The sequence below is a fragment of the Bos javanicus genome, chromosome X (assembly GCF_032452875.1).
Source record: "Bos javanicus breed banteng chromosome X, ARS-OSU_banteng_1.0, whole genome shotgun sequence".
NCBI lineage: Eukaryota > Metazoa > Chordata > Mammalia > Artiodactyla > Bovidae > Bos > Bos javanicus.
In genome coordinates, this window is record NC_083897.1 from 29,488,311 (window position 1) to 29,632,489 (window position 144,179).

Genomic DNA, 144,179 nt, shown 5'->3' on the forward strand with positions numbered 1-144,179 from the left:
TGCTTGCACATTGTCAAAGTGAACAGTACCTGCCTGGAAAGCAGGACACTGCACACAGGAAGTCTTTAATGTGTTAGCACAGCACAGTCCATTCTATATGCTTTCAAGTAGGTTTCATGTCTCTTGTTTCCACATCCTGAAGGCTCCATGCAAAAATATCCAGAATCTGAGCTAATATTCACCCACTTTTTGTAACTTGCATTCTCCCCCACTCAGTGGATATCCCATACACACCCCTCTATGCTAACATGAGATATATGAGGGGGCAGAGAGAAAAGTATCTCATATTTCTCTCTTCTCCTCATAGGTATCATCTTACCCTCTGTAAACTGTGTGTTCACATTGTGAAGAGAGGACCGCTGACATCTTCCCAAGGATGCTAGAGGCACAGATGACACTGTGACATCATTATGACATCAAGGTAGGCAGTTCAGGGCCACCCACAACTCCATCCACGTCACTGGTGCAGAGGCCACCACAAACAATGTTATTGTGAGCCTTACTCTACATAGGCAGGCCATTAACAAGGAGTCCAAGTGAACAGCTCCTGACTGGGCAGGGCACTGCACACACAAAGTTTCCAAGGGGAAGCACACACCCTGTGTCCCTCTCAGTATCTCATGAAGCTTTGAGTACCCTACCCTCCACATCCCTATGGCTGTACACAATATTTTCTATACTCCTAAAAAAATGTTATCTCACTGCCCTTCAATTTTCATCCTGTTCTCTTTGGGAACTTCCTCACAAGTTCTGTGTACACTTGGCGAACGTTGAGATCCCAGAAATAATAAGCATGTTCTGGTTCTATGCTAAACTATTGAGAACTATCCTTTCCTTTCCAGGTTATCAGATTTCAATATTTCACAGTGGACCACGGAAATCACAATCACATGGCAGATACCTATGTGGCTACTACAGACGTGCTGAATTTATGGAAGACAGCTCAGAGTCACTAGCATCCCCATACCCAGGACTGATTCAGAGGCCACCACAAGTCATAATCCTGTTGCACATTACACAACCCAGAAAGGTGCTATGTACATCTAGTTTACATGAACAATGTCAATCTGGGCAAGGCACTTTACACACCATGGCCTCATGGTAGAAAACCTCCTTAGGCACCACATTCTACATTGCAGTGAAATTTCTTTCCCTACTAGCACCATACCTTGATTACTGCACCCAACATTTAGCTATGGACCTAGATATAGTTGATGCAGTATGCTCAAACATGGATCACACACCACTCTCAGGATCTCTTCACCTGTTCTCCTTGTATTTGCACCAGGATGAGGTACCATGGTAAAAGCTTACTCCCTTTACTTCGTTTCTTAATAGGAACTGCACTTCCATTGTCTAAGCTGTAGGTGCTGATGCTTTCAGGAATATTCAAGGACTGGAAGCATCCACAAAATGCCTAGAATGCAGGAGGTTCGCTGGGCCTTCAAGACACCATGGAAAGAATCCCAAAGACACATGCAGCTCCAGCACTAGAGCTACTCCAAGGTCAACCACAAATCTCGTTCATTGTGAGCTTTATTCTATCCAGGCAGATACTGATTACATGAGGTCTACATGATCAGGACCACTCTATGCAGGATAATGTACACAGCAGGGCTATCATCAACTGATCAAGCCAAGACTCTGGGCTGTCATAGAAGAAACTATGATCTCTCACTCCATTGCATTTTACAAGCTGCACTCAAGATATAACCAGATCCCTAGAGGATATCAAGCCACTGATTTGTAATCTGAATCTTTCCTTCATGAGATATCCACAGTCCACTTCTCTATGCCTTCTTGAGATGTACAAAAACCAAGACAGTGAGTGAGAGAGAGAGAGAGAATCTCTAGTATTTCTATCTTCTCTTAGGAATCATCTTGCTTTCTGAAAAATCTTTTTTTGTGTGTGTGTGTGTGTGTTCACATTGTGAGGACAGAAAAATGAAATCATCCTGTGGATGCCTGAGCCACAAATTACTCCGTGGGTCGTTATGATATAAAGGCAGGAAGCTCAGTGAAACCTGCGATCCATCCACATCACTAGCCCAGAAAACACCACAAACGATGTTCTTGTGAGCCTTACTCTACCCAGCTGCAGCACAGTACACCGATTCTACATGAACTGCACCTATCTGGGCAGGGCACTGCACACAGCTGGACTTCCAGGTGGAGGACTGCCCTCTCACCCTCACACCCACACATACCTTTGCTCATCATATCCTGATGCTACAACAAAGATTTACCAATTTCCTTTTAAAACATGGACACACTGTCATCCCACTTGCATCTCTTCTCCTTGAAAATCTCTTCAGCTGGTTTACAGGTATCTGGAGAAATATGTGAACATGGGGCAAATGATCAACAAGTAAGGTGAATGTGATTCCAGTAGCATTTACGTTTCCATTCTCTACATTATATGTGGTCACATTTTCAGATCTGGACTACTGAGATCATAATTGAGGTTTGTTTGACAACTCTGTGGCTTCCAGGGGCTCCCTGATATCTTGGAATAATATCACCTGGAGCCCCACACCCATCCATCATCCAAGGCAATCAGTCATGATGATACAGTTGCATATTATTCTACCCAGGAATGCTCTATTTACACTTCTTTAAGTTATGACTACACCCAAAATTTAGCTACGGACCTAGAAAAGTTGACCCATAGCCCAACAACATGTTTTTCTCTCTCTCAGGGTCTCATCACTTGTTCTATGTGTTATCTGCACAAGGATGAGGAACCATAGGTAAAAGCTTCCTCCCTTTAGTTCTTTTACTCATAGGATGTGTGTTTCCAGTTTCTAACTTGTAGGTGCTCATGCTATTGGGAATATTTCAGTATTCAAAGACTCCTCAAAATGCAGGGATCTATGTGTCTCCCCGAAACTTCATGACATCATGGTAAGCACACGAGGGAAACATCAGCTCCACCACTAGAACTCTCTTAAGGTGAACCACCGTTGATGTTTCTTGTGAACCTTACTCTACCCGGACAGTATTCACACCAACTTTAGGTGATCAGTACTTGTCCGGGAAGGGCACTGCACACAGGGTGGATTCAGGTAGGAGGACCAACCCTGTACTTCACACACTTCCAAATGTCATGTTCACCTCTTTTCCTACCACATCCTATTGAATGATGTCAAGAATTTCCCTAAACTGAGACACATGCATTCACTGCCCACACAACACATCCATTACTCAATGGAGTCCTGCTCTTCTGCCCTATGTCTTACTGGAATTATGAGGAGCAACACTGGAGGACAAGATAAGTGGAGTTCTCTTACTCTACTGGAAAGACTGTTTATTTTCTCTAATGTAGGTGTTCACACTGTGAGCACTGCTAAGTTGCTTCAGTCGTGTCTGACTCTGTGCAACCCCATAGACAGCAGCCCACCAGGCTCTGCTGTCCTTGGGATTCTCCAGGCAAGAGTACTGGAGTGGGCTTCCATTGCCTTCTCTGGAAACATGCACTAGTGACATGAAACAGAAATGACCAGCTACTGCCTATAGGGCACTCTACCCAGAAGGGCTCCCAGTGGAGGATCTACTCAAGCCCCGACTCTGAGAAGCAGCTATGACCTCTCTCCCCATCATGCCCATGACTGTGCTCAGCATATATCCGGCCCCTGGAGATAACACCCAAGTGACCAAATAGCATCCCTTCCTGAGGGATGTCCACTCTATGCAACTCTATGCTTGTTTGAGATATATGAGGATGCAGAGTGTGAAAAGAATCTTGAATTTGTCTCTTCTCCTCATAGATATAGATATCATATAACTGTTTCTCTTCACATTGTCAGGAGAGGACCACTGAAATGTTCCCAAGGATGCTAGAGTCACAGACTACAGGATCATTATGACATCAAGGTATCCAGCTCAAGGACATCTGCAAGCCCATCCATAACACTCTGTGTTCCAGAGGCCATCACAAATGAATATACTGTGAGCCTTACTCTGCCCAGGCAGGTGCTTTTACAGGGAGTCCTCTTCAAGAGCACCTGACTGCACAGGGAATGGCACACAGTGTGGCCTCGAGTTGGAGGACATGCTGAGTGTACTACCCACGCTCTTTTTCAATTTTCTTCTGTCTCCCCACCATATCTAGATCACAGCAGTGAAGATTTAGCTCCAGATGTTGAAAAAGTTGTCCCTCTTCCCTCAAATTTGTATCCCACTTCTTTGAGGAACTTGTCACCTTTTATGTGTATCTGAATAGATATGAGGGATATTGGAAGAAGTTCACTCTCTTTCAGTTCTTTCATTTTTCTAACCTGTAGGTGAAATGATATTAGAAATATTCAAGCACTGGAAGCATCCTCAAAATGCCTAGAATCCACATGGCTCCCTGGACCCTCATGACATTATGGCAAGTAGCCAAGGACATATGCAGCTCCAGCACTAGAACTGCTCCAAAGTCAGCCACAAATCATGTACTTTGTGGGCCTTATTTTACCGAGACAGATATGATTACATGAGGTATACTTGGACAGTACCTGTCTAGGCGGGGCATTTCATACAGCAAGGCTCTCACCAATTATCAACCCAAGAGCCTGGGCTGTCTTAGAAGCACCTATGATTTCTCTTCATCACATCCTGATGGGTGCATGGAAGATACATCCCAAGCCCCAGATAATATCCACCCACTGGTTGTAACCTGAATCTCTCCTTCACTAGATATCCACCATCCACTTCACTATGCCTTCTTGAGATGTATGAAACCAGAGATAGAAAGAGAGAGAGAAAATCTCTAGTATTTCTCACTTCTCCTCTTAGGAGTCATCTTGCCTTCTGAAAAACCGTTGTGTTTACATTGTGTGGATAGGACCAGTGAAATCATCCTGAGGATGCTTGAGTCATAGATGACTTTCCAAGTCATTATGATATACGGGCAGACAGCTCAATGGAACCTGCAGATCCATTCACATGATTGGTCCAGAAGATACCACAAAATATGTTCTTGTGAGCCTTATTCTACCCAGCTAGGACAGTTTACATCGATTCTACATGAACTGCACCTATCTGGGCAGGGCACTGCACTACAGCAGTGTTTTCAGGTGGAAATTGCCCTACCACCCTCACACCAACACACACCTTTGTTTATCATATCCTGATGCTAGAACAAAGATTTACCGATTTCCCTTTCAACATGGACAGACTGTTGTCCAATTTGCATCTCTTGTCTGTGAGAATCTCTTCAGTTAGTCTTCAGGTATTTGAAGAAATGTGTGAGCATAAGGGAAATGATCAGCAAGCAAGATGAATGTGTTTCTATTAGCATTTATCGTTCTATTCTCCACTTTACGCTTGGGCGCATTTTCATAACTAGACTGCTGAGACCATAATCAACATATGTTCAACATCTCTGTGGCTTCCAAGGCATTCCTGACATCTTGGAGGAATATGACCTGGAGTCCCACATCCATCCCTGGTCCAAAGGCCAACAATGATGAACCAGTTGCACAGAACTCTATCTAGAAAAGCTCTGTTTACCTCTCTAGGTGGGTCACAGCACACAGTATGGCCTCAATGTGGAGGCCCTGCTTGTCCCCTAACACTTTAAAATGACACATTCTGCACTATTCCTACCACATCCTAGGATCTCACCCAAGATTTATGCATAGAACTTGAAAATGGTGACCCACTGCCCTCCAATTTGCATCCCTCCCTCACTAGACTGTCCTCACTATTTCTACGTACTGTAGATACTCAGAAGGATGAGGAAACAGAGAAAAATAGGTGTTCCATATCTCTCCTCATTTCAAAGGAATTAAACTTCTGTTTTCTAATAGTTCCTCTTCAACTTTTAGAAATGGAACACCTATAAGTTATACTGAACATTTCAGAGACTCGGCTTTTAAGGATATTTTTAAGGATGGTCAAAACTTTCTGGATTGAGCTAAGGACACTTGGAGCACCACACTCAAATTGCACCCAACACAAATAACACCACACTAATGTACCTGGAAAGTCGTACTCACCCAGATATACACTATTCACATATTGCCAAAATGAATCATACCTCTCTGGATAGTGCAATACATGCAAGAAATCTTTAATGTGTAGGTACAACCCAGTCCCCATTATCCTCTTCCTAGTCCTCATCTTACCCAGTCCCCATCTCTCTTGCCTGCACATCCTGATGGCTCCATTCAAGATATATCCAGACACTCATGGAATATCCACCCATGTTATGAATCCCTTCTCCATCTCAGGGGCTGTCCCCTTCACTCCCTTTTATAGTTACTTCAGATGTACGAGGACCAGTGAAAGAAAAGCATCTTGTTATTTCTTCTTCTTCTCATTCATATCATCTTATCCTCTGTAAACTCTTGGCGCTCACATTATGAGGAGAGGACCACTGAAATCTGCCCGAGGATGCTAGAGGCACAGATGACTCTATGGTCATTATGACATCAAGGCAGATGCTCAAGGACACCTGCAACTCCACACACATCACTGGTCCAGAGGCCACCACAAATGATGTTCTTATGAGCCTTACTCTGACCAGGCAAGTGCGTTCACAGGGAGTCTACGTCAGCAGCACCTGGCTGGGCAGGGCACATCGAACAGTGTGGCCTCAAGGTGGATGTCATGATTAGAGTACTTTCCACAATCCTCTTCAATTTTCTTCTCTCTTCCCACCATACCTTGATCACTGCATACAAGATGCTACAGATGTTGGAAAAAAAATTTCCCACTACCCTAAAACCTGCATCCCACCTCTTTGAGGATCTTGTCACCTTCTATTTGTATCTGCACAGAGGTGAGGGACATTGAAAGAAGATAACTGTCTTGCAGTTTTTTCTCTCTACTAACCTATAGGTGCAGGTGCAGATGATATTAGAAATATCAAAGCCCTGGAAGAATCCTAAAAATGCCTAGAATCCACATGGCTTCCTGGATCCTCATGATATCACGGCAAGTAGCCAAGGACATAGGCAGCTCCAACACTAGAACTGCTCCGAGGTCAACCACAAATCATTTTCCTTGTGAGCTTTACTCTACTCAGACATATACTAATTATATGAGGTATACTTGGTCAGTACCTGTCTGGGTAGGGCATTTTCACACAACAGTGCTCTCACTGATTGATCAACCCAAGACCCTGGGCTGTCCTAAAAGCACCTATGATCTCTGCATTGCATCCTGATGGCTGCACAGAAGATATATGCAGATGCCTAGAGAATATCCACCTGAATCAGACTTTAATCTGAATCTCTCCTTCACTAGATATACACCATCTACTTCACTATGTCTTTTTGAGATGTATGAAAACCAAGAAAGAGAGAGAGAAAACCTCTAGTATTTCTCTCTTCTCAAGAATCATCTTGCCTTCTGAAAAATCTTTGTGTTCACATTAAGCATATGCTATGCTATGCTAAGTCACTTCAGTCGTGTCCGACTCTGTGACCCCATAGATGGCAGCCCAACAGGCTCCCCGTCCCTGGGATTCTCCAGGCAAGAACACTGGAGTGGGTTGCCATTTCCTTCTCCAATGCATGAAAGTGAAAAGTGAAAGTGAAGTCGCTCAGTCGTGTCCGACCCTCAGCCACCCCATGGACTGCAGTCCCCCAGGCTCCTCCAACCATGGGATTTTCCAGGCAAGAGTACTGGAGTGGGGTGCCATTGCCTTCTCCACATTAAGCATATAGGACCAAAGAAACCATCCTGAGGATGCCTGAGCCACAGATGACTCCCTGGGTCATTCTGATATAAAGGTAGGCAGCTCATGGAAACCTGCAAAGCCATTCACATCACTGGTCCAGAAGACACCACAAATGATGTTCTTGTGAGCCTTGCTCTACCCAACTGTGGCACAGTACACTGGTTCTACATGAACTGCACCTGTCTGGGCAGGGCACTGAACATAGCAGGGTTTGCAGGTGGAGGATTGCCCATTGACCCTCACACCCACACATACCTTTACTCATCATATCCTGATATTTCAATTTCCAAGATAGTTCAAAATATATTTCTAAATATTTCAAAGATATTTCAATTTCCCTTTAAAACTTGGATACACTGTCATCCAATTTACATCTCTTCTCGTTTATAGTCTCTTCTGCTGGAGAATCTCTTCAGCTTGTCTATAGGTATCTGAAAAAATGTGTGAGCATAAGGGAAATGATCAGCAAGCAAGATGAATGTGATTCAATTAGCATTTATCTTTCTGTTGTCTACACATGGGAACATTTTCAAATATAGCCTACTGAGATCATAATCAATATATGTTAGACATCTCTATGGCTTCCAAGGCCTTCCTGACATCTTGGAGGAATATCATCTGGAGCCTCACACCCACCCCTGTACAAAGGCCACCAATAATGATGAACCAGTTGCACTACTCTACCCAGGAAGGCTCTGTTTACTGGTAGATGAAGTCAACAGCACTTCTCTAGGCGGAGCACTGCATAATGTGTTTCCTTTTTCTCGAGGCCCTGTTTGTCCCCTTCACACCTTCAAATGAAACATTCCTGATTAGTCCTACCACTTCCTTGGACGTCAATCAAGATTTATGCATAGAACATGAAAATGGTGACCCACTGCCCTCCAAATTGCATCCCTTGCTCACTATACAGTCCTCACTATTTCTGCTTACTGTACACACTCAGATGGATGAGGACCCAGAGAGAAATAGGTGTTCCAGATCTCTCTTCATTTCAAAGGAATTAACCTTATCTTTTCTAACAGTTCCTGTTCAAGTTTTAGAAATAGAATCCCTAAGTCATACTGAAGATTTCAGAAACTCAGCTGTTTTTAAGCATACTCATAACTTTCTGGAGTGAACTAAGGACAATTAAAGCTCTACAATAAAACTGGACCTGACACAAATAACACCACTAAAACATTCTTGGAGAGTCTTGCTCATGCAGACAAGCACTGTTCATACATTGTCAAAGTGTATGTGTAGGGCAGCACATACAAGAAATCTTTAATGTGTAGGCACAACCTAGTCCCCATTACCCTCTTCCATGTAGCTTCCATCTCTCTTGCCTCCACATCCTGATGGCTCCTTGCAAGGTATATCCAGATACCCCAGAAATATCCACACACTTTGTAAACCCTTTCTCCATCCCCATCCTCCATCCTGTAAACCCTTTCAATCCTCTTTATACTTACTTCAGATGTAGGAGGATCAGAGAAAGAAAAGCATGCTGTATTTCTACATTTTCCTCATACATATGCTCTTACCCTCTGAAAATTCTTGGGGTTCACATTGAGAGGAGAGGACCACTGACATCTTCCCGAGGATACTAGAGGCACAGATGACTCCAGGGGCATTATGACATCAAGGCAGGCAGCTCAAAGACACCTGCAACTCGACTCATACCACTGGTCCAGGGCCACCACAAACAATGTTCTTTTGATCCTTATTCTGCCCTGTCAGGTGTGTTTATAGGGAATCTATGTAACAGCAACTGACTGGGCAGGGCATGCCACAGAGTGTGGCCTCGAGGTGGAGGACATGCCTAGTGCACATCTGACACTCTTCTTCAATTTTCTTCTCTCTTCCCACCATACCTTGATCACAGCACTCAAGATTTTGCTCCAGATGTTTAAAAAATTGTCCCACTGCCCTCTTTGTGCATCCCACCTCTTTGAGGTTCTTGTCACCACTTATGTGTATCTCCACACAGATGAGGGACTCTGGAAGAAGTTTATTCTCTTGAAGTTCCTCCCATTTCGAACCAATAGGTGCAGATGATATAAGAAATATTCAAGCATTGGAAGCATCCTCTAAATGCCTAGAATCCACGTGAATCCCTGGACCCTCATGACATCATGGCAAGTAGCCAAGGACATATGCAGCTCCTACACTACATCTTCTCCAAAGATAACCACAAATCATGTTGCTTGGGAGCCTCATTCTACCCCAACAGATACTGAGTACATGAGGTATACTTGGTCAGTACCTCTCTAGGTATGGCATTGCACACAGCAGGGTTCTCATCAGTGATCAACCCAAAATCCTGGTCTGTCTTAGAAGCACCTATGATCTCTGCATTACATCCTAATGGCTGCATGGAATATATATCCAGATCCCTAGAGAATATCCACCCACTGACTGTAACCTGAATCTCTCCTTCATTAGGTATCAACCATCCACTTCACTATGCCTACTTGAGATGTATGAAAACCGAGAGAGACAGCAAGAGAGAAAACTTCTAGTATTTCTCTCTTCTCCTCTTAGGAAACATTTTGCCTTCTGAAAAATCTTGAGTTTACATTTTGTGGATGGGACTAATGAAATCATCCCAGGATGCGTGAGCCACAGACAACTCCCCAGATCATTATGATATAAATATAGGCACGTCAGTGAAACCTGGAAACCTTCCAGATCACTGGTCAAAAAGACACCATAAGCGATGTTCTTGTGAGCCTTACTCTACCCAGCTGCAGCACAGTACACTGATTCTACGTGAACTGCACCTGTCTGGGCAGGGCACTGCACACAGCAGGACTTCCAGGTGGAGACTTCCCTTTCACCCTCACACCCACACATAACTTTGCTCAACATATCCTGATACTACAACAAAGATTTACTGAATTCCCTTTAAATTATGGATACACTCTTGTGCCATGTGCATCTCTTCTCCTTGAGAATCTCTTCAGCTGGTCTACAGGTATCTGAAGAAATCCAGACATCTTGATTGGCAAGCAAGATAAATGCAATTCTATTGGCATTTATCTTTCTATTCTCTACTTTACACATGGGCACATTTTCAGATCTGGACTACTGAGATCATAATCAACATATGTTTGACATCTAGGTGGCTTCGAAGGCCTTCCTGACATCTTGGAGGTATATCACATGTAGCCTCAAACCCACCCCTGGTCTAAAGGCCACCAGTAATGATGAACCAGGTGCACAGAGAGTACTGTACCTAGGAAGGCTCTGTCTACAGGTAATTGAAGTCACCAGCACCTCTCTAGGCATGGCAATGCACACAGCATGGCCTGCTTGTCCTCTTAACACTCTAGAATGAAACATTCCTCATTACTTCTACCACAACCTTGGACATCACTGAAGAATTATGTATAGAACTGGAAAATGGTGACCCATTGCCCACCAAATTACATCCCTCACTCACAAGACTGTCTTCACTACTTCTACCTATTGTACACACTCAGAAGGATGAGGACCCAGAGAGAAATGGATGTTTCAGATCTCTCTTCGGTTCAAAGGAATTTACCTTCTCGTTTCTAACCTGTTCCTGTTCAAATTTTAGAAATGGAACGCCTAAGTCATACTGAATATTTCATTTTTTTTTTGCAATGTTTAAAACATTGTATTAAAATACAAAATAGTTGGAATTAAGCTAAATAGAAAAACATAGTAAATATTTACAAAAACATTAACATCACTCAAGTCACACACATGTAATGAATGCAGGAAGGTCTTGAAAAGTTTATAAATTGAAAATTATGGAGATTTCCCAAAATGGATATAAAAGCTCACTGCTGAGTATAGCATCAATATTCTTTGAGAATATTGTTCCTGACTCCTTTGCAATCTGAGGGGACAAGTCAAGTGTTGAGATAATCACAACTTAGGATCTAATTTTCTTCATTTTATTGACTGTTATACTGAATATTTCAGAGACTCAGATGTTTTAAGGGTGTTTGTAACTTCTCAGAATAGCTAAGGACACTTGGAGCTACACACTCCAAAGTGCATGTGACACAAATAACACAACACCAATGTTCCTAGAGAGTCTTACTCATGCAGACAGGCACTGTTCACACATTGTCAATGTGAAGAGTACCTGTCTGGGTAGGACACTCTGCACAAGAAATCTTTAATGTATAGGCACAATGCAGTCCCCATTATACTCTTCCAAGTAGCTTCTATATCTCTTCCCTCCAAATCTGATGGCTCCATGCAAGATATATCCAGACACCAAGGGAATATCCAACCAGTTTGTGAATCTTTTATCCATCCTCAATGGCTGTCCCCTTCACTTCACTTTATATGTACTTCAGATGTACAAGGACCAGAGAAAGAAAAGCATCTTGTATCATCTCTTTTCCTCATAGGTATCATATTACCCTTGTAAACTTTCTGTGTTCACATTTTGAGGAGAGGATCGCTGACATCTTCCCAAGGATTATAGACGCACAAACGATGCCAGGGTCATTATGACATCAAGGCAGGCAGTTCAGGGCCACCCGCAACTCGATACATATCACTTGTCCAGAGGTCACCACAAACGATGTTCTTGTGAGCCTTACTTTGCCCAGGCAGGTGTGCTCACAAGGAGTCTACATGAACAGCACCTGGCTGGGCAGGGCATGGCGCACAGCTTGGCCTCAAGGTAGAGGATCTGATTAGTGAACTTCCCACTCTTTTCTTCAGTTTTATTCTCTCTTCTCACAATACCTTGCTCACTGCACTCAATATTTAGCTCCAGACATTGAAAAAATTGCCCCATTGCCATCAGTCTTACATCCCAACTCTTTGAGGATCTTGTGACCTTCTATGTGTATCTCTGCACAGAAATGAGGGACACTGGAAGAAGTTCACTCTCTTCCAGTTCCTTCCCTTTTCTAACCTGTACATGTGGATGATACTGGAAATTTTAAAACACTGGTAGTATCCTCAAAATGCCTGAAATGCAGGTGGCTCCCTAGACCCTCATAACATCATGGCATGTAGCCAAGGACATACACTGCTCCAACACTAGAACTGCTCCAAAGTCAACCACAAATCATGTTCCTGGTGAGCCTAACTCTACCAAGACAGGTACTGACTACACAAGATCTACAAGATAAGTACCTCTATAGGCAGAGCATTGCACACAGTAGGGCTGTCTCTGATCATCCATCCCAAGACCCTGTGCTGTGTTAGAAGCACCTATGATTTCTGTCCCCATCACATCTTTGTGGCCTCATGCAAGATATAGCCAGACCCCTAGAGAATATCCACTCACTCCTTTGTAACCTGAATCTCTCCATCACTAGACATCCAAGGTCCACTTCTCTTGCCTACTTGAGATCTACAAAAACTGAGAGAGACTAGAATACCGTATTTCTCTCTTTCATAGGAATCAATTTTCCTTCTGTAAGCTTTCTATTTTCACATTGTGAAGATAGGCCCACTGGAATCAAACTGAGGATGCCAGGGCCACAGATGCCTCTCAGGATCATTACAACATTAAGGCAGGCAGCTCAAGGAAACCTGCAACTCCACCCACACCATTGGTCCAAAGCCATCACAAATGATGTTATTGTGAGTCTTACTCTACCCAGGAAGGTCCTTGCACAGAGAATTTAAGTGAAAAGCAGCTGTCTGGGCAGGGCATGGCACACTGCTTGGCCTGGAGGTGGAGGACCTGCTTAGTTCACTTCCCATGCTCTTCTTCAATTTTCTTCTCCTCAACACACATAGCTAACTGCACTGAAGATTTAGCTACATATGTTGAAAATGTTGACCTACGGCCCTGAAGCTTGATTCTGACCTCATCAGGGTCTGATTACCATTCTGTGTATCTGCATGAGATGAGTTACCATGGCTAAAAGCTTTCTCCCTTTAATTCCTTTTCTGATATGAACCCTGTTTCTCTTTTCTATCCTGTAGATGCTGATGCTATTAAAAATATTCAAGCATGGGAAATATCCTCAAGATGCCTATGACCAAGTGACTGCCAGGACTCTCATGACATCATGGCAAGCAGTCCAAGGACACATGCAGCTGCAACACTAGAACTGTTCCAAGGCCAAGCACAAATGATGTTCCTGTGAGCCTTACTCTACCCATACAGATACTGACTGCACATGGTCTACATGGTCAGTACCAGCCTAGGCAGGGCAGTGCCCACAGTCGGGCTGTCTCTGACCATTCAACCCAATACCCTGGGCTGTCTTAGAAGCACCTATGATCTCTGTCCGTCACATCCTGATGGCTTCACTCAAGATATATCCATACCCCTAGAGAATATCCACCCACGGATAGTAACCTGCATCTCTCCTTCACTGGATATCCTCCATCCATGTCTCTGTGCCTACTGGAAATGAACAAAAACTGAGAAAGTGAGAGAGAGAGAATGAATAATTTTTTGTATTCCTCTTTTTTCCTCTTAGAAATCATCTTTACATCTGTACACTCTGTGTTCGCAGTGAGAGGAGAAGATCAGTGAAATCATCCTGAGGAAGTTGGAGCCACACATAGCCCAGGGTGACTATGGAGTCAAAACTGGCAGGTAATAGATACCTTTAACTTCACCCACATCACTGGTCCAGAGGCCACCAGAAAAGATGCTCTTGTGAGCCTTACTTTGCCCAGGCAGGTGCATTTACAGGGAGTCTACGCCAACAGCACCTGGGTGGGAAAGGCACGACACACAGTGTGGCCTTGAGTTGGAGGACCTGCTTAGTGCACTTTCTATGCTCTTCAATTTTCTGCTCTCTTTCCACCATAAGTGATCACCGCATTGACGATTTAAGCTCCAGATATTGTAAAACTTGTCCCACTGCCCTCAAATTAACACCCCACTTCTTGGAGGATCTTGTATCCATTTATGTGTATCTGAACAGATATAAGGGACTTGGAATAATTTGACTCTCTTGCAATTCTTTCCCTTTTCTAACCTGTAGGTGCAGATGATATTAGAAATACTCAAACACTGGTAGCATCCTCAAAATGCCTAGAATCCACTTGGTCCCTGGACCCTCATGATATCATGGCAAGTAGCCAAAGACATATGCAGATCCAACACAATAACTGCTCCAAGTCAACCACAAATTATGTTCCTTAGGAGCCCTACTTGACCCAGATAGATATTGATTACACAAGGTCTACAACATGAGCACCTTTCTAGGCAGGGCATTTGACACAGCAGGGCTGTCACTGATCCATCAACCCAAGACCCTGAGCTGTTTCAGAAGCAGCTATGATCTCTTTGCATCAGATCTTGATGATTTCCCCTAAGATAAATCCAGATTCCTGAAGAACGTCCACCCACTGATTGTAACCTGCATCTCTCCTTCCCTATATCCACCATCCATTTCTCTATGCCTACTTGAGATGTATGAAAACTGAGAGACAGAGAGAAAAATCCTCTAGAATTTCTTTCTTCTCCTCTTAGGAATCATCTTGTCTTCTGAAAAAACTTTCTGTTCACATGGTATGGATAGAACCAATGAAATCTTCCTAGGATGCCTGAGCCACAGAACACTCCCTGGGTCATTATGATAAAGGCAGGCAGCTCAGTGAAACTTGTAATTCCTTCCATGTCACTGGTCCAGAAGCCACCACAAATGATGTCCTTGTGAGCTTTACTTTACCCTGCTGTGGCACAGTATACCAATTCTACATGAACTGCACCTGTCTGGGTAGGGCACTGCACACAGCAGGACTTTCAGATGGATTTCCCATTGACCCTCACACCCACACATACCTTTGCTCATAATATCCTGATGCTATAACAAATATTCACTGATTTCCCTCTAAAACACAGACAAAATCTTGTCCAATTTGCGTCTCATCGCCTTCAGAATCTCTTCAGATGGTCTACAGGTATCTGGAGAAATATGTGGACATAGGGTAAATGATTAGCAAGCAAGGTGAATGTGATTCCACTAGCATTTATTTCTCCATTATCTATATTATCTATGGTCACAGTTTCAGATCTGAACTACTGAGATCATTGTGGCTTCCAGGGCCTCCCTAATACCTTGGAATAATATCACCAGGAGCCGCACACCTATCCATCATCAAAGGCCACCAGTACTGATGACGCAGTTGCACATTACTCTACCCAGCAAGGCTCTATTGACACTTCCTTAAGTGACGGCTATACCCAACATTTAGCTAGAACAACATTAGAACAAACAATGCTCTTGTGAGCTTTACTCTGCCCAGAAAGGTGCATTTACAAGGAGGTGCATTTATGTCAACAGCACCTGGCTGAGCAGGGCATGGCATACAGCTTAGTATCAAGCTGGAAGACCTGCTTAGTGCATCTACCATGCTCTTCTTCAATTTTCTTGTGTTTTTCCACCATACCTTGAATACAGCATTCAAGATTTAGTTCCAGTTTTTGAAAAATTTGTCGCAATGCCTTCACATTTGCATCACAAATTTTTGAGGATGCTGTCACCTTCTCTGTGTATCTGAACAGATATGAGAACCATTGGAAGAAGCTCACTGTCTTTTAGATTCTTCTCTTATCTAACCTGTACACTCAGATGATATTACAAATATTCAAGCACTGAAAGCATCCTCAAAGGCCTAGAATCCACGTGGCTCCCTGTACCCTCATGATATCATGGCAAGTAGCCAAGGACATGTGTATCTCCAACACTAGAACTGCTCCATTGTCAACCACAAATCATGTTCTTGTGAGCCTTATTCTACCCAGACAGATACTGATTACATGAGATCTACAAGGACAGCCCCTGTCTAGGCAGGGCATTGCACACAGCAAGGCTGTCACTGATCCATCAGCCAAGAACTGGGCTGTATTAGAAGCAGCGATGATTTCTCTGCACTGCATACTAATGACTGCAGGCAAGATATACCCAGACCCCAAGAAAATATTGACCCACTGATTGTAAGTTGCATCTGTCCTTCACTAGATATCCACCGTCTATTTAACTATGCCTACTTGAGATATACAAAAACCGAGAGACAGAGAGAAAAAACCTCCAGTATTTCTCTCTTCTCCTCATAGGAATAATCTAGCCTTCTGAAAAATCTTTGTGTTCACATGGTGTAGATAGGACCAATGAAATCCTCCTAGGATGCCTGAGCCACAGATGACACCCCAGATCATTAGAAAGGCAGCAGCTCTTGAAGGGCTTGCCTACTTCACACTCTCAGTTGAAACATTCCTCATTACTCCTACCAGATCCTTGGACCTAATCCAGTTTATGTATAGAACTTGAAAATGCTGCCCACTGCCCTCCAACTTGCCTCACTCCATCACGAGAATACCCTCACTATTTCTAAGTACTGTACACACTCAGAAGGATGAGGACCCAGAGAGAAAAAGGTGTTTGAGATCTCTCTTCATTTCTTACCTGTACCTGTTAAACTTTTAGAAATGGAATTCATAAGTCTTACTAAATATTTCACAGTCTCATGTTTTAAGGCTGCTCCCAACTTTATGGAGGGATCTAAGGACATTGGAGCTCCACAATCAAAACTGCACTGAACACAAATCAAACCACACCAACATAACTGGAGAGTCTTACTCACCTAGACAGGCAGTGTTCACACATTGTGAAAGTGAACAGTACTTCTATGTGCAGGGCACTAGCACAAAAAAATTAATCTGTAGGCACTCCATGTCCCCATCATCCTCTTCCATTTAGCTTCCGTTATCTCTTGCCTCCACATCCAGACGGCTTTATGCATGATATATCCAGACACTGAGGGAATATCCACCAACTTTTGAATCCTTTTTCCCTCCTTCGGGACTGTCCCTTTCGATCCCCTTTATACTTACTTCACATGTAGGAAGATCAGAGATAGAAAAGAATCTCAGATTTCTATATTCTCTTCAAAAGTATCATCTTACCTTCTTTAAATACTTGTGGTTTACTTTGTGATGAGAGGACCAATGACATCTTCCCAAGGATGCTAGAGGCACAGATGACACCAGGGTCATTATGACATCAAGGCAGACAGTTCAGGGCCACCCACAATTCCATCCATGTCACTGGTCCAGAGGCCACAAAAATGATGCTATTGTGAGCTTTACTCTACACAGGCAGGTCATTCACAGCACCTGACTGGGCAGGGCATTGCACACAGCAAGGCACCAAGGGTAAGAGCATGCCCTCTGGGCTGCTCAGTATATCATGTAGATTTGAGAACCCTCTCCACTAGATCCTGATGAATGCATACATGATTTTCTATACTCCTAAAACATGTTATCTCACTGCCCTTTAATTTTCATCCTACTCCTCCCTCGGAACTTCCTCACAAGCTCTCTTTACTACAGGAGAACTTTGAGGTTCCAGAGATATTCAGCATGTCCCAGTTCTATGCTAAACTATTGAAAAGTATCCTTCCTTTTCCTAGGTTATCAGATTTCAATATTTCAGAATGGACCACGGAAATCACAGTCACATAAGAGATATCTACATGGCTCCTATAGCATTCCTTAAATGGAAGAGAGCTCAGAGTCACGAGCAGCCCCACACCCAAGACTGCTCCAGAGGTCACCACAGGCCATTTTCCTGTTGCACATTAGACAACCCAGAAAGGCACTGTGTACATCTAGTTTACATGAATAGTGCCAATCTTGGCAGGGCACTGCATATGCCTTCACCTCATGGTGGAAAACCTCTTCCGGTACCACGTTCTACACTGCAGTGAAGTTTCCTGCTCTATGAGCACCATACCTTGATGGCTTCACCCAAGATTTAGCTATGGACCTAGAAAAAGTTGACCCACTATGCTCAAACATGGATCACACACCTCTTTCAGGATGTCATCACCTGTTCTCCAAGTATCTGCACCAGGAAGAGGTACCATGGTTAAAATCTTACTCTCTTTACTTCGTTTCCTAATAGGAACTGCATTTCCATTGTTAAGCTATAGGTGGTGATGTTCATAGGAATATTCAAGCAATTAAAGCAGCCTCAAAATGTCTAGAATGCAGCAGGTTCTCTGGACCAACAAGATAGTATGGCAAGTGTCACAAGCACACATGCAGCTCCACGGTCAAGCATAAATTTCATTCCTTGTAGCTTTATTCTATCCTGATTACACGAGCACTACAAGAGCAGTACCTGTTTAGGCAGGTATTGCACACAGCAGGGCTGTCTCTGATCAACAAACCCAAGAACCTGGGCTATCTTAGAAGCACTTATGATCAGTCACCCCATCAATTCCAATAGGCTGCATTTAAGATATACCCAGACCCCTAGAGAATATCCAGACACTGACTGAAACCCAAATATCTCCTTCTCTAGATATTGACCATCCACTTCTCTATGCCTTCTTGAGATGTAGGAAACCTAAGATGAACAGACACACACACGCATACACACACACACACACACACACAGAAAGAGAGAGAGAGAGAACTTCTAGTATTTCTCATTTTCCTCTAAGGAATCACCTTGCCTTCTGAAAAATCTTTGTGTTCTCATTGTGAGGACAGACCAATGAAATCATCCTGAAAATACCTGAGCCACAGATGACTCCCCAAATCATTATGATACCCAGGCAGGTAGCTCAGTGAAACCTGCAAATCCATCCACATCACTGGTCCAGAAGATTCCACAAACGATGTTCTTGTGAGCCTTACACTACCCATACAGGGCACAGTACACCGATTCTACATGAACTGCACCTGGCTGGGTAGGGCACTGCACACAGCATGGCTTCCAGGCAGAGGATTTCCTTTTACCCTCACACCCACACATAACTTTCATCATCATATCCTGATGCTACAACAAAGATTTACCAGTTATTCTTTAAATCATGGACATACTGTCATCCAGTTTTCATTTCCTCCTCTTGAGAACTTCTTCAGCTGGTCCACACGTATCTGAAGCAATATATGAGCATAAGAGAAATGATCAGCAAGCAAGATGAATGTGACTCTATTAGCATTTGTGTTTCTATCATATACTTTATACATGGGCACATTTTCAGGTCTGGACTACTGAGATCATAATCAACATATATTGACATCTGTGTGGCCTTAAGTGCCTCCCTGACATATTGGAGGAATATCACCTGGAGTCCACACCCAACCCTGGTCCAAAGGCCACCAGCAATGATGAATTAGTTACACAGTACTCCAAGAGGAAAGCTCTGTTTACCGGTAGTGCAAGTCAATAGCACTTCTAATATCGGGGCACTGCACAATGCATGACTTCAAGGTGGAGCCCATGCTTGTCCCCTTCACACTCTTAAATGCATCATTCCTCATTACTCCTACAACGTCCTTGAAATTCACCCAAGATTTATGCATAGAACTTGAAAATGGTGTCCTAGGACCCTGCAACTTGCATCCCTCCCTCACGATACTGTCCTCACTGCACTTCGCAGTGTACACATTTAGAAGGATGAGGACCAGGAGAGAAATAAGTGTTTCAGATCCCTCTTCATTTCAGTGGAAATAACCTTCCCTTTTCTAACAGTTTCTGTTAAACTTAGAAATGGAAACCTTATGTCATACAGAGGATTTCAGAGGCTCCATTAAAGTTTTAAAGGTGTTCCTAAACATTCTGGAGGGAGCTAAGGATATTGGAGCTCCACACTCAAAACTGCACTAAAAACATATAACACCACACCAACGTGCCTGGAGAGTCTAACTCACCTAAACAGGCAGTGTTTACACACTGTCAAAGGGAACAGTAGCTGTATGGATGGGGCACTAAACACAAGAAATCTGTAATGTATAGGCACATCACAACCCCATCATCCTCTTCCATTTAGCTTCTGTATCTCTTGCCTCTGCATCCTGATGGCTCTTTGCATGATATATCCAGTCACCGAGGGAATATCCACCCACATTTGAATCCTTTTTCCCTCCTCAGAGACTGTCATTTTCAATCCCCTTTATACTTATTTCCAATGTAGGAGGATCAGTGATAGAAAAGAATCTCGGATTTCTATATTCTTCTCATACATATCATCTAACCCTCTGTAAATTCTTGGGGTTCACATTGTGAGGATAGGACCACTGACATCTTCCCGAGGATGCTAGAGGGATGGATGACTCCAGGGTCATTATAACATCAAGGCAGGCATCACAAGGACCCCTCCAACTCCTTGCACATCACTGGTACAGATGTCACCACAAACGATATTCTTGTGAGCCTTACTCTGCCCAGGCAGGTGCATTTACAGAGGGTCTATGTCAACAGCACCTGGCTGGGCAGGGCATGGCATACAGCTTGGCCTTAAGCTGGAGGACCTGCTTAGTCCACTAACCAGGATTTTTTTTTTCAATTTTATTTTTTTAACTTATTTTAATTGGAGGCTAATTACTTTACAATATTGTATTGGTTTTGCCATACATCAACATGAATCTGCCACGGGTGTACACGTTTCTTGTGTCTTCCCACCATACCATGATCACCACACCCCCTATTAAGTTCCAGTTGTCGAAAGACTTATCCCACTGCCCTCAAATTTGCATCCCAGTTCATTGACAGTGTTGTCACCTTCTCTGTGTATCTGAACAGATGTAAGAATCATTGGAAGAAGCTCACTGTGGTGTATATTCTTCCCCTTATCTACCCTCTAGGTTCAGATGATATTCAAGCACTGGAAACATCCTCAAAGGCCTAGAATCCACGTGGCTCCCTATACCCTCATGATATCACAGCAAGTAGCAAAGGACATGTGCAGCTCCAACTCTAGAACTGTTCCATCATCAACCACAAATCATGTTCTTTGTGAGCCTTATTATACCCATACAGATACTTATTACATGATATCTACATGGACAGCCCTGTCTAGGCAGGCATTACACACACAGCAAGGCTGTCACTGATCCATCAATCCACGAACTGGGCTGCATTAGAAGCAGCTATGATCTCTCGGCATCGCATACTAATGACTACATGGAAGATATATCCAGATCCCAAGAGAATATGACTGTAAGCTGCATATGCCTACTTGAGATGTACAAAAACCGAGAGACAGAAAAGAAAAACCCCCAGTATTTCTCTATTCTCCTCTTAGGAATCATCTAGCCTTCTTAAAAATTACTGTGTTCATATGGTGTGAATAGGACCAATGAAATCCTCCTAGGATGCCTGAGCCACAGATGACACCCCAGGTCATTAGAAGGGCAGGTACCCCAGTGAAACCTGTAACTCCTTCAACATCACTGGTGCAGAAGCTACCATAAAAGATGTTCTTGTAAGCCTTAGTCTACCCAGATGTGGCACAAAACACCCATTCTACGTGAACTGCGTACACAGCAGGACTTCCAGGTGGAAGATTTCCCATTGACCCTCACAGCATCATATACCTTTGCACATCACATCCTGATGCTACAACAAATATTTACCGATTTCCCTTTAAATCATGGACACAATCTCGTCCATGCCACATCGCTTCTCCTTCTGAATCTCTTCAGCTGGTCTACAGGTATCTGGAGAAATTTGTGAACACAGAGTAAATGATCAGCAAGCAAGGTGAATGTGATTCTACTAGCATTTATCTTTCCATTCTCTACATTATATATGGTCATATTTTCATATATGAAGTACTGACATAATCAGTTATGTTTGGCAGCTCCAGGGTCTCCCTGATATTTTGGAATACTATTACCTGGAGGCCCAAACCTTCCCATTGTTCAAGGCCACCAGTCATAATGATGCAGTTGCATATTATTCTACCCAGAAAGGTGCTGTTCACACTTCCTTAAGTAATAACTAAACACAACATTTAGGTATGGACCTTGAAAAGACTGACCCACGGCCCACCAAGACGTTCTTTATTCTGTCAGGTTTTTGCTATGTTTTCTGTTTTCCAACCATGTTTTAAATGCTACCCATAATAACTAACCAGTTACTGAGCACATACCCCAACAGCAGCTCACAGCACACAGTACGGCCTCAAGGTGGAGGCCCTGCTTGCCCACTTCACACTCTCTTATGAAACATTCCTCATGACTCCTACCACATCCTTGGACCTCACCAAATTTATGTATAGAACTTGAAAGTTGTGACCCATTGTCCCCCAACTTGCCCCCCCCAAAACTAGATTATCCCCACTATTTCTATATATTCTACACACTCAGAAGGATGAGGATCCAGAGAGAAAATAGTGTTTCAGATTTTCAGATCTCTCTTACTTTCAAAGGACATACCCTTCCCTTTTCTAACCTGTGACTATTCAACTTTTCAAACTGGAACTCATAAATCATACTGAATATTTCTGAGTCTCATGTTTTAAGGCTGCTCCTAACGTTCTGGAGGGACCTAAGGACATTTGGAGCTCCCCATTCAAAACTGCACCCACCACAAATACCACCACCAATGTTCCTGGAGAGTCTTGCTCACCCAGACAGACAGTGTTCGTATATTGTTAATACAAAAAGCACCTGTCTGGATAGGGCACCAGACACAGAAACATTTCATGTCTAGGCATATCTCAAGTCTCCATTATCCTCTTCCAAATTGCTTCCATATTTGTGCTGGCAAATCCTGATGGCTCCATGCAAGATATATCCAGACACCGGGCAAATATCCACCCATCCTGTGAATCCTTTATCCATCCTCAGGAGTTGTCCACTTCACTCCCCTTTATACTTACTTCAGATGAATGGAGGACCAGAGGATGAAAGACATCTCATATTTCTCTCTTCTCCTCGTAGGTATCACCTTGCCCTCTGTAAAATCTCTGTGTTCACATTGTGAGGAGAAGACCTATGACATCTTCCTGAGGATGCTAGAGGCACAGATGAAACCAGGGTCATTATGACATCAAGGCAGACAGTTCAGGGCCACCTTCAATTCCATCCAAGTCACTGGTCCAGAGGCCACCACAAATGATGTTATTGTGAGCTTTACTCTACACAGGCAGGTCGTTCACAGGGAGTCTACTTAAACAACACCTGAATGCGCAAGGTGCTGCACACAGCAAGGCACCAAGGGTAAGGCTGTGCCCTCTGGCATGCTCAGTTTATTATCTAGCTTTGAGAACCCTATCCATTAGATCCTGATGAATGCACAGATGATTTTCTATATTCCTAAAACACGTTATCTCACTGCCTTTCAATTTTCGTCCTATTCCCTTTCAGAACTTCCTCACAAGCTCTCTGTACTACAGGAGAAGGATGAGATCCCTGGGATAGTCAGGATGTTCTGGTTCTATGCTAAACTATTGAGAAGTATCCTTCCTTTACCCAGATTATCAGATTTCAATATTTCAGAATGGACCATGGAAATCAGTCACATAACAGATATCTTCATGACTCCTACAGCACCCTGAATTTATGGAAGAGCGCTCAGAGTCACGAGCAAACCTATACACAAGACTGCCCCAGAGGCCACCACAGAACATACTCCTGTTGCACATTACACAACCCAGAAAGGCACTATGTACATCTAGTTTACGTGAATAGTGCCTATCTGGGCAGGGCACTGCACACGCCATGGCCTCATGGTGGAAAACCTCTTCAGGCACCACATTCCACACTGCAGTCAAGTTTCCTTCCCTCTGAGTGCCATATCTTGATGACTGCACCCAAGATTTATCTCTGGACCTAGAAAAAGTTGACCCACTACGCTCAAACATGGATCACACACCTCTCTAAAGATGTCATCATTTGTTCTCCATGTATCTGCACCAGAATGAGGTTCCATGAGTAAAGGCTTACTCCCTTTCCTTCGTTTCTTTATAGGAACTGCATTTCCATTGTTAAGCCCTAGGTGCTAATGTTCATAGGAATATTCAAACACTGGAAGCATCCTCAAAATGCCTAATGCAGCAGGTTCCCTGGACCTTCAAGATACCATGGCAAGTGTCAGATGGCCAGCACTAGAACTGCTCTAATGTCAACCACAAATCTCATTCCTTGTAGCCTTATTTTATGCTGATTACACGAGGTCTACAGGATCAGTACCTGTCTAGGCAGGATATTGCTCACAGCAGGGCTGTCTCTCATCAATCTAGCCAAGACCCTGGACTATCTTAGAAGCACCTATGATCTCTCACCCAACATATACAATAGGCTGCACTTGAGATATGCCCTGACCCATAGAGAATATCCACCCATTGATTGCAACCTGAATATCTCCTTCTCTCGATGGTGAACATCTACCTCTCTATGCCTTCTTGATATGTATGAAATCTGACATGAACAGACACACACAGACAGAAAGAGAGAGTGACTGAGAGTGTGTGTGAGAGAGGGAGAAATCCTCTAGTAGTATTCTTCACATCTCCTCTAAGGAATTATCTTACCTTCTGAAAAATCTTTGTGTTCCTATTGTCAGGACAGACCAAGGAAATCATCCTGATGATGCCTGAGCCACAGATGACTCCCCAGATCATTATGATACCGATGCAGGTAGCTCAGTGAAACCTGCAAATCCATCCACATCACTGGTCCAGAAGACACCACAAATGATGTTCTTGTGAGCCTTACGCTACCCATCCAGGGCACAGTACACCGATTCTACATGAACTGCACTTGGCTGGGTAGGGCACTGCACACAGCATGGCTTCCAATCAGAGGATTGCTCTTTACCCTCACATCCACACATGATTTTCATCATCATATCCTGATGCTACAACAAATATTTACCAGTTATCCTTTAAATCATGGACATACTGTCATCCAGTTTGCATCCCCTCTTCTTGAGAAAATCTTCAGTTGGTCCACAGGTATGTGAGGCAATATATGAGCATAAGAGAAATGATCACCAAGCAAGATGAGTGTGACTCTATAAACATTTATGTTTCTATAATCTACTTTATACATGGACAGGTTTTCAGATCTGGACTACTGAAATCATAATCAACATATTTTGACATCTCTGTGGCTTCCAGCACCTTCCTGATATCTTGGAGAAGTATCACTTGGAGTCCCATAGCCTCCCTTGGTCCAAAGGCCACCAGCTCTGATGTGGATAGCTATCAGGATAGCTCTGTTTACTGGCTTAAGTCAATAGTACCTCTCATGGCGGGACACTGCACAATGCATTGCCTCAAGGTGGAGGCCCTGCTGGTCCCCTTCACACTCTTAAATGAATCATTCCTCATTACTCCTACCACATCCTTGAATCTCACCCAAGATTTATGCATAGAAAATGATGACCTGGAACCCTGCAACTTGCATCCCTCCCTCTTGAGACTTTCCTTACTACTAAACATACTGTACACAGTCAGAAGGATGAGGACCCAGAGAGAAACAGGTATTTCAAATTTCTGTTCATTTCAGTGGAATTAACCTTCTCTTTTCTATAAGTTCCTGTTAAACTTTTAGAATTGGAGCCCCAAAGTCATTCTGAAGATTTTGGAAGCTCAGTTAAAGTTTTAAAGGTGCTTATAACTTTCTGAAGAGCGTTAAGGTCATTGGAGCTCCACACTCAAAACTGCACCGAACACAAACACCACCACACTAATGTGCCTGGAGACTCTAACTCACCTAGACAGGCAGTGTTCACACATTGTCAAAGTGAACAGTACCTGTACACTGCTTCTGCTAAGTCACTTCAGTCATGTCTGACTCTGTGTGACCCCAGAGATGGCAGCCCACCAGGCTCCCCCTTCCCTGGGATTCTCCAGGCAAGAACACTGGAGTGGGTTGCCATTTCCTTCTCCAGTGTATGAAAGTGAAGTGAAAGGGAAGTCGCTCTGTCATGTCCAACTCTTAGCGACCCCATGGACTGCAGCCCACCAGGCTCCTCCGTCCATGGGATTTTCCAGGCAAGAGTACTGGAGTGGGGTGCCATTGCCTTCTCTGGTATCTGTATGGGTAGGGCACTAAACACAAAAAATATGTAATGCGTAGGCACACCCCAATCCCCTTCATCATCTTCTATTTAGCTTCTGTATCTCTTGCTTCCACATCCTGATGGCTCTCTGCATGATGTATCCACACACCAAAGGACTATCCACCCAGGTTTTCATTCTTTCCCATTCTCAGGCACTGTCCCTTTCGACCCCCTTTATACTTACTTCAGATGTAGGAGGATCAGAGATAGAAAAGAATCTCAGATTTCTGTATTCTCCTCATATGTATCATCTTATCCTCTGTAAACTCTTGGGGTTCTCATTGTGAGGAGAGGACCACTGACATCTTCCTGAGGATGCTAGAGGCACAGATGACTCCAGGGTCATTATGACATCAAGACAGGAAGCTCAAGGACCCCATGCAAGTCCATGCACATCACTGGTCCAGACGCCACCATAAAAGATCTTCTTGTGAGCCTTAGTCTGCCTAGGCAGATGCACTTACGAGGAATCTATGTCAACAGCACCTGGATGAGCAGGGCATGGTATACAGCTTGGCCTCAAGCTGGAGGACCTGCTTAGTGCACTTCCCAGGCTCTTCTTCAATTTTCTTGAGTCTTCCCACCATACCTTGATTCCTGCACTGAAGATTTAATTTCAAGTGTTGAAAAAGTTGTCCCACTGCCTTCAAATTTGCATCCCAGCTCTTTGAAGATGTTGTCACCTTCTATGTGTATCTGAACAGATATGAGAATCATAGGAAGAAGCTCACTCTCTTGTAATTTCTTCCCTTATCTACCCTGTAGGTAGATGATATTAGAAAAACATTCAAGCACTGGAAGCATCCTCAAAGACCTAGATTCCACATGGCTCCCTGTACCCTCACGATACCTTGCAAAGTACCGAAGGGGACATATGCAGTTCCAACACTAAAACTGCTCCATCGTCAACCACAAATCATGTTCCTTGTGAGCCTTATTCAACCCACACAGATACTGATTACATGAGATGTACAAGACAGCCCCTGTCAAGGCAGGGTATTTCACACAGCTGGGCTGTTACTGATTCCTCAACCCAAGAACTGAGCTGTATTAGAAGCAGCTATGATCCCTCTGCATCACATAGTAATGTCTTCATGCAAGATATATCCAGACCCCAAGAGAATATCTACCCACTGATTGTATGATGCATCTCCCCTTCACTAGATATCCACCATCTACTTCACTATGCCTACTTGAGATACACAAAAACTGAGAGACAGAAATAAACTCCCCCAGTATTTCTCTCTTCTCCTCTTAGAAATCATCTAGCCTCCTGAAAAATCTTTATGGTCACATGGTGTGGATCAGACCAATGAAATCATCCTAGGATGTGTGAGCCCCATGTCATTAGAAGGACAGGCAGCTCAGTGAAACCTGTAACTCCATCCACATCACCGGTCCAGAATCCACCACAAATGGTGTTCTTGTGAGATTTACACTATCTAGCTGCAGCACAGTACAGCAATTCTACATGAACTGCACCTGTCTGGACAGGGCACTGCACACAGCAGGGCTTCCAGGTGGAGGACTGCTCATTGACATTCAAACACACACACATCATTGCTCCTCATACCTTGATGGTACAACAAATATCTACCGATTTCCCTTTCAAACATGAGCACAATCTCATTCAAATTGCATTGCTTCTCCTTCAGAATCTCTTCAGTTGGTCTACAGGTACCTGGAGAAACATGTGAAAATAGGGTAAATTATTAGCAAGCAATGTGGAAGTGATTCTACTAGCATTTATCTTTCCATTCTCTACTTTATACATGGTCACATTTTCAGATCTGAACTACCAAGATCATAGTCAATGTATGTTTGACACCTCTGTGTCTTTCAGAGCCTCCCTGGTATCTTGGAATACAATCACCTGGAGCCCCACACCCATCCATTGTTCAAGGCCACCAGTCTTGATGATGCAGTGGCACATTACTCTACCCAAGAAGGCTCTGTTTACACTTCTTTAAATGATGACTACACCCATCATTTTGCTATGGACATGGAAAAGCTTGACCCATGGCCCACCAACATGGTTTTCATCTGTCTCATGTTTTCCTCATGTTTTCTATGTTTTCCAACCCTGGTCCAAAGGCTACCTGTAATAAACATCCAGTTGCACAGTACTTACCTCTCTAGGTGGGTCACGGCACACAGTATGTCCTCAAGGTGGAGGCCCTGCTTGCCCACTTCACACTCTCAAATGAAACATTCCTCAGTACTTTTGCCACATCCTTGGACCTCACCAAATTTATGAATAGAACTTGAAAATGTTGACCCACAGCCCTCCAACTTGCTTCCTTCCCTCACTAGACCATTCTCACTGTTTCTACATACTGTACACATTCAGAAGGATGAGGATCCAGAATGATAAAAGTTTTTCAGATTTCTCTTTGTTTGGAAGCAAGTACCCTTCTCTTTTCTAACCTGTACCTATTCAACTGTTATATATGGAACTCATATGTCATACTGAATACTTCAGAATCCTGTGTTTTAAGGTTGCTCCTAACTTTCTGCAGGGAGCTAAGGACACTAAGAGCTCCATACTCAAAACTTCACCCGATCAAATAACACTACACCAACGTGCCTGGAGAGTCTTATTCACCAGAGGGGAACTGTTCACAAATCGTCAAAGTGTACAATATCTGTCTGTGTAGGGCACTACATGCAGGAATTCTTTAATGTGTAGGCAAAATCCAGTCCCGTTTATCCTCTCCCAAGTATCTTCCATATCTCTTGCCTCCACATCCTGACAGCTCTATACATAATATATCCAGAAACTGAGGGAAATCCATCCACCTTGTGAATCCTTTATCCATCCTCAGGAACTGCCCCTTCATTCCCCTTTATACATCCTTTAGATGTATGAGGACCAGAGGAAGATAAACATCTAGTATTTCTCTCTTTTCCTCATTTCTATCATCTAACCCTCTATAAATTCTCAGAGGTCACATTTTGAGGAGAGGACCACTGACAACTTCCCGAGGTTGCTAGAGGCACAGATCACTCCAGGGTCATTATGACATCAAGGCAGGCAGCTCAAGGACCCCTGCAACTCCATGCACATCACTGGTCCAGATGCCACCACAAATGATGTTCATGTGAGCCTTACTCTGCCCACGCAGGTGCGTTTACAGGGAGTCCATGTCAACAGCACCTGGGTGGCCAGGGCATGGCATACAGCATGGCCTAGAGCTGGAGGAATGCCTTAGTGCACTTCCCATGCTCTTCTTCCATTTTCTTGTGTCTTGCCACCTTACCTTGAACATCACAAACAAGTTTAGCTCCAGTTGTTGAAAAAGTTGTCCAACTACCTTCAAACGTGCATTTCACCTCTTTGAGGAACTTGTCACCTTCTCTGCATATCTGCACAGAGATTGGGGACTATGGAAAAAGTTCACTCTCTTACAGTTTCTTACCATTTCTAACCTGTAGGTGCAGATGATATTAGAAATATTCAAGCACTGGAAACACCCTAAAATGCATAGAATCAACATGCCTCTCTGGATCCTCATGACACTTTGGCAAGTTCAGTTCAGTTTAGTCACTCAGTTGTGTCCGACTCTTTGCAACTCCATGGACTGCAGCATGCCAGGCCTCCCTTGGTAATGCCATCCAGTCATCTCATCCTCTGTCATCCCCTTCTCTTCCTCCTTTCAATCTTTCCCAGCATCAGTGTCTTTTCCAATGAGTCAGTTCTTTGAATTAGGTGGCCAAAATATTAGAGTTTCAGCTTCAGCATCAGTCCTTCCAATGAATTCCTTGGGATGGACTGATTTCCTTTAGGATGGACTGGTTGGGTCTCCTTGCAATCCAAGGGACTCTCAAGAATCTTCTCCAACATCACAGTTCAAAAGCATCACTTCTTCAGTGGTCAGATTTCTTTATAGTCCAACTGTTACATCCATACATGTCCACTGGGAAAACCATAGTGTTGACTAGATGGAACTCTGTCAGCAAAGTAATGTCTCTGCTTTTTAATATCTTGTCTACATTGGTCATAACTTTTCTTCCAAGGAGCAAGTGTCTTTTAATTTCATGGCTGCAGTTATCATCTGCAGTGATTCTGTAGCATCCAAAAAATAAAGGCTCTCACTGTTTCCATTGTTTCCCCAACTATTTGCCATGAAGCGATGGGACCAGGTGCCATGACCTTAGTTTTCTGAATGTTGAGTTTTCAGCTGACATTTTCATTCTCCTCTTTCATTTTCATCAAGAGGCTCTTTAGTTCTTCTTCACTTTCTGCCATAAGGGTGCTGACATTTGCATATCTGAGTTATTGATATTTCTCCTGGCAATCTTGATTCCAGCTTGTGTTTCATCCAGCCCAGAATTTATCATGATGTGCTCTGCATATAAGTTAAATAAGCAGGGTGACAATACACAGCCTTAACGTACTTCTTTCCCGATTTGGAACCAGTCTGTTCCATGTCCAGGTCTAACTGTTGCTTCCTGATCTGCATACAGAATTCTCAAGAGGCAGGTCAGCTGGTCTGGTATTTGCATCTTTTTCAGATTTTCCACAGTTTGTTCTGATCCACACACTCAAAGGCTTTGGCATAGTCAATAAAGCAGAAATAGATGTTTTTCTGGAACTCTCCTGCTTTATCTATGATCTGACACATGTTGGCAATTTGATCTCTGGTTCTGCTGCCTCTTCTAAAACCAGCTTGAACATCTGGAACTTCACAGTTCACATATAGTTGAAGCCTGGCTTGGAGAATTTTGAGCATTACTTTGCTAGCATGTGAGATGAGTGCAATTGTGCAGTAGTTTGAGCATTCTTTGGTATTGCCTTTCTTTGGGATTGGAATGAAAACTGACCTTTTCCAGTCCTGTGGCCACTGCTGAGTTTTCCAAATTTGCTGGAATGTTGAGTGAAACACTTTCACACCATTATCTTTTAGGATTTGAAATGACTCAACTGGAATTCCATCACCTCCACTAGCTTTGTTCATAGTGATGCTTCCTAAGGCCCACTTGACTTCACATTCCAGGATGTCTGGCTCTAGGTGAATGATCACACCATCATGATTATCTGGTTGTGAAAATCTTTTTTGTACAGTTCTTCTGTGTATTTTTGCCACCTCTTCTTAATATTTTCTCCTTCTGTTAGGTCCATACCATTTCTATCCTTTATTCTGCCAAACTTGGCATGAAATGTTCCCTTGGTATCTCTAATTTTCTGCAAGAGATCTTTAGTCTTTCCCATTCTGTTGTTTTCCTCTATTTCTTTGCACTGATTACTGAAGAATGTTTTCTTATCTCTCCTTTCTATTCTTTGAAACTTTGCATTTTAATGGGTATATTTTTCCTTTTCTCCTCTGCCTTTCAATTCTCTTCTTTTCACAGCTATTTGTATGGCCTCTTTGGGAAACCATTTTGCCTTTTTGTATTTCTTTTTCTTGGGGATGGTCTTGATCCCAGCCTCCTATATAATGTCATGAAAGAAAGTGAAGTCACTCAGTCATGTCCAACTCTTTGCAACCCCATGGACTGTAGCCCACCAGGCTCCTCCGTTCATGGAATTGTCCAGGCAAGAGTACTGGAGTGGATTGCCATTTCCTTCTCCAGGGGATCTTCCTGACCCAGGGATCGAACCCAGGTCTCCTGCATTGCAGGCAGACACTTTACTGTCTGAGCCACCGGGGAATCCCACAATGTCACGAACCACTGTCTATAATTCTTCAGGCACTTTGTCTATCAGATCTAATCCCTTGACTCTATTTCTCACTTCAACTGTATAATCCTATGGATTAAAGATGTACTGAGCATGGCCCCACCCATGTGAACAAGACCCAGTTTCCCCCTCACATTGGCAAGTAGCCAAGGATATATGCAGCTCCAACAACAGAACTCTTCCTAGGTCAACCACAAACCATGTTGCATGGGAGCCTTACTCTATCCAGACAGATACTGATTACATGAGAACTACAAGATCAGTACCTGTCTAGGCAGGGGATTGCACACAACAGGGCTGTCACTGATTAATCAACCCAAGACTCTGGGCTGTCTTTGAAGCACTTAGGATCTCTCTGCATCACATCCTGATGGCTCCATGCAAGATATATCCATGAGAATATCCACCCACAGATTATAACCTGCATCTCTACTTCACCTGATATCCAGCATCCACTTCACTATGCCTACTTAAAATGTATGAAAACCGAGACAAAGAGGGGAAAAAAAAAAAAAAAAAAAAAAACCTCTAGTATTTCTCTCTTCTCCTCTTAGGAATCATCTTGCCTTCTGAAAATTCTTTGTGTTAACATTGTGCAGATAGGACCAATGAAGTCATCTTAGGATACCTAAGACACAGATGACTCCCTGGGTCATCATGGTATAAAGACAGGCAGCTCATCCCCATCATTGGTCCAGAAGCCTTCAAAAATGATGCTCTTGTGAGCCTTACTCTATCGATCCACGGCACAATACACTGATTCCACATGAACTGCGCCTGTCTGGGCAGGGCAATGCACACAACAGGGCTTTCATGTGGAAGATTGCCCTGTAACCCTCATGCCCACACGTAACTTTGCTCATCATATCCTGATTCTACAGCAAAGATATTCCTATTTCCCTTAAAACTTGGACACCCTGTCATCCAATTTGCATTTCTTCTCCTTGATAATCTCTTCTTCTGGAGAATCTCTTCAGCTGGCCTACAGGTATCTGAAAAAAACATGTGAGAATAAGGGAAAAGATCAGCAAGCAAGATGAATGTGATTCTATTTTCACTTATTTTTCTATTCTCTAATGTATACATGTGCACATTTTCCAATCTGGACTATGGAGATCATAATCAACATATGTTTGATATCTCTATGGTTTCCAGGTCCTTCCTGACATCTTGGAGTCATATCACCTGGAGCCCCACACGCACCCCTAGTCCAAAGGCCACCAGTAATGATGAACCAGGTGCACAGTACTCTACCCAGGAAGGCTGTGCTTACAGGTAGTTGAAGTCAACACACTTCTGTAGGCAGGGCATGGCACACAGCATGGCTTCAATGTGGTCACCCTGCTTTTCCCCTTTACATTCTTGAATGAGACATTCCTCATTATGCCAACCAAGTCTTTGGATATCTCCCAAGATTTATGCATAGAACTTGAAAATGGTGACCTACAGCCCTCCAGCTTGCATCCCTCTTTCACTACACTGTCCTCACTACTTCAACGTACTGTACACACTCAGAAGAATGAGGACCATGAGAGTAATAGGTGTTTCAGATCTCTCTTCATTTCAAAGGAATTACCATATTCCTTTATAACCTGTACCTGTTCAACTTTAGAAATGGAATCATAAGTGATATATAAGATCTTAGAGATGCAGGTGTTATAAGGGTGCTCATAACTTTCTGGAGGGAGCTAAGGACACTTGGAACTCCAAGCTCGAACTTCCCACAACACAAATAACACCACATTAACATTCCTGGAGAGACTTACTCACTCAGGGAGGCACTGTTTACACACTATAAAAATGAATAGTACCTGGCTGGGTAGGGCACGACACACAAAAGTCTTTACTGTGTAGGAAAAACCCATTCCATTATACTCTTCCAAGTAGCATCAATATCACTTGCTTTTGAATCCCGATGGCTCCATGCAGGATACCTCCACACACTGAGGGTATACCCACACATTTTATGAATCCCTTATCCAAACTAAGGGGTTATCCCCTTCAATACACTTTATACTTACTTTAGATGTGCGAGGGCCTAGAGAAAGAAAACCATCTCGTACGTCTCTCTTCTCCTCATACTTATGATTTTAACATCTCTAAGTTCTGCATGTCAAATTCTGAGGAGAGGATGAATGAAATCTTATTGAAGATGGTAGAGGCACAGATGATTCAAGGATCATTATGACCTCAAGGCAGGCAGCTCAAGGAATCCTGAGACTCGACACACGCCACTGGTCCAGAGTCCACCACAAAAGATGTTCTTGTGAGCCATACTCTACCTAGAAGGTCCGGTTCACACAGCATCTATGTGAACTCAAACAGTGTGTGAAGGGCAAAGCACACAGAAGGACTTGCAGGAGGAGAACTTGCCCATTCACCCTAACAACCACACATACTGCTGCTCATCGTGCATATTCTGATGCTACAACAAACATATATCCAACTACCATCAAAATATTGATCCTCTGTCATCCAACCTGCATCTCCTCTCCTTGAGGATATGTTCAGCTGGTCTATATATATCTAGAGATATATGTGAACACAGGTAAATGCACAACAATCAAGGAGAATGTGATTCTAGTAGCATTAATTTTTCCATTCTCTACATTATACATAGTCACATTTTAGATGGGGACTACTGAGATCATAATGGAGGTATGTTTGACACCTAGGTGGCTTCCTGGCCCTCCCTGATATCTTGGACTAATATCATCTAGAGCCTGACACCCACCCATTGTCCATAGCACACCAGTCATGGTGATGTTGTTGCATGTTACTCTACTCAGGAAGCATCTGATTACAGGTTCTTTAAGTGGTTACTACACAAAACATTTAGCTATGCACCTAGAAAAAGTTGACCCATGACTAACAAACGTGGTCACCCTTCTTGCAGGACCTCATCACCTGACCTATGTGTATCTGTACCAGGATGAGGTATCTTGGGTAAAAGCTCACTCCTTTTAGTGCCTTTTCTACTAGGATCTGCGATTCCATTATCTAACCTGTAGGTGCTGATGTTATTAGGAATACTCAAGCACTGGAAGCACCCTCAAAATGCCTACAAACCGGGTGGCTCCCTGGAACCTCAAGATATCATGGAAACCAGCAGAGACACATGCAGCTCCAACAATAGAACTGCTCCAAGGTCAAGCAAAAATCATGTTCCCAGTGAGCCTCACTCTACAAAGACAGGGAAGGAGTAGACGAGGTATACATGATCAGTTCTCTAGGCAGGGCACTGCAAACAGCACAGATCTCAAATATGGATTAACCCAAGACTCCAGGCAGTCATACAGGTAATTATGAACTCTCCACCTGCTGCATTCTATAGGATTCACACAACATAGATCCAGACCCCTAGAGTCTATTCACCTACCTATTGTAACCTGAATCCCTCCTTCAATAGGTATCCATCATCCACGTCTCTATGCCTTCTGGATATGTATGAAACCCGAGACAGAGAGAGAAGACCTCTAGTATTTCTGCCTTCTCTTCTTAGGAATCATCTTGTCTTCTAAAAATCTTTGTGTTCACATCATGCAGAAAGGACCAATGACATAATCCTGAGGATGCCTCAGCCACAGATGACTCCCCAGCTCATCACGATATAAAGGAAGGCAGCTCAGTGAAACCTACCAATCCATCCACATCACTGATCCAGATCCATCAAAAACGAAGTTCTTGTGAGCCTTACACTACCCATTCAAGGAACAGTAAACCAATTGTACGCGAACGGCACCTGGATGGGCAGGCCACTGCACACAGCAGAGCTTCTGGGTAGAAGATTGCCCTTTCACATTCACAACCCCACATAACTTTGCTCATCATATACTGATGCTGCAACAAAGATTTACCGATTTCTCTTGAAATCATGGACAGACTGTCATCCAACATGCATCTCTTCTCCTTGAGAATTATTTCAGCTGGTCTACAGGTATCTGGAGAAACATGTGAACATAGGTTAAATGATCAGCAAACAAGGTGAATGTGATTCTAGTAGCATTTACCTTTCCATCCTCTACATTATACAGGATCACATTTTCAGATCTGAAAAACTGGGCTCAAAAATCTAGGGATGTGTGACAGGTCTGTGGCTTCCAGGGACTACACAATACCTTGGAATAATATCACCTGGAGCCACACACCCATTCAACTTCCAAGGCCACCAGGAATGGTGATGCACTTAAGTATTATTCTACCCAGGAAGGCTGTGTTCACACTTCTTTAAGTGAGGACAACACCCAATGTTGAGTCGAGGAAATAAAAAGTTGACCCATGGACCAGCAACATGGTTTGCACCTATCTCAGGGTCTCTTTCCGAGTTCTATGCTTATCTGTTAAGGATGAGGTACCATGGGTAAAAACTGATTCCCTTTAGTTTTTCTCTCTCTCTCTTTTTTTCTAAATCATAGCTACTCATGCTATTGGGAATATTTCAGTATTCAACAGCTTCTCAAAATGTAAGGATCCATGTGGCTCCCCAGACCTCATGACATCATGGCATGCACACAAGGGACACAGCACCTCCACCACTAGAAATCAGAGACTAATGAAATCACACTGAAGATTCCTGAGACCGGGGGAACACCAGTGTCTTCATGGCTTTTCCATAGCAGAAACAAACACACCTGGATCTCCACCATTATGCTGCATACAGTTGTCAGCACGGTGGGTCCTCTTGAGCATTTTCGACAGAAACATGCACTGGTGCCATGAAACAGAATGGAGCAGCTCCTGTTTTACAAGGAACTCTACCCAGAAGGGCTTTCTGTGGAGGATCTACCCAAGCCCCTACTCTCTCTGAGGAGCAGCTACAACCTCTGTCCCCATCACGCCCATGACTGCAATCAGGATATTTCCAGCTTCTGGACATAACAACGAGCTGATTTTCATTCTCATCCCTCCCTGAGTGACTGTCCACTCTTCACAACCCTATGCTCGTTTGAGATATATGGAAGTGATGAGTGAGAAAAGACGTATCTTTAATTTCTCTCTTCTCCAAATATGTACTTCTTTCCCTCTGTATGCTGTCTGTGGTCACATTGTGAGGAGATGACCAATGAAATCCTCCCGAGGATGGTAGAGGCACAGATGCCTCAAGGGTAATTATGACATCAAGGAGGCAGCTCAATGACTCCTGTGATTCTGGGCATGCCAATGGTCCAGAAGCCACCAAAGAGATGTTTTGTGAGCGTTACTCTACCTAGACAGGCCAGTTCACACAGGACCTAGGTGAACTCAACCTATCTGGGCAGGGCACTGCAACCAGGAGGTCTTGCAGGAGGAGAACTTGCCCTTTTACCCTAACATCCACACATACTGCTGCTCATTATGCATATTCTTATGCTACAACAAACATATATTCAACCACCATCAAAACATTGATGCTCTGTCATCCAACCTGCATCTCCTCTCCTTGAGGATATGTTCAGCTCGTCTACACATATCTAAAGATATATGTGAACACAGGTATATGCACAACAATCAAGGTGAATGTGATTCTAGTAGCATTAATTTTTCCATTCTCTACATTACATATAGTCACATTTTCTGATGTGGACTACTGAGATCATAATCGAGGTACGTTTGTCACCCAGGTGTCTTCCTGCCGCCCCCCCCCCCGATATTTTGGACTAATATCACCTGGAGCCCCACACCCATCCACTGTCCATAGCCTACCAGTCCTGTTGATATTGTTGCACATTACTCTACTCAGGAAGCCTCTGTTTATAGGTACTTTAATTGGTGACTACACCAAGCATTTATCTATGCATCTAGAAAAATTTGACCATGACTATCAAACGTGGATCACCCTCTCACAGTGTCTCATCACCTGACCTATGTGTATCTGTATCAGGATGAGAGAGCTTGAACAAAGGCTCACTCTGTTTAGTTCCTTTTCTACTAGAAAGTGTGATTCCATTATCTAACCTGTAGGTGCTGATGCTATTAGGAATACTCAAGCACTGGAAAGTGAAGTGAAAGTGAAGTTGCTCAGTCGTGTCCGACTCTTTGCTACCCTATGGACTATAGCCCATCAGGCTCCTCTGTCCATGGGATTTTCCAGGAAAGAATACTGGAGTGGGTTGCCATTTCCTTCTCCAGGGTATCTTCCCAACCCAGGGATCGAAACCAGGTCTCCTGCATTGCAGGTGGATGCTTTAACCTTTGAGCTACCAGGGAAGCACCCTCAAAATGCCTACAAAATGGCTGGCTCCCTGGATCCACAAGGTATCATGGAAAGCAGCCCACAGACCCATGCGGATCCAAAACTAGAACTGCTCCAAGGTCAAGCAAAAATCATGTTCTCTGTGGGGCTCATTCTATAAAGCCAGGGAATGTGTAGCCAAGTATACATGATCTGTTATTCTCTAGGCAGGACATTGCAAACAGAACAGATTTCAAATATGTATTAATGATGACTCCAGGCAGTCATACAGGCAATTATGATCGACCTGCCCGCTGCATTCTATAGGCTGCTCACAATATAGATCCAGACACCTAGAGAATATTCACCTACCTATTGTAACCTGAATCCCTCCTTCAATAGGTATCCATCATCCATGTTTCTATCTATGCCTTCTTGATATGTATGAAACCCGAGAGAGAGAGAGAGAGAAGACTTCTAGTATTCCTCACTTCTCCTCTTAGGAATCATCTTGACTTTTGAAAAATCTTTGAGCTCACATGGTGCAGATAAGACAACTGAAATAATCCTGAGGATGCCTCAGGCACAGATGACTCTCCAGGTTATTATGGTACAAAGGCACACAGCAGAGTGAAACCTACAATCCATCTACATGACTGGCCCAGATCCACCACAAATGAGGTTCTTGTGAGCCTTACACTACCCATTCAAGGCACAGTACGCCAACTGTACGTGAACTGCACCTGGATGGGCAGGGCACTGCACAAAGCAGAGCATTCGGGTGGAAGATTGCCTTTCACATTCACACCCACACATACCTTTGCTAATCATATCCTGATGCAGCAACAAAGATTTACCAATTTTTCTTGAAATCATGGACAGACTGTCAGGCAACCTGAACCTCTCCTCCTTGAGAATAGCTTCAGCTAGCCTACAGGTATCTGGAGAAATATGTGAATGTAGTTCAAATGATCAGCAAGCAAGGTGAATGTGATTCTAGTAGAATTTAACCTTTCCATCCTCTACATTATCGTGTTCACATTTTCAGATCTGAACAACTGGGATCAAAATCTAGGGATGTTTGACAGGTCCGTGGCTTCCAGGGACTACATGATATCTTGGAATAATATCACCTGGAGGCGCACACGCATTCAACTTCCAAGGCCAACAGGAATGGTGATGCACTTAAGTATTCTTCTAAGTAAGGACGACACCCAACATTGAGTCGTGGAACTAGAAATTTGACCCATGGCCCAGCAACATGGTTTGTACCTCTCTCAGGGTCTCTTTCCATGTTCTATGCGTATCTGCACAAGGATCAGTACCATGGGTAAAAACTGACTCCCTTTAGTTTTTCTCTTATTTTTTTCCCTAATATGTTGTGTGTCTACATTTTCTAAATTATAGCTACTCATGCTATTGGGAATATTTCAGTATTCAAAGGCTTCTCAAAATGTAGGGATCCATGTGACTCTCCAGAACCTCATGACATCATGGGAAGCACACAAGGGACACATCAGCTCGACCACTAGAAATCTCCTAAGCTCAACCAACATTGATGTTTCTTGCGAGCCTTACTCTATGCAGACACTATTCACACCAACTTTATGTGTTCAGAACCTGTCCAAACAAGACACTGCACACAGGTGGATTCCGGTAGGAGCACCAACTCTCAACTTCAGGCACTTCCAAATGTCATGTTCACCTCTCTTCCTACCACATCCTATTGAATGATGTCAAGAATTTCCCTAAACTGAGACATATTCATTCACTGCACACACAACACCTCCATCAGTCAATGGAGTTCTGCTCTTCTGTTCTATGTCTTACTGGAGTGATGAAGAGCAGCACCGGAGGAGAAGACAGGTAGACTTCTCATTTACATTACTGCAAAAATTCTTTATTTTCTCTAAAGTAGGCATTTACACTGTGAGCAAGAGACTAATGAAATCACACTGAAGATTCCTGAGACCAGGGGAATGCCAGTGTCTTCATGGTTTTTCAATAGCAGAAACAAACACACCTGGATCTCCACCATTATGCTGCATACAAAGGTCAGCACGGTGGGTCCTCTTGAGCATTTTTGACCGAAACATGCACTGGTAACATGAAACAGAATGGAGCAGCTCCTGTTTTATAGGTAACTCTACCCAGAAGGCCTCTCTGAGGAGGATCTACCCAAGCCCCTGCTCTCTCTGAGAAGCAGCTATGATCTCTCTCCCAATCACGCCCATGACTGCACTCAGAATAATTTCCAACCCCTGGACATAACACCAAGCTGATTTTCATCCTCATCCCTCTCTGAGTGGCTGTCCACTCTTCACAACCCTATGCTTGTTTGAGATATATGGAAGTGATGAGTGAGAAAAGACGCATGTTTACTTTCTCTCTTCTCCAAATATGTACTTCTTTCCCTCTGTATGGTGTCTGTGGACACATTGTGAGGGGGGGACGAATGAAATCGTCCCAAGGATGGTAGAGGCACAGATGCCTCAAGGGTAATTATGACATCAAGGAGGCAGCTCAAGGAGTCCTGCGACTCTGGGCATGCCAATGGTCCAGAAGCCACCACAAAGATGTTTTGTGAGCGTTACTCTACCTAGACAGGCCAGTTCACACAGGACCTAGGTGAACTCAACCTATCTGGGCAGGGCACTGCAACCAGGAGGACTTGCAGAGGGGGAACTTGCCCTTTCACCCTAACACCCACACATACTGCTGCTCATCATGCATATTCTGATGCTACAACCAACATATATTCAGCCATGATCAAAACATTGATCCTCTGTCATCCAACCTGCATCTCCTCTCCTTGAGGATATGTTCAGCTCGTCTACACATATCTAGAGATATATGTGAACACAGATAAATACACAACAATCAAGATGAATGTGATTCTAGTAGCATTAATTTTTCCATTCTCTACATTACACATAGTCACATTTTCTGATGTGGACTACTGAGATCATAATTGAGGTACGTTTGTCACCCAGGTGTCTTCCTGGCCCCCACTGATATTTTGGACTAATATCACCTGGAGCCCCACACCCATCCATTGTCCATAGCCTACCAGTCCTGTTGATATTGTTACACATTACTCTACTCAGGAAGCCTCTGTTTACAGGTTCTTTAAGTGGTGACTACACCCAGCATTTATCTATGCATCTAGAAAAAGTTGACCATGACTATCAAATGTGGATCACCCTCTCACAGGATCTCATCACCTGACCTATGTGTATCTGTATCAGGATGAGAGAGCTTGAACAAAAGCTCACTCTGTTTAGTTCTTTTTCTACTAGGAAGTGCGATTCCATTATCTAACCTGTAGGTGCTGAAACTATTAGGAATACTCAAGCACTGGAAGCACCCTCAAAATGCCTACAAAACGGCTGGCTCCCTGGATCCACAAGATATCATGGAAAGCAAGCTCACGTACCCATGCAGATTCAAAACTAGAACTGCTCCAAGGTCAAGCAAAATCATGTTCTCTGTGAGGCTCATTATACAAAGACAGGGAATGTGTATTCAAGTATACATTAACCGTTATTCTCTAGGCAGGGCATTGCAAACAGAACAGATTTCAAATACGTATTAACGAAGACTCCAGGAAGTCGTAGAGGCAATTATGATCAACCCGCCAGCTGCATTCTATAGGCTGCTCACAATATAGATCCAGACACTTAGAGAATATTCACCTACCTATTGTACCCTGAATCCCTCATTCAATAGGTATCCATCATGCATGTCTCTATGCCTTCTTCATATGTATGGAACCTGAGAGAGAGAGAGAGAAGACTTGTAGTATGTCTCACTTCTCCTCTTAGGAATCATCTTGACTTTTGAAAAATCTTGAGTTCACATAGTACAGATAAGACAATTAAAATAATCCTGAGGATGCATCAGCCACAGATGATTCCCCTGGTTATTATGGTATAAAAGGCACACAGCAGAGTGAAACCTATCAATCCATCTACCTCACTGGTCCAGATCCACCACAAATGAGGTTCTTGTGAGCCTTACACTACCCATTCAAAGCACAGTACACCAATTGTACAGGAACTGCACCTGGATGAGCAGGGCACTGCACACAGCAGAGCTTTCAGGTGGAAGATTGCCCTTTCAAATTCACACCCACACATACCTTTGCTAATCATATCCTGATGCTGCAACAAAGATTTACAGATTTTTCTTGAAATCATGTACAGACTTTCATCCAACATACAAGTTTTCTCCTTGAGAGTCGCTTCAGCTGGTCTACAGGTATCTGCAGAAATATGTCAACATAGGTTAAATGATCACCCAGTAAGGTGAATGTGATTCTAGTAGAATTTAACCTTTTCATCCTCTACATTATACATGTTCACATTTTCAGATCTGAACAACTGGGATCAAAATCTAGGGATGTGTGACAGGTCTATGGCTTCCAGGGACTATCCGATACTTTGGAATAGTATCACCTGGAACCACGCACCCATACAACTTCTAAGGCCTCGAGGAATGGTGATGCACTTAAATATACTTCTGCCCAGGAAGGCTGTGTTCACACTTCTTTAAGTGAGGACAATGCCCAACTTTGAGTCGTCTAACTAGAAAGTTGACCCATGGCCCAGCAACATGGTTTGCACCTCTCTCAGGGTCTCTTTCCGTGTTCTATGCGTATCTGCATAAGGATCATGTACCATGGGTAAAAATTGACTCCTTTTAGTTTTCTTTTCTCTCTTTATCTCTTTTTTTTTTTTTTTCCTAATATGTTGTGTGTTTCTATTTTCTGAATCATAGCTACTCATGCTATTGGGAATATTTCAGTCTTCAAAGGCTTCTCAAAATTTAGGGATCCATGTGACTCCCCAGAACCTCATGACATCATGGCAAGCACACAAGGGACATATCAGCTCCACCACTAGAAATCAGAGACTAATGAAATCACACTGAAGATTCCTGAGATGGGGGAATGCCAGTGTCTTCATGGCTTTTCCATAGCAGGAACAAACACACTGGGAACTCCACCATTATGCTGCATACAAAGGCCAGCAAAGAGTGTCCTGTGGAGCATTTTTGACCGAAACATGCACTGGTGCCATGAAGAAGAATGGAACAGCTCCTGTTTTACTGGGAACTCTACCCAGAAGGGATCTCCATGGAGGATCTACCCAAGTGCCTGCTCTCTCTGAGAAGCAGCTACAACCTGTCTCGCCATCACGCACATGACTGCATTCAGGATATTTCCATACCCTGGAGATAACAACGAGCTGATTTTCATCATCATCACTCCCTGAGTGCCTGTCCACTCTTCACAACCTGATGCTGTTTGAGATATATGGGAGTGAAGACTGTGAAAAGCAGCATCTTTATTTTCTCTCTTCTGCAAATGTGTACTTCTTTCCCGCTGTACGGTGTCTGTGGTCACATTGTGAGGAGAGGACGAATGAAATCGTCCTGAGGATGGTAGAGGCACAGAAGACTCAAGGGTCATTATGACATCAAGGCAGGCAGCTCATGGAATCCTGTGACTCTGCTCATGCCACTCATCCAGAGGCCACCACAAAAAATGTTTTGTGAGCATTACTCTACCGAGACAGTCCCGTTCACACAGAACCTAAGTGCACTCAACCTATCTGGGCAGGGCAGTGCACCCAGGAGGACCTGAAGGAGGAGAACTTGCCCTTTGACTCTAACATCCACACATACTGCTGCACATCATGCATATTCTGATGCTAAAACAAACATATATCCAACCACCATCAAAACATTGATCCTCTGTCACCCAACCTGGATCTCCTCTCCTTGAGGATATGTTCAGCTGGTCTACACATATCTAGAGATATGTGTACACAGGTAAATGGACAACAATCAAGGCAAATGTGATTCTAGTAGCATTAATTTTTTCATTCTCTACATTACACATAGTCACATTTTCAGATGTGGACTACTGAGATCATAATCGAGGTATGTTTGTCACCTAGGTGGCTTCCTGGCCCTCCTGATGTCCTGGACTAATATCATCTGGAGCCCCACATCCATTCATTGTTCGTGGCCTACCAGTCATGGTGATATCATTGCACATTATTCTACACAGAAGCCTCTGATTACAGGTTCTTTAAGTGTTTATACACTCAACATTTATCTATGCACCTAGAAAAAGCTGACCACGACTATCAAACGTGGATCACCCCTCTCACAGGATCTCATCACCTGACCTATGTGTATCTGTACCAGGATGAGATAGTTTGGAAAAAGCTCCCTCTGTTTAGTTCCTTTTCTACTAGGAAGTGCGATTCCATTATCTAACCTGTAGGTGCTGAGGCTATTAGGAATACTCAAGCACTGGAAGCACTGTCAAAAGGCCAACAAACCGGCTGGCACCCTGGACCCACAAGATATCATGGGAAGCAACCCACAGAGCCATGCAGCTCCAAAACTAGAACTGCTCCAAGGTCAGGCCAAAATCATGTTCCCAGTGAGGCTCATTCTACAAAGGCAGGGAATGTGTAGTTGAGGTATACATGATCTGTTATTCTCTAGGCAGGGCATTGCAAACAGCACAGATCTCAAATATGGATTAACCCAAGACTCCAGGCATTCATACATGCAATTATGATCAATCCGCCCACTGCATTCTATAGGCTACTCACAATATAGATCCAGAAACCTAGAGAGGATTCACCTACATGTTGTAACCTGAATCCCTCCTTCAATAGGTATCCATCATCCACGACTCTATGCTTTTTTGATATGTATGAATCCGGAGACACAGAGAGAAGACCTCTAGTATAACTCACTTCTCTTCTTGGGTAACATCTTGACTTTTAAAAAATATTTGGTAAAAATTATGCAGATAGGACAACTGAAATAATCTTGAGGATGCATCAGCCAAAGATGACTCCCCAGGTTATTATGGTATAAAGGCAGACAGCAGAGTGAAACCTACCAATCCATCCACATCTCTGGTCCAGATCCACCACAAATGATGTTCTTGTGAGCCTTACAATACCCATTCAAGGCACAGTACACCAATTGTACGTGAACTGCACCTGGATGGGCAGGGCACTGCACACAGCAGAGATTTCGGGTGGAAGACTGCCTTTCATATTCACAATCACACATACCTTTGTGCTCATCAGATCCCGATGCTGCAACAAAGATTTACCGATTTTTCTTGAAATCATGGACAGACTTTCATCCAACATGCACCTTATCTCCTTGAGAATCACTTCAGCTGGTCTACAGGTACCTGCAGAATATGTCAATATAGGTTAAATGATCAGGAAGCAAGGTGAATGTGATTCTAGGAGGATTAAACTTTTCATCCTCTACATTATACATGTTCACATTTTCAGATCTGAACAATTGGGATCAAAATCTAGGGATGTGTGACAGGTCTGTGGCTTCCAGGGACTATCGATACCTTGGAATAATACCAGCTGGAACCGCGCACCCTTTCAACTTCCAAGGCCTCCAAGAATGGTGATGCACTTAAGTATTCTTCTACCCAGGAAGGCTGTGTTCACACTTCTTTAAGTAAGGAAACATCCAACATTGAGTTGTGGAACTAGAAAGATGACCCATGGCCCAGAAACATGGTTTCCACCTCTCTCTGGGTCTCTTTCTGTGCTCTATGGGTATCTGCACAAGGATCAGGTACAGGTACCATGGGTAAAAATTTACTCCTTTTGATTTTGCTCTCTCGATTTTTTTTTCCTAGTATGTTGTGTGTTTCCATTTTCTAAATCATAGCTACTCATGCTATTGGGAATATTTCAGTATTCAAAGGCTTCTCAAAATGTAGGGATCCATGTGGCTCCCCAGAACCTCATGACATCATGGCAAGCACACAAGGGACACATCAGCTCCACCACTAGAAATCAGAGACTAATGAAATCACACAGAAGATTCCTGAGATGGGGGAATGCCAGTGTCTTCATGGCTTTTCCATAGCAGGAACAAACACACTGGGAACTCCACCATTATGCTGCATACAAAGGCCAGCAAAGAGTGTCCTGTGGAGCATTTTTGACCGAAACATGCACTGGTGCCATGAAGAAGAATGGAACAGCTCCTGTTTTACTGGGAACTCTACCCAGAAGGGATCTCCATGGAGGATCTACCCAAGTGCCTGCTCTCTCTGAGAAGCAGCTACAACCTGTCTCGCCATCACGCACATGACTGCATTCAGGATATTTCCATACCCTGGAGATAACAACGAGCTGATTTTCATCATCATCACTCCCTGAGTGCCTGTCCACTCTTCACAACCTGATGCTGTTTGAGATATATGGGAGTGAAGACTGTGAAAAGCAGCATCTTTATTTTCTCTCTTCTGCAAATGTGTACTTCTTTCCCGCTGTACGGTGTCTGTGGTCACATTGTGAGGAGAGGACGAATGAAATCGTCCTGAGGATGGTAGAGGCACAGAAGACTCAAGGGTCATTATGACATCAAGGCAGGCAGCTCATGGAATCCTGTGACTCTGCTCATGCCACTCATCCAGAGGCCACCACAAAAAATGTTTTGTGAGCATTACTCTACCGAGACAGTCCCGTTCACACAGAACCTAAGTGCACTCAACCTATCTGGGCAGGGCAGTGCACCCAGGAGGACCTGAAGGAGGAGAACTTGCCCTTTGACTCTAACATCCACACATACTGCTGCACATCATGCATATTCTGATGCTAAAACAAACATATATCCAACCACCATCAAAACATTGATCCTCTGTCACCCAACCTGGATCTCCTCTCCTTGAGGATATGTTCAGCTGGTCTACACATATCTAGAGATATGTGTACACAGGTAAATGGACAACAATCAAGGCAAATGTGATTCTAGTAGCATTAATTTTTTCATTCTCTACATTACACATAGTCACATTTTCAGATGTGGACTACTGAGATCATAATCGAGGTATGTTTGTCACCTAGGTGGCTTCCTGGCCCTCCTGATGTCCTGGACTAATATCATCTGGAGCCCCACATCCATTCATTGTTCGTGGCCTACCAGTCATGGTGATATCATTGCACATTATTCTACACAGAAGCCTCTGATTACAGGTTCTTTAAGTGTTTATACACTCAACATTTATCTATGCACCTAGAAAAAGCTGACCACGACTATCAAACGTGGATCACCCCTCTCACAGGATCTCATCACCTGACCTATGTGTATCTGTACCAGGATGAGATAGTTTGGAAAAAGCTCCCTCTGTTTAGTTCCTTTTCTACTAGGAAGTGCGATTCCATTATCTAACCTGTAGGTGCTGAGGCTATTAGGAATACTCAAGCACTGGAAGCACTGTCAAAAGGCCAACAAACCGGCTGGCACCCTGGACCCACAAGATATCATGGGAAGCAACCCACAGAGCCATGCAGCTCCAAAACTAGAACTGCTCCAAGGTCAGGCCAAAATCATGTTCCCAGTGAGGCTCATTCTACAAAGGCAGGGAATGTGTAGTTGAGGTATACATGATCTGTTATTCTCTAGGCAGGGCATTGCAAACAGCACAGATCTCAAATATGGATTAACCCAAGACTCCAGGCATTCATACATGCAATTATGATCAATCCGCCCACTGCATTCTATAGGCTACTCACAATATAGATCCAGAAACCTAGAGAGGATTCACCTACATGTTGTAACCTGAATCCCTCCTTCAATAGGTATCCATCATCCACGACTCTATGCTTTTTTGATATGTATGAATCCGGAGACACAGAGAGAAGACCTCTAGTATAACTCACTTCTCTTCTTGGGTAACATCTTGACTTTTAAAAAATATTTGGTAAAAATTATGCAGATAGGACAACTGAAATAATCTTGAGGATGCATCAGCCAAAGATGACTCCCCAGGTTATTATGGTATAAAGGCAGACAGCAGAGTGAAACCTACCAATCCATCCACATCTCTGGTCCAGATCCACCACAAATGATGTTCTTGTGAGCCTTACAATACCCATTCAAGGCACAGTACACCAATTGTACGTGAACTGCACCTGGATGGGCAGGGCACTGCACACAGCAGAGATTCCGGGTGGAAGACTGCCTTTCATATTCACAATCACACATACCTTTGTGCTCATCAGATCCCGATGCTGCAACAAAGATTTACCGATTTTTCTTGAAATCATGGACAGACTTTCATCCAACATGCACCTTATCTCCTTGAGAATCACTTCAGCTGGTCTACAGGTACCTGCAGAATATGTCAATATAGGTTAAATGATCAGGAAGCAAGGTGAATGTGATTCTAGGAGGATTAAACTTTTCATCCTCTACATTATACATGTTCACATTTTCAGATCTGAACAATTGGGATCAAAATCTAGGGATGTGTGACAGGTCTGTGGCTTCCAGGGACTATCGATACCTTGGAATAATACCAGCTGGAACCGCGCACCCTTTCAACTTCCAAGGCCTCCAAGAATGGTGATGCACTTAAGTATTCTTCTACCCAGGAAGGCTGTGTTCACACTTCTTTAAGTAAGGAAACATCCAACATTGAGTTGTGGAACTAGAAAGATGACCCATGGCCCAGAAACATGGTTTCCACCTCTCTCTGGGTCTCTTTCTGTGCTCTATGGGTATCTGCACAAGGATCAGGTACAGGTACCATGGGTAAAAATTTACTCCTTTTGATTTTGCTCTCTCGATTTTTTTTTCCTAGTATGTTGTGTGTTTCCATTTTCTAAATCATAGCTACTCATGCTATTGGGAATATTTCAGTATTCAAAGGCTTCTCAAAATGTAGGGATCCATGTGGCTCCCCAGAACCTCATGACATCATGGCAAGCACACAAGGGACACATCAGCTCCACCACTAGAAATCAGAGACTAATGAAATCACACTGAATATTCCTGAGACCATGGGAACGCCAATGTCTTCATGGATTTTTCACTGCAGAAACAAACACACTTGGATCGCCACGATTATGCTCCATACAAAGGTCAGCACTGAGTGTCCTACTGAGCATTTTATACTGAAACATGCACTGGTGCCATGAAACAGAATGGAGCAGCTCCTGTTTTATTGGGAACTCTATCCAGAAGAGCTCTCCGTGGAGGACTACCCAAGCCCCTGCTCTCTCTGAGAAGCAGCTACGACCTGTCTCACCATCATGCCCATGAATGCATTCAGGATATTTCCAGCCCTTGGAGATAACAACGAGCTGATTTTCATCCTCATCCCTCTCTGAGTGGCTGTCCACTCTTCACAACCCTATGCCAATTTGAGATATACGGGAGTGAAGAGTGTGAAAAGCAGCATCTTTACTTTCTCTCTTCTCCAAATATGTACCTCTTTCCCTCTGTACGGTGCCTGTGGTCACATTTTGAGGAGAGGACTAATGAAATCGTCATGAGGATGGTAGAGGCACAGATGAATCAAAGGTCATTATGACATCAAAGCAGACATCTCAAGGACTCCTGCGACTCCACCCACTACACTCATCTAGAGGCCACCACAAAAGATGTTTTGTGACCCTTACTCTACCTAGATAGTCCCATTCACACAGCATCTAAGTGCACAAAATCTATTTGGGCAGTGCAGTGCACCCAGGAGGTCTTGCAGGAGGAACACTTGCCCTTTCACCCTAACATCCACACATACTGCTGCACATCATGCATATTCTGATGCTACAACAAACATATATCCAACCATCATCAAAACACTGATCTTCTGTCATCCAACCTGCATCTCCTTTCCTTGATGATATGTTCAGCTGGTCTACACATACCTAGAGATATGTGTGAACACAGGTAAATGCACAACAATCAAGGTGAATGTGATTCTAGTAGCATTAATTTTCCATTCTCTACATTACACATAGTCACATTTTCAGATGTGGACTACTGAGATCATAATCGATGTATGTATTTCACCTAGGTGGCTTCCTGGCCCTCTTGATGTCTTGGACTAGTATCACCTGGAGCCCCACACCCATCCATTGTCCATGGCCTACCAGTCATGGTGATATCGTCGCACATTACTCTACTCAGGAAGCCTCTGATTACAGATTCTTTAAGTGTTGAATACACCCAATATTTATCTATGTACCTAGAAAAACTTGACCACGAGTATCAGGAGTGGATCACCCCTCTCACAGGAACTCATTACCTGACCTAAGTGTATGTGTACCAGGATGAGATAGCTTGGATAAAACCTCGCTCCGTTTAGTTCCTTTTCTACTAGGAACTGCGATTTCATTATCTAACCTGTAGTTGCTGACACTATTAGGAATACTCAAGCACTGGAAGCACCGTCAAAGGGCAACAAACCGGCTGGCTCCCTGGACCCACAAGATATCATGGGAAGCAGCCCACAGAGCCATGCACCTCCAAAACTATAACTGCTCCAAGGTCAGGCAAAATCATTTTCACAGTGAGGCTCATTCTACAAAGACAGGGAATGTCTATTCAACGTATAAATGATCTGTTCTTCTCTAGGCAGGGCATTGCAAACAGCAGTGATCTCAAAAATGGATTAACCCATGACTCCACGAAATCATACAGGTAGTTATGATCAATCCGCCCACTGCATTCTATAGGCTACTCACAACATAGATCCAGAAACCTAGAGAGGATTCACCTACATATTGTAACCTGAATCCCTCCTTCAATAGGTATCCATCATCCAGGACTCTATGCCTTCTTGATATGTATGAATCCGGAGACACAGAGAGAAGACCTCTAGTATAACTCACTTCTCTTCTTGGGTAACATCTTGACTTTTAAAAAATATTTGTGTTCACATAGTGGGGATAGGACAGTTGAAATAATCCTGAGGATGCATCAGCCAAAGATGACTCCCCAGGTTATTATGGTATAAAGGCAGACAGCAGAGTGAAACCTACCAATCCATCCACATCTCTGGTCCAGATCCACCACAAATGATGTTCTTGTGAGCCTTACAATACCCATTCAAGGCACAGTACACCAACTGTACGTGAACTGCACCTGGATGGGCAGGGCACTGCACACAGCAGAGATTCCAGGTGGAAGACTGCCCTTTCATATTCACAATCACACATACCTTTGCTTATCAGATCCCGATGCTGCAGCAAAGATTTACCAATTTCTCTTGAAATCATGGACAGACTGACATCCAACATGCACCTCTTCTCCTTGAGAATCGCTTCAGCTGGTCTACAGATATCGGGAGAAATATGGGACATAGGTTAAATGATCAGCAAGCAAGGTGAATTTGATTCTAGTAGCATTTACTTCCCATCGTCTACATTATATGAGTTCACATTTTCATATCTGAACAACTGGGATCAAAATCTAGAGATTTTTAACAAACGTGGCTTTCAGGACTAACCAATACTTTGGAATAATATCACCTGGAACTGCGCACACATTCAACATCCAAAGTCTCGAGGAATGGTGATGCAGTTAAGTATTCTTCTACCCAGGAAGGTTGTGTTCAAACTTCTTTAACTCAGGATGACACCCAACATTGAGTCGTGGAACTAGAAAGTTGATCCATTACCCAGCAATATGGTTTGCACCTCTCTCAGGGTCTTTTTCTGTGTTCTGTGCATATCTGCACAACGATAAGCTACCATGGGTAAAAATTGACTCCTTTTGGTTTTGCTCTCTTTCTCTCTCTTTTTTTTTTTTCCTAATATGTTGTGTATTTCCATTTTCTGAATCATAGCTACTCATGCTATCAGGAATATTTCAGTATTCAAAGGTTTCTCATAATGTATGGATCCATGTGGCTCTCCAGAAACTCATGACATCATGGCAAGCACAAAAGGGACACATGAGCTCCACCACTAGAAATCAGAGACTAAGGAAATCACGCTGCAGATTCAGCAGAAACAAACACACTTCGATCTCCACCATTATGCTGCATACAAAGGCCAGCACGGTGTATGCTCTTGAGAATTTTCGACCGTAACATGCACTGGTGCCAAAAAACAGAATGGAGCAGATCCTGTTGTATAGGGAACTCTACCCAGGAGGGCTCTCCGTGGAGGATCTACCCAAGCCCCTGTTCTCTCTAAGAAGCAGCTACAACCTCTCTCCCCATCACGCCCATGACTGCAATCAGGATATTTCCAGCCCGTGGACATAACAAAGAGCGGATTTTCATCCTCATCCCTCCCTGAGTGGCTGTCCATTCTTCACAACTCTAAGCTTGTTTGAGATATATGGGAGTGAAGAGTGAGAAAGGTGCATCTTTAATTTCTCTCTTCCCAAATATGTACTTCTTTCCCTCTGTATTGTGTCTGTGGTCACATTTTGAGGAGAGAACAAATGAAATCCTCCCGAGGATGGTAGAGGCACAGATGCCTCAAGGGTAATTATGACATCAAGGGAAGCAGCTCAAGGACTCCTGCAACTGTGGGCACACCAATGGTCCAGAAGCCACCACAGAGATGTTTTGTGAGCGTTACTCTACCTAGACAGTCTGGTTCACACAGCACCTATGTGAACCCAACATATCTGTGCAGGGCACTGCACCCAGGAGGACTTGCGGGAGGAGCACTTGCCCTTTCACCTCAACATCCACACATACTGCTGCACATCATGCATATTCTGATGCTACAACAAACATATATCCAACCACCATCAAAACACTGATCTTCTGTCATGCATCCTGCATCTCCTCTCCTTGAGGATATGTTCAGCTGGTCTACACATATCTAGAGATATGTGTGAACACAGGTAAATGCACAACAATCAATGTGAATGTGATTCTGAGTAGCATTAAATTTTCCATTCTCTACATTACACATAGTCACATTTTCAGATGTGGACTACTGAGATCATAATCAAGGTATGTTTGTCACCTAGGTGGCTTCTTGGCCCTTCTGATGTCTCAGACTAATATCACCTGGAGCCCCATACCCATCAATTGTCCATGGCCTACCAGTCATGGTGATATCAGTGCACATTACTCAGGAAGCCTCTGATTACAGGTTCTTTAATTGTTGAATACACCCAACATTTATCTATGTACCTAGAAAAATTTGACCACGACTATCAAACGTGGATCACCCCTCTCACAGGACCTTATCACCTGACCTAAATGTATCTATACCAGGATGAGATAGCTTGGATAAAAGCTCACTCTGTTTAGTTCCTTTACTACTAGGAATGCAATTCCATTATCTAACCTGTAGGTGCTGACGCTATTAGGAATACTCTAGCACTGGAAGCACTGTCGTAAGGCCAACAAACCGGCTGACTCCCTGGACCCACAAGATATCATGGGAAGCAGCCCACAGAGCCATGCAGCTCCAACTAAACTAGAACTGCTCCAAGGTCAGGCCAAAATCATGTTCCCAGTGAGGCTCATTCTACAAAAACAGGGAATGTGTATTCGAGGTATAAATGATCTGTTCTCTTCTAGCCAGGGCATTGCAAACAGCAGAGATCTCAAATACGGACTAACCCAAGACTCCAGGCCAATCATACAGGCAATTATGATAAATCCGCTCACTGCATTCTATAGGCTGCTCACAATATAGATCCAGAACCCTAGAGAATATGCACCTACCTATTGTAACCTGAATCCCTCCTTCAATACGTATGCAACATCCATGTCTCTATGCCTTCTTGATGCGTATGAAACCCGAGAGAGGGAGAGAAAAGACTTCTCGTATTTTGACTTCTCCTCTTAGGAATCATCTTGACTTTTGAAAAATCTTTTAGTTCACATAGTGCAGATAGGACAATTGAAATAATCCTGAGGATGTGTCAGACACAGATGATTCCCCAGGTTATTACGGTATAAAGGCACACAGCAGAGTGAAACTTAGCAATCCATCTACATCACTGGTCCAGATCCACCACAAATGAGGTTCTTGTGAGCCTTACACTACCCATTCAAGGAACAGTACACCAATTTTAAGTGAACTGCACCTGGATGGGCAGGCCACTGCACACAGCAGAGCTTCTGGGTGGAAGATTGCCCTTTCACATTCACACCCACACATACCTTTACTCATATCTTGATGCTGCAACAAATTTTTACCAATTTTTCTTGAAATCATGGACAGGCTGTCATCTAACCTGCACCTCCCTTCCTTGAGAATCCCTTCAGCTGGTCTACAGGTATCTGGAGAAATAAGGGAGCATAGGTTAAATGATCAGCAAGCAAGGTGAATGTGATTCTAGTAGCATTTACCTTTCCATCCTCTACATTAACGTGTTCACATTTTCAGATCTGAACAACTGGGATCAAAAACTAGGGATGTTTGACAGGTCTGTGGCTTCCAGGGAATACCCGATACCTTGGAATAATATCACCCGGAGCCACATACCCATTCAACTTCCAAGGCCACCAGGAATGGTGATGCACTTCAGTATTATGCTACCCACGAAAGCTGTGTTCACACTTCTTTAAGTGAGGACAACACCCAACGTTGAGTAGTCAAACTAGAAAGTTGACCCATGGCCCAGCAACATGATTTGCACCTCTCTCAGGGTCTCTTTCCCTGTTCTATGCATATCTGCACTAGGATGAGGTACAATGGGTAAAAACTGACTCCCTTTAGTTTTTTTCTGTCTCTCTTATTTTTTCCTAATATGTTGTGTGTTTCCATTTTCTAAATTATAGGTACTCATGCTATTGGGAATATTTCAGTATTCAAAGGCTTCTGAAAATGTAGGGATCCATGTGGCTCCACAGAACCTCATGACATCATGGCAAGCGCACAAGGGACACATCAGCTCCACCGCTAGAAATCAGAGACTAATGAATTCACACTGAAGATTCCTGAGACCGGGGGAACGCCAGTGTCTTCATGGCTTTTCCATAGCAGAAACAAACACACTTGGATCTCCACCATTATTCTGCATACAAAAGTCAGCACAGTTTGTTCTATGGAGCATTTTCAACCGAAACATGCACTGGTGCCATGAAGCAGAATGGAGCAGCTCCTGTTTTACAGGGAAATCTACCCAGAAGTGCTCTCCATGGAGGAGCTAGCAAAGCCCCCGCTCTTTGTGAGAAGCAGCTATGACCTCTCTCCCAATCACGCCTATGACTACACTCAGGATATTTTCAGCCACTGGAGATAACAAGGAGCTGATTTTCATCAACATCCCTCCCTGAGTGCCTGTTCACTCTTCACAAACCTATGCTTGTTTGAGTTATATGGGAGTGAAGAGTGTGAAAAGCAGCATCTTTACTTTCTCTCTTCTCCAAATATGTACTTCTTTCCCTCTGTATGGTGTCTGTGGTCACATTGTGAGGAGAGGACAAATGAAATTGTCTTCAGGATGGTATAGGCACAGATGATTCAAGGGTCATTATGACATCAAGGCAGGCAGCTCAAGGACTCCTGGGATTCCATGCATGCTACTTGTTAAAAGGCCACCACAAAAGATGTTTTGTGAGCGTTACTCAACCTAGACTGTCCGGTTCACACAGTACCTAAGTGCACTCAACCTATCTGGGCAGGGCAGTTCACCCAGGAGGACTTGCAGAAGGAGCACTTGCCCTTTCACCCTAACATCCACACATACTGCTGCACATCATGCATATTCTGATGCTACAACAAACATATATACAACCACCATCAAATCACTGATCCACTGTCATCCAACCTGTATCTCCTCTCCTTGAGAATATGTTAAGCTGGTCTACACATATCTAGAGATATATGTGAACACAGGTAAATGCACAACAATCAAGTTGAATGTGATTCTAGTACCATTAATTTTTCCATTCTCTATATTACACATAGTCATATTTTAAGAAGTGGACTACTGAGATCATAAGCGAGGTATGTTTGTCACCTAGGTGGCATCCTGGCCCTCCTGATGTCTTGGACTAATATAACTTGGAGCCCCACACTGAAGATTCCTGAGACGGGGGGAACGCCAGTGTCTTCATGGCTTTTCCATAGCAAAAACAAACACACTTGGATCTCCACCATTATGCTGCATACAAAGGTCAGCATGGTGTGTCCTATTGAGCATTTTCGACCGAAACATGCACTGGTGCCATGAAACAGAATGGAGCAGCTGCTGTTTTATAGGGAACTCTACTCAGAAGTTCCTCTAAGCCCTCCTGCGCCCGCACAGCCTCAGCTCCTTGGACGTGTGTTTGCTCCTCCTGGCTGCCGCTCCTGGCATCAGGCATGCGGTAGCTCCTCCCGGCCGCCACCCCTGACCTCGGATGCGGGGTAACTCCTCTCATCGCTGCCCCTGAACTCGGATGCGGGGTAACTCCTCTCGTTACCACCCCTGACTTCGGAGGCAGAGTAGCTCCTCTCAGCCGTCCCTCTGACCTCGGACGCGGGGTAACTCCTCTCGGCCGCACCCCCTGACCTCAGATGCTGGGTAGCTCTCTCGTCACAGCCCATGACCTCTGACGTGGGGTAGCTCCTCTCGGCGGCCCTCCCTGACCTCGGACGCTGGGTAGCTCTCTCATCGCAGCCTATGACCTCGGATGTGGGGTAGTTCCTTTCATCGCCGGCCCTGACCTTGGATGCAGGGTACCTCCTCTCGGCCCTTCCTGTGCAGTTGCAGCCTGCCACTCTCGGCCGCTGTCCTGACCTCGGACGTGGGGTAACTCCTCGTCACTGTCGCCCTTCAGGCAGGGGGTCCTCTCAGCTTCTGCCCTTTGACCTCGGACATGGGGTATCTCCTCATGGCCTCGCTTAGTGCGCCGGGGGCAGCTGCCTGGGCTTAGTGCGCCACTTGCTCAACAGTCGTCACAGGACTGGAAAAGGTCAGTTTTCATTCCAATCTCAAAGATAGACAATGCCAAAGGATGCTCAAACTACCACACAATTGAACTCATCTCACAGGCTAGTAAAGTAATGCTCAAAATTCTCCAAGCAAAATTTCAGCAATATGAGAAAAGAGAACTTCCTGATGTTCAAGCTTCTTTTAGAAAAGGCAGAGGAACGAGAGATCAAATTGCCAACATCTGCTAGATCACGAAAAAGCAAGAGAGTTCCAGAAGAACATCTATTTCTGCTTTATTGACTATGCCAAAGCCTTTGAAAGTGTGGGTCACAATAAACTGTGGAAAATTCTGAAAGAGATGGGAATACCAGACCACTTGACCTGCCTCTTGAGAAATTTGTATGCAGGTCAGGAAGCAACTTTTAGAACTAGACTTGGTAAAACAGACTGGTTCCAAATAGGAAAAGGAGTACGTCAAGGCTGTATATTGTCACCCTGCTTATTTAAATTCTATGCAGAATACATCATGAGAAAGGCTGGACTGGAAGAAGCACAAGCTGGAATCAAGATTACCAGGAGAAATATCAATAACCTCACATATGCAGGTGACACCACCCTTATGGCAGAAAGTGAAGAGGAACTCAAAAGCCTCTTGATGAAAGTGAAAGTGGAAAGTGAAAAAGTTGGCTTAAAGCTCAACATTCAGAAAACGAAGATCATGGCATCCGGTCCCATCACTTCCTGGGAAATAGATGGGGAAACAGTGGGAACAGTGTCAGACTTTATTTTGGGGGGCTCCAAAATCACTTCAGATGGTGATTGCAGCCATGAAATTAAAAGACGCTTACACCTTAGAAGGAAAGTTATGACCAACTTAGAAAGCATATTCAAAAGCAGAGACATTACTTTGCCAAAAAAGGTTCGTCTAGTCAAGGCTATGGTTTTTCCAGTGGTCATGTATGGATGTGACAGTTGGACTGTGAAGAACGCTGAGCACCGAAGAATTGATGCTTTTGAACTGTGGTGTTGGAGAAGCCTCTTGAGAGTCCCTTGGACTGCAAGGAGATCCAACCAGTCCATTCTGAAGGAGATCAGCCCAAGGATTTCTTTGGAAGGAATGATGCTAAAGCTGAAACTCCAGCACTTTGGCCACCTCATGCAAAGAGTTGACTCATTGGAAAAGACTCTGATACTGAGAGGGATTAGGGCCAGGAGGAGAAGGGCATGACAGAGGATGAGATGGCTGGATGGTATCACTTACTCGATGGACACGCTGCTGCTAAGTCACTTCATTCGTATCCAACTCTGTGTGACCCCATAGATGGCAGCCCACCAGGTTTCCCTGTACCTGGGATTGTTCAAGCAAGAACAATGGAGTGGGCTGCCATTTCCTTCTACAGTGCATGAAAGTGAAAATTGAAAGTGAAGTCATTCAGTTGTGTCCGACTCTTAGGGACCCCATGGACTGCAGCCAACAAGGCTCCTCTGTCCATGGGATTTTCCAGGCAAGAGTACTGGAGTGTGGTGCCAATGCCTTCTCCCCGATAGACCTGAGTCTGGGTGAACTCCAAGAGTTGGTGATGGACAGGGAGGCCTGGCGTGCTGTGATTCATGGGGTCACAAAGAGTCGGACATGACTGAGCAACTGAAATGAACTGAACTACCCAGAAGGGCTCTCCGTGGAGGATCTATCCAAGCCCCTGCTCTCTCTGAGAAGCAGCTATGACCTCTCTCCCGATGACACCCATGACTCTACTCAGGATATTGCCAGCCCCAGGACATAACAACGAGTTGAATTTCATCATTATCCTTTCTTGAGTGCCTGTCCACACTTCACAACCCTATGCTTGTTTAAGATATAGGGGAGTGAAGAGTGAGAAAAGCAGCATCTTTACTTTCTCTCTTCTCCAAATATGTACTTCTTTCCCTCTGTACGGTGTCTGTAGTCACACTGTGATGAGAGAATGAATGAAATCGTCACAAGGATGGTAGAGGCACAGATGACTCAAGGGTCATTATGACAACAAGGCAGGCAGCTCAAGGACTCCTGCGACTGCATGCAAGCCACTCATCCAGAGGTCACCACAAAGGATGTTTTGTGAGCATTACTCTACCTGGACAGTCCATTACTCTACCTGGACAGCACCTAGGTGAACTCAACCTATCTGAGCAGGGCAGTACATGCAGGAGGACTTGCAGGAGGACAACTTGCCCTTTCACCCTAACATTCACACATATTGCTTCACATCATGCATATTCTGATGCTACAACAAACATATATCCAACCACCATCAAAACATTGATCCTCTGTCATCCAACCTGCAACTCCTCTCCTTGAGGATATCTTCAGCTGGTCTACCCATTATCTAGAGATATCGGCGAACACAGGTAAATGCACAACAATCACGATGAATGTGATTCTAGTAGCATTAATTTCCCCATTCTCTAAATTACACATAGTCACGTTTTCAGATGTGGAGTACTGAGATTATAATTGAGGTATGTTTGTCACCTACGTGGCTTCCTGGCCCTCCTGATGTCTTGGATTAATATCAAGTGGAGCCCCACACATGCATCCATTGTCCGTGGCCTACCAGTCATGGTCATATCATTGCACATTACTCTACTCAGGAAGCCTCTGATTACAGGTTCTTTAAGTCGTGAATACACCCAAGATTCAACCATGAATCTAGAAAAAGTTGACCACGACTATCAAACCTGGATCACCCCTCTCACAGGATCTCATGACCTGACCTAAGTGTATCTGTACCAGGGTGAGATAGCTTGGATAAAAGCTCACACTGTTTAGTTCCTTTTCTACTAGGAAGTGCGATTCCATTATCTAACCTGTAGGTGCTGAAACTATTAGGAATACTCAAGCACTAGAAGCACCTTCAAAAGACCTACAAAATGGCTGGCTCCCTGGACCCACAAGATATCTTGGGAAGCAGCCCACAGAGCCATGCAGCTCCAAAACTAGAACTGCGCCAAGGTCACGCCAAAATCATGTTTCCAGTGAGGCTCATTCTACAAAGGCAGGGTATGTGTAGTTGAGGTATACATGATCTGTTCTTCTCTAGGCAGGGCACTGCAAACAGCACAGATCTCAAGTATGGATTAACCCAAGTCTCCAGGCAGTCTTACAGGCAATTATCATCAATCCGCCCACTGCATTCTATAGGCTGCTCGCAATATACATGCAGACCCCTAGAGAAGATTCACCTACTTATTGTAACATGATCCCCTCCTTCAATAGGTATCCATCATCCACAACTCTATGGCTTCTTGATATGTATGAATTCCCAGAGAGAGAAGCCCTCTTGTATTACTCACTTCTCCTCTTAGGTATCATCTTGACTTTTATAAAATATTTGTGTTCACATAGTGCGGATAGGACAGTTGAAATAATCCTGAGGATGCATCAGCCAAAGACGACTCCCCAGATTATTATGGTATAAAGGCAGACAACAGAGTGAAACCTACCAATCCATCCACATCTCTGGTCCAGATCCACCACAAATGACGATCTTGTGAGCCTTACCATACCCATTCGAGGCACAGGACACCAATTGTACGTGAACTGCACCTGAATGGGCAGGGCACTGCACACAGCAGAGCTTCCGGGTAGAAGACTGCCCTTTCACCTTCACACCCACACATACCTTTGCTCATCATATCCCGATGCTGCAACAAATTTTTACCAGTCTCTTTTGACATCATGGACAGACTGACATCCAACATGCACCTCCTCTTCTTGAGAATCGCTTCAGCTGGTTGACATGTATCTGGACAAATATGGGCACATATGGTAAATGATCAGCAAGCAAGGTGAAGGTGATTCCAGTAGCATTTACCTTCCATTCTCTACATTATACGTGTTCACATTTTCAGATCTGAATAACTGGGATCAAAATCTAGGTAAATTGTGACAGGTCTGTGGCTTCCAGAACTACCCATTACGTTGGAATAATATCACCTGGAGCGGCACACCATTTCAAATTACAAGGCCTCGAGGAATGGTGATGCACTTAAGTATTCTCCTACCCAGTAAGGCTGTGTTCACACTTCTTTAAGTGAGAACAACACCCAACATTGAGTCCTGGAACTAGAAAGTTGACCCATGGCCCAGCAACATGGTTTGCACCTCTCTCAGGGTCTCTTTCTGTGTTCTATGCATAAATGCACAAGGATGAGGTACCATGGGTAAAAACTGACTCCCTTTAGTTTTTCTCCCTCCTTTTATTTTTCTAATACGTTGTGTGCTTCCATTTTCTAAATCATAGCTCCTCATGCTATCGGGACTATTTCAGTATTCAAAGGCTTCTCAAAATGCAGGGATCCACGTGGCTCCGCAGAACCTCATGACATCATGGCAAGCACACAAGGCACACATCAGCTCCACCACTAGAAATCAGAGACTAATGAAATCACACAGAAGATTCCTGAGACCGGGGAAATGCCAGTGTCTTCATGGCTTTACCATAGGAGAAACAAACACACTTGGATCTCCACCATTATACTGCATACAAAGCTCAGCATGGTGTATCCTATTGAGCATTTTCGACCAAAACACGCACTGGTGCCATGAAACAGAATAGAGCAGCTGCTGTTTTATAGGGAACTCTACCCAGAAGCTCCTCTAGGCCCTCCTGTGCCCACACAGCCTCGGCTCCTTGGACGTGTGGTTGCTCCTCCCGGGAGCCGCCCCTGGCCTCGGGCTTGGGGGCCTGGGGTAGCTCCTTCCGGCATCCGGCCCTGACCTCGGACGCGGGCTAACTCCTCTCGGCCGCCCCACCTGACCTCGGACGTGGGGAAACACAAATCGGCCGCACCCCCTGACCTCAGAAGCGAGGTAGCTCCTCTCCTCCCAGACCCTGACTTCGGACGCGGGGTAACTCCTCTCGTCGCCCCCCTGACTTCGGTCGCGGGGGAACGCCTCGCGGCCGGCTCCTGACCTCCGAAGAGGGGTAGCTCCTCTCGGCCGTTCCTGTGACGACGCAGCCTGGCACTCTCGGCCTCTCTTCCTGACGTCAGACGTCGGGTAACTCCTCTTGGCCGCCGCCCTTCGGGCATGCTGTCTTCTCAGCATCTGCCCTTTGACCTCTGACGTGCGGCAGCTCCTTATGGCCGGGCTTAGTGCGCCAGGCACAGCCGCCTGCGCTTAGTGCGCCAGTTCCTCAGCAGTGGCCACAGGACTGGAAAAGGTCAGTTTTCATTCCAATCTCAAAGATACGCAATTCCAAAGAATGCTCAAACCACTGCACAATTGAACTCATCTCACAGGCTAGTAAATTAATGCTCAAAATTCACCAAGCCAGGCTTCAGCAATATAAGAACCGAGAACTTCTGATGTTCAAGCTGGTTTTAGAAAAGGAAGAGGAACCAGGGATGCAACTGCCAACATCTGCTGGATCACGGAAAAAGCAAGAGAGTTCCAGAAGAACATCTATTTCTGTTTTGACTATGCAAAGCCTTTGACAGTGTGGATCACAATAAACTGTGGAAAATTCTAAAGGGAGGGGAATACCAGACCACCTGACCTGCCTCTTGAGAAACGTGTATGCAGGTCAAGAAGCAGCTGTTAGAACTAGACATGGTACAACAGACTGGTTCCAAATAGGAAAAGGAGTACGTCAAGGCTGTATATTGTCACCCTGCTTATTTAAATTCTATGCAGAATACATCATGAGAAACACTGGACTGGAAGAAGCACACGCTGCAATCAAGATTGCCGGGAGAAGTATCAATAACCTCAGACAGGCAGATGACACCACCCTTATGGCAGAAAGTAAAGAGGAACTAAAAAGCCTTTTGATGAAAGTGGAAGTGGAGAGTGAAAAAGTTGGCTTAAAGCTCAACATTCAGAAAATGAAGATCATGGCATCCGGTCCCATCACTTCATGGGAAATAGATGGGGAAACAGTAGAAACAGTGTGAGACTTTATATTTGGGGGCTCCAAAATCCCTTCAGATGGTGATTGCAGCCATTAAACTGAAAGAAGCTTACTCCTTGGAAGGAAAGTTTGACCAACCTAGAAAGCATATTCAAAAGCAGAGACATTACTTTGCCAACAAAGGTTCGTCTAGTCAAGGTTATGGTTTTTCCTGTGGTCATGTATGGATAGGACAGTTGGACTATGAAGAAGGCTGAGCACTGAAGAATTGATGCTTTTGAACTGTGGTATTGGAGAAGCCTCTTGAGAGTCCCTTGGACTGCAAGAAGATCCAACCAGTCCATTCTGAAGGAGATCAGCCCTGGGATATCTTTGGAAGAAATGATGCTAAAGCTCAACCTCCAGCACTTTGGCCACCTCAGGCGAAGAGTTGACTCATTGGAAAAGACTGATGCTCGGGGCAGGAGGAGAAGGGGACGACAGAGGATGAGATGGCTGGATGGCATCACTGACTCGATGGACACGCTGCTGCTAAGTCACTTCAGTGATGTCCGAGTCTGTGTGACCCCATAGACGGAAGCCCACAAGGCTCCCCCGTCCCTGGGATTCTCCAGGCAAGAACAATGGAGTGGGCTGCCATTTCCTTCTCCAGTGCATGAAAGTCAAAAGTTAACGTGAAGTCATTCAGGCTTCTTGGACTCTTAGGGACCCCATGGACTGCAGCCAACCAGGCTCCTCTGTCCATGGGATTTTCCAGGCAAGAGTACTGGAGTGGGGTGCCATTGCCTTCTCCACGATGGACTTGAATCTGGGTGAACTCCAGGATTTGGTGATGGACAGCAAGGCATGGCGAGCTGTGATTCATGGGGTCACAAAGAGTCGGACAGGACTGAGCAACTGAACTGAACTGAACTACCCAGAAGGGCTCTCCGTGGAGGATCTACCCAAGCCCCTGCTCTCTCTGAGAAGCAGCTACGACCTCTCTCCCCATCACGCCCATGACTGTACTCAGGATATTTCCAGCCCCTGGACATAAGGACCAGCTGATTTTCATCATTACCCGTCCTTGAGTGCCTGTCCATTCTTCACAACCCTATGCTTGTTTTGAGATATAGGGGAGTGAAGACTGAGAAAAGCAGCATCTTTACTTTCTCTCTTCTCCAAATATGTACTTCTTTCCCTCTGTACAGTGTCTGTGGTCACACTGTGATGAGAGAATGAATGAAATCGTCCCAAGGATGGTAGAGGCACAGATGACTCAAGGGTCATTATGACAACAAGGCAGGCAGCTCAAGGACTCCTGTGACTACATGCAAGCCACTCATCCAGAGGTCACCACAAAGGATGTTTTGTGAGCATTACTCTACCTGGACAGTCCATTACTCTACCTAGACAGCACCGAGGTGAACTCAACCTATCTGGGCATGCAGTGCACGCAGGAGGACTTGCAGGAAGACAACTTGCCCTTTCACCCTAACATTCACACACACTGCTTCACATCATGCATATTCTGATGCTACAACAAACATATATCCAACCACCGTCAAAACATTGTTCCTCTGTCCGCCACCCTGCAAGTCCTCTCCTTGACGATATCTTCAGCTGGTCTACACATTATCTAGAGATATCTGCAAACACAGGTAAATGCACAAAAATCAAGGTGAATGTGATTCTAATAGCATTAATTTTTCCATTCTCTACATTACAAATAGTCACATTTTCAGATGTGGAATACTGACATCATAATCAAGGTATGTTTGTCACCTAGGTGGCTTCCTGGCCCTCCTGATGTCTTGGACTAATATCACTTGGAGCCCAACACGTATCCATTGTCAGTGGCCTACCAGTCATGGTCATATCATTGCACATTACTCTACTCAGGAAGCCTCTGACTACAGGTTCTTTAAGTCGTGACTACACCCAACATTTATCCATGCATCTAGAAAAAGTTGACCACGACTATCAAACCTGGATCACCCCTCTCACAGGATCTCATGACCTGACCTAAGTGTATCTGTACCAGGATGAAATAGCTTCGATAAAAGCTCATTCCGTTTAGTTCCTTTTCTACTAGGAAGTGCGATTCCATTATCTAACCTGTAAGTGCTGAAACTATTAGGAATACTCAAGCACTGGAAGCACCCTCAAAAGGCCTACAAAACGGCTGGCTCCCTGGACCCCCAAGATATCATGGGAAGCAGCCCACAGAGCCATGCAGCTCCAAAACTAGAACTGCGCCAAGGTCACGCCAAAATCATGTTTCCAGTGAGGCTCATTCTACAAAGGCAGGGTATGTGTAGTTGAGGTATACATGATCTGTTCTTCTCTAGGCAGGGCACTGCAAACAGCACAGATCTCAAATATGGATTAACCCAAGTCTCCAGGCAGTCTTACAGGCAACTGTCATCAATCCGACCGCTGCATTCTATAGGCTGCTCGCAATATAGATCCACACCCCTAGAGAAGATTCACCTACTTACTGTAACTGATTCCCTCCTTCAATAGGTATCCATCATCCACAACTCTATGGCTTCTTGATATGTATGAACTCCCAGACAGAGAGAGACGCCCTCTTGTATTACTCACTTCTCCTCTTAGGTATCATCTTGACTTTTATAAAATATTTCTGTTCACATAGTGCGAATAGGACAGTTGAAATAATCCTGAGGATGCGTCAGCCAAAGATGACTCCCCAGGTTATTATGGTATAAAGGCAGACAACAGACTGAAACCTACCAATCCATCCACATCTCTGGTCCAGATCCACCACAAATGACGATCTTGTGAGCCTTACCATACCCATTCGAGGCACAGGACACCAATTGTACGTGAACTGCACCTGAATGGGCAGGGCACTGCACACAGCAGAGCTTCCGGGTAGAAGACTGCCCTTTCACCTTCACACCCACACATACCTTTGCTCATCATATCCCGATGCTGCAACAAATTTTTACCAGTCTCTTTTGACATCATGGACAGACTGACATCCAACATGCACCTCCTCTTCTTGAGAATCGCTTCAGCTGGTTGACATGTATCTGGACAAATATGGGCACATATGGTAAATGATCAGCAAGCAAGGTGAAGGTGATTCCAGTAGCATTTACCTTCCATTCTCTACATTATACGTGTTCACATTTTCAGATCTGAATAACTGGGATCAAAATCTAGGTAAATTGTGACAGGTCTGTGGCTTCCAGAACTACCCATTACGTTGGAATAATATCACCTGGAGCGGCACACCATTTCAAATTACAAGGCCTCGAGGAATGGTGATGCACTTAAGTATTCTCCTACCCAGTAAGGCTGTGTTCACACTTCTTTAAGTGAGAACAACACCCAACATTGAGTCCTGGAACTAGAAAGTTGACCCATGGCCCAGCAACATGGTTTGCACCTCTCTCAGGGTCTCTTTCTGTGTTCTATGCATAAATGCACAAGGATGAGGTACCATGGGTAAAAACTGACTCCCTTTAGTTTTTCTCCCTCCTTTTATTTTTCTAATACGTTGTGTGCTTCCATTTTCTAAATCATAGCTCCTCATGCTATCGGGACTATTTCAGTATTCAAAGGCTTCTCAAAATGCAGGGATCCGTGGCTCCGCAGAACCTCATGACATCATGGCAAGCACACAAGGCACACATCAGCTCCACCACTAGAAATCAGAGACTAATGAAATCACATAGAAGATTCCTGAGACCGGGGAAATGCCAGTGTCTTCATGGCTTTACCATAGGAGAAACAAACACACTTGGATCTCCACCATTATACTGCATACAAAGCTCAGCATGGTGTATCCTATTGAGCATTTTCGACCAAAACACGCACTGGTGCCATGAAACAGAATAGAGCAGCTGCTGTTTTATAGGGAACTCTACCCAGAAGCTCCTCTAGGCCCTCCTGTGCCCACACAGCCTCGGCTCCTTGGACGTGTGGTTGCTCCTCCCGGGAGCCGCCCCTGGCCTCGGGCTTGGGGGCCTGGGGTAGCTCCTTCCGGCATCCGGCCCTGACCTCGGACGCGGGCTAACTCCTCTCGGCCGCCCCACCTGACCTCGGACGTGGGGAAACACAAATCGGCCGCACCCCCTGACCTCAGAAGCGAGGTAGCTCCTCTCCTCCCAGACCCTGACTTCGGACGCGGGGTAACTCCTCTCGTCGCCCCCCTGACTTCGGTCGCGGGGGAACGCCTCGCGGCCGGCTCCTGACCTCCGAAGAGGGGTAGCTCCTCTCGGCCGTTCCTGTGACGATGCAGCCTGGCACTCTCGGCCTCTCTTCCTGACGTCAGACGTCGGGTAACTCCTCTTGGCCGCCGCCCTTCGGGCATGCTGTCTTCTCAGCATCTGCCCTTTGACCTCTGACGTGCGGCAGCTCCTTATGGCCGGGCTTAGTGCGCCAGGCACAGCCGCCTGCGCTTAGTGCGCCAGTTCCTCAGCAGTGGCCACAGGACTGGAAAAGGTCAGTTTTCATTCCAATCTCAAAGATACGCAATTCCAAAGAATGCTCAAACCACCGCACAATTGAACTCATCTCACAGGCTAGTAAATTAATGCTCAAAATTCACCAAGCCAGGCTTCAGCAATATAAGAACCGAGAACTTCTGATGTTCAAGCTGGTTTTAGAAAAGGAAGAGGAACCAGGGATGCAACTGCCAACATCTGCTGGATCACGGAAAAAGCAAGAGAGTTCCAGAAGAACATCTATTTCTGTTTTGACTATGCAAAGCCTTTGACAGTGTGGATCACAATAAACTGTGGAAAATTCTAAAGGGAGGGGAATACCAGACCACCTGACCTGCCTCTTGAGAAACGTGTATGCAGGTCAAGAAGCAGCTGTTAGAACTAGACATGGTACAACAGACTGGTTCCAAATAGGAAAAGGAGTACGTCAAGGCTGTATATTGTCACCCTGCTTATTTAAATTCTATGCAGAATACATCATGAGAAACACTGGACTGGAAGAAGCACACGCTGCAATCAAGATTGCCGGGAGAAGTATCAATAACCTCAGACAGGCAGATGACACCACCCTTATGGCAGAAAGTAAAGAGGAACTAAAAAGCCTTTTGATGAAAGTGGAAGTGGAGAGTGAAAAAGTTGGCTTAAAGCTCAACATTCAGAAAATGAAGATCATGGCATCCGGTCCCATCACTTCATGGGAAATAGATGGGGAAACAGTAGAAACAGTGTGAGACTTTATATTTGGGGGCTCCAAAATCCCTTCAGATGGTGATTGCAGCCATTAAACTGAAAGAAGCTTACTCCTTGGAAGGCAAGTTTGACCAACCTAGAAAGCATATTCAAAAGCAGAGACATTACTTTGCCAACAAAGGTTCGTCTAGTCAAGGTTATGGTTTTTCCTGTGGTCATGTATGGATAGGACAGTTGGACTATGAAGAAGGCTGAGCACTGAAGAATTGATGCTTTTGAACTGTGGTATTGGAGAAGCCTCTTGAGAGTCCCTTGGACTGCAAGAAGATCCAACCAGTCCATTCTGAAGGAGATCAGCCCTGGGATATCTTTGGAAGAAATGATGCTAAAGCTCAACCTCCAGCACTTTGGCCACCTCAGGCGAAGAGTTGACTCATTGGAAAAGACTGATGCTCGGGGCAGGAGGAGAAGGGGACGACAGAGGATGAGATGGCTGGATGGCATCACTGACTCGATGGACACGCTGCTGCTAAGTCACTTCAGTGATGTCCGAGTCTGTGTGACCCCATAGACGGAAGCCCACAAGGCTCCCCCGTCCCTGGGATTCTCCAGGCAAGAACAATGGAGTGGGCTGCCATTTCCTTCTCCAGTGCATGAAAGTCAAAAGTTAACGTGAAGTCATTCAGGCTTCTTGGACTCTTAGGGACCCCATGGACTGCAGCCAACCAGGCTCCTCTGTCCATGGGATTTTCCAGGCAAGAGTACTGGAGTGGGGTGCCATTGCCTTCTCCACGATGGACTTGAATCTGGGTGAACTCCAGGATTTGGTGATGGACAGCAAGGCATGGCGAGCTGTGATTCATGGGGTCACAAAGAGTCGGACAGGACTGAGCAACTGAACTGAACTGAACTACCCAGAAGGGCTCTCCGTGGAGGATCTACCCAAGCCCCTGCTCTCTCTGAGAAGCAGCTACGACCTCTCTCCCCATCACGCCCATGACTGTACTCAGGATATTTCCAGCCCCTGGACATAAGGACCAGCTGATTTTCATCATTACCCGTCCTTGAGTGCCTGTCCATTCTTCACAACCCTATGCTTGTTTTGAGATATAGGGGAGTGAAGACTGAGAAAAGCAGCATCTTTACTTTCTCTCTTCTCCAAATATGTACTTCTTTCCCTCTGTACAGTGTCTGTGGTCACACTGTGATGAGAGAATGAATGAAATCGTCCCAAGGATGGTAGAGGCACAGATGACTCAAGGGTCATTATGACAACAAGGCAGGCAGCTCAAGGACTCCTGTGACTACATGCAAGCCACTCATCCAGAGGTCACCACAAAGGATGTTTTGTGAGCATTACTCTACCTGGACAGTCCATTACTCTACCTAGACAGCACCGAGGTGAACTCAACCTATCTGGGCATGCAGTGCACGCAGGAGGACTTGCAGGAAGACAACTTGCCCTTTCACCCTAACATTCACACACACTGCTTCACATCATGCATATTCTGATGCTACAACAAACATATATCCAACCACCGTCAAAACATTGTTCCTCTGTCCGCCACCCTGCAAGTCCTCTCCTTGACGATATCTTCAGCTGGTCTACACATTATCTAGAGATATCTGCAAACACAGGTAAATGCACAAAAATCAAGGTGAATGTGATTCTAATAGCATTAATTTTTCCATTCTCTACATTACAAATAGTCACATTTTCAGATGTGGAATACTGACATCATAATCAAGGTATGTTTGTCACCTAGGTGGCTTCCTGGCCCTCCTGATGTCTTGGACTAATATCACTTGGAGCCCAACACGTATCCATTGTCAGTGGCCTACCAGTCATGGTCATATCATTGCACATTACTCTACTCAGGAAGCCTCTGACTACAGGTTCTTTAAGTCGTGACTACACCCAACATTTATCCATGCATCTAGAAAAAGTTGACCACGACTATCAAACCTGGATCACCCCTCTCACAGGATCTCATGACCTGACCTAAGTGTATCTGTACCAGGATGAAATAGCTTCGATAAAAGCTCATTCCGTTTAGTTCCTTTTCTACTAGGAAGTGCGATTCCATTATCTAACCTGTAAGTGCTGAAACTATTAGGAATACTCAAGCACTGGAAGCACCCTCAAAAGGCCTACAAAACGGCTGGCTCCCTGGACCCCCAAGATATCATGGGAAGCAGCCCACAGAGCCATGCAGCTCCAAAACTAGAACTGCGCCAAGGTCACGCCAAAATCATGTTTCCAGTGAGGCTCATTCTACAAAGGCAGGGTATGTGTAGTTGAGGTATACATGATCTGTTCTTCTCTAGGCAGGGCACTGCAAACAGCACAGATCTCAAATATGGATTAACCCAAGTCTCCAGGCAGTCTTACAGGCAACTGTCATCAATCCGACCGCTGCATTCTATAGGCTGCTCGCAATATAGATCCACACCCCTAGAGAAGATTCACCTACTTACTGTAACTGATTCCCTCCTTCAATAGGTATCCATCATCCACAACTCTATGGCTTCTTGATATGTATGAACTCCCAGACAGAGAGAGACGCCCTCTTGTATTACTCACTTCTCCTCTTAGGTATCATCTTGACTTTTATAAAATATTTCTGTTCACATAGTGCGAATAGGACAGTTGAAATAATCCTGAGGATGCGTCAGCCAAAGATGACTCCCCAGGTTATTATGGTATAAAGGCAGACAACAGACTGAAACCTACCAATCCATCCACATCTCTGGTCCAGATCCACCACAAATGACGATCTTGTGAGCCTTACCATACCCATTCGAGGCACAGGACACCAATTGTACGTGAACTGCACCTGAATGGGCAGGGCACTGCACACAGCAGAGCTTCCGGGTAGAAGACTGCCCTTTCACCTTCACACCCACACATACCTTTGCTCATCATATCCCGATGCTGCAACAAATTTTTACCAGTCTCTTTTGACATCATGGACAGACTGACATCCAACATGCACCTCCTCTTCTTGAGAATCGCTTCAGCTGGTTGACATGTATCTGGACAAATATGGGCACATATGGTAAATGATCAGCAAGCAAGGTGAAGGTGATTCCAGTAGCATTTACCTTCCATTCTCTACATTATACGTGTTCACATTTTCAGATCTGAATAACTGGGATCAAAATCTAGGTAAATTGTGACAGGTCTGTGGCTTCCAGAACTACCCATTACGTTGGAATAATATCACCTGGAGCGGCACACCATTTCAAATTACAAGGCCTCGAGGAATGGTGATGCACTTAAGTATTCTCCTACCCAGTAAGGCTGTGTTCACACTTCTTTAAGTGAGAACAACACCCAACATTGAGTCCTGGAACTAGAAAGTTGACCCATGGCCCAGCAACATGGTTTGCACCTCTCTCAGGGTCTCTTTCTGTGTTCTATGCATAAATGCACAAGGATGAGGTACCATGGGTAAAAACTGACTCCCTTTAGTTTTTCTCCCTCCTTTTATTTTTCTAATACGTTGTGTGCTTCCATTTTCTAAATCATAGCTCCTCATGCTATCGGGACTATTTCAGTATTCAAAGGCTTCTCAAAATGCAGGGATCCGTGGCTCCGCAGAACCTCATGACATCATGGCAAGCACACAAGGCACACATCAGCTCCACCACTAGAAATCAGAGACTAATGAAATCACACAGAAGATTCCTGAGACCGGGGAAATGCCAGTGTCTTCATGGCTTTACCATAGGAGAAACAAACACACTTGGATCTCCACCATTATACTGCATACAAAGCTCAGCATGGTGTATCCTATTGAGCATTTTCGACCAAAACACGCACTGGTGCCATGAAACAGAATAGAGCAGCTGCTGTTTTATAGGGAACTCTACCCAGAAGCTCCTCTAGGCCCTCCTGTGCCCACACAGCCTCGGCTCCTTGGACGTGTGGTTGCTCCTCCCGGGAGCCGCCCCTGGCCTCGGGCTTGGGGGCCTGGGGTAGCTCCTTCCGGCATCCGGCCCTGACCTCGGACGCGGGCTAACTCCTCTCGGCCGCCCCACCTGACCTCGGACGTGGGGAAACACAAATCGGCCGCACCCCTGACCTCAGAAGCGAGGTAGCTCCTCTCCTCCCAGACCCTGACTTCGGACGCGGGGTAACTCCTCTCGTCGCCCCCCTGACTTCGGTCGCGGGGGAACGCCTCGCGGCCGGCTCCTGACCTCCGAAGAGGGGTAGCTCCTCTCGGCCGTTCCTGTGACGATGCAGCCTGGCACTCTCGGCCTCTCTTCCTGACGTCAGACGTCGGGTAACTCCTCTTGGCCGCCGCCCTTCGGGCATGCTGTCTTCTCAGCATCTGCCCTTTGACCTCTGACGTGCGGCAGCTCCTTATGGCCGGGCTTAGTGCGCCAGGCACAGCCGCCTGCGCTTAGTGCGCCAGTTCCTCAGCAGTGGCCACAGGACTGGAAAAGGTCAGTTTTCATTCCAATCTCAAAGATACGCAATTCCAAAGAATGCTCAAACCACCGCACAATTGAACTCATCTCACAGGCTAGTAAATTAATGCTCAAAATTCACCAAGCCAGGCTTCAGCAATATAAGAACCGAGAACTTCTGATGTTCAAGCTGGTTTTAGAAAAGGAAGAGGAACCAGGGATGCAACTGCCAACATCTGCTGGATCACGGAAAAAGCAAGAGAGTTCCAGAAGAACATCTATTTCTGTTTTGACTATGCAAAGCCTTTGACAGTGTGGATCACAATAAACTGTGGAAAATTCTAAAGGGAGGGGAATACCAGACCACCTGACCTGCCTCTTGAGAAACGTGTATGCAGGTCAAGAAGCAGCTGTTAGAACTAGACATGGTACAACAGACTGGTTCCAAATAGGAAAAGGAGTACGTCAAGGCTGTATATTGTCACCCTGCTTATTTAAATTCTATGCAGAATACATCATGAGAAACACTGGACTGGAAGAAGCACACGCTGCAATCAAGATTGCCGGGAGAAGTATCAATAACCTCAGACAGGCAGATGACACCACCCTTATGGCAGAAAGTAAAGAGGAACTAAAAAGCCTTTTGATGAAAGTGGAAGTGGAGAGTGAAAAAGTTGGCTTAAAGCTCAACATTCAGAAAATGAAGATCATGGCATCCGGTCCCATCACTTCATGGGAAATAGATGGGGAAACAGTAGAAACAGTGTGAGACTTTATATTTGGGGGCTCCAAAATCCCTTCAGATGGTGATTGCAGCCATTAAACTGAAAGAAGCTTACTCCTTGGAAGGCAAGTTTGACCAACCTAGAAAGCATATTCAAAAGCAGAGACATTACTTTGCCAACAAAGGTTCGTCTAGTCAAGGTTATGGTTTTTCCTGTGGTCATGTATGGATAGGACAGTTGGACTATGAAGAAGGCTGAGCACTGAAGAATTGATGCTTTTGAACTGTGGTATTGGAGAAGCCTCTTGAGAGTCCCTTGGACTGCAAGAAGATCCAACCAGTCCATTCTGAAGGAGATCAGCCCTGGGATATCTTTGGAAGAAATGATGCTAAAGCTCAACCTCCAGCACTTTGGCCACCTCAGGCGAAGAGTTGACTCATTGGAAAAGACTGATGCTCGGGGCAGGAGGAGAAGGGGACGACAGAGGATGAGATGGCTGGATGGCATCACTGACTCGATGGACACGCTGCTGCTAAGTCACTTCAGTGATGTCCGAGTCTGTGTGACCCCATAGACGGAAGCCCACAAGGCTCCCCCGTCCCTGGGATTCTCCAGGCAAGAACAATGGAGTGGGCTGCCATTTCCTTCTCCAGTGCATGAAAGTCAAAAGTTAACGTGAAGTCATTCAGGCTTCTTGGACTCTTAGGGACCCCATGGACTGCAGCCAACCAGGCTCCTCTGTCCATGGGATTTTCCAGGCAAGAGTACTGGAGTGGGGTGCCATTGCCTTCTCCACGATGGACTTGAATCTGGGTGAACTCCAGGATTTGGTGATGGACAGCAAGGCATGGCGAGCTGTGATTCATGGGGTCACAAAGAGTCGGACAGGACTGAGCAACTGAACTGAACTGAACTACCCAGAAGGGCTCTCCGTGGAGGATCTACCCAAGCCCCTGCTCTCTCTGAGAAGCAGCTACGACCTCTCTCCCCATCACGCCCATGACTGTACTCAGGATATTTCCAGCCCCTGGACATAAGGACCAGCTGATTTTCATCATTACCCGTCCTTGAGTGCCTGTCCATTCTTCACAACCCTATGCTTGTTTTGAGATATAGGGGAGTGAAGACTGAGAAAAGCAGCATCTTTACTTTCTCTCTTCTCCAAATATGTACTTCTTTCCCTCTGTACAGTGTCTGTGGTCACACTGTGATGAGAGAATGAATGAAATCGTCCCAAGGATGGTAGAGGCACAGATGACTCAAGGGTCATTATGACAACAAGGCAGGCAGCTCAAGGACTCCTGTGACTACATGCAAGCCACTCATCCAGAGGTCACCACAAAGGATGTTTTGTGAGCATTACTCTACCTGGACAGTCCATTACTCTACCTAGACAGCACCGAGGTGAACTCAACCTATCTGGGCATGCAGTGCACGCAGGAGGACTTGCAGGAAGACAACTTGCCCTTTCACCCTAACATTCACACACACTGCTTCACATCATGCATATTCTGATGCTACAACAAACATATATCCAACCACCGTCAAAACATTGTTCCTCTGTCCGCCACCCTGCAAGTCCTCTCCTTGACGATATCTTCAGCTGGTCTACACATTATCTAGAGATATCTGCAAACACAGGTAAATGCACAAAAATCAAGGTGAATGTGATTCTAATAGCATTAATTTTTCCATTCTCTACATTACAAATAGTCACATTTTCAGATGTGGAATACTGACATCATAATCAAGGTATGTTTGTCACCTAGGTGGCTTCCTGGCCCTCCTGATGTCTTGGACTAATATCACTTGGAGCCCAACACGTATCCATTGTCAGTGGCCTACCAGTCATGGTCATATCATTGCACATTACTCTACTCAGGAAGCCTCTGACTACAGGTTCTTTAAGTCGTGACTACACCCAACATTTATCCATGCATCTAGAAAAAGTTGACCACGACTATCAAACCTGGATCACCCCTCTCACAGGATCTCATGACCTGACCTAAGTGTATCTGTACCAGGATGAAATAGCTTCGATAAAAGCTCATTCCGTTTAGTTCCTTTTCTACTAGGAAGTGCGATTCCATTATCTAACCTGTAAGTGCTGAAACTATTAGGAATACTCAAGCACTGGAAGCACCCTCAAAAGGCCTACAAAACGGCTGGCTCCCTGGACCCCCAAGATATCATGGGAAGCAGCCCACAGAGCCATGCAGCTCCAAAACTAGAACTGCGCCAAGGTCACGCCAAAATCATGTTTCCAGTGAGGCTCATTCTACAAAGGCAGGGTATGTGTAGTTGAGGTATACATGATCTGTTCTTCTCTAGGCAGGGCACTGCAAACAGCACAGATCTCAAATATGGATTAACCCAAGTCTCCAGGCAGTCTTACAGGCAACTGTCATCAATCCGACCGCTGCATTCTATAGGCTGCTCGCAATATAGATCCACACCCCTAGAGAAGATTCACCTACTTACTGTAACTGATTCCCTCCTTCAATAGGTATCCATCATCCACAACTCTATGGCTTCTTGATATGTATGAACTCCCAGACAGAGAGAGACGCCCTCTTGTATTACTCACTTCTCCTCTTAGGTATCATCTTGACTTTTATAAAATATTTCTGTTCACATAGTGCGAATAGGACAGTTGAAATAATCCTGAGGATGCGTCAGCCAAAGATGACTCCCCAGGTTATTATGGTATAAAGGCAGACAACAGACTGAAACCTACCAATCCATCCACATCTCTGGTCCAGATCCACCACAAATGACGATCTTGTGAGCCTTACCATACCCATTCGAGGCACAGGACACCAATTGTACGTGAACTGCACCTGAATGGGCAGGGCACTGCACACAGCAGAGCTTCCGGGTAGAAGACTGCCCTTTCACCTTCACACCCACACATACCTTTGCTCATCATATCCCGATGCTGCAACAAATTTTTACCAGTCTCTTTTGACATCATGGACAGACTGACATCCAACATGCACCTCCTCTTCTTGAGAATCGCTTCAGCTGGTTGACATGTATCTGGACAAATATGGGCACATATGGTAAATGATCAGCAAGCAAGGTGAAGGTGATTCCAGTAGCATTTACCTTCCATTCTCTACATTATACGTGTTCACATTTTCAGATCTGAATAACTGGGATCAAAATCTAGGTAAATTGTGACAGGTCTGTGGCTTCCAGAACTACCCATTACGTTGGAATAATATCACCTGGAGCGGCACACCATTTCAAATTACAAGGCCTCGAGGAATGGTGATGCACTTAAGTATTCTCCTACCCAGTAAGGCTGTGTTCACACTTCTTTAAGTGAGAACAACACCCAACATTGAGTCCTGGAACTAGAAAGTTGACCCATGGCCCAGCAACATGGTTTGCACCTCTCTCAGGGTCTCTTTCTGTGTTCTATGCATAAATGCACAAGGATGAGGTACCATGGGTAAAAACTGACTCCCTTTAGTTTTTCTCCCTCCTTTTATTTTTCTAATACGTTGTGTGCTTCCATTTTCTAAATCATAGCTCCTCATGCTATCGGGACTATTTCAGTATTCAAAGGCTTCTCAAAATGCAGGGATCCGTGGCTCCGCAGAACCTCATGACATCATGGCAAGCACACAAGGCACACATCAGCTCCACCACTAGAAATCAGAGACTAATGAAATCACACAGAAGATTCCTGAGACCGGGGAAATGCCAGTGTCTTCATGGCTTTACCATAGGAGAAACAAACACACTTGGATCTCCACCATTATACTGCATACAAAGCTCAGCATGGTGTATCCTATTGAGCATTTTCGACCAAAACACGCACTGGTGCCATGAAACAGAATAGAGCAGCTGCTGTTTTATAGGGAACTCTACCCAGAAGCTCCTCTAGGCCCTCCTGTGCCCACACAGCCTCGGCTCCTTGGACGTGTGGTTGCTCCTCCCGGGAGCCGCCCCTGGCCTCGGGCTTGGGGGCCTGGGGTAGCTCCTTCCGGCATCCGGCCCTGACCTCGGACGCGGGCTAACTCCTCTCGGCCGCCCCACCTGACCTCGGACGTGGGGAAACACAAATCGGCCGCACCCCCTGACCTCAGAAGCGAGGTAGCTCCTCTCCTCCCAGACCCTGACTTCGGACGCGGGGTAACTCCTCTCGTCGCCCCCCTGACTTCGGTCGCGGGGGAACGCCTCGCGGCCGGCTCCTGACCTCCGAAGAGGGGTAGCTCCTCTCGGCCGTTCCTGTGACGATGCAGCCTGGCACTCTCGGCCTCTCTTCCTGACGTCAGACGTCGGGTAACTCCTCTTGGCCGCCGCCCTTCGGGCATGCTGTCTTCTCAGCATCTGCCCTTTGACCTCTGACGTGCGGCAGCTCCTTATGGCCGGGCTTAGTGCGCCAGGCACAGCCGCCTGCGCTTAGTGCGCCAGTTCCTCAGCAGTGGCCACAGGACTGGAAAAGGTCAGTTTTCATTCCAATCTCAAAGATACGCAATTCCAAAGAATGCTCAAACCACCGCACAATTGAACTCATCTCACAGGCTAGTAAATTAATGCTCAAAATTCACCAAGCCAGGCTTCAGCAATATAAGAACCGAGAACTTCTGATGTTCAAGCTGGTTTTAGAAAAGGAAGAGGAACCAGGGATGCAACTGCCAACATCTGCTGGATCACGGAAAAAGCAAGAGAGTTCCAGAAGAACATCTATTTCTGTTTTGACTATGCAAAGCCTTTGACAGTGTGGATCACAATAAACTGTGGAAAATTCTAAAGGGAGGGGAATACCAGACCACCTGACCTGCCTCTTGAGAAACGTGTATGCAGGTCAAGAAGCAGCTGTTAGAACTAGACATGGTACAACAGACTGGTTCCAAATAGGAAAAGGAGTACGTCAAGGCTGTATATTGTCACCCTGCTTATTTAAATTCTATGCAGAATACATCATGAGAAACACTGGACTGGAAGAAGCACACGCTGCAATCAAGATTGCCGGGAGAAGTATCAATAACCTCAGACAGGCAGATGACACCACCCTTATGGCAGAAAGTAAAGAGGAACTAAAAAGCCTTTTGATGAAAGTGGAAGTGGAGAGTGAAAAAGTTGGCTTAAAGCTCAACATTCAGAAAATGAAGATCATGGCATCCGGTCCCATCACTTCATGGGAAATAGATGGGGAAACAGTAGAAACAGTGTGAGACTTTATATTTGGGGGCTCCAAAATCCCTTCAGATGGTGATTGCAGCCATTAAACTGAAAGAAGCTTACTCCTTGGAAGGCAAGTTTGACCAACCTAGAAAGCATATTCAAAAGCAGAGACATTACTTTGCCAACAAAGGTTCGTCTAGTCAAGGTTATGGTTTTTCCTGTGGTCATGTATGGATAGGACAGTTGGACTATGAAGAAGGCTGAGCACTGAAGAATTGATGCTTTTGAACTGTGGTATTGGAGAAGCCTCTTGAGAGTCCCTTGGACTGCAAGAAGATCCAACCAGTCCATTCTGAAGGAGATCAGCCCTGGGATATCTTTGGAAGAAATGATGCTAAAGCTCAACCTCCAGCACTTTGGCCACCTCAGGCGAAGAGTTGACTCATTGGAAAAGACTGATGCTCGGGGCAGGAGGAGAAGGGGACGACAGAGGATGAGATGGCTGGATGGCATCACTGACTCGATGGACACGCTGCTGCTAAGTCACTTCAGTGATGTCCGAGTCTGTGTGACCCCATAGACGGAAGCCCACAAGGCTCCCCCGTCCCTGGGATTCTCCAGGCAAGAACAATGGAGTGGGCTGCCATTTCCTTCTCCAGTGCATGAAAGTCAAAAGTTAACGTGAAGTCATTCAGGCTTCTTGGACTCTTAGGGACCCCATGGACTGCAGCCAACCAGGCTCCTCTGTCCATGGGATTTTCCAGGCAAGAGTACTGGAGTGGGGTGCCATTGCCTTCTCCACGATGGACTTGAATCTGGGTGAACTCCAGGATTTGGTGATGGACAGCAAGGCATGGCGAGCTGTGATTCATGGGGTCACAAAGAGTCGGACAGGACTGAGCAACTGAACTGAACTGAACTACCCAGAAGGGCTCTCCGTGGAGGATCTACCCAAGCCCCTGCTCTCTCTGAGAAGCAGCTACGACCTCTCTCCCCATCACGCCCATGACTGTACTCAGGATATTTCCAGCCCCTGGACATAAGGACCAGCTGATTTTCATCATTACCCGTCCTTGAGTGCCTGTCCATTCTTCACAACCCTATGCTTGTTTTGAGATATAGGGGAGTGAAGACTGAGAAAAGCAGCATCTTTACTTTCTCTCTTCTCCAAATATGTACTTCTTTCCCTCTGTACAGTGTCTGTGGTCACACTGTGATGAGAGAATGAATGAAATCGTCCCAAGGATGGTAGAGGCACAGATGACTCAAGGGTCATTATGACAACAAGGCAGGCAGCTCAAGGACTCCTGTGACTACATGCAAGCCACTCATCCAGAGGTCACCACAAAGGATGTTTTGTGAGCATTACTCTACCTGGACAGTCCATTACTCTACCTAGACAGCACCGAGGTGAACTCAACCTATCTGGGCATGCAGTGCACGCAGGAGGACTTGCAGGAAGACAACTTGCCCTTTCACCCTAACATTCACACACACTGCTTCACATCATGCATATTCTGATGCTACAACAAACATATATCCAACCACCGTCAAAACATTGTTCCTCTGTCCGCCACCCTGCAAGTCCTCTCCTTGACGATATCTTCAGCTGGTCTACACATTATCTAGAGATATCTGCAAACACAGGTAAATGCACAAAAATCAAGGTGAATGTGATTCTAATAGCATTAATTTTTCCATTCTCTACATTACAAATAGTCACATTTTCAGATGTGGAATACTGACATCATAATCAAGGTATGTTTGTCACCTAGGTGGCTTCCTGGCCCTCCTGATGTCTTGGACTAATATCACTTGGAGCCCAACACGTATCCATTGTCAGTGGCCTACCAGTCATGGTCATATCATTGCACATTACTCTACTCAGGAAGCCTCTGACTACAGGTTCTTTAAGTCGTGACTACACCCAACATTTATCCATGCATCTAGAAAAAGTTGACCACGACTATCAAACCTGGATCACCCCTCTCACAGGATCTCATGACCTGACCTAAGTGTATCTGTACCAGGATGAAATAGCTTCGATAAAAGCTCATTCCGTTTAGTTCCTTTTCTACTAGGAAGTGCGATTCCATTATCTAACCTGTAAGTGCTGAAACTATTAGGAATACTCAAGCACTGGAAGCACCCTCAAAAGGCCTACAAAACGGCTGGCTCCCTGGACCCCCAAGATATCATGGGAAGCAGCCCACAGAGCCATGCAGCTCCAAAACTAGAACTGCGCCAAGGTCACGCCAAAATCATGTTTCCAGTGAGGCTCATTCTACAAAGGCAGGGTATGTGTAGTTGAGGTATACATGATCTGTTCTTCTCTAGGCAGGGCACTGCAAACAGCACAGATCTCAAATATGGATTAACCCAAGTCTCCAGGCAGTCTTACAGGCAACTGTCATCAATCCGACCGCTGCATTCTATAGGCTGCTCGCAATATAGATCCACACCCCTAGAGAAGATTCACCTACTTACTGTAACTGATTCCCTCCTTCAATAGGTATCCATCATCCACAACTCTATGGCTTCTTGATATGTATGAACTCCCAGACAGAGAGAGACGCCCTCTTGTATTACTCACTTCTCCTCTTAGGTATCATCTTGACTTTTATAAAATATTTCTGTTCACATAGTGCGAATAGGACAGTTGAAATAATCCTGAGGATGCGTCAGCCAAAGATGACTCCCCAGGTTATTATGGTATAAAGGCAGACAACAGACTGAAACCTACCAATCCATCCACATCTCTGGTCCAGATCCACCACAAATGACGATCTTGTGAGCCTTACCATACCCATTCGAGGCACAGGACACCAATTGTACGTGAACTGCACCTGAATGGGCAGGGCACTGCACACAGCAGAGCTTCCGGGTAGAAGACTGCCCTTTCACCTTCACACCCACACATACCTTTGCTCATCATATCCCGATGCTGCAACAAATTTTTACCAGTCTCTTTTGACATCATGGACAGACTGACATCCAACATGCACCTCCTCTTCTTGAGAATCGCTTCAGCTGGTTGACATGTATCTGGACAAATATGGGCACATATGGTAAATGATCAGCAAGCAAGGTGAAGGTGATTCCAGTAGCATTTACCTTCCATTCTCTACATTATACGTGTTCACATTTTCAGATCTGAATAACTGGGATCAAAATCTAGGTAAATTGTGACAGGTCTGTGGCTTCCAGAACTACCCATTACGTTGGAATAATATCACCTGGAGCGGCACACCATTTCAAAGTACAAGGCCTCGAGGAATGGTGATGCACTTAAGTATTCTCCTACCCAGTAAGGCTGTGTTCACACTTCTTTAAGTGAGAACAACACCCAACATTGAGTCCTGGAACTAGAAAGTTGACCCATGGCCCAGCAACATGGTTTGCACCTCTCTCAGGGTCTCTTTCTGTGTTCTGTGCATAAATGCACAAGGATGAGGTACCATGGGTAAAAACTGACTCCCTTTAGTTTTTCTCCCTCCTTTTATTTTTCTAATATGTTGTGTGCTTCCATTTTCTAAATCATAGCTCCTCATGCTATCGGGACTATTTCAGTATTCAAAGGCTTCTCAAAATGCAGGGATCCACGTGGCTCCGCAGAACCTCATGACATCATGGCAAGCACACAAGGCACACATCAGCTTCACCACTAGAAATCAGAAACTAATGAAATCACACAGAAGATTCCTGAGACCGGGGAAATGCCAGTGTCTTCATGGCTTTACCATAGGAGAAACAAACACACTTGGATCTCCACCATTATACTGCATACAAAGCTCAGCATGGTGTATCCTATTGAGCATTTTCGACCAAAACACGCACTGGTGCCATGAAACAGAATAGAGCAGCTGCTGTTTTACAGGGAACTCTACCCAGAAGCTCCTCTAGGCCCTCCTGTGCCCACACAGCCTCGGCTCCTTGGACGTGTGGTTGCTCCTCCCGGGAGCCGCCCCTGGCCTCGGGCTTGGGGGCCTGGGGTAGCTCCTTCCGGCATCCGGCCCTGACCTCGGACGCGGGCTAACTCCTCTCGGCCGCCCCACCTGACCTCGGACGTGGGGAAACACAAATCGGCCGCACCCCCTGACCTCAGAAGCGAGGTAGCTCCTCTCCTCCCAGACCCTGACTTCGGACGCGGGGTAACTCCTCTCGTCGCCCCCCTGACTTCGGTCGCGGGGGAACGCCTCGCGGCCGGCTCCTGACCTCCGAAGAGGGGTAGCTCCTCTCGGCCGTTCCTGTGACGACGCAGCCTGGCACTCTCGGCCTCTCTTCCTGACGTCAGACGTCGGGTAACTCCTCTTGGCCGCCGCCCTTCGGGCATGCTGTCTTCTCAGCATCTGCCCTTTGACCTCTGACGTGCGGCAGCTCCTTATGGCCGGGCTTAGTGCGCCAGGCACAGCCGCCTGCGCTTAGTGCGCCAGTTCCTCAGCAGTGGCCACAGGACTGGAAAAGGTCAGTTTTCATTCCAATCTCAAAGATACGCAATTCCAAAGAATGCTCAAACCACCGCACAATTGAACTCATCTCACAGGCTAGTAAATTAATGCTCAAAATTCACCAAGCCAGGCTTCAGCAATATAAGAACCGAGAACTTCTGATGTTCAAGCTGGTTTTAGAAAAGGAAGAGGAACCAGGGATGCAACTGCCAACATCTGCTGGATCACGGAAAAAGCAAGAGAGTTCCAGAAGAACATCTATTTCTGTTTTGACTATGCAAAGCCTTTGACAGTGTGGATCACAATAAACTGTGGAAAATTCTAAAGGGAGGGGAATACCAGACCACCTGACCTGCCTCTTGAGAAATGTGTATGCAGGTCAAGAAGCAGCTGTTAGAACTAGACATGGTACAACAGACTGGTTCCAAATAGGAAAAGGAGTACGTCAAGGCTGTATATTGTCACCCTGCTTATTTAAATTCTATGCAGAATACATCATGAGAAACACTGGACTGGAAGAAGCACACGCTGCAATCAAGATTGCCGGGAGAAGTATCAATAACCTCAGACAGGCAGATGACACCACCCTTATGGCAGAAAGTAAAGAGGAACTAAAAAGCCTTTTGATGAAAGTGGAAGTGGAGAGTGAAAAAGTTGGCTTAAAGCTCAACATTCAGAAAATGAAGATCATGGCATCCGGTCCCATCACTTCATGGGAAATAGATGGGGAAACAGTAGAAACAGTGTGAGACTTTATATTTGGGGGCTCCAAAATCCCTTCAGATGGTGATTGCAGCCATTAAACTGAAAGAAGCTTACTCCTTGGAAGGAAAGTTTGACCAACCTAGAAAGCATATTCAAAAGCAGAGACATTACTTTGCCAACAAAGGTTCGTCTAGTCAAGGTTATGGTTTTTCCTGTGGTCATGTATGGATAGGACAGTTGGACTATGAAGAAGGCTGAGCACTGAAGAATTGATGCTTTTGAACTGTGGTATTGGAGAAGCCTCTTGAGAGTCCCTTGGACTGCAAGAAGATCCAACCAGTCCATTCTGAAGGAGATCAGCCCTGGGATATCTTTGGAAGAAATGATGCTAAAGCTCAACCTCCAGCACTTTGGCCACCTCAGGCGAAGAGTTGACTCATTGGACAAGACTGATTCTCGGGGCAGGAGGAGAAGGGGACGACAGAGGATGAGATGGCTGGATGGCATCACTGACTCGATGGACACGCTGCTGCTAAGTCACTTCAGTGGTGTCTGACTCTGTGTGACCCCATAGATGTCAGCCCACAAGGCTCCCCCATCCCTGGGATTCTCCAGGCAAGAACAATGGAGTGGGCTGCCATTTCCTTCTCCAGTGCATGAAAGTCAAAAGTTAACGTGAAGTCATTCAGGCTTCTTGGACTCTTAGGGACCCCATGGACTGCAGCCAACAAGGCTCCTCTGTCCATGGGATTTTCCAGGCAAGAGTACTGGAGTGGGGTGCCATTGCCTTCTCCACGATGGACTTGAATCTGGGTGAACTCCAGGATTTGGTGATGGACAGCAAGGCATGGCGAGCTGTGATTCATGGGGTCACAAAGAGTCGGACAGGACTGAGCAACTGAACTGAACTGAACTACCCAGAAGGGCTCTCCGTGGAGGATCTACCCAAGCCCCTGCTCTCTCTGAGAAGCAGCTACGACCTCTCTCCCCATCACGCCCATGACTGTACTCAGGATATTTCCAGCCCCTGGACATAAGGACCAGCTGATTTTCATCATTACCCGTCCTTGAGTGCCTGTCCATTCTTCACAACCCTATGCTTGTTTTGAGATATAGGGGAGTGAAGACTGAGAAAAGCAGCATCTTTACTTTCTCTCTTCTCCAAATATGTACTTCTTTCCCTCTGTACAGTGTCTGTGGTCACACTGTGATGAGAGAATGAATGAAATCGTCCCAAGGATGGTAGAGGCACAGATGACTCAAGGGTCATTATGACAACAAGGCAGGCAGCTCAAGGACTCCTGCGACTACATGCAAGCCACTCATCCAGAGGTCACCACAAAGGATGTTTTGTGAGCATTACTCTACCTGGACAGTCCATTACTCTACCTAGACAGCACCTAGGTGAACTCAAACTATCTGGGCATAACATTCACACATACTGCTTCACATCATGCATATTCTGATGCTACAACAAACATATATCCAACCACTGTCAAAACATTGTTCCTCTGTCCTCCACCCTGCAAGTCCTCTCCTTGACGATATCTTCAGCTGGTCTACACATTATGTAGAGATATCTGCAAACACAGGTAAATGCACAAAAATCAAGGTGAATGTGATTCTAATAGCATTAATTTTTCCATTCTCTACATTACAAATAGTCACATTTTCAGATGTGGAATACTGACATCATGATCAAGGTATGTTTGTCACCTAGGTGGCTTCCTGGCCCTCCTGATGTCTTGGACTAATATCACTTGGAGCCCAACACGTATCCATTGTCAGTGGCCTACCAGTCATGGTCATATCATTGCACATTACTCTACTCAGGAAGCCTCTGACTACAGGTTCTTTAAGTCGTGACTACACCCAACATTTATCCATGCATCTAGAAAAAGTTGACCACGACTATCAAACCTGGATCACCCCTCTCACAGGATCTCATGACCTGACCTAAGTGTATCTGTACCAGGATGAAATAGCTTCGATAAAAGCTCATTCCGTTTAGTTCCTTTTCTACTAGGAAGTGCGATTCCATTATCTAACCTGTAAGTGCTGAAACTATTAGGAATACTCAAGCACTGGAAGCACCCTCAAAAGGCCTACAAAACGGCTGGCTCCCTGGACCCCCAAGATATCATGGGAAGCAGCCCACAGAGCCATGCAGCTCCAAAACTAGAACTGCGCCAAGGTCACGCCAAAATCATGTTTCCAGTGAGGCTCATTCTACAAAGGCAGGGTATGTGTAGTTGAGGTATACATGATCTGTTCTTCTCTAGGCAGGGCACTGCAAACAGCACAGATCTCAAATATGGATTAACCCAAGTCTCCAGGCAGTCTTACAGGCAACTGTCATCAATCCGACCGCTGCATTCTATAGGCTGCTCGCAATATAGATCCACACCCCTAGAGAAGATTCACCTACTTACTGTAACTGATTCCCTCCTTCAATAGGTATCCATCATCCACAACTCTATGGCTTCTTGATATGTATGAACTCCCAGACAGAGAGAGACGCCCTCTTGTATTACTCACTTCTCCTCTTAGGTATCATCTTGACTTTTATAAAATATTTCTGTTCACATAGTGCGAATAGGACAGTTGAAATAATCCTGAGGATGCGTCAGCCAAAGATGACTCCCCAGGTTATTATGGTATAAAGGCAGACAACAGACTGAAACCTACCAATCCATCCACATCTCTGGTCCAGATCCACCACAAATGACGATCTTGTGAGCCTTACCATACCCATTCGAGGCACAGGACACCAATTGTACGTGAACTGCACCTGAATGGGCAGGGCACTGCACACAGCAGAGCTTCCGGGTAGAAGACTGCCCTTTCACCTTCACACCCACACATACCTTTGCTCATCATATCCCGATGCTGCAACAAATTTTTACCAGTCTCTTTTGACATCATGGACAGACTGACATCCAACATGCACCTCCTCTTCTTGAGAATCGCTTCAGCTGGTTGACATGTATCTGGACAAATATGGGCACATATGGTAAATGATCAGCAAGCAAGGTGAAGGTGATTCCAGTAGCATTTACCTTCCATTCTCTACATTATACGTGTTCACATTTTCAGATCTGAATAACTGGGATCAAAATCTAGGTAAATTGTGACAGGTCTGTGGCTTCCAGAACTACCCATTACGTTGGAATAATATCACCTGGAGCGGCACACCATTTCAAAGTACAAGGCCTCGAGGAATGGTGATGCACTTAAGTATTCTCCTACCCAGTAAGGCTGTGTTCACACTTCTTTAAGTGAGAACAACACCCAACATTGAGTCCTGGAACTAGAAAGTTGACCCATGGCCCAGCAACATGGTTTGCACCTCTCTCAGGGTCTCTTTCTGTGTTCTGTGCATAAATGCACAAGGATGAGGTACCATGGGTAAAAACTGACTCCCTTTAGTTTTTCTCCCTCCTTTTATTTTTCTAATATGTTGTGTGCTTCCATTTTCTAAATCATAGCTCCTCATGCTATCGGGACTATTTCAGTATTCAAAGGCTTCTCAAAATGCAGGGATCCACGTGGCTCCGCAGAACCTCATGACATCATGGCAAGCACACAAGGCACACATCAGCTTCACCACTAGAAATCAGAAACTAATGAAATCACACAGAAGATTCCTGAGACCGGGGAAATGCCAGTGTCTTCATGGCTTTACCATAGGAGAAACAAACACACTTGGATCTCCACCATTATACTGCATACAAAGCTCAGCATGGTGTATCCTATTGAGCATTTTCGACCAAAACACGCACTGGTGCCATGAAACAGAATAGAGCAGCTGCTGTTTTACAGGGAACTCTACCCAGAAGCTCCTCTAGGCCCTCCTGTGCCCACACAGCCTCGGCTCCTTGGACGTGTGGTTGCTCCTCCCGGGAGCCGCCCCTGGCCTCGGGCTTGGGGGCCTGGGGTAGCTCCTTCCGGCATCCGGCCCTGACCTCGGACGCGGGCTAACTCCTCTCGGCCGCCCCACCTGACCTCGGACGTGGGGAAACACAAATCGGCCGCACCCCCTGACCTCAGAAGCGAGGTAGCTCCTCTCCTCCCAGACCCTGACTTCGGACGCGGGGTAACTCCTCTCGTCGCCCCCCTGACTTCGGTCGCGGGGGAACGCCTCGCGGCCGGCTCCTGACCTCCGAAGAGGGGTAGCTCCTCTCGGCCGTTCCTGTGACGACGCAGCCTGGCACTCTCGGCCTCTCTTCCTGACGTCAGACGTCGGGTAACTCCTCTTGGCCGCCGCCCTTCGGGCATGCTGTCTTCTCAGCATCTGCCCTTTGACCTCTGACGTGCGGCAGCTCCTTATGGCCGGGCTTAGTGCGCCAGGCACAGCCGCCTGCGCTTAGTGCGCCAGTTCCTCAGCAGTGGCCACAGGACTGGAAAAGGTCAGTTTTCATTCCAATCTCAAAGATACGCAATTCCAAAGAATGCTCAAACCACCGCACAATTGAACTCATCTCACAGGCTAGTAAATTAATGCTCAAAATTCACCAAGCCAGGCTTCAGCAATATAAGAACCGAGAACTTCTGATGTTCAAGCTGGTTTTAGAAAAGGAAGAGGAACCAGGGATGCAACTGCCAACATCTGCTGGATCACGGAAAAAGCAAGAGAGTTCCAGAAGAACATCTATTTCTGTTTTGACTATGCAAAGCCTTTGACAGTGTGGATCACAATAAACTGTGGAAAATTCTAAAGGGAGGGGAATACCAGACCACCTGACCTGCCTCTTGAGAAATGTGTATGCAGGTCAAGAAGCAGCTGTTAGAACTAGACATGGTACAACAGACTGGTTCCAAATAGGAAAAGGAGTACGTCAAGGCTGTATATTGTCACCCTGCTTATTTAAATTCTATGCAGAATACATCATGAGAAACACTGGACTGGAAGAAGCACACGCTGCAATCAAGATTGCCGGGAGAAGTATCAATAACCTCAGACAGGCAGATGACACCACCCTTATGGCAGAAAGTAAAGAGGAACTAAAAAGCCTTTTGATGAAAGTGGAAGTGGAGAGTGAAAAAGTTGGCTTAAAGCTCAACATTCAGAAAATGAAGATCATGGCATCCGGTCCCATCACTTCATGGGAAATAGATGGGGAAACAGTAGAAACAGTGTGAGACTTTATATTTGGGGGCTCCAAAATCCCTTCAGATGGTGATTGCAGCCATTAAACTGAAAGAAGCTTACTCCTTGGAAGGAAAGTTTGACCAACCTAGAAAGCATATTCAAAAGCAGAGACATTACTTTGCCAACAAAGGTTCGTCTAGTCAAGGTTATGGTTTTTCCTGTGGTCATGTATGGATAGGACAGTTGGACTATGAAGAAGGCTGAGCACTGAAGAATTGATGCTTTTGAACTGTGGTATTGGAGAAGCCTCTTGAGAGTCCCTTGGACTGCAAGAAGATCCAACCAGTCCATTCTGAAGGAGATCAGCCCTGGGATATCTTTGGAAGAAATGATGCTAAAGCTCAACCTCCAGCACTTTGGCCACCTCAGGCGAAGAGTTGACTCATTGGACAAGACTGATTCTCGGGGCAGGAGGAGAAGGGGACGACAGAGGATGAGATGGCTGGATGGCATCACTGACTCGATGGACACGCTGCTGCTAAGTCACTTCAGTGGTGTCTGACTCTGTGTGACCCCATAGATGTCAGCCCACAAGGCTCCCCCATCCCTGGGATTCTCCAGGCAAGAACAATGGAGTGGGCTGCCATTTCCTTCTCCAGTGCATGAAAGTCAAAAGTTAACGTGAAGTCATTCAGGCTTCTTGGACTCTTAGGGACCCCATGGACTGCAGCCAACAAGGCTCCTCTGTCCATGGGATTTTCCAGGCAAGAGTACTGGAGTGGGGTGCCATTGCCTTCTCCACGATGGACTTGAATCTGGGTGAACTCCAGGATTTGGTGATGGACAGCAAGGCATGGCGAGCTGTGATTCATGGGGTCACAAAGAGTCGGACAGGACTGAGCAACTGAACTGAACTGAACTACCCAGAAGGGCTCTCCGTGGAGGATCTACCCAAGCCCCTGCTCTCTCTGAGAAGCAGCTACGACCTCTCTCCCCATCACGCCCATGACTGTACTCAGGATATTTCCAGCCCCTGGACATAAGGACCAGCTGATTTTCATCATTACCCGTCCTTGAGTGCCTGTCCATTCTTCACAACCCTATGCTTGTTTTGAGATATAGGGGAGTGAAGACTGAGAAAAGCAGCATCTTTACTTTCTCTCTTCTCCAAATATGTACTTCTTTCCCTCTGTACAGTGTCTGTGGTCACACTGTGATGAGAGAATGAATGAAATCGTCCCAAGGATGGTAGAGGCACAGATGACTCAAGGGTCATTATGACAACAAGGCAGGCAGCTCAAGGACTCCTGCGACTACATGCAAGCCACTCATCCAGAGGTCACCACAAAGGATGTTTTGTGAGCATTACTCTACCTGGACAGTCCATTACTCTACCTAGACAGCACCTAGGTGAACTCAAACTATCTGGGCACGCAGTGCACGCAGGAGGACTTGCAGGACGACAACTTGCCCTTTCACCCTAACATTCACACATACTGCTTCACATCATGCATATTCTGATGCTACAACAAACATATATCCAACCACTGTCAAAACATTGTTCCTCTGTCCTCCACCCTGCAAGTCCTCTCCTTGACGATATCTTCAGCTGGTCTACACATTATGTAGAGATATCTGCAAACACAGGTAAATGCACAAAAATCAAGGTGAATGTGATTCTAATAGCATTAATTTTTCCATTCTCTACATTACAAATAGTCACATTTTCAGATGTGGAATACTGACATCATGATCAAGGTATGTTTGTCACCTAGGTGGCTTCCTGGCCCTCCTGATGTCTTGGACTAATATCACTTGGAGCCCAACACGTATCCATTGTCAGTGGCCTACCAGTCATGGTCATATCATTGCACATTACTCTACTCAGGAAGCCTCTGACTACAGGTTCTTTAAGTCGTGACTACACCCAACATTTATCCATGCATCTAGAAAAAGTTGACCACGACTATCAAACCTGGATCACCCCTCTCACAGGATCTCATGACCTGACCTAAGTGTATCTGTACCAGGATGAAATAGCTTCGATAAAAGCTCATTCCGTTTAGTTCCTTTTCTACTAGGAAGTGCGATTCCATTATCTAACCTGTAAGTGCTGAAACTATTAGGAATACTCAAGCACTGGAAGCACCCTCAAAAGGCCTACAAAACGGCTGGCTCCCTGGACCCCCAAGATATCATGGGAAGCAGCCCACAGAGCCATGCAGCTCCAAAACTAGAACTGCGCCAAGGTCACGCCAAAATCATGTTTCCAGTGAGGCTCATTCTACAAAGGCAGGGTATGTGTAGTTGAGGTATACATGATCTGTTCTTCTCTAGGCAGGGCACTGCAAACAGCACAGATCTCAAATATGGATTAACCCAAGTCTCCAGGCAGTCTTACAGGCAACTGTCATCAATCCGACCGCTGCATTCTATAGGCTGCTCGCAATATAGATCCACACCCCTAGAGAAGATTCACCTACTTACTGTAACTGATTCCCTCCTTCAATAGGTATCCATCATCCACAACTCTATGGCTTCTTGATATGTATGAACTCCCAGACAGAGAGAGACGCCCTCTTGTATTACTCACTTCTCCTCTTAGGTATCATCTTGACTTTTATAAAATATTTCTGTTCACATAGTGCGAATAGGACAGTTGAAATAATCCTGAGGATGCGTCAGCCAAAGATGACTCCCCAGGTTATTATGGTATAAAGGCAGACAACAGACTGAAACCTACCAATCCATCCACATCTCTGGTCCAGATCCACCACAAATGACGATCTTGTGAGCCTTACCATACCCATTCGAGGCACAGGACACCAATTGTACGTGAACTGCACCTGAATGGGCAGGGCACTGCACACAGCAGAGCTTCCGGGTAGAAGACTGCCCTTTCACCTTCACACCCACACATACCTTTGCTCATCATATCCCGATGCTGCAACAAATTTTTACCAGTCTCTTTTGACATCATGGACAGACTGACATCCAACATGCACCTCCTCTTCTTGAGAATCGCTTCAGCTGGTTGACATGTATCTGGACAAATATGGGCACATATGGTAAATGATCAGCAAGCAAGGTGAAGGTGATTCCAGTAGCATTTACCTTCCATTCTCTACATTATACGTGTTCACATTTTCAGATCTGAATAACTGGGATCAAAATCTAGGTAAATTGTGACAGGTCTGTGGCTTCCAGAACTACCCATTACGTTGGAATAATATCACCTGGAGCGGCACACCATTTCAAAGTACAAGGCCTCGAGGAATGGTGATGCACTTAAGTATTCTCCTACCCAGTAAGGCTGTGTTCACACTTCTTTAAGTGAGAACAACACCCAACATTGAGTCCTGGAACTAGAAAGTTGACCCATGGCCCAGCAACATGGTTTGCACCTCTCTCAGGGTCTCTTTCTGTGTTCTGTGCATAAATGCACAAGGATGAGGTACCATGGGTAAAAACTGACTCCCTTTAGTTTTTCTCCCTCCTTTTATTTTTCTAATATGTTGTGTGCTTCCATTTTCTAAATCATAGCTCCTCATGCTATCGGGACTATTTCAGTATTCAAAGGCTTCTCAAAATGCAGGGATCCACGTGGCTCCGCAGAACCTCATGACATCATGGCAAGCACACAAGGCACACATCAGCTTCACCACTAGAAATCAGAAACTAATGAAATCACACAGAAGATTCCTGAGACCGGGGAAATGCCAGTGTCTTCATGGCTTTACCATAGGAGAAACAAACACACTTGGATCTCCACCATTATACTGCATACAAAGCTCAGCATGGTGTATCCTATTGAGCATTTTCGACCAAAACACGCACTGGTGCCATGAAACAGAATAGAGCAGCTGCTGTTTTACAGGGAACTCTACCCAGAAGCTCCTCTAGGCCCTCCTGTGCCCACACAGCCTCGGCTCCTTGGACGTGTGGTTGCTCCTCCCGGGAGCCGCCCCTGGCCTCGGGCTTGGGGGCCTGGGGTAGCTCCTTCCGGCATCCGGCCCTGACCTCGGACGCGGGCTAACTCCTCTCGGCCGCCCCACCTGACCTCGGACGTGGGGAAACACAAATCGGCCGCACCCCCTGACCTCAGAAGCGAGGTAGCTCCTCTCCTCCCAGACCCTGACTTCGGACGCGGGGTAACTCCTCTCGTCGCCCCCCTGACTTCGGTCGCGGGGAACGCCTCGCGGCCGGCTCCTGACCTCCGAAGAGGGGTAGCTCCTCTCGGCCGTTCCTGTGACGACGCAGCCTGGCACTCTCGGCCTCTCTTCCTGACGTCAGACGTCGGGTAACTCCTCTTGGCCGCCGCCCTTCGGGCATGCTGTCTTCTCAGCATCTGCCCTTTGACCTCTGACGTGCGGCAGCTCCTTATGGCCGGGCTTAGTGCGCCAGGCACAGCCGCCTGCGCTTAGTGCGCCAGTTCCTCAGCAGTGGCCACAGGACTGGAAAAGGTCAGTTTTCATTCCAATCTCAAAGATACGCAATTCCAAAGAATGCTCAAACCACCGCACAATTGAACTCATCTCACAGGCTAGTAAATTAATGCTCAAAATTCACCAAGCCAGGCTTCAGCAATATAAGAACCGAGAACTTCTGATGTTCAAGCTGGTTTTAGAAAAGGAAGAGGAACCAGGGATGCAACTGCCAACATCTGCTGGATCACGGAAAAAGCAAGAGAGTTCCAGAAGAACATCTATTTCTGTTTTGACTATGCAAAGCCTTTGACAGTGTGGATCACAATAAACTGTGGAAAATTCTAAAGGGAGGGGAATACCAGACCACCTGACCTGCCTCTTGAGAAATGTGTATGCAGGTCAAGAAGCAGCTGTTAGAACTAGACATGGTACAACAGACTGGTTCCAAATAGGAAAAGGAGTACGTCAAGGCTGTATATTGTCACCCTGCTTATTTAAATTCTATGCAGAATACATCATGAGAAACACTGGACTGGAAGAAGCACACGCTGCAATCAAGATTGCCGGGAGAAGTATCAATAACCTCAGACAGGCAGATGACACCACCCTTATGGCAGAAAGTAAAGAGGAACTAAAAAGCCTTTTGATGAAAGTGGAAGTGGAGAGTGAAAAAGTTGGCTTAAAGCTCAACATTCAGAAAATGAAGATCATGGCATCCGGTCCCATCACTTCATGGGAAATAGATGGGGAAACAGTAGAAACAGTGTGAGACTTTATATTTGGGGGCTCCAAAATCCCTTCAGATGGTGATTGCAGCCATTAAACTGAAAGAAGCTTACTCCTTGGAAGGAAAGTTTGACCAACCTAGAAAGCATATTCAAAAGCAGAGACATTACTTTGCCAACAAAGGTTCGTCTAGTCAAGGTTATGGTTTTTCCTGTGGTCATGTATGGATAGGACAGTTGGACTATGAAGAAGGCTGAGCACTGAAGAATTGATGCTTTTGAACTGTGGTATTGGAGAAGCCTCTTGAGAGTCCCTTGGACTGCAAGAAGATCCAACCAGTCCATTCTGAAGGAGATCAGCCCTGGGATATCTTTGGAAGAAATGATGCTAAAGCTCAACCTCCAGCACTTTGGCCACCTCAGGCGAAGAGTTGACTCATTGGACAAGACTGATTCTCGGGGCAGGAGGAGAAGGGGACGACAGAGGATGAGATGGCTGGATGGCATCACTGACTCGATGGACACGCTGCTGCTAAGTCACTTCAGTGGTGTCTGACTCTGTGTGACCCCATAGATGTCAGCCCACAAGGCTCCCCCATCCCTGGGATTCTCCAGGCAAGAACAATGGAGTGGGCTGCCATTTCCTTCTCCAGTGCATGAAAGTCAAAAGTTAACGTGAAGTCATTCAGGCTTCTTGGACTCTTAGGGACCCCATGGACTGCAGCCAACAAGGCTCCTCTGTCCATGGGATTTTCCAGGCAAGAGTACTGGAGTGGGGTGCCATTGCCTTCTCCACGATGGACTTGAATCTGGGTGAACTCCAGGATTTGGTGATGGACAGCAAGGCATGGCGAGCTGTGATTCATGGGGTCACAAAGAGTCGGACAGGACTGAGCAACTGAACTGAACTGAACTACCCAGAAGGGCTCTCCGTGGAGGATCTACCCAAGCCCCTGCTCTCTCTGAGAAGCAGCTACGACCTCTCTCCCCATCACGCCCATGACTGTACTCAGGATATTTCCAGCCCCTGGACATAAGGACCAGCTGATTTTCATCATTACCCGTCCTTGAGTGCCTGTCCATTCTTCACAACCCTATGCTTGTTTTGAGATATAGGGGAGTGAAGACTGAGAAAAGCAGCATCTTTACTTTCTCTCTTCTCCAAATATGTACTTCTTTCCCTCTGTACAGTGTCTGTGGTCACACTGTGATGAGAGAATGAATGAAATCGTCCCAAGGATGGTAGAGGCACAGATGACTCAAGGGTCATTATGACAACAAGGCAGGCAGCTCAAGGACTCCTGCGACTACATGCAAGCCACTCATCCAGAGGTCACCACAAAGGATGTTTTGTGAGCATTACTCTACCTGGACAGTCCATTACTCTACCTAGACAGCACCTAGGTGAACTCAAACTATCTGGGCACGCAGTGCACGCAGGAGGACTTGCAGGACGACAACTTGCCCTTTCACCCTAACATTCACACATACTGCTTCACATCATGCATATTCTGATGCTACAACAAACATATATCCAACCACTGTCAAAACATTGTTCCTCTGTCCTCCACCCTGCAAGTCCTCTCCTTGACGATATCTTCAGCTGGTCTACACATTATGTAGAGATATCTGCAAACACAGGTAAATGCACAAAAATCAAGGTGAATGTGATTCTAATAGCATTAATTTTTCCATTCTCTACATTACAAATAGTCACATTTTCAGATGTGGAATACTGACATCATGATCAAGGTATGTTTGTCACCTAGGTGGCTTCCTGGCCCTCCTGATGTCTTGGACTAATATCACTTGGAGCCCAACACGTATCCATTGTCAGTGGCCTACCAGTCATGGTCATATCATTGCACATTACTCTACTCAGGAAGCCTCTGACTACAGGTTCTTTAAGTCGTGACTACACCCAACATTTATCCATGCATCTAGAAAAAGTTGACCACGACTATCAAACCTGGATCACCCCTCTCACAGGATCTCATGACCTGACCTAAGTGTATCTGTACCAGGATGAAATAGCTTCGATAAAAGCTCATTCCGTTTAGTTCCTTTTCTACTAGGAAGTGCGATTCCATTATCTAACCTGTAAGTGCTGAAACTATTAGGAATACTCAAGCACTGGAAGCACCCTCAAAAGGCCTACAAAACGGCTGGCTCCCTGGACCCCCAAGATATCATGGGAAGCAGCCCACAGAGCCATGCAGCTCCAAAACTAGAACTGCGCCAAGGTCACGCCAAAATCATGTTTCCAGTGAGGCTCATTCTACAAAGGCAGGGTATGTGTAGTTGAGGTATACATGATCTGTTCTTCTCTAGGCAGGGCACTGCAAACAGCACAGATCTCAAATATGGATTAACCCAAGTCTCCAGGCAGTCTTACAGGCAACTGTCATCAATCCGACCGCTGCATTCTATAGGCTGCTCGCAATATAGATCCACACCCCTAGAGAAGATTCACCTACTTACTGTAACTGATTCCCTCCTTCAATAGGTATCCATCATCCACAACTCTATGGCTTCTTGATATGTATGAACTCCCAGACAGAGAGAGACGCCCTCTTGTATTACTCACTTCTCCTCTTAGGTATCATCTTGACTTTTATAAAATATTTCTGTTCACATAGTGCGAATAGGACAGTTGAAATAATCCTGAGGATGCGTCAGCCAAAGATGACTCCCCAGGTTATTATGGTATAAAGGCAGACAACAGACTGAAACCTACCAATCCATCCACATCTCTGGTCCAGATCCACCACAAATGACGATCTTGTGAGCCTTACCATACCCATTCGAGGCACAGGACACCAATTGTACGTGAACTGCACCTGAATGGGCAGGGCACTGCACACAGCAGAGCTTCCGGGTAGAAGACTGCCCTTTCACCTTCACACCCACACATACCTTTGCTCATCATATCCCGATGCTGCAACAAATTTTTACCAGTCTCTTTTGACATCATGGACAGACTGACATCCAACATGCACCTCCTCTTCTTGAGAATCGCTTCAGCTGGTTGACATGTATCTGGACAAATATGGGCACATATGGTAAATGATCAGCAAGCAAGGTGAAGGTGATTCCAGTAGCATTTACCTTCCATTCTCTACATTATACGTGTTCACATTTTCAGATCTGAATAACTGGGATCAAAATCTAGGTAAATTGTGACAGGTCTGTGGCTTCCAGAACTACCCATTACGTTGGAATAATATCACCTGGAGCGGCACACCATTTCAAAGTACAAGGCCTCGAGGAATGGTGATGCACTTAAGTATTCTCCTACCCAGTAAGGCTGTGTTCACACTTCTTTAAGTGAGAACAACACCCAACATTGAGTCCTGGAACTAGAAAGTTGACCCATGGCCCAGCAACATGGTTTGCACCTCTCTCAGGGTCTCTTTCTGTGTTCTGTGCATAAATGCACAAGGATGAGGTACCATGGGTAAAAACTGACTCCCTTTAGTTTTTCTCCCTCCTTTTATTTTTCTAATATGTTGTGTGCTTCCATTTTCTAAATCATAGCTCCTCATGCTATCGGGACTATTTCAGTATTCAAAGGCTTCTCAAAATGCAGGGATCCACGTGGCTCCGCAGAACCTCATGACATCATGGCAAGCACACAAGGCACACATCAGCTTCACCACTAGAAATCAGAAACTAATGAAATCACACAGAAGATTCCTGAGACCGGGGAAATGCCAGTGTCTTCATGGCTTTACCATAGGAGAAACAAACACACTTGGATCTCCACCATTATACTGCATACAAAGCTCAGCATGGTGTATCCTATTGAGCATTTTCGACCAAAACACGCACTGGTGCCATGAAACAGAATAGAGCAGCTGCTGTTTTACAGGGAACTCTACCCAGAAGCTCCTCTAGGCCCTCCTGTGCCCACACAGCCTCGGCTCCTTGGACGTGTGGTTGCTCCTCCCGGGAGCCGCCCCTGGCCTCGGGCTTGGGGGCCTGGGGTAGCTCCTTCCGGCATCCGGCCCTGACCTCGGACGCGGGCTAACTCCTCTCGGCCGCCCCACCTGACCTCGGACGTGGGGAAACACAAATCGGCCGCACCCCCTGACCTCAGAAGCGAGGTAGCTCCTCTCCTCCCAGACCCTGACTTCGGACGCGGGGTAACTCCTCTCGTCGCCCCCCTGACTTCGGTCGCGGGGGAACGCCTCGCGGCCGGCTCCTGACCTCCGAAGAGGGGTAGCTCCTCTCGGCCGTTCCTGTGACGACGCAGCCTGGCACTCTCGGCCTCTCTTCCTGACGTCAGACGTCGGGTAACTCCTCTTGGCCGCCGCCCTTCGGGCATGCTGTCTTCTCAGCATCTGCCCTTTGACCTCTGACGTGCGGCAGCTCCTTATGGCCGGGCTTAGTGCGCCAGGCACAGCCGCCTGCGCTTAGTGCGCCAGTTCCTCAGCAGTGGCCACAGGACTGGAAAAGGTCAGTTTTCATTCCAATCTCAAAGATACGCAATTCCAAAGAATGCTCAAACCACCGCACAATTGAACTCATCTCACAGGCTAGTAAATTAATGCTCAAAATTCACCAAGCCAGGCTTCAGCAATATAAGAACCGAGAACTTCTGATGTTCAAGCTGGTTTTAGAAAAGGAAGAGGAACCAGGGATGCAACTGCCAACATCTGCTGGATCACGGAAAAAGCAAGAGAGTTCCAGAAGAACATCTATTTCTGTTTTGACTATGCAAAGCCTTTGACAGTGTGGATCACAATAAACTGTGGAAAATTCTAAAGGGAGGGGAATACCAGACCACCTGACCTGCCTCTTGAGAAATGTGTATGCAGGTCAAGAAGCAGCTGTTAGAACTAGACATGGTACAACAGACTGGTTCCAAATAGGAAAAGGAGTACGTCAAGGCTGTATATTGTCACCCTGCTTATTTAAATTCTATGCAGAATACATCATGAGAAACACTGGACTGGAAGAAGCACACGCTGCAATCAAGATTGCCGGGAGAAGTATCAATAACCTCAGACAGGCAGATGACACCACCCTTATGGCAGAAAGTAAAGAGGAACTAAAAAGCCTTTTGATGAAAGTGGAAGTGGAGAGTGAAAAAGTTGGCTTAAAGCTCAACATTCAGAAAATGAAGATCATGGCATCCGGTCCCATCACTTCATGGGAAATAGATGGGGAAACAGTAGAAACAGTGTGAGACTTTATATTTGGGGGCTCCAAAATCCCTTCAGATGGTGATTGCAGCCATTAAACTGAAAGAAGCTTACTCCTTGGAAGGAAAGTTTGACCAACCTAGAAAGCATATTCAAAAGCAGAGACATTACTTTGCCAACAAAGGTTCGTCTAGTCAAGGTTATGGTTTTTCCTGTGGTCATGTATGGATAGGACAGTTGGACTATGAAGAAGGCTGAGCACTGAAGAATTGATGCTTTTGAACTGTGGTATTGGAGAAGCCTCTTGAGAGTCCCTTGGACTGCAAGAAGATCCAACCAGTCCATTCTGAAGGAGATCAGCCCTGGGATATCTTTGGAAGAAATGATGCTAAAGCTCAACCTCCAGCACTTTGGCCACCTCAGGCGAAGAGTTGACTCATTGGACAAGACTGATTCTCGGGGCAGGAGGAGAAGGGGACGACAGAGGATGAGATGGCTGGATGGCATCACTGACTCGATGGACACGCTGCTGCTAAGTCACTTCAGTGGTGTCTGACTCTGTGTGACCCCATAGATGTCAGCCCACAAGGCTCCCCCATCCCTGGGATTCTCCAGGCAAGAACAATGGAGTGGGCTGCCATTTCCTTCTCCAGTGCATGAAAGTCAAAAGTTAACGTGAAGTCATTCAGGCTTCTTGGACTCTTAGGGACCCCATGGACTGCAGCCAACAAGGCTCCTCTGTCCATGGGATTTTCCAGGCAAGAGTACTGGAGTGGGGTGCCATTGCCTTCTCCACGATGGACTTGAATCTGGGTGAACTCCAGGATTTGGTGATGGACAGCAAGGCATGGCGAGCTGTGATTCATGGGGTCACAAAGAGTCGGACAGGACTGAGCAACTGAACTGAACTGAACTACCCAGAAGGGCTCTCCGTGGAGGATCTACCCAAGCCCCTGCTCTCTCTGAGAAGCAGCTACGACCTCTCTCCCCATCACGCCCATGACTGTACTCAGGATATTTCCAGCCCCTGGACATAAGGACCAGCTGATTTTCATCATTACCCGTCCTTGAGTGCCTGTCCATTCTTCACAACCCTATGCTTGTTTTGAGATATAGGGGAGTGAAGACTGAGAAAAGCAGCATCTTTACTTTCTCTCTTCTCCAAATATGTACTTCTTTCCCTCTGTACAGTGTCTGTGGTCACACTGTGATGAGAGAATGAATGAAATCGTCCCAAGGATGGTAGAGGCACAGATGACTCAAGGGTCATTATGACAACAAGGCAGGCAGCTCAAGGACTCCTGCGACTACATGCAAGCCACTCATCCAGAGGTCACCACAAAGGATGTTTTGTGAGCATTACTCTACCTGGACAGTCCATTACTCTACCTAGACAGCACCTAGGTGAACTCAAACTATCTGGGCACGCAGTGCACGCAGGAGGACTTGCAGGACGACAACTTGCCCTTTCACCCTAACATTCACACATACTGCTTCACATCATGCATATTCTGATGCTACAACAAACATATATCCAACCACTGTCAAAACATTGTTCCTCTGTCCTCCACCCTGCAAGTCCTCTCCTTGACGATATCTTCAGCTGGTCTACACATTATGTAGAGATATCTGCAAACACAGGTAAATGCACAAAAATCAAGGTGAATGTGATTCTAATAGCATTAATTTTTCCATTCTCTACATTACAAATAGTCACATTTTCAGATGTGGAATACTGACATCATGATCAAGGTATGTTTGTCACCTAGGTGGCTTCCTGGCCCTCCTGATGTCTTGGACTAATATCACTTGGAGCCCAACACGTATCCATTGTCAGTGGCCTACCAGTCATGGTCATATCATTGCACATTACTCTACTCAGGAAGCCTCTGACTACAGGTTCTTTAAGTCGTGACTACACCCAACATTTATCCATGCATCTAGAAAAAGTTGACCACGACTATCAAACCTGGATCACCCCTCTCACAGGATCTCATGACCTGACCTAAGTGTATCTGTACCAGGATGAAATAGCTTCGATAAAAGCTCATTCCGTTTAGTTCCTTTTCTACTAGGAAGTGCGATTCCATTATCTAACCTGTAAGTGCTGAAACTATTAGGAATACTCAAGCACTGGAAGCACCCTCAAAAGGCCTACAAAACGGCTGGCTCCCTGGACCCCCAAGATATCATGGGAAGCAGCCCACAGAGCCATGCAGCTCCAAAACTAGAACTGCGCCAAGGTCACGCCAAAATCATGTTTCCAGTGAGGCTCATTCTACAAAGGCAGGGTATGTGTAGTTGAGGTATACATGATCTGTTCTTCTCTAGGCAGGGCACTGCAAACAGCACAGATCTCAAATATGGATTAACCCAAGTCTCCAGGCAGTCTTACAGGCAACTGTCATCAATCCGACCGCTGCATTCTATAGGCTGCTCGCAATATAGATCCACACCCCTAGAGAAGATTCACCTACTTACTGTAACTGATTCCCTCCTTCAATAGGTATCCATCATCCACAACTCTATGGCTTCTTGATATGTATGAACTCCCAGACAGAGAGAGACGCCCTCTTGTATTACTCACTTCTCCTCTTAGGTATCATCTTGACTTTTATAAAATATTTCTGTTCACATAGTGCGAATAGGACAGTTGAAATAATCCTGAGGATGCGTCAGCCAAAGATGACTCCCCAGGTTATTATGGTATAAAGGCAGACAACAGACTGAAACCTACCAATCCATCCACATCTCTGGTCCAGATCCACCACAAATGACGATCTTGTGAGCCTTACCATACCCATTCGAGGCACAGGACACCAATTGTACGTGAACTGCACCTGAATGGGCAGGGCACTGCACACAGCAGAGCTTCCGGGTAGAAGACTGCCCTTTCACCTTCACACCCACACATACCTTTGCTCATCATATCCCGATGCTGCAACAAATTTTTACCAGTCTCTTTTGACATCATGGACAGACTGACATCCAACATGCACCTCCTCTTCTTGAGAATCGCTTCAGCTGGTTGACATGTATCTGGACAAATATGGGCACATATGGTAAATGATCAGCAAGCAAGGTGAAGGTGATTCCAGTAGCATTTACCTTCCATTCTCTACATTATACGTGTTCACATTTTCAGATCTGAATAACTGGGATCAAAATCTAGGTAAATTGTGACAGGTCTGTGGCTTCCAGAACTACCCATTACGTTGGAATAATATCACCTGGAGCGGCACACCATTTCAAAGTACAAGGCCTCGAGGAATGGTGATGCACTTAAGTATTCTCCTACCCAGTAAGGCTGTGTTCACACTTCTTTAAGTGAGAACAACACCCAACATTGAGTCCTGGAACTAGAAAGTTGACCCATGGCCCAGCAACATGGTTTGCACCTCTCTCAGGGTCTCTTTCTGTGTTCTGTGCATAAATGCACAAGGATGAGGTACCATGGGTAAAAACTGACTCCCTTTAGTTTTTCTCCCTCCTTTTATTTTTCTAATATGTTGTGTGCTTCCATTTTCTAAATCATAGCTCCTCATGCTATCGGGACTATTTCAGTATTCAAAGGCTTCTCAAAATGCAGGGATCCACGTGGCTCCGCAGAACCTCATGACATCATGGCAAGCACACAAGGCACACATCAGCTTCACCACTAGAAATCAGAAACTAATGAAATCACACAGAAGATTCCTGAGACCGGGGAAATGCCAGTGTCTTCATGGCTTTACCATAGGAGAAACAAACACACTTGGATCTCCACCATTATACTGCATACAAAGCTCAGCATGGTGTATCCTATTGAGCATTTTCGACCAAAACACGCACTGGTGCCATGAAACAGAATAGAGCAGCTGCTGTTTTACAGGGAACTCTACCCAGAAGCTCCTCTAGGCCCTCCTGTGCCCACACAGCCTCGGCTCCTTGGACGTGTGGTTGCTCCTCCCGGGAGCCGCCCCTGGCCTCGGGCTTGGGGGCCTGGGGTAGCTCCTTCCGGCATCCGGCCCTGACCTCGGACGCGGGCTAACTCCTCTCGGCCGCCCCACCTGACCTCGGACGTGGGGAAACACAAATCGGCCGCACCCCTGACCTCAGAAGCGAGGTAGCTCCTCTCCTCCCAGACCCTGACTTCGGACGCGGGGTAACTCCTCTCGTCGCCCCCCTGACTTCGGTCGCGGGGGAACGCCTCGCGGCCGGCTCCTGACCTCCGAAGAGGGGTAGCTCCTCTCGGCCGTTCCTGTGACGACGCAGCCTGGCACTCTCGGCCTCTCTTCCTGACGTCAGACGTCGGGTAACTCCTCTTGGCCGCCGCCCTTCGGGCATGCTGTCTTCTCAGCATCTGCCCTTTGACCTCTGACGTGCGGCAGCTCCTTATGGCCGGGCTTAGTGCGCCAGGCACAGCCGCCTGCGCTTAGTGCGCCAGTTCCTCAGCAGTGGCCACAGGACTGGAAAAGGTCAGTTTTCATTCCAATCTCAAAGATACGCAATTCCAAAGAATGCTCAAACCACCGCACAATTGAACTCATCTCACAGGCTAGTAAATTAATGCTCAAAATTCACCAAGCCAGGCTTCAGCAATATAAGAACCGAGAACTTCTGATGTTCAAGCTGGTTTTAGAAAAGGAAGAGGAACCAGGGATGCAACTGCCAACATCTGCTGGATCACGGAAAAAGCAAGAGAGTTCCAGAAGAACATCTATTTCTGTTTTGACTATGCAAAGCCTTTGACAGTGTGGATCACAATAAACTGTGGAAAATTCTAAAGGGAGGGGAATACCAGACCACCTGACCTGCCTCTTGAGAAATGTGTATGCAGGTCAAGAAGCAGCTGTTAGAACTAGACATGGTACAACAGACTGGTTCCAAATAGGAAAAGGAGTACGTCAAGGCTGTATATTGTCACCCTGCTTATTTAAATTCTATGCAGAATACATCATGAGAAACACTGGACTGGAAGAAGCACACGCTGCAATCAAGATTGCCGGGAGAAGTATCAATAACCTCAGACAGGCAGATGACACCACCCTTATGGCAGAAAGTAAAGAGGAACTAAAAAGCCTTTTGATGAAAGTGGAAGTGGAGAGTGAAAAAGTTGGCTTAAAGCTCAACATTCAGAAAATGAAGATCATGGCATCCGGTCCCATCACTTCATGGGAAATAGATGGGGAAACAGTAGAAACAGTGTGAGACTTTATATTTGGGGGCTCCAAAATCCCTTCAGATGGTGATTGCAGCCATTAAACTGAAAGAAGCTTACTCCTTGGAAGGAAAGTTTGACCAACCTAGAAAGCATATTCAAAAGCAGAGACATTACTTTGCCAACAAAGGTTCGTCTAGTCAAGGTTATGGTTTTTCCTGTGGTCATGTATGGATAGGACAGTTGGACTATGAAGAAGGCTGAGCACTGAAGAATTGATGCTTTTGAACTGTGGTATTGGAGAAGCCTCTTGAGAGTCCCTTGGACTGCAAGAAGATCCAACCAGTCCATTCTGAAGGAGATCAGCCCTGGGATATCTTTGGAAGAAATGATGCTAAAGCTCAACCTCCAGCACTTTGGCCACCTCAGGCGAAGAGTTGACTCATTGGACAAGACTGATTCTCGGGGCAGGAGGAGAAGGGGACGACAGAGGATGAGATGGCTGGATGGCATCACTGACTCGATGGACACGCTGCTGCTAAGTCACTTCAGTGGTGTCTGACTCTGTGTGACCCCATAGATGTCAGCCCACAAGGCTCCCCCATCCCTGGGATTCTCCAGGCAAGAACAATGGAGTGGGCTGCCATTTCCTTCTCCAGTGCATGAAAGTCAAAAGTTAACGTGAAGTCATTCAGGCTTCTTGGACTCTTAGGGACCCCATGGACTGCAGCCAACAAGGCTCCTCTGTCCATGGGATTTTCCAGGCAAGAGTACTGGAGTGGGGTGCCATTGCCTTCTCCACGATGGACTTGAATCTGGGTGAACTCCAGGATTTGGTGATGGACAGCAAGGCATGGCGAGCTGTGATTCATGGGGTCACAAAGAGTCGGACAGGACTGAGCAACTGAACTGAACTGAACTACCCAGAAGGGCTCTCCGTGGAGGATCTACCCAAGCCCCTGCTCTCTCTGAGAAGCAGCTACGACCTCTCTCCCCATCACGCCCATGACTGTACTCAGGATATTTCCAGCCCCTGGACATAAGGACCAGCTGATTTTCATCATTACCCGTCCTTGAGTGCCTGTCCATTCTTCACAACCCTATGCTTGTTTTGAGATATAGGGGAGTGAAGACTGAGAAAAGCAGCATCTTTACTTTCTCTCTTCTCCAAATATGTACTTCTTTCCCTCTGTACAGTGTCTGTGGTCACACTGTGATGAGAGAATGAATGAAATCGTCCCAAGGATGGTAGAGGCACAGATGACTCAAGGGTCATTATGACAACAAGGCAGGCAGCTCAAGGACTCCTGCGACTACATGCAAGCCACTCATCCAGAGGTCACCACAAAGGATGTTTTGTGAGCATTACTCTACCTGGACAGTCCATTACTCTACCTAGACAGCACCTAGGTGAACTCAAACTATCTGGGCACGCAGTGCACGCAGGAGGACTTGCAGGACGACAACTTGCCCTTTCACCCTAACATTCACACATACTGCTTCACATCATGCATATTCTGATGCTACAACAAACATATATCCAACCACTGTCAAAACATTGTTCCTCTGTCCTCCACCCTGCAAGTCCTCTCCTTGACGATATCTTCAGCTGGTCTACACATTATGTAGAGATATCTGCAAACACAGGTAAATGCACAAAAATCAAGGTGAATGTGATTCTAATAGCATTAATTTTTCCATTCTCTACATTACAAATAGTCACATTTTCAGATGTGGAATACTGACATCATGATCAAGGTATGTTTGTCACCTAGGTGGCTTCCTGGCCCTCCTGATGTCTTGGACTAATATCACTTGGAGCCCAACACGTATCCATTGTCAGTGGCCTACCAGTCATGGTCATATCATTGCACATTACTCTACTCAGGAAGCCTCTGACTACAGGTTCTTTAAGTCGTGACTACACCCAACATTTATCCATGCATCTAGAAAAAGTTGACCACGACTATCAAACCTGGATCACCCCTCTCACAGGATCTCATGACCTGACCTAAGTGTATCTGTACCAGGATGAAATAGCTTCGATAAAAGCTCATTCCGTTTAGTTCCTTTTCTACTAGGAAGTGCGATTCCATTATCTAACCTGTAAGTGCTGAAACTATTAGGAATACTCAAGCACTGGAAGCACCCTCAAAAGGCCTACAAAACGGCTGGCTCCCTGGACCCCCAAGATATCATGGGAAGCAGCCCACAGAGCCATGCAGCTCCAAAACTAGAACTGCGCCAAGGTCACGCCAAAATCATGTTTCCAGTGAGGCTCATTCTACAAAGGCAGGGTATGTGTAGTTGAGGTATACATGATCTGTTCTTCTCTAGGCAGGGCACTGCAAACAGCACAGATCTCAAATATGGATTAACCCAAGTCTCCAGGCAGTCTTACAGGCAACTGTCATCAATCCGACCGCTGCATTCTATAGGCTGCTCGCAATATAGATCCACACCCCTAGAGAAGATTCACCTACTTACTGTAACTGATTCCCTCCTTCAATAGGTATCCATCATCCACAACTCTATGGCTTCTTGATATGTATGAACTCCCAGACAGAGAGAGACGCCCTCTTGTATTACTCACTTCTCCTCTTAGGTATCATCTTGACTTTTATAAAATATTTCTGTTCACATAGTGCGAATAGGACAGTTGAAATAATCCTGAGGATGCGTCAGCCAAAGATGACTCCCCAGGTTATTATGGTATAAAGGCAGACAACAGACTGAAACCTACCAATCCATCCACATCTCTGGTCCAGATCCACCACAAATGACGATCTTGTGAGCCTTACCATACCCATTCGAGGCACAGGACACCAATTGTACGTGAACTGCACCTGAATGGGCAGGGCACTGCACACAGCAGAGCTTCCGGGTAGAAGACTGCCCTTTCACCTTCACACCCACACATACCTTTGCTCATCATATCCCGATGCTGCAACAAATTTTTACCAGTCTCTTTTGACATCATGGACAGACTGACATCCAACATGCACCTCCTCTTCTTGAGAATCGCTTCAGCTGGTTGACATGTATCTGGACAAATATGGGCACATATGGTAAATGATCAGCAAGCAAGGTGAAGGTGATTCCAGTAGCATTTACCTTCCATTCTCTACATTATACGTGTTCACATTTTCAGATCTGAATAACTGGGATCAAAATCTAGGTAAATTGTGACAGGTCTGTGGCTTCCAGAACTACCCATTACGTTGGAATAATATCACCTGGAGCGGCACACCATTTCAAAGTACAAGGCCTCGAGGAATGGTGATGCACTTAAGTATTCTCCTACCCAGTAAGGCTGTGTTCACACTTCTTTAAGTGAGAACAACACCCAACATTGAGTCCTGGAACTAGAAAGTTGACCCATGGCCCAGCAACATGGTTTGCACCTCTCTCAGGGTCTCTTTCTGTGTTCTGTGCATAAATGCACAAGGATGAGGTACCATGGGTAAAAACTGACTCCCTTTAGTTTTTCTCCCTCCTTTTATTTTTCTAATATGTTGTGTGCTTCCATTTTCTAAATCATAGCTCCTCATGCTATCGGGACTATTTCAGTATTCAAAGGCTTCTCAAAATGCAGGGATCCACGTGGCTCCGCAGAACCTCATGACATCATGGCAAGCACACAAGGCACACATCAGCTTCACCACTAGAAATCAGAAACTAATGAAATCACACAGAAGATTCCTGAGACCGGGGAAATGCCAGTGTCTTCATGGCTTTACCATAGGAGAAACAAACACACTTGGATCTCCACCATTATACTGCATACAAAGCTCAGCATGGTGTATCCTATTGAGCATTTTCGACCAAAACACGCACTGGTGCCATGAAACAGAATAGAGCAGCTGCTGTTTTACAGGGAACTCTACCCAGAAGCTCCTCTAGGCCCTCCTGTGCCCACACAGCCTCGGCTCCTTGGACGTGTGGTTGCTCCTCCCGGGAGCCGCCCCTGGCCTCGGGCTTGGGGGCCTGGGGTAGCTCCTTCCGGCATCCGGCCCTGACCTCGGACGCGGGCTAACTCCTCTCGGCCGCCCCACCTGACCTCGGACGTGGGGAAACACAAATCGGCCGCACCCCCTGACCTCAGAAGCGAGGTAGCTCCTCTCCTCCCAGACCCTGACTTCGGACGCGGGGTAACTCCTCTCGTCGCCCCCCTGACTTCGGTCGCGGGGAACGCCTCGCGGCCGGCTCCTGACCTCCGAAGAGGGGTAGCTCCTCTCGGCCGTTCCTGTGACGACGCAGCCTGGCACTCTCGGCCTCTCTTCCTGACGTCAGACGTCGGGTAACTCCTCTTGGCCGCCGCCCTTCGGGCATGCTGTCTTCTCAGCATCTGCCCTTTGACCTCTGACGTGCGGCAGCTCCTTATGGCCGGGCTTAGTGCGCCAGGCACAGCCGCCTGCGCTTAGTGCGCCAGTTCCTCAGCAGTGGCCACAGGACTGGAAAAGGTCAGTTTTCATTCCAATCTCAAAGATACGCAATTCCAAAGAATGCTCAAACCACCGCACAATTGAACTCATCTCACAGGCTAGTAAATTAATGCTCAAAATTCACCAAGCCAGGCTTCAGCAATATAAGAACCGAGAACTTCTGATGTTCAAGCTGGTTTTAGAAAAGGAAGAGGAACCAGGGATGCAACTGCCAACATCTGCTGGATCACGGAAAAAGCAAGAGAGTTCCAGAAGAACATCTATTTCTGTTTTGACTATGCAAAGCCTTTGACAGTGTGGATCACAATAAACTGTGGAAAATTCTAAAGGGAGGGGAATACCAGACCACCTGACCTGCCTCTTGAGAAATGTGTATGCAGGTCAAGAAGCAGCTGTTAGAACTAGACATGGTACAACAGACTGGTTCCAAATAGGAAAAGGAGTACGTCAAGGCTGTATATTGTCACCCTGCTTATTTAAATTCTATGCAGAATACATCATGAGAAACACTGGACTGGAAGAAGCACACGCTGCAATCAAGATTGCCGGGAGAAGTATCAATAACCTCAGACAGGCAGATGACACCACCCTTATGGCAGAAAGTAAAGAGGAACTAAAAAGCCTTTTGATGAAAGTGGAAGTGGAGAGTGAAAAAGTTGGCTTAAAGCTCAACATTCAGAAAATGAAGATCATGGCATCCGGTCCCATCACTTCATGGGAAATAGATGGGGAAACAGTAGAAACAGTGTGAGACTTTATATTTGGGGGCTCCAAAATCCCTTCAGATGGTGATTGCAGCCATTAAACTGAAAGAAGCTTACTCCTTGGAAGGAAAGTTTGACCAACCTAGAAAGCATATTCAAAAGCAGAGACATTACTTTGCCAACAAAGGTTCGTCTAGTCAAGGTTATGGTTTTTCCTGTGGTCATGTATGGATAGGACAGTTGGACTATGAAGAAGGCTGAGCACTGAAGAATTGATGCTTTTGAACTGTGGTATTGGAGAAGCCTCTTGAGAGTCCCTTGGACTGCAAGAAGATCCAACCAGTCCATTCTGAAGGAGATCAGCCCTGGGATATCTTTGGAAGAAATGATGCTAAAGCTCAACCTCCAGCACTTTGGCCACCTCAGGCGAAGAGTTGACTCATTGGACAAGACTGATTCTCGGGGCAGGAGGAGAAGGGGACGACAGAGGATGAGATGGCTGGATGGCATCACTGACTCGATGGACACGCTGCTGCTAAGTCACTTCAGTGGTGTCTGACTCTGTGTGACCCCATAGATGTCAGCCCACAAGGCTCCCCCATCCCTGGGATTCTCCAGGCAAGAACAATGGAGTGGGCTGCCATTTCCTTCTCCAGTGCATGAAAGTCAAAAGTTAACGTGAAGTCATTCAGGCTTCTTGGACTCTTAGGGACCCCATGGACTGCAGCCAACAAGGCTCCTCTGTCCATGGGATTTTCCAGGCAAGAGTACTGGAGTGGGGTGCCATTGCCTTCTCCACGATGGACTTGAATCTGGGTGAACTCCAGGATTTGGTGATGGACAGCAAGGCATGGCGAGCTGTGATTCATGGGGTCACAAAGAGTCGGACAGGACTGAGCAACTGAACTGAACTGAACTACCCAGAAGGGCTCTCCGTGGAGGATCTACCCAAGCCCCTGCTCTCTCTGAGAAGCAGCTACGACCTCTCTCCCCATCACGCCCATGACTGTACTCAGGATATTTCCAGCCCCTGGACATAAGGACCAGCTGATTTTCATCATTACCCGTCCTTGAGTGCCTGTCCATTCTTCACAACCCTATGCTTGTTTTGAGATATAGGGGAGTGAAGACTGAGAAAAGCAGCATCTTTACTTTCTCTCTTCTCCAAATATGTACTTCTTTCCCTCTGTACAGTGTCTGTGGTCACACTGTGATGAGAGAATGAATGAAATCGTCCCAAGGATGGTAGAGGCACAGATGACTCAAGGGTCATTATGACAACAAGGCAGGCAGCTCAAGGACTCCTGCGACTACATGCAAGCCACTCATCCAGAGGTCACCACAAAGGATGTTTTGTGAGCATTACTCTACCTGGACAGTCCATTACTCTACCTAGACAGCACCTAGGTGAACTCAAACTATCTGGGCACGCAGTGCACGCAGGAGGACTTGCAGGACGACAACTTGCCCTTTCACCCTAACATTCACACATACTGCTTCACATCATGCATATTCTGATGCTACAACAAACATATATCCAACCACTGTCAAAACATTGTTCCTCTGTCCTCCACCCTGCAAGTCCTCTCCTTGACGATATCTTCAGCTGGTCTACACATTATGTAGAGATATCTGCAAACACAGGTAAATGCACAAAAATCAAGGTGAATGTGATTCTAATAGCATTAATTTTTCCATTCTCTACATTACAAATAGTCACATTTTCAGATGTGGAATACTGACATCATGATCAAGGTATGTTTGTCACCTAGGTGGCTTCCTGGCCCTCCTGATGTCTTGGACTAATATCACTTGGAGCCCAACACGTATCCATTGTCAGTGGCCTACCAGTCATGGTCATATCATTGCACATTACTCTACTCAGGAAGCCTCTGACTACAGGTTCTTTAAGTCGTGACTACACCCAACATTTATCCATGCATCTAGAAAAAGTTGACCACGACTATCAAACCTGGATCACCCCTCTCACAGGATCTCATGACCTGACCTAAGTGTATCTGTACCAGGATGAAATAGCTTCGATAAAAGCTCATTCCGTTTAGTTCCTTTTCTACTAGGAAGTGCGATTCCATTATCTAACCTGTAAGTGCTGAAACTATTAGGAATACTCAAGCACTGGAAGCACCCTCAAAAGGCCTACAAAACGGCTGGCTCCCTGGACCCCCAAGATATCATGGGAAGCAGCCCACAGAGCCATGCAGCTCCAAAACTAGAACTGCGCCAAGGTCACGCCAAAATCATGTTTCCAGTGAGGCTCATTCTACAAAGGCAGGGTATGTGTAGTTGAGGTATACATGATCTGTTCTTCTCTAGGCAGGGCACTGCAAACAGCACAGATCTCAAATATGGATTAACCCAAGTCTCCAGGCAGTCTTACAGGCAACTGTCATCAATCCGACCGCTGCATTCTATAGGCTGCTCGCAATATAGATCCACACCCCTAGAGAAGATTCACCTACTTACTGTAACTGATTCCCTCCTTCAATAGGTATCCATCATCCACAACTCTATGGCTTCTTGATATGTATGAACTCCCAGACAGAGAGAGACGCCCTCTTGTATTACTCACTTCTCCTCTTAGGTATCATCTTGACTTTTATAAAATATTTCTGTTCACATAGTGCGAATAGGACAGTTGAAATAATCCTGAGGATGCGTCAGCCAAAGATGACTCCCCAGGTTATTATGGTATAAAGGCAGACAACAGACTGAAACCTACCAATCCATCCACATCTCTGGTCCAGATCCACCACAAATGACGATCTTGTGAGCCTTACCATACCCATTCGAGGCACAGGACACCAATTGTACGTGAACTGCACCTGAATGGGCAGGGCACTGCACACAGCAGAGCTTCCGGGTAGAAGACTGCCCTTTCACCTTCACACCCACACATACCTTTGCTCATCATATCCCGATGCTGCAACAAATTTTTACCAGTCTCTTTTGACATCATGGACAGACTGACATCCAACATGCACCTCCTCTTCTTGAGAATCGCTTCAGCTGGTTGACATGTATCTGGACAAATATGGGCACATATGGTAAATGATCAGCAAGCAAGGTGAAGGTGATTCCAGTAGCATTTACCTTCCATTCTCTACATTATACGTGTTCACATTTTCAGATCTGAATAACTGGGATCAAAATCTAGGTAAATTGTGACAGGTCTGTGGCTTCCAGAACTACCCATTACGTTGGAATAATATCACCTGGAGCGGCACACCATTTCAAAGTACAAGGCCTCGAGGAATGGTGATGCACTTAAGTATTCTCCTACCCAGTAAGGCTGTGTTCACACTTCTTTAAGTGAGAACAACACCCAACATTGAGTCCTGGAACTAGAAAGTTGACCCATGGCCCAGCAACATGGTTTGCACCTCTCTCAGGGTCTCTTTCTGTGTTCTGTGCATAAATGCACAAGGATGAGGTACCATGGGTAAAAACTGACTCCCTTTAGTTTTTCTCCCTCCTTTTATTTTTCTAATATGTTGTGTGCTTCCATTTTCTAAATCATAGCTCCTCATGCTATCGGGACTATTTCAGTATTCAAAGGCTTCTCAAAATGCAGGGATCCACGTGGCTCCGCAGAACCTCATGACATCATGGCAAGCACACAAGGCACACATCAGCTTCACCACTAGAAATCAGAAACTAATGAAATCACACAGAAGATTCCTGAGACCGGGGAAATGCCAGTGTCTTCATGGCTTTACCATAGGAGAAACAAACACACTTGGATCTCCACCATTATACTGCATACAAAGCTCAGCATGGTGTATCCTATTGAGCATTTTCGACCAAAACACGCACTGGTGCCATGAAACAGAATAGAGCAGCTGCTGTTTTACAGGGAACTCTACCCAGAAGCTCCTCTAGGCCCTCCTGTGCCCACACAGCCTCGGCTCCTTGGACGTGTGGTTGCTCCTCCCGGGAGCCGCCCCTGGCCTCGGGCTTGGGGGCCTGGGGTAGCTCCTTCCGGCATCCGGCCCTGACCTCGGACGCGGGCTAACTCCTCTCGGCCGCCCCACCTGACCTCGGACGTGGGGAAACACAAATCGGCCGCACCCCCTGACCTCAGAAGCGAGGTAGCTCCTCTCCTCCCAGACCCTGACTTCGGACGCGGGGTAACTCCTCTCGTCGCCCCCCTGACTTCGGTCGCGGGGGAACGCCTCGCGGCCGGCTCCTGACCTCCGAAGAGGGGTAGCTCCTCTCGGCCGTTCCTGTGACGACGCAGCCTGGCACTCTCGGCCTCTCTTCCTGACGTCAGACGTCGGGTAACTCCTCTTGGCCGCCGCCCTTCGGGCATGCTGTCTTCTCAGCATCTGCCCTTTGACCTCTGACGTGCGGCAGCTCCTTATGGCCGGGCTTAGTGCGCCAGGCACAGCCGCCTGCGCTTAGTGCGCCAGTTCCTCAGCAGTGGCCACAGGACTGGAAAAGGTCAGTTTTCATTCCAATCTCAAAGATACGCAATTCCAAAGAATGCTCAAACCACCGCACAATTGAACTCATCTCACAGGCTAGTAAATTAATGCTCAAAATTCACCAAGCCAGGCTTCAGCAATATAAGAACCGAGAACTTCTGATGTTCAAGCTGGTTTTAGAAAAGGAAGAGGAACCAGGGATGCAACTGCCAACATCTGCTGGATCACGGAAAAAGCAAGAGAGTTCCAGAAGAACATCTATTTCTGTTTTGACTATGCAAAGCCTTTGACAGTGTGGATCACAATAAACTGTGGAAAATTCTAAAGGGAGGGGAATACCAGACCACCTGACCTGCCTCTTGAGAAATGTGTATGCAGGTCAAGAAGCAGCTGTTAGAACTAGACATGGTACAACAGACTGGTTCCAAATAGGAAAAGGAGTACGTCAAGGCTGTATATTGTCACCCTGCTTATTTAAATTCTATGCAGAATACATCATGAGAAACACTGGACTGGAAGAAGCACACGCTGCAATCAAGATTGCCGGGAGAAGTATCAATAACCTCAGACAGGCAGATGACACCACCCTTATGGCAGAAAGTAAAGAGGAACTAAAAAGCCTTTTGATGAAAGTGGAAGTGGAGAGTGAAAAAGTTGGCTTAAAGCTCAACATTCAGAAAATGAAGATCATGGCATCCGGTCCCATCACTTCATGGGAAATAGATGGGGAAACAGTAGAAACAGTGTGAGACTTTATATTTGGGGGCTCCAAAATCCCTTCAGATGGTGATTGCAGCCATTAAACTGAAAGAAGCTTACTCCTTGGAAGGAAAGTTTGACCAACCTAGAAAGCATATTCAAAAGCAGAGACATTACTTTGCCAACAAAGGTTCGTCTAGTCAAGGTTATGGTTTTTCCTGTGGTCATGTATGGATAGGACAGTTGGACTATGAAGAAGGCTGAGCACTGAAGAATTGATGCTTTTGAACTGTGGTATTGGAGAAGCCTCTTGAGAGTCCCTTGGACTGCAAGAAGATCCAACCAGTCCATTCTGAAGGAGATCAGCCCTGGGATATCTTTGGAAGAAATGATGCTAAAGCTCAACCTCCAGCACTTTGGCCACCTCAGGCGAAGAGTTGACTCATTGGACAAGACTGATTCTCGGGGCAGGAGGAGAAGGGGACGACAGAGGATGAGATGGCTGGATGGCATCACTGACTCGATGGACACGCTGCTGCTAAGTCACTTCAGTGGTGTCTGACTCTGTGTGACCCCATAGATGTCAGCCCACAAGGCTCCCCCATCCCTGGGATTCTCCAGGCAAGAACAATGGAGTGGGCTGCCATTTCCTTCTCCAGTGCATGAAAGTCAAAAGTTAACGTGAAGTCATTCAGGCTTCTTGGACTCTTAGGGACCCCATGGACTGCAGCCAACAAGGCTCCTCTGTCCATGGGATTTTCCAGGCAAGAGTACTGGAGTGGGGTGCCATTGCCTTCTCCACGATGGACTTGAATCTGGGTGAACTCCAGGATTTGGTGATGGACAGCAAGGCATGGCGAGCTGTGATTCATGGGGTCACAAAGAGTCGGACAGGACTGAGCAACTGAACTGAACTGAACTACCCAGAAGGGCTCTCCGTGGAGGATCTACCCAAGCCCCTGCTCTCTCTGAGAAGCAGCTACGACCTCTCTCCCCATCACGCCCATGACTGTACTCAGGATATTTCCAGCCCCTGGACATAAGGACCAGCTGATTTTCATCATTACCCGTCCTTGAGTGCCTGTCCATTCTTCACAACCCTATGCTTGTTTTGAGATATAGGGGAGTGAAGACTGAGAAAAGCAGCATCTTTACTTTCTCTCTTCTCCAAATATGTACTTCTTTCCCTCTGTACAGTGTCTGTGGTCACACTGTGATGAGAGAATGAATGAAATCGTCCCAAGGATGGTAGAGGCACAGATGACTCAAGGGTCATTATGACAACAAGGCAGGCAGCTCAAGGACTCCTGCGACTACATGCAAGCCACTCATCCAGAGGTCACCACAAAGGATGTTTTGTGAGCATTACTCTACCTGGACAGTCCATTACTCTACCTAGACAGCACCTAGGTGAACTCAAACTATCTGGGCACGCAGTGCACGCAGGAGGACAACTTGCCCTTTCACCCTAACATTCACACATACTGCTTCACATCATGCATATTCTGATGCTACAACAAACATATATCCAACCACCGTCAAAACATTGTTCCTCTGTCCTCCACCCTGCAAGTCCTCTCCTTGACGATATCTTCAGCTGGTCTACACATTATGTAGAGATATCTGCAAACACAGGTAAATGCACAAAAATCAAGGTGAATGTGATTCTAATAGCATTAATTTTTCCATTCTCTACATTACAAATAGTCACATTTTCAGATGTGGAATACTGACATCATGATCAAGGTATGTTTGTCACCTAGGTGGCTTCCTGGCCCTCCTGATGTCTTGGACTAATATCACTTGGAGCCCAACACGTATCCATTGTCAGTGGCCTACCAGTCATGGTCATATCATTGCACATTACTCTACTCAGGAAGCCTCTGACTACAGGTTCTTTAAGTCGTGACTACACCCAACATTTATCCATGCATCTAGAAAAAGTTGACCACGACTATCAAACCTGGATCACCCCTCTCACAGGATCTCATGACCTGACCTAAGTGTATCTGTACCAGGATGAAATAGCTTCGATAAAAGCTCATTCCGTTTAGTTCCTTTTCTACTAGGAAGTGCGATTCCATTATCTAACCTGTAGGTGCTGAAACTATTAGGAATACTCAAGCACTGGAAGCACCCTCAAAAGGCCTACAAAACGGCTGGCTCCCTGGACCCCCAAGATATCATGGGAAGCAGCCCACAGAGCCATGCAGCTCCAAAACTAGAACTGCGCCAAGGTCACGCCAAAATCATGTTTCCAGTGAGGCTCATTCTACAAAGGCAGGGAATGTGTAGTTGAGGTATACATGATCTGTTCTTCTCTAGGCAGGGCACTGCAAACAGCACACGTCTCAAATATGGATTAACCCAAGTCTCCAGGCAGTCTTACAGGCAATTGTCATCAATCTGCCCGCTGCATTCTATAGGCTGCTCGCAATATAGATCCACACCCCTAGAGAAGATTCACCTACTTACTGTAACTGATTCCCTCCTTCAATAGGTATCCATCATCCAGGACTCTATGGCTTCTTGATATGTATGAATTCCCAGACAGAGAGAGAAGCCCTCTTGTATTACTCACTTCTCCTCTTAGGTATCATCTTGACTTTTATAAAATATTTCTGTTCACATAGTGCGAATAGGACAGTTGAAATAATCCTGAGGATGCGTCAGCCAAAGATGACTCCCCAGGTTATTATGGTATAAAGGCAGACAACAGACTGAAACCTACCAATCCATCCACATCTCTGGTCCAGATCCACCACAAATGACGATCTTGTGAGCCTTACCATACCCATTCGAGGCACAGTACACCAATTGTACGTGAACTGCACCTGAATGGGCAGGGCACTGCACACAGCAGAGCTTCCGGGTAGAAGACTGCCCTTTCACATTCACACCCACACATACCTTTGCTCATCATATCCCGATGCTGCAACAAATTTTTACCAGTCTCTTTTGACATCATGGACAGACTGACATCCAACATGCACCTCCTCTTCTTGAGAATCGCTTCAGCTGGTTGACATGTATCTGGACAAATATGGGCACATATGGTAAATGATCAGCAAGCAAGGTGAAGGTGATTCCAGTAGCATTTACCTTCCATTCTCTACATTATACGTGTTCACATTTTCAGATCTGAATAACTGGGATCAAAATCTAGGTAAATTGTGACAGGTCTGTGGCTTCCAGAACTACCCATTACGTTGGAATAATATCACCTGGAGCGGCACACCATTTCAAAGTACAAGGCCTCGAGGAATGGTGATGCACTTAAGTATTCTCCTACCCAGTAAGGCTGTGTTCACACTTCTTTAAGTGAGAACAACACCCAACATTGAGTCCTGGAACTAGAAAGTTGACCCATGGCCCAGCAACATGGTTTGCACCTCTCTCAGGGTCTCTTTCTGTGTTCTGTGCATAAATGCACAAGGATGAGGTACCATGGGTAAAAACTGACTCCCTTTAGTTTTTCTCCCTCCTTTTATTTTTCTAATATGTTGTGTGCTTCCATTTTCTAAATCATAGCTCCTCATGCTATCGGGACTATTTCAGTATTCAAAGGCTTCTCAAAATGCAGGGATCCACGTGGCTCCGCAGAACCTCATGACATCATGGCAAGCACACAAGGCACACATCAGCTTCACCACTAGAAATCAGAAACTAATGAAATCACACAGAAGATTCCTGAGACCGGGGAAATGCCAGTGTCTTCATGGCTTTACCATAGGAGAAACAAACACACTTGGATCTCCACCATTATACTGCATACAAAGCTCAGCATGGTGTATCCTATTGAGCATTTTCGACCGAAACATGCACTGGTGCCATGAAACAGAATAGAGCAGCTGCTGTTTTACAGGGAACTCTACCCAGAAGCTCCTCTAGGCCCTCCTGTGCCCACACAGCCTCGGCTCCTTGGACGTGTGGTTGCTCCTCCCGGGAGCCGCCCCTGGCCTCGGGCTTGGGGGCCTGGGGTGGCTCCTTCCGGCATCCGGCCCTGACCTCGGACGCGGGCAACTCCTCTCGGCCACCACACCTGACCTCGGATTCAGGTTAACACAACTGGGCCGCACCTCCTGACCCCGGAAGCGAGGTAGCCCCTCTGGTCACAGCCCCTGACCAGGTACGCAGGGTAACTCCTCTCCTCGCCGGCCCACCTTGGACGCGAGGTAGCTCATCGCGATCCCACCCGTGACCTCAGATACGGGGTAACACCTCTCACGGCCCCCTGACTTCGGACACGGGGAGGTCCTCTCGTCGCACCCCCTGAACTCGGATGCAAGTTAGCTCCTCTCGTCGCAGCCCCTGACCTCAGACGCGGGGTAAGTCCTCTAGGTTGCCCCACCTGACCTCGGACGTGGGGAAACACAAATCGGCCGCACCCCTGACCTCAGAAGCGAGGTAGCTCCTCTCCTCCCAGACCCTGACTTCGGACGCGGGGTAACTCCTCTCGTCGCCCCCCCTGACTTCGGTCGCGGGGGAACGCCACGCGGCCGGCTCCTGACCTCCGAAGAGGGGTAGCTCCTCTCGGCCGTTCCTGTGACGACGCAGCCTGGCACTCTCGGCCTCTCTTCCTGACGTCAGACGTCGGGTAACTCCTCTTGGCCGCCGCCCTTCGGGCATGCTGTCTTCTCAGCATCTGCCCTTTGACCTCTGACGTGCGGCAGCTCCTTATGGCCGGGCTTAGTGCGCCAGGCACAGCCGCCTGCGCTTAGTGCGCCAGTTCCTCAGCAGTGGCCACAGGACTGGAAAAGGTCAGTTTTCATTCCAATCTCAAAGATACGCAATTCCAAAGAATGCTCAAACCACCGCACAATTGAACTCATCTCACAGGCTAGTAAATTAATGCTCAAAATTCACCAAGCCAGGCTTCAGCAATATAAGAACCGAGAACTTCTGATGTTCAAGCTGGTTTTAGAAAAGGAAGAGGAACCAGGGATGCAACTGCCAACATCTGCTGGATCACGGAAAAAGCAAGAGAGTTCCAGAAGAACATCTATTTCTGTTTTGACTATGCAAAGCCTTTGACAGTGTGGATCACAATAAACTGTGGAAAATTCTAAAGGGAGGGGAATACCAGACCACCTGACCTGCCTCTTGAGAAATGTGTATGCAGGTCAAGAAGCAGCTGTTAGAACTAGACATGGTACAACAGACTGGTTCCAAATAGGAAAAGGAGTACGTCAAGGCTGTATATTGTCACCCTGCTTATTTAAATTCTATGCAGAATACATCATGAGAAACACTGGACTGGAAGAAGCACACGCTGCAATCAAGATTGCCGGGAGAAGTATCAATAACCTCAGACAGGCAGATGACACCACCCTTATGGCAGAAAGTAAAGAGGAACTAAAAAGCCTTTTGATGAAAGTGGAAGTGGAGAGTGAAAAAGTTGGCTTAAAGCTCAACATTCAGAAAATGAAGATCATGGCATCCGGTCCCATCACTTCATGGGAAATAGATGGGGAAACAGTAGAAACAGTGTGAGACTTTATATTTGGGGGCTCCAAAATCCCTTCAGATGGTGATTGCAGCCATTAAACTGAAAGAAGCTTACTCCTTGGAAGGAAAGTTTTGACCAACCTAGAAAGCATATTCAAAAGCAGAGACATTACTTTGCCAACAAAGGTTCGTCTAGTCAAGGTTATGGTTTTTCCTGTGGTCATGTATGGATAGGACAGTTGGACTATGAAGAAGGCTGAGCACTGAAGAATTGATGCTTTTGAACTGTGGTATTGGAGAAGCCTCTTGAGAGTCCCTTGGACTGCAAGAAGATCCAACCAGTCCATTCTGAAGGAGATCAGCCCTGGGATATCTTTGGAAGAAATGATGCTAAAGCTCAACCTCCAGCACTTTGGCCACCTCAGGCGAAGAGTTGACTCATTGGACAAGACTGATTCTCGGGGCAGGAGGAGAAGGGGACGACAGAGGATGAGATGGCTGGATGGCATCACTGACTCGATGGACACGCTGCTGCTAAGTCACTTCAGTGGTGTCTGACTCTGTGTGACCCCATAGATGTCAGCCCACAAGGCTCCCCCATCCCTGGGATTCTCCAGGCAAGAACAATGGAGTGGGCTGCCATTTCCTTCTCCAGTGCATGAAAGTCAAAAGTTAACGTGAAGTCATTCAGGCTTCTTGGACTCTTAGGGACCCCATGGACTGCAGCCAACAAGGCTCCTCTGTCCATGGGATTTTCCAGGCAAGAGTACTGGAGTGGGGTGCCATTGCCTTCTCCACGATGGACTTGAATCTGGGTGAACTCCAGGATTTGGTGATGGACAGCAAGGCATGGCGAGCTGTGATTCATGGGGTCACAAAGAGTCGGACAGGACTGAGCAACTGAACTGAACTGAACTACCCAGAAGGGCTCTCCGTGGAGGATCTACCCAAGCCCCTGCTCTCTCTGAGAAGCAGCTACGACCTCTCTCCCCATCACGCCCATGACTGTACTCAGGATATTTCCAGCCCCTGGACATAAGGACCAGCTGATTTTCATCATTACCCGTCCTTGAGTGCCTGTCCATTCTTCACAACCCTATGCTTGTTTTGAGATATAGGGGAGTGAAGACTGAGAAAAGCAGCATCTTTACTTTCTCTCTTCTCCAAATATGTACTTCTTTCCCTCTGTACAGTGTCTGTGGTCACACTGTGATGAGAGAATGAATGAAATCGTCCCAAGGATGGTAGAGGCACAGATGACTCAAGGGTCATTATGACAACAAGGCAGGCAGCTCAAGGACTCCTGCGACTACATGCAAGCCACTCATCCAGAGGTCACCACAAAGGATGTTTTGTGAGCATTACTCTACCTGGACAGTCCATTACTCTACCTAGACAGCACCTAGGTGAACTCAAACTATCTGGGCACGCAGTGCACGCAGGAGGACTTGCAGGACGACAACTTGCCCTTTCACCCTAACATTCACACATACTGCTTCACATCATGCATATTCTGATGCTACAACAAACATATATCCAACCACTGTCAAAACATTGTTCCTCTGTCCTCCACCCTGCAAGTCCTCTCCTTGACGATATCTTCAGCTGGTCTACACATTATGTAGAGATATCTGCAAACACAGGTAAATGCACAAAAATCAAGGTGAATGTGATTCTAATAGCATTAATTTTTCCATTCTCTACATTACAAATAGTCACATTTTCAGATGTGGAATACTGACATCATGATCAAGGTATGTTTGTCACCTAGGTGGCTTCCTGGCCCTCCTGATGTCTTGGACTAATATCACTTGGAGCCCAACACGTATCCATTGTCAGTGGCCTACCAGTCATGGTCATATCATTGCACATTACTCTACTCAGGAAGCCTCTGACTACAGGTTCTTTAAGTCGTGACTACACCCAACATTTATCCATGCATCTAGAAAAAGTTGACCACGACTATCAAACCTGGATCACCCCTCTCACAGGATCTCATGACCTGACCTAAGTGTATCTGTACCAGGATGAAATAGCTTCGATAAAAGCTCATTCCGTTTAGTTCCTTTTCTACTAGGAAGTGCGATTCCATTATCTAACCTGTAAGTGCTGAAACTATTAGGAATACTCAAGCACTGGAAGCACCCTCAAAAGGCCTACAAAACGGCTGGCTCCCTGGACCCCCAAGATATCATGGGAAGCAGCCCACAGAGCCATGCAGCTCCAAAACTAGAACTGCGCCAAGGTCACGCCAAAATCATGTTTCCAGTGAGGCTCATTCTACAAAGGCAGGGTATGTGTAGTTGAGGTATACATGATCTGTTCTTCTCTAGGCAGGGCACTGCAAACAGCACAGATCTCAAATATGGATTAACCCAAGTCTCCAGGCAGTCTTACAGGCAACTGTCATCAATCCGACCGCTGCATTCTATAGGCTGCTCGCAATATAGATCCACACCCCTAGAGAAGATTCACCTACTTACTGTAACTGATTCCCTCCTTCAATAGGTATCCATCATCCACAACTCTATGGCTTCTTGATATGTATGAACTCCCAGACAGAGAGAGACGCCCTCTTGTATTACTCACTTCTCCTCTTAGGTATCATCTTGACTTTTATAAAATATTTCTGTTCACATAGTGCGAATAGGACAGTTGAAATAATCCTGAGGATGCGTCAGCCAAAGATGACTCCCCAGGTTATTATGGTATAAAGGCAGACAACAGACTGAAACCTACCAATCCATCCACATCTCTGGTCCAGATCCACCACAAATGACGATCTTGTGAGCCTTACCATACCCATTCGAGGCACAGGACACCAATTGTACGTGAACTGCACCTGAATGGGCAGGGCACTGCACACAGCAGAGCTTCCGGGTAGAAGACTGCCCTTTCACCTTCACACCCACACATACCTTTGCTCATCATATCCCGATGCTGCAACAAATTTTTACCAGTCTCTTTTGACATCATGGACAGACTGACATCCAACATGCACCTCCTCTTCTTGAGAATCGCTTCAGCTGGTTGACATGTATCTGGACAAATATGGGCACATATGGTAAATGATCAGCAAGCAAGGTGAAGGTGATTCCAGTAGCATTTACCTTCCATTCTCTACATTATACGTGTTCACATTTTCAGATCTGAATAACTGGGATCAAAATCTAGGTAAATTGTGACAGGTCTGTGGCTTCCAGAACTACCCATTACGTTGGAATAATATCACCTGGAGCGGCACACCATTTCAAAGTACAAGGCCTCGAGGAATGGTGATGCACTTAAGTATTCTCCTACCCAGTAAGGCTGTGTTCACACTTCTTTAAGTGAGAACAACACCCAACATTGAGTCCTGGAACTAGAAAGTTGACCCATGGCCCAGCAACATGGTTTGCACCTCTCTCAGGGTCTCTTTCTGTGTTCTGTGCATAAATGCACAAGGATGAGGTACCATGGGTAAAAACTGACTCCCTTTAGTTTTTCTCCCTCCTTTTATTTTTCTAATATGTTGTGTGCTTCCATTTTCTAAATCATAGCTCCTCATGCTATCGGGACTATTTCAGTATTCAAAGGCTTCTCAAAATGCAGGGATCCACGTGGCTCCGCAGAACCTCATGACATCATGGCAAGCACACAAGGCACACATCAGCTTCACCACTAGAAATCAGAAACTAATGAAATCACACAGAAGATTCCTGAGACCGGGGAAATGCCAGTGTCTTCATGGCTTTACCATAGGAGAAACAAACACACTTGGATCTCCACCATTATACTGCATACAAAGCTCAGCATGGTGTATCCTATTGAGCATTTTCGACCAAAACACGCACTGGTGCCATGAAACAGAATAGAGCAGCTGCTGTTTTACAGGGAACTCTACCCAGAAGCTCCTCTAGGCCCTCCTGTGCCCACACAGCCTCGGCTCCTTGGACGTGTGGTTGCTCCTCCCGGGAGCCGCCCCTGGCCTCGGGCTTGGGGGCCTGGGGTAGCTCCTTCCGGCATCCGGCCCTGACCTCGGACGCGGGCTAACTCCTCTCGGCCGCCCCACCTGACCTCGGACGTGGGGAAACACAAATCGGCCGCACCCCCTGACCTCAGAAGCGAGGTAGCTCCTCTCCTCCCAGACCCTGACTTCGGACGCGGGGTAACTCCTCTCGTCGCCCCCCCTGACTTCGGTCGCGGGGGAACGCCTCGCGGCCGGCTCCTGACCTCCGAAGAGGGGTAGCTCCTCTCGGCCGTTCCTGTGACGACGCAGCCTGGCACTCTCGGCCTCTCTTCCTGACGTCAGACGTCGGGTAACTCCTCTTGGCCGCCGCCCTTCGGGCATGCTGTCTTCTCAGCATCTGCCCTTTGACCTCTGACGTGCGGCAGCTCCTTATGGCCGGGCTTAGTGCGCCAGGCACAGCCGCCTGCGCTTAGTGCGCCAGTTCCTCAGCAGTGGCCACAGGACTGGAAAAGGTCAGTTTTCATTCCAATCTCAAAGATACGCAATTCCAAAGAATGCTCAAACCACCGCACAATTGAACTCATCTCACAGGCTAGTAAATTAATGCTCAAAATTCACCAAGCCAGGCTTCAGCAATATAAGAACCGAGAACTTCTGATGTTCAAGCTGGTTTTAGAAAAGGAAGAGGAACCAGGGATGCAACTGCCAACATCTGCTGGATCACGGAAAAAGCAAGAGAGTTCCAGAAGAACATCTATTTCTGTTTTGACTATGCAAAGCCTTTGACAGTGTGGATCACAATAAACTGTGGAAAATTCTAAAGGGAGGGGAATACCAGACCACCTGACCTGCCTCTTGAGAAATGTGTATGCAGGTCAAGAAGCAGCTGTTAGAACTAGACATGGTACAACAGACTGGTTCCAAATAGGAAAAGGAGTACGTCAAGGCTGTATATTGTCACCCTGCTTATTTAAATTCTATGCAGAATACATCATGAGAAACACTGGACTGGAAGAAGCACACGCTGCAATCAAGATTGCCGGGAGAAGTATCAATAACCTCAGACAGGCAGATGACACCACCCTTATGGCAGAAAGTAAAGAGGAACTAAAAAGCCTTTTGATGAAAGTGGAAGTGGAGAGTGAAAAAGTTGGCTTAAAGCTCAACATTCAGAAAATGAAGATCATGGCATCCGGTCCCATCACTTCATGGGAAATAGATGGGGAAACAGTAGAAACAGTGTGAGACTTTATATTTGGGGGCTCCAAAATCCCTTCAGATGGTGATTGCAGCCATTAAACTGAAAGAAGCTTACTCCTTGGAAGGAAAGTTTGACCAACCTAGAAAGCATATTCAAAAGCAGAGACATTACTTTGCCAACAAAGGTTCGTCTAGTCAAGGTTATGGTTTTTCCTGTGGTCATGTATGGATAGGACAGTTGGACTATGAAGAAGGCTGAGCACTGAAGAATTGATGCTTTTGAACTGTGGTATTGGAGAAGCCTCTTGAGAGTCCCTTGGACTGCAAGAAGATCCAACCAGTCCATTCTGAAGGAGATCAGCCCTGGGATATCTTTGGAAGAAATGATGCTAAAGCTCAACCTCCAGCACTTTGGCCACCTCAGGCGAAGAGTTGACTCATTGGACAAGACTGATTCTCGGGGCAGGAGGAGAAGGGGACGACAGAGGATGAGATGGCTGGATGGCATCACTGACTCGATGGACACGCTGCTGCTAAGTCACTTCAGTGGTGTCTGACTCTGTGTGACCCCATAGATGTCAGCCCACAAGGCTCCCCCATCCCTGGGATTCTCCAGGCAAGAACAATGGAGTGGGCTGCCATTTCCTTCTCCAGTGCATGAAAGTCAAAAGTTAACGTGAAGTCATTCAGGCTTCTTGGACTCTTAGGGACCCCATGGACTGCAGCCAACAAGGCTCCTCTGTCCATGGGATTTTCCAGGCAAGAGTACTGGAGTGGGGTGCCATTGCCTTCTCCACGATGGACTTGAATCTGGGTGAACTCCAGGATTTGGTGATGGACAGCAAGGCATGGCGAGCTGTGATTCATGGGGTCACAAAGAGTCGGACAGGACTGAGCAACTGAACTGAACTGAACTACCCAGAAGGGCTCTCCGTGGAGGATCTACCCAAGCCCCTGCTCTCTCTGAGAAGCAGCTACGACCTCTCTCCCCATCACGCCCATGACTGTACTCAGGATATTTCCAGCCCCTGGACATAAGGACCAGCTGATTTTCATCATTACCCGTCCTTGAGTGCCTGTCCATTCTTCACAACCCTATGCTTGTTTTGAGATATAGGGGAGTGAAGACTGAGAAAAGCAGCATCTTTACTTTCTCTCTTCTCCAAATATGTACTTCTTTCCCTCTGTACAGTGTCTGTGGTCACACTGTGATGAGAGAATGAATGAAATCGTCCCAAGGATGGTAGAGGCAGAGATGACTCAAGGGTCATTATGACAACAAGGCAGGCAGCTCAAGGACTCCTGCGACTACATGCAAGCCACTCATCCAGAGGTCACCACAAAGGATGTTTTGTGAGCATTACTCTACCTGGACAGTCCATTACTCTACCTAGACAGCACCTAGGTGAACTCAACCTATCTGGGCACGCAGTGCACGCAGGAGGACAACTTGCCCTTTCACCCTGACATTCACACATACTGCTTCACATCATGCATATTCTGATGCTACAACAAACATATATCCAACCACCATCAAAACATTGTTCCTCTGTCCTCCACCCTGCAAGTCCTCTCCTTGACGATATCTTCAGCTGGTCTACACATTATGTAGAGATATCTGCAAACACAGGTAAATGCACAAAAATCAAGGTGAATGTGATTCTAATAGCATTAATTTTTCCATTCTCTACATTACAAATAGTCACATTTTCAGATGTGGAATACTGACATCATAATCAAGGTATGTTTGTCACCTAGGTGGCTTCCTGGCCCTCCTGATGTCTTGGACTGATATCAGCTGGAGCCCAACACGCATCCATTGTCAGTGTCCTACCAGTCATGGTGATATCATTGCACATTACTCAGGAAGCTTCTGATTACAGGTGCTTTAAGTCGTGACTACACCCAACATTTATCCATGCATCTAGAAAAAGTTGACCACGACTATCAAACCTGGATCACCCCTCTCACAGGATCTCATGACCTGACCTAAGTGTATCTGTATCAGGATGAGATAGCTTGGATAAAAGCTCACTCCGTTTAGTTCCTTTTGTACTAGGAAGTGCAATTCCATTATCTAATCTGTAGGTGCTGAATCTATTAGGAATACTCAAGCACTGGAAGCACCCTCAAAAGGCCTACAAAACGGCTAGCTCCCTGGACCCCCAAAATATCATGGGAAGCAGCCCACAGAGCCATGCAGCTCCAAAACTACAACTGCGCCAAGGTCACGCCAAAATCATGTTTCCAGTGAGGCTCATTCTACAAAGGCAGGGAATGTGCAGTTGAGGTATACATGATCTGTTCTTCTCTAGGCAGGGCACTGCAAACAGCACACGTCTCAAATATGGATTAACCCAAGTCTCCAAGCAGTCTTACAGGCAATTGTCATCAATCTGCCCGCTGCATTCTATAGGCTGCTCGCCATATAGATCCAGTCCCCTAGAGAAGATTCACCTACTTATTGTAACATGATTCCCTCCTTCAATAGGTATCCATCATCCAGGACTCTATGGCTTCTTGATACGTATGAATTCTCAGACAGAGAGAGAAGCCCTCTTATATTACTCACTTCTCCTCTTAGGTATCATCTTGACTTTTATAAAATATTTGTGTTCACATAGTGCGGATAGGACAGTTGAAATAATCCTGAGAATGAGTCAGCCAAAGATGACTCCCCAGGTTATTATGGTATAAAGGCAGACAACAGACTGTAACCTACCAATCCATTCACATCTCTGGTCCAGATCCACCACAAATGACGATCTTGTGAGCCTTACCATACCCATTCGAGGCACAGTACACCAATTGTACATGAACTGCACCTGAATGGGCAGGGCACTGCACACAGCAGAGCTTCCGGGTAGAAGACTGCCCTTGCACATTCACACGCACACATACCTTTGCCCATCATATCCCGATGCTGCAACAAAGATTTATCAGTTTCTCTTGACATCATGGGCAGACTGACATCCAACATGCACCTCCTCTTCTTGAGAATCGCTTCAGGTGGCTGACATATATCTGGAGAAATATGGGAACATAGGGTAAATGATCATCAAGCAAAGTGAATGTGATTCCAGTAGCATTTACCTTCCATTCTCTATATTATACGTGTTCACATTTTCAGATCTGAATAACGGGGATCAAAATCTAGGGATGTTTTACATGTCTGTGGCTTCCAGAACTACTCGATACCCTGCAATAATATCACCTGGAGCTGCACTCCATTTCAAATTCCAAGGCCTCGAGGAATGGTGACGCACTTAAGTATTCTTCTACCAAGTAAGGCTCTGTTCACACTTCTTTAAGTGAGAACGACACTCAACATCGAGTCCTGGAACTAGAAAGTTGACCCATGGCCCAGCAACATGGTTTGCACCTCTCTGAGGGTCTCTTTCTGTGTTCTATGCATAAATGCACAAGGATGAGGTACCATGGGTAAAAACTGACTCCCTTTAGTTTTTCTCCCTCCTTTTATTTTTCTAATATGTTGTGTGTTTCCATTTTCTAAATCATAGTTCCTCAGGCTATCTGGAATATTTCAGTATTCAAAGGCTTCTCAAAATGCAGGGATCCATGTGGCTCCACAGAACCTCATGACATCATGGCAAGCACACAAGGCACACATCAGCTCCACCACTAGAAATCAGAGACTAATGAAATCACACAGAAGACTCCTGAGACCGGGGAAACGCCAGTGTCTTCATGGCTTTACCATAGGAGAAACAAACACACTTGGATCTCCACCATTATACTGCATACAAAGCTCAGCATGGTGTACCCTATTGAGCATTTTTGACCGAAACATGCACTGGTGCCATGAAACAGAATGGAGCAGTTGCTGTTTTATAGGGAACTCTACCCAGAAGCTCCTCTAGGCCCTCCTCTGCCCGCACAGCCTCAGCTCCTTGGACCTGTGGTTGCTCCTCCGGGCCGCTGCCCCTGGCCTCGGGCTTGGGGGCCTGGGTTAGCTCCTCCCGGCCTCCGCCCCTGACTTCGGATGCGGGGCAACTCTTCTCGGCCACCACACCTGACCTCGGATTCAGGTTAACACAACTGGGCCGCACCTCCTGACCCCGGAAGCGAGGTAGCCCCTCTGGTCACAGCCCCTGACCAGGTACGCAGGGTAACTCCTCTCCTCGCCGGCCCACCTTGGACGCGAGGTAGCTCATCGCGATCCCACCCGTGACCTCAGATACGGGGTAACACCTCTCACGGCCCCCCTGACTTCGGACACGGGGGAGGTCCTCTCGTCGCACCCCCTGAACTCGGATGCAAGTTAGCTCCTCTCGTCGCAGCCCCTGACCTCAGACGCGGGGTAAGTCCTCTAGGTTGCCCCACCTGACCTCGGACGTGGGGAAACACAAATCGGCCGCACTCCCTGACCTCGGAAGCGAGGTACGTCCTCTACTCCCAGACCCTGACCTCCGACTCGGGGTAACTCCTCTCGTCGCCCCCACTGAGTTCGGTCGTGGAGGAACTCCACTCGGCTGACCCCCTGACCTCGGACGCAGGGTAGATCCTCTCGGCCGATCATGTGACGACGCAGCCTGGCACTCTCGGACACTCTTCTTGACGTCAGACGTCGGGTAACTCCTCTTGGCCGCCGCCCTTCCGGCATGGTGTCCTCTCAGCATCTGCCCTTTGACTTCTGATGTGCGGTAGCTCCTCAGGGCCGCGCTTAGTGCACTGGTCGCAGCCGCCTGTGCTTAATACGCCAGTTGCTCAGCAGTGGCCACAGGACTGGAAAAGGTCAGTTTTCATTCCAATCTCAAAGATAGGCAATGCCAAAGAATGCTCAAACTACCGCACAATTTAACTCATTTCACAGGCTAGTAAAGTAATGCTCAAAATTCTCCAAGCCAGGCTTCAGCAATATGAGAACCGAGAAATTCTGATGTTCAAGCTGGTTTTAGAAAAGGAAGAGGAAGCAGAGATGCAATTGCCAACATCTGCTGCATCACGGAAAAAGCAAGAGAGTTCCAGAAGAACATCTATTTCTGCTTTTTTCACTATGCAAAGCCTTTGACAGTGTGGATCACAATAAACTGTGGAAAATTCTAAAGGGAGGGGAATACCAGACCACCTGACCTGCCACTTGAGAAATTTGTATGCATGTCAGGAAGCAACAGACAGAACTGGATATGGTGCAACAGACTGGTTCCAGAAAAGGAGTACATCAAGGCTGTATATTGTCACCCTGCTTATTTAAATTCTATGCAGAATACATCATGAGAAACACTGGACTGGAAGAAGCACACGCTGCAATCAAGATTGCCGGGACAAATATCAATAACCTCAGATAGGCAGATGACACCACCCTTATGGCAGAAAGTTAAAAAGGAACTAAAAGGCCTTTGATGAAAGTCAAAGTGGAGAGTGAAAAAGTTGGCTTAAAGCTCAACATTCAGAAAACGAAGATCATGGCATCCAGTCCCAACACTTAATGGGAAATAGATGGGGAAATAGTGGAAACAGTGTGAGACTTTATTTTGGGGGGCTCCAAAATCACTTCAGATGGTGATTGCAGCCATGAAATTAATAGACGCTTACTCCTTGGAAAGAAAGTTATGACCAACCTAGAAAGCATACTCAAAAGCAGAGACGTTACTTTGCCAACAAAGGTTTGTTTAGTCAAGGTTATGGTTTTTCCTGTGGTCATGTATGGATAGGACAGTTGGACTGTGAAGAAGGCTTAGCACTGAAGAATTGATGCTTTTGAACTGTGGTATTGGAGAAGCCTCTTGAGAGTCCCTTGGACTGCAAAGAGATCCAACCAGTCCATTCTGAAGGAGATCAGCCCTGGGATATCTTTGGAAGGAATGATGCTAAAGCTCAACCTCTAGCACTTTGGCCACCTCAGGCGAAGAGTTGACTCATTGGAAAAGACTGATGCTGGGAGGGATTGGGGGCAGGAGGAGAAGGGGACGGCAGAGGATGAGATGGCTGGAGGGCATCACTGACTCGATGCACATGCTGCTGCTAAGTCACTTCAGTGGTGTCTGACTCTGTGTGACCCCATAGATGTCAGCCCACAAGGCTCCCCCATCCCTGGGATTCTCCAGGCAAGAACAATGGAGTGGGCTTCCATTTCCTTCTCCAGTGCATGAAAGTCAAAAGTTAACGTGAAGTCATTCAGGCTTCTTGGACTCTTAGGGACCCCATGGACTGCAGCCAACAAGGCTCCTCTGTCCATGGGATTTTCCAGGCAAGAGTACTGGAGTGGGGTGCCATTGCCTTCTCCACGATGGACTTGAATCTGGGTGAACTCCAGGATTTGGTGATGGACAGCAAGGCATGGCGAGCTGTGATTCATGGGGTCACAAAGAGTCGGACAGGACTGAGCAACTGAACTGAACTGAACTACCCAGAAGGGCTCTCCGTGGAGGATCTACCCAAGCCCCTGCTCTCTCTGAGAAGCAGCTACGACCTCTCTCCCCATCACGCCCATGACTGTACTCAGGATATTTCCAGCCCCTGGACATAAGGACCAGCTGATTTTCATCATTACCCGTCCTTGAGTGCCTGTCCATTCTTCACAACCCTATGCTTGTTTGAGATATAGGGGAGTGAAGACTGAGAAAAGCAGCATCTTTACTTTCTCTCTTCTCCAAATATGTACTTCTTTCCCTCTGTACAGTGTCTGTGGTCACACTGTGATGAGAGAATGAATGAAATGGTCCCAAGGATGGTAGAGGCAGAGATGACTCAAGGGTCATTATGACAACAAGGCAGGCAGCTCAAGGACTCCTGCGACTACATGCAAGCCACTCATCCAGAGGTCACCACAAAGGATGTTTTGTGAGCATTACTCTACCTGGACAGTCCATTACTCTACCTAGACAGCACCGAGGTGAACTCAACCTATCTGGGCACGCAGTGCACGCAGGAGGACAACTTGCCCTTTCACCCTGACATTCACACATACTGCTTCACATCATGCATATTCTGATGCTACAACAAACATATATCCAACCACCATCAAAACATTGTTCCTCTGTCCTCCACCCTGCAAGTCCTCTCCTTGACGATATCTTCAGCTGGTCTACACATTATGTAGAGATATCTGCAAACACAGGTAAATGCACAAAAATCAAGGTGAATGTGATTCTAATAGCATTAATTTTTCCATTCTCTACATTACAAATAGTCACATTTTCAGATGTGGAATACTGACATCATAATCAAGGTATGTTTGTCACCTAGGTGGCTTCCTGGCCCTCCTGATGTCTTGGACTGATATCAGCTGGAGCCCAACACGCATCCATTGTCAGTGTCCTACCAGTCATGGTGATATCATTGCACATTACTCAGGAAGCTTCTGATTACAGGTGCTTTAAGTCGTGACTACACCCAACATTTATCCATGCATCTAGAAAAAGTTGACCACGACTATCAAACCTGGATCACCCCTCTCACAGGATCTCATGACCTGACCTAAGTGTATCTGTATCAGGATGAGATAGCTTGGATAAAAGCTCACTCCGTTTAGTTCCTTTTGTACTAGGAAGTGCAATTCCATTATCTAATCTGTAGGTGCTGAATCTATTAGGAATACTCAAGCACTGGAAGCACCCTCAAAAGGCCTACAAAACGGCTAGCTCCCTGGACCCCCAAAATATCATGGGAAGCAGCCCACAGAGCCATGCAGCTCCAAAACTACAACTGCGCCAAGGTCACGCCAAAATCATGTTTCCAGTGAGGCTCATTCTACAAAGGCAGGGAATGTGCAGTTGAGGTATACATGATCTGTTCTTCTCTAGGCAGGGCACTGCAAACAGCACACGTCTCAAATATGGATTAACCCAAGTCTCCAAGCAGTCTTACAGGCAATTGTCATCAATCTGCCCGCTGCATTCTATAGGCTGCTCGCCATATAGATCCAGTCCCCTAGAGAAGATTCACCTACTTATTGTAACATGATTCCCTCCTTCAATAGGTATCCATCATCCAGGACTCTATGGCTTCTTGATACGTATGAATTCTCAGACAGAGAGAGAAGCCCTCTTATATTACTCACTTCTCCTCTTAGGTATCATCTTGACTTTTATAAAATATTTGTGTTCACATAGTGCGGATAGGACAGTTGAAATAATCCTGAGAATGAGTCAGCCAAAGATGACTCCCCAGGTTATTATGGTATAAAGGCAGACAACAGACTGTAACCTACCAATCCATTCACATCTCTGGTCCAGATCCACCACAAATGACGATCTTGTGAGCCTTACCATACCCATTCGAGGCACAGTACACCAATTGTACATGAACTGCACCTGAATGGGCAGGGCACTGCACACAGCAGAGCTTCCGGGTAGAAGACTGCCCTTGCACATTCACACGCACACATACCTTTGCCCATCATATCCCGATGCTGCAACAAAGATTTATCAGTTTCTCTTGACATCATGGGCAGACTGACATCCAACATGCACCTCCTCTTCTTGAGAATCGCTTCAGGTGGCTGACATATATCTGGAGAAATATGGGAACATAGGGTAAATGATCATCAAGCAAAGTGAATGTGATTCCAGTAGCATTTACCTTCCATTCTCTATATTATACGTGTTCACATTTTCAGATCTGAATAACGGGGATCAAAATCTAGGGATGTTTTACATGTCTGTGGCTTCCAGAACTACTCGATACCCTGCAATAATATCACCTGGAGCTGCACTCCATTTCAAATTCCAAGGCCTCGAGGAATGGTGACGCACTTAAGTATTCTTCTACCAAGTAAGGCTCTGTTCACACTTCTTTAAGTGAGAACGACACTCAACATCGAGTCCTGGAACTAGAAAGTTGACCCATGGCCCAGCAACATGGTTTGCACCTCTCTGAGGGTCTCTTTCTGTGTTCTATGCATAAATGCACAAGGATGAGGTACCATGGGTAAAAACTGACTCCCTTTAGTTTTTCTCCCTCCTTTTATTTTTCTAATATGTTGTGTGTTTCCATTTTCTAAATCATAGTTCCTCAGGCTATCTGGAATATTTCAGTATTCAAAGGCTTCTCAAAATGCAGGGATCCATGTGGCTCCACAGAACCTCATGACATCATGGCAAGCACACAAGGCACACATCAGCTCCACCACTAGAAATCAGAGACTAATGAAATCACACAGAAGACTCCTGAGACCGGGGAAACGCCAGTGTCTTCATGGCTTTACCATAGGAGAAACAAACACACTTGGATCTCCACCATTATACTGCATACAAAGCTCAGCATGGTGTACCCTATTGAGCATTTTTGACCGAAACATGCACTGGTGCCATGAAACAGAATGGAGCAGTTGCTGTTTTATAGGGAACTCTACCCAGAAGCTCCTCTAGGCCCTCCTCTGCCCGCACAGCCTCAGCTCCTTGGACCTGTGGTTGCTCCTCCGGGCCGCTGCCCCTGGCCTCGGGCTTGGGGGCCTGGGTTAGCTCCTCCCGGCCTCCGCCCCTGACTTCGGATGCGGGGCAACTCTTCTCGGCCACCACACCTGACCTCGGATTCAGGTTAACACAACTGGGCCGCACCTCCTGACCCCGGAAGCGAGGTAGCCCCTCTGGTCACAGCCCCTGACCAGGTACGCAGGGTAACTCCTCTCCTCGCCGGCCCACCTTGGACGCGAGGTAGCTCATCGCGATCCCACCCGTGACCTCAGATACGGGGTAACACCTCTCACGGCCCCCCTGACTTCGGACACGGGGGAGGTCCTCTCGTCGCACCCCCTGAACTCGGATGCAAGTTAGCTCCTCTCGTCGCAGCCCCTGACCTCAGACGCGGGGTAAGTCCTCTAGGTTGCCCCACCTGACCTCGGACGTGGGGAAACACAAATCGGCCGCACTCCCTGACCTCGGAAGCGAGGTACGTCCTCTACTCCCAGACCCTGACCTCCGACTCGGGGTAACTCCTCTCGTCGCCCCCACTGAGTTCGGTCGTGGAGGAACTCCACTCGGCTGACCCCCTGACCTCGGACGCAGGGTAGATCCTCTCGGCCGATCATGTGACGACGCAGCCTGGCACTCTCGGACACTCTTCTTGACGTCAGACGTCGGGTAACTCCTCTTGGCCGCCGCCCTTCCGGCATGGTGTCCTCTCAGCATCTGCCCTTTGACTTCTGATGTGCGGTAGCTCCTCAGGGCCGCGCTTAGTGCACTGGTCGCAGCCGCCTGTGCTTAATACGCCAGTTGCTCAGCAGTGGCCACAGGACTGGAAAAGGTCAGTTTTCATTCCAATCTCAAAGATAGGCAATGCCAAAGAATGCTCAAACTACCGCACAATTTAACTCATTTCACAGGCTAGTAAAGTAATGCTCAAAATTCTCCAAGCCAGGCTTCAGCAATATGAGAACCGAGAAATTCTGATGTTCAAGCTGGTTTTAGAAAAGGAAGAGGAAGCAGAGATGCAATTGCCAACATCTGCTGCATCACGGAAAAAGCAAGAGAGTTCCAGAAGAACATCTATTTCTGCTTTTTTCACTATGCAAAGCCTTTGACAGTGTGGATCACAATAAACTGTGGAAAATTCTAAAGGGAGGGGAATACCAGACCACCTGACCTGCCACTTGAGAAATTTGTATGCATGTCAGGAAGCAACAGACAGAACTGGATATGGTGCAACAGACTGGTTCCAGAAAAAGGAGTACATCAAGGCTGTATATTGTCACCCTGCTTATTTAAATTCTATGCAGAATACATCATGAGAAACACTGGACTGGAAGAAGCACACGCTGCAATCAAGATTGCCGGGACAAATATCAATAACCTCAGATAGGCAGATGACACCACCCTTATGGCAGAAAGTTAAAAAGGAACTAAAAGGCCTTTGATGAAAGTCAAAGTGGAGAGTGAAAAAGTTGGCTTAAAGCTCAACATTCAGAAAACGAAGATCATGGCATCCAGTCCCAACACTTAATGGGAAATAGATGGGGAAATAGTGGAAACAGTGTGAGACTTTATTTTGGGGGGCTCCAAAATCACTTCAGATGGTGATTGCAGCCATGAAATTAATAGACGCTTACTCCTTGGAAAGAAAGTTATGACCAACCTAGAAAGCATACTCAAAAGCAGAGACGTTACTTTGCCAACAAAGGTTTGTTTAGTCAAGGTTATGGTTTTTCCTGTGGTCATGTATGGATAGGACAGTTGGACTGTGAAGAAGGCTTAGCACTGAAGAATTGATGCTTTTGAACTGTGGTATTGGAGAAGCCTCTTGAGAGTCCCTTGGACTGCAAAGAGATCCAACCAGTCCATTCTGAAGGAGATCAGCCCTGGGATATCTTTGGAAGGAATGATGCTAAAGCTCAACCTCCAGCACTTTGGCCACCTCAGGCGAAGAGTTGACTCATTGGAAAAGACTGATGCTGGGAGGGATTGGGGGCAGGAGGAGAAGGGGACGGCAGAGGATGAGATGGCTGGAGGGCATCACTGACTCGATGCACATGCTGCTGCTAAGTCACTTCAGTGGTGTCTGACTCTGTGTGACCCCATAGATGTCAGCCCACAAGGCTCCCCCATCCCTGGGATTCTCCAGGCAAGAACAATGGAGTGGGCTTCCATTTCCTTCTCCAGTGCATGAAAGTCAAAAGTTAACGTGAAGTCATTCAGGCTTCTTGGACTCTTAGGGACCCCATGGACTGCAGCCAACAAGGCTCCTCTGTCCATGGGATTTTCCAGGCAAGAGTACTGGAGTGGGGTGCCATTGCCTTCTCCACGATGGACTTGAATCTGGGTGAACTCCAGGATTTGGTGATGGACAGCAAGGCATGGCGAGCTGTGATTCATGGGGTCACAAAGAGTCGGACAGGACTGAGCAACTGAACTGAACTGAACTACCCAGAAGGGCTCTCCGTGGAGGATCTACCCAAGCCCCTGCTCTCTCTGAGAAGCAGCTACGACCTCTCTCCCCATCACGCCCATGACTGTACTCAGGATATTTCCAGCCCCTGGACATAAGGACCAGCTGATTTTCATCATTACCCGTCCTTGAGTGCCTGTCCATTCTTCACAACCCTATGCTTGTTTGAGATATAGGGGAGTGAAGACTGAGAAAAGCAGCATCTTTACTTTCTCTCTTCTCCAAATATGTACTTCTTTCCCTCTGTACAGTGTCTGTGGTCACACTGTGATGAGAGAATGAATGAAATGGTCCCAAGGATGGTAGAGGCAGAGATGACTCAAGGGTCATTATGACAACAAGGCAGGCAGCTCAAGGACTCCTGCGACTACATGCAAGCCACTCATCCAGAGGTCACCACAAAGGATGTTTTGTGAGCATTACTCTACCTGGACAGTCCATTACTCTACCTAGACAGCACCGAGGTGAACTCAACCTATCTGGGCACGCAGTGCACGCAGGAGGACAACTTGCCCTTTCACCCTGACATTCACACATACTGCTTCACATCATGCATATTCTGATGCTACAACAAACATATATCCAACCACCATCAAAACATTGTTCCTCTGTCCTCCACCCTGCAAGTCCTCTCCTTGACGATATCTTCAGCTGGTCTACACATTATGTAGAGATATCTGCAAACACAGGTAAATGCACAAAAATCAAGGTGAATGTGATTCTAATAGCATTAATTTTTCCATTCTCTACATTACAAATAGTCACATTTTCAGATGTGGAATACTGACATCATAATCAAGGTATGTTTGTCACCTAGGTGGCTTCCTGGCCCTCCTGATGTCTTGGACTGATATCAGCTGGAGCCCAACACGCATCCATTGTCAGTGTCCTACCAGTCATGGTGATATCATTGCACATTACTCAGGAAGCTTCTGATTACAGGTGCTTTAAGTCGTGACTACACCCAACATTTATCCATGCATCTAGAAAAAGTTGACCACGACTATCAAACCTGGATCACCCCTCTCACAGGATCTCATGACCTGACCTAAGTGTATCTGTATCAGGATGAGATAGCTTGGATAAAAGCTCACTCCGTTTAGTTCCTTTTGTACTAGGAAGTGCAATTCCATTATCTAATCTGTAGGTGCTGAATCTATTAGGAATACTCAAGCACTGGAAGCACCCTCAAAAGGCCTACAAAACGGCTAGCTCCCTGGACCCCCAAAATATCATGGGAAGCAGCCCACAGAGCCATGCAGCTCCAAAACTACAACTGCGCCAAGGTCACGCCAAAATCATGTTTCCAGTGAGGCTCATTCTACAAAGGCAGGGAATGTGCAGTTGAGGTATACATGATCTGTTCTTCTCTAGGCAGGGCACTGCAAACAGCACACGTCTCAAATATGGATTAACCCAAGTCTCCAAGCAGTCTTACAGGCAATTGTCATCAATCTGCCCGCTGCATTCTATAGGCTGCTCGCCATATAGATCCAGTCCCCTAGAGAAGATTCACCTACTTATTGTAACATGATTCCCTCCTTCAATAGGTATCCATCATCCAGGACTCTATGGCTTCTTGATACGTATGAATTCTCAGACAGAGAGAGAAGCCCTCTTATATTACTCACTTCTCCTCTTAGGTATCATCTTGACTTTTATAAAATATTTGTGTTCACATAGTGCGGATAGGACAGTTGAAATAATCCTGAGAATGAGTCAGCCAAAGATGACTCCCCAGGTTATTATGGTATAAAGGCAGACAACAGACTGTAACCTACCAATCCATTCACATCTCTGGTCCAGATCCACCACAAATGACGATCTTGTGAGCCTTACCATACCCATTCGAGGCACAGTACACCAATTGTACATGAACTGCACCTGAATGGGCAGGGCACTGCACACAGCAGAGCTTCCGGGTAGAAGACTGCCCTTGCACATTCACACGCACACATACCTTTGCCCATCATATCCCGATGCTGCAACAAAGATTTATCAGTTTCTCTTGACATCATGGGCAGACTGACATCCAACATGCACCTCCTCTTCTTGAGAATCGCTTCAGGTGGCTGACATATATCTGGAGAAATATGGGAACATAGGGTAAATGATCATCAAGCAAAGTGAATGTGATTCCAGTAGCATTTACCTTCCATTCTCTATATTATACGTGTTCACATTTTCAGATCTGAATAACGGGGATCAAAATCTAGGGATGTTTTACATGTCTGTGGCTTCCAGAACTACTCGATACCCTGCAATAATATCACCTGGAGCTGCACTCCATTTCAAATTCCAAGGCCTCGAGGAATGGTGACGCACTTAAGTATTCTTCTACCAAGTAAGGCTCTGTTCACACTTCTTTAAGTGAGAACGACACTCAACATCGAGTCCTGGAACTAGAAAGTTGACCCATGGCCCAGCAACATGGTTTGCACCTCTCTGAGGGTCTCTTTCTGTGTTCTATGCATAAATGCACAAGGATGAGGTACCATGGGTAAAAACTGACTCCCTTTAGTTTTTCTCCCTCCTTTTATTTTTCTAATATGTTGTGTGTTTCCATTTTCTAAATCATAGTTCCTCAGGCTATCTGGAATATTTCAGTATTCAAAGGCTTCTCAAAATGCAGGGATCCATGTGGCTCCACAGAACCTCATGACATCATGGCAAGCACACAAGGCACACATCAGCTCCACCACTAGAAATCAGAGACTAATGAAATCACACAGAAGACTCCTGAGACCGGGGAAACGCCAGTGTCTTCATGGCTTTACCATAGGAGAAACAAACACACTTGGATCTCCACCATTATACTGCATACAAAGCTCAGCATGGTGTACCCTATTGAGCATTTTTGACCGAAACATGCACTGGTGCCATGAAACAGAATGGAGCAGTTGCTGTTTTATAGGGAACTCTACCCAGAAGCTCCTCTAGGCCCTCCTCTGCCCGCACAGCCTCAGCTCCTTGGACCTGTGGTTGCTCCTCCGGGCCGCTGCCCCTGGCCTCGGGCTTGGGGGCCTGGGTTAGCTCCTCCCGGCCTCCGCCCTGACTTCGGATGCGGGGCAACTCTTCTCGGCCACCACACCTGACCTCGGATTCAGGTTAACACAACTGGGCCGCACCTCCTGACCCCGGAAGCGAGGTAGCCCCTCTGGTCACAGCCCCTGACCAGGTACGCAGGGTAACTCCTCTCCTCGCCGGCCCACCTTGGACGCGAGGTAGCTCATCGCGATCCCACCCGTGACCTCAGATACGGGGTAACACCTCTCACGGCCCCCCTGACTTCGGACACGGGGAGGTCCTCTCGTCGCACCCCCTGAACTCGGATGCAAGTTAGCTCCTCTCGTCGCAGCCCCTGACCTCAGACGCGGGGTAAGTCCTCTAGGTTGCCCCACCTGACCTCGGACGTGGGGAAACACAAATCGGCCGCACTCCCTGACCTCGGAAGCGAGGTACGTCCTCTACTCCCAGACCCTGACCTCCGACTCGGGGTAACTCCTCTCGTCGCCCCCACTGAGTTCGGTCGTGGAGGAACTCCACTCGGCTGACCCCCTGACCTCGGACGCAGGGTAGATCCTCTCGGCCGATCATGTGACGACGCAGCCTGGCACTCTCGGACACTCTTCTTGACGTCAGACGTCGGGTAACTCCTCTTGGCCGCCGCCCTTCCGGCATGGTGTCCTCTCAGCATCTGCCCTTTGACTTCTGATGTGCGGTAGCTCCTCAGGGCCGCGCTTAGTGCACTGGTCGCAGCCGCCTGTGCTTAATACGCCAGTTGCTCAGCAGTGGCCACAGGACTGGAAAAGGTCAGTTTTCATTCCAATCTCAAAGATAGGCAATGCCAAAGAATGCTCAAACTACCGCACAATTTAACTCATTTCACAGGCTAGTAAAGTAATGCTCAAAATTCTCCAAGCCAGGCTTCAGCAATATGAGAACCGAGAAATTCTGATGTTCAAGCTGGTTTTAGAAAAGGAAGAGGAAGCAGAGATGCAATTGCCAACATCTGCTGCATCACGGAAAAAGCAAGAGAGTTCCAGAAGAACATCTATTTCTGCTTTTTTCACTATGCAAAGCCTTTGACAGTGTGGATCACAATAAACTGTGGAAAATTCTAAAGGGAGGGGAATACCAGACCACCTGACCTGCCACTTGAGAAATTTGTATGCATGTCAGGAAGCAACAGACAGAACTGGATATGGTGCAACAGACTGGTTCCAGAAAAGGAGTACATCAAGGCTGTATATTGTCACCCTGCTTATTTAAATTCTATGCAGAATACATCATGAGAAACACTGGACTGGAAGAAGCACACGCTGCAATCAAGATTGCCGGGACAAATATCAATAACCTCAGATAGGCAGATGACACCACCCTTATGGCAGAAAGTTAAAAAGGAACTAAAAGGCCTTTGATGAAAGTCAAAGTGGAGAGTGAAAAAGTTGGCTTAAAGCTCAACATTCAGAAAACGAAGATCATGGCATCCAGTCCCAACACTTAATGGGAAATAGATGGGGAAATAGTGGAAACAGTGTGAGACTTTATTTTGGGGGGCTCCAAAATCACTTCAGATGGTGATTGCAGCCATGAAATTAATAGACGCTTACTCCTTGGAAAGAAAGTTATGACCAACCTAGAAAGCATACTCAAAAGCAGAGACGTTACTTTGCCAACAAAGGTTTGTTTAGTCAAGGTTATGGTTTTTCCTGTGGTCATGTATGGATAGGACAGTTGGACTGTGAAGAAGGCTTAGCACTGAAGAATTGATGCTTTTGAACTGTGGTATTGGAGAAGCCTCTTGAGAGTCCCTTGGACTGCAAAGAGATCCAACCAGTCCATTCTGAAGGAGATCAGCCCTGGGATATCTTTGGAAGGAATGATGCTAAAGCTCAACCTCTAGCACTTTGGCCACCTCAGGCGAAGAGTTGACTCATTGGAAAAGACTGATGCTGGGAGGGATTGGGGGCAGGAGGAGAAGGGGACGGCAGAGGATGAGATGGCTGGAGGGCATCACTGACTCGATGCACATGCTGCTGCTAAGTCACTTCAGTGGTGTCTGACTCTGTGTGACCCCATAGATGTCAGCCCACAAGGCTCCCCCATCCCTGGGATTCTCCAGGCAAGAACAATGGAGTGGGCTTCCATTTCCTTCTCCAGTGCATGAAAGTCAAAAGTTAACGTGAAGTCATTCAGGCTTCTTGGACTCTTAGGGACCCCATGGACTGCAGCCAACAAGGCTCCTCTGTCCATGGGATTTTCCAGGCAAGAGTACTGGAGTGGGGTGCCATTGCCTTCTCCACGATGGACTTGAATCTGGGTGAACTCCAGGATTTGGTGATGGACAGCAAGGCATGGCGAGCTGTGATTCATGGGGTCACAAAGAGTCGGACAGGACTGAGCAACTGAACTGAACTGAACTACCCAGAAGGGCTCTCCGTGGAGGATCTACCCAAGCCCCTGCTCTCTCTGAGAAGCAGCTACGACCTCTCTCCCCATCACGCCCATGACTGTACTCAGGATATTTCCAGCCCCTGGACATAAGGACCAGCTGATTTTCATCATTACCCGTCCTTGAGTGCCTGTCCATTCTTCACAACCCTATGCTTGTTTGAGATATAGGGGAGTGAAGACTGAGAAAAGCAGCATCTTTACTTTCTCTCTTCTCCAAATATGTACTTCTTTCCCTCTGTACAGTGTCTGTGGTCACACTGTGATGAGAGAATGAATGAAATCGTCCCAAGGATGGTAGAGGCACAGATGACTCAAGGGTCATTATGACAACAAGGCAGGCAGCTCAAGGACTCCTGCGACTACATGCAAGCCACTCATCCAGAGGTCACCACAAAGGATGTTTTGTGAGCATTACTCTACCTGGACAGTCCATTACTCTACCTAGACAGCACCGAGGTGAACTCAACCTATCTGGGCACGCAGTGCACGCAGGAGGACAACTTGCCCTTTCACCCTGACATTCACACATACTGCTTCACATCATGCATATTCTGATGCTACAACAAACATATATCCAACCACCATCAAAACATTGTTCCTCTGTCCTCCACCCTGCAAGTCCTCTCCTTGACGATATCTTCAGCTGGTCTACACATTATGTAGAGATATCTGCAAACACAGGTAAATGCACAAAAATCAAGGTGAATGTGATTCTAATAGCATTAATTTTTCCATTCTCTACATTACAAATAGTCACATTTTCAGATGTGGAATACTGACATCATAATCAAGGTATGTTTGTCACCTAGGTGGCTTCCTGGCCCTCCTGATGTCTTGGACTGATATCAGCTGGAGCCCAACACGCATCCATTGTCAGTGTCCTACCAGTCATGGTGATATCATTGCACATTACTCAGGAAGCTTCTGATTACAGGTGCTTTAAGTCGTGACTACACCCAACATTTATCCATGCATCTAGAAAAAGTTGACCACGACTATCAAACCTGGATCACCCCTCTCACAGGATCTCATGACCTGACCTAAGTGTATCTGTATCAGGATGAGATAGCTTGGATAAAAGCTCACTCCGTTTAGTTCCTTTTGTACTAGGAAGTGCAATTCCATTATCTAATCTGTAGGTGCTGAATCTATTAGGAATACTCAAGCACTGGAAGCACCCTCAAAAGGCCTACAAAACGGCTAGCTCCCTGGACCCCCAAAATATCATGGGAAGCAGCCCACAGAGCCATGCAGCTCCAAAACTACAACTGCGCCAAGGTCACGCCAAAATCATGTTTCCAGTGAGGCTCATTCTACAAAGGCAGGGAATGTGCAGTTGAGGTATACATGATCTGTTCTTCTCTAGGCAGGGCACTGCAAACAGCACACGTCTCAAATATGGATTAACCCAAGTCTCCAAGCAGTCTTACAGGCAATTGTCATCAATCTGCCCGCTGCATTCTATAGGCTGCTCGCCATATAGATCCAGTCCCCTAGAGAAGATTCACCTACTTATTGTAACATGATTCCCTCCTTCAATAGGTATCCATCATCCAGGACTCTATGGCTTCTTGATACGTATGAATTCTCAGACAGAGAGAGAAGCCCTCTTATATTACTCACTTCTCCTCTTAGGTATCATCTTGACTTTTATAAAATATTTGTGTTCACATAGTGCGGATAGGACAGTTGAAATAATCCTGAGAATGAGTCAGCCAAAGATGACTCCCCAGGTTATTATGGTATAAAGGCAGACAACAGACTGTAACCTACCAATCCATTCACATCTCTGGTCCAGATCCACCACAAATGACGATCTTGTGAGCCTTACCATACCCATTCGAGGCACAGTACACCAATTGTACATGAACTGCACCTGAATGGGCAGGGCACTGCACACAGCAGAGCTTCCGGGTAGAAGACTGCCCTTGCACATTCACACGCACACATACCTTTGCCCATCATATCCCGATGCTGCAACAAAGATTTATCAGTTTCTCTTGACATCATGGGCAGACTGACATCCAACATGCACCTCCTCTTCTTGAGAATCGCTTCAGGTGGCTGACATATATCTGGA